At 40.5% G+C, this 144,179-nt stretch overlaps 2 protein-coding genes and 2 long non-coding RNA genes across 10 annotated transcripts; 2 read left to right on the top strand and 2 right to left on the bottom strand.

Moving 5' to 3' along the window:
* The first annotated feature begins 44,774 nt into the window (after nt 1–44,774).
* On the top strand, nt 44,775–70,213 carry RIPOR1 (RHO family interacting cell polarization regulator 1). Of its 3 annotated transcripts, none has more exons than XM_031950279.1 (22): nt 44,775–44,898; nt 58,414–58,540; nt 58,672–58,824; nt 59,598–59,676; nt 61,785–61,808; nt 61,963–62,016; nt 62,260–62,412; nt 62,511–62,574; nt 62,665–62,708; nt 62,871–62,996; nt 63,106–63,254; nt 63,352–63,481; nt 63,741–64,784; nt 64,877–64,995; nt 65,885–66,041; nt 66,334–66,469; nt 66,693–66,854; nt 67,453–67,611; nt 67,880–68,076; nt 68,163–68,246; nt 68,495–68,585; nt 68,732–70,213. In XM_031950279.1, exons 2-22 carry the CDS (start codon nt 58,437–58,439, stop codon nt 68,827–68,829), a joined length of 3,327 nt encoding a protein of 1,108 aa, XP_031806139.1. In that variant the 5' UTR covers nt 44,775–44,898; nt 58,414–58,436; the 3' UTR covers nt 68,830–70,213. The 3 variants fall into 3 exon arrangements, with proteins under 3 accessions (XP_031806139.1, XP_031806140.1, XP_031806138.1); XM_031950278.1 differs by lacking the exon at nt 44,775–44,898 and adding an exon at nt 56,262–56,448; XM_031950280.1 differs by lacking the exons at nt 44,775–44,898; nt 65,885–66,041; nt 66,334–66,469; ... (4 more) ...; nt 68,495–68,585; nt 68,732–70,213 and adding exons at nt 55,621–56,448; nt 65,231–65,878.
* Nucleotides 67,987–68,526, bottom strand: LOC116421327. The gene is made up of 2 exons (XR_004231653.1): nt 68,449–68,526; nt 67,987–68,097 (listed from the first exon to the last, which is right to left on the bottom strand). It is a non-coding gene; the product is annotated as an uncharacterized LOC116421327 (long non-coding RNA).
* Nucleotides 70,214–90,756: 20,543 nt separating the features above from the next.
* LOC116421326 lies at nt 90,757–92,727 on the bottom strand. 2 transcript variants are annotated; one of them, XR_004231651.1, is made up of 2 exons: nt 92,667–92,727; nt 90,757–91,793 (listed from the first exon to the last, which is right to left on the bottom strand). It is a non-coding gene; the product is annotated as an uncharacterized LOC116421326 (long non-coding RNA). The 2 variants fall into 2 exon arrangements; XR_004231652.1 differs by having other exon boundaries at nt 92,212–92,722.
* Nucleotides 92,728–93,222: 495 nt separating this feature from the next.
* CTCF (CCCTC-binding factor) lies at nt 93,223–134,529 on the top strand. Of its 4 annotated transcripts, none has more exons than XM_031950277.1 (13): nt 93,223–93,505; nt 102,795–102,915; nt 116,695–116,818; nt 119,402–120,191; nt 120,540–120,710; nt 122,282–122,415; nt 124,008–124,128; nt 126,451–126,600; nt 129,205–129,365; nt 129,904–130,086; nt 130,490–130,625; nt 131,189–131,350; nt 132,941–134,529. In XM_031950277.1, exons 4-13 carry the CDS (start codon nt 119,411–119,413, stop codon nt 133,123–133,125), a joined length of 2,184 nt encoding a protein of 727 aa, XP_031806137.1. In that variant the 5' UTR covers nt 93,223–93,505; nt 102,795–102,915; nt 116,695–116,818; nt 119,402–119,410; the 3' UTR covers nt 133,126–134,529. The 4 variants fall into 4 exon arrangements, with proteins under 4 accessions (XP_031806137.1, XP_031806135.1, XP_031806136.1 ...); XM_031950275.1 differs by having other exon boundaries at nt 131,186–131,350; XM_012540321.3 differs by lacking the exon at nt 93,223–93,505 and adding an exon at nt 93,525–94,382 and having other exon boundaries at nt 131,186–131,350.
* The last annotated feature ends 9,650 nt before the right edge of the window (nt 134,530–144,179 follow it).

Genomic DNA, 144,179 nt, shown 5'->3' with positions numbered 1-144,179 from the left:
AGATAGATGATAGATAGATAGATAGTGATAGATATAGATAAGTATATAAATATAGCTCCTTTTCCTTTTTCTTTCATCTCTCTGGAGTATAGGCCTAATAGTGGTATCACTGAGTCAAAGGATTTACATATAGTTCCAAATGACTTTCCAGACTGGCTGTAGCAATTCCAACCTCCTCCAACAATGCAAAAGTCTCTCTCTTTTACCATCATTCCTGCAATGTTTGTCATTGTCATTGTTTCTCATCTTTGCCAATATGATAGCTATTAGTAGAAATCGGTTACTTTAATTTGCAATTCTTTAATAGAGCACTTATTAATCATTAACTATGTACTGTGCTGAGCATTAGAAATACAAATACATTCTCTACCCTCAAGAAGCTTACATTCTAATGAAAAAAGACAACACATAAAAGGGCTGAAAAGTGGAGGATAAGGGCGAGTGAAGATGTCATCCAGGGAATTATGGGATAAGCAGGGTATGAAGTGAAGATGGCTTCTAAGGAGGAATTCATCAAACAGAGAAGGAGATAGCTATAGGGGGGAGGTATTAATAATAAATTATTTGGAACATTTCAAAATGATTGTTAATAATTTACATTTCTTTCTTTGTAAATTTCTATTCATATCTTTTGACCACCAGAATTGCTCTGGGGAGAGGTGGGAGAATGGACAGAGTCAATATGGAGGAAAAAGGGACTAACCTGAATTTTCCCAAATTCCCCTACAAACAACATTAACACCTCAAAATGAATTCTGGAGCAGCAGAACCCACCTATATAGAATCATGGATAATTATTGTATTGATCATAGCTCTTTTAGCTTTCAAAGCTGTTTGTTTTTACAATTCCATAGTTAATCTATAAATCATTTCTCTGGTTCAGCTAATTTCATTCTTCATCAGTTTATACAAGTCTTCAAAATTTATCTTTTTTATAAAAAAGTTAATCTCATATTATAAATTTTTCTCTGATTCTGCTAACTTCACTCCGTATCAGTTTCTATAATTCTTTCCATGCCCTTCCCATCACCTATTTCCTCATTTCTTATAGTACAGTAGTACTTTATCATATATATATATATATACATATATATAATATATATATACACACATACACACACACACCTAAATAGACAAAATCATTCTTCTTGAAACAATAAACAAAGGAATGGAAATCATAATAACCTATCAGATATATAAATAGAATTCAACCAAAGAAGTAAATTCATCTTCTATTCCAGATGTGAATTAAATGGTTATTGGTAATGTGTACACACACACACACACACACACATGTATGTATGTATATATGACGATTGGAGTTAAATGACTTCCCCAGGGTTACACAGCTAGTAAGTATCTGAGGTCAAATTTGAATTCAAGTCTATCTTGACTCTGTGATAGATGCTCCATCAAATGCACCACCTAGCTGCCTCTACTGAGAGACATCTACAAGAGTGGATGAGAGTGAGAGAGAGAGACAGACAAACAGAGACACAGAGACAGAGACAGAGAAAAAGAGAGAGAGAAACAAGAGAAACAGCAACAGAGAGAAAAATAGAGAAAGACAGAGAGAGAGAGAGAGAGAAATCTATTAGTGGAGCAGATTAAACTTTCAAAAACAAACACAGCTACATAATATTTCATAAATCCAAAGACCCCAACTATTGATTTTGTTGTTCAGTCATTTTCAGTCATATCTGATTTTACATGACCCCATCTGGGATCTTTATGTCAGAAATACTAGGTTTCCTTCACCTGCTTACTTTACAGAGGAGAAAACTGAGGCAAACAGAGTGAAGTGAATTCCCCAGGGTCACACATTAGTAAACATCTGAGGCTAAACTTGAATCCTGACTCTAAGCCCAGCACACTATCCAGTGAGTCATCTAGGTGCCCAATTACTGGAGTAAAGGCTCATTATTTGACAAAAACTACTAGGAAAACTGAAAATTAGTCTGGCAGAAATTAGACTTAGACTAACACTTCAATCCCTATACCAAAATAAACTCTAAAAGGATATATAACTTAGATATAAAAGACCATGACACATGTAAAGCTAGGAAAAAATTACTTTTCATATCTATAGACAAGGAAAGTTTTCATGACCTGAATGAAAAATGAAAAAAGGAAATAGAGAAAGAGAAATTAGACTGGCAGGAGGAGGACCATGATAGAACAATGCCAATGAAACCAACAGAAAATAAAGTATCAAGAGCATAATTAATAATGCTAATAGCTGTAGGAGGTAAAGAAGTATAAGGATTGAGAAAAAGCCTCATTGAATGATGAGGTAAGAAACCAGACTGCAAAGAGTTAAAAAGAGAGTTAGAGGAAAAGAATGTAGACATCATTTGTAGACAGTCTTCTCAAGGATCTTAGTCCCCAAAAAGGGAAAAAAAAAAAAAAGATATAGACAACCGTGGACAGGAATAGGCAGAAATGAGAACTTTTTGAGGATAGAAGAGACATAGTCATGTTTGTAGGTAGCAGGGAAAGGTAAATAAGAAGTAAGTGAAGATTAAGAGTAATGTTAGAGGGAGAAATCTTCTGAAGATGATAAAATGGAATAGGGTTACTTGTACATTCAGAGGGCTTTGCATTAGCAAGAAGGGTTACTTCTTCATGTGAAATGGGTGAAATGGGAAATAGTGGAAGAAAATATCTCAGTGTCGAGGTAAGGAACAGAGAAGAAAGGATAGCTGTTTATGAATGGTTTTAATTCTTCAGTGAAATATGAAGCAAAATTCTCTGCTGAGCAGTATGGGAAAAGGGGAGTTGTAGCAGGTTTAAAGAAGGCTGAAAATATTTGGAAACGCTGCTGTCATGAGCAGAATAGTAAATCAATTAGGAGATGCAAAAGAACTGCCTTGTTGCAGTGAGAGTCCAATTAAAGTTATGTAATGTAAACTGGTAGTGAACTCAATCAACTCATTTTTGTGATTGACTCCAATTTCATTCAGTTTCATATCTAATCAGCTCGATTTTGTGATTTGCTCCAGCTTCATTCAGTCTTATATCCAAGATATAAGAAACTAATTTAAACTGATAACACTAAGAGCCATTCTCCAATAAAAAAATGATCAATGGACATGAACAGATCATTTTCAAAGTAAGGAATAATCAACCATATAAAATGTTCTAAATTATGAACTCAGAATGCAAATTAAAACAACTTTGAGGCTCCACATCACACTGCAAAGATGACAAAACAGGAAAATGGCAAATAATAAAGGGGCTATGGAAAGCAAGAGTTATCAGTCCAATCATTATGATATAGTTGAACTATGATACAGTTCCAAATTGCTTTGCCCAAAAATTTATTAAATTGTTCCTTTCTAATATTATCATTCAAGTATGATCTTTATGTATGTGTAGATTGTTTTTAGGTAGCTCTTAGTATGGCTCAATCCCCAATTTTACTCTCTGAGCTGTCGTACTTATTCTATACTCATGCTAAAAGTTCTAGGTTTCCACTGTTACCAGTGGAACAACCACCACATTACTATAACTCAAAAATGTAAGAATAATTATTATCTCAGAGGTACTCAAAATAAGGCAAATTCAGTACTCATCAAAACATTATGATCCACCCAAAGACATAAGTTACACTCTTCCACCAATACACAATGTTTCATGAAGGAAACTGGACAGATGCATATGAGTGGGGCATATGAATGAGGAAAACCAATGTCGGGGCAACTGCAACTCACAACTTTGGACAGTAGGGTTTGATGTTCTTGATGCCATTAAGAACAACCTATATCATACCAGGTCTCTTTTCTGCTAACTTCTCCACTTCTTGTACCCACCATCTTCTTCTTGATAAATCCATTCTTCTGCTTTCAAGCTAAAGAAGTAATGACAAATTGTTTTAATGCACAATCATCTTTTACCAAAAAAAGTTAAGAAATTGTTATGTTATTGTAATAACAAGCAATTTTCTTAAGGCAGAGTACCATATAGCTCTCTGGTTCTGTTTTATCCAATCAGCCCCAAGCTTTTTATGGAGAAGCAGATGTGAATCCTATCTTTTCACTTGTGTTTGTCCCTCTCAAACCAGAAAAGGTTATAAAGAGGAACTAGAAATGTCTATCAAGAGTCACCTCTCTCAAGTCATCTGTCATTTAGAAGAGCAATAGCTCAAACTGCCCCAAAGTTCTGTTTCCTCCAAAGAGCTTTTCAGCAATTGCTCTATCTTTTTTCATTGGCTACTCTGAAAAACTGGTCCTCTTTTTCAATCTGTGGGTTCTCAACACATCCTTTAAAGCCTTCCCACCAGCTGCTTCTACTTTTAGCTTCTTTAAATCATACCTTTCATAGTTGGCTTTCTCCTGACTCCCATCCTCTCAGTGCCTCAGATCTACTGGTGATCAATGACATGTTTTTTCTACTTTTCCATCCTACATAAAACCAATGGTATTTATTTAATCTTCTGATAGTCCCCAAATAGTTATTTGTCTAAACACTTTATGAGTAAAAATTTTCCAAACTCTAAAAAGCCACATGCTGTAAAACAAGAGATCACAATGCCTTTCAACCTCAATCATTTTTCTTCTTCCAAACACATCTTCTCATTGCATTTCTCAAAGGAAAAGTTTTCTATTTAATCTTCCTAAAATATGTTTCTCATTCATATTTTATGTGAAAAATTGTGTTTCTTTACAAGTAGACTATTTGTTTTGATTGTCTTTTCCACAACCAAATTGCTCACACTCTAGACAGACAATACCTTAAACTCATAAATTTAATTTAATTTACTTAATGTAAATTTAATTTAACCCTAATGATACTGTAAGGGAGATTTGGTAGAGCCAGAAGGTAATGATGTAGGTATTTTCCACTTTTCCACTTTCCAAGGCTTTTAATTTTAGAAGGAATTTCCTTCCACCAAAATACAGAATTGAGACAGAGAAATCATGCAGCCAAGATAGAAGAGAAGGAAGAAGGGGAGGCTTCCTAGTTCCCCTAATTCTTCTGCAGAGCCATCAAAGAGTGAGGGCACTGCCCTCAGAAAGCAGGAAAAGCAAGCAAAGCTATCACCTCCAGGTGTGATGAAGTGGGCAAGAAAGTAGGGCAAGATGCAATTGAATAGACTAAGCTGGTCTACTAAAATTCAATCCATAGTAGCTATTCTTCCTTCACTTTCTTGGAGCACAGCACAAAAAAATTCCTACCAACCCTTTACTCATCTATCTGTTTCAGTGTTGGTTTCTTCTTTGATCAGTGGTAGGAAGGGATGAACTGAAAGAGATTCAATCTATTGCCTACAGTTATCACACACTTAGATTAGGCCATCTCCAAGATTCCTTCCATTCTAAATTCTTTAACTCCAGTGTTATCTTCACTATACTTTGTAGTTTTCCACAATTCAAAGAGTTGACTGGAGTTACCCTTCAGAAAAGTGACTTAGTTCCCTCAGTTTGTAAAATATTTGGACTATTTGGTACTCTAAATTCCCATCTCGGTTTAGACTCTATAATCTTCATTTCCTAGCTTCTTGATTTATATTAGGTGATAAAGGCAAAAGATTAAAAAAAAAAAAGATAAAAAAAAGTCTAAACGTCAATCTTGATTTATAAAGGAACCTGAAGACTGATTTTTTTAGACTAGGATTCCATGAAAGGAAAGGAATGGGGATCTAAAGTGTAGAGAGATTTGATTTCTATGAAAAAGAGGGTGGGGCAGTAAAGGGAGGAGGATATTTGAGACACCAGAACCTATGAAATCATAAGAGGTCCATAGTATTTTGTTTGACTAACCAATGACATGCCAGCTCTCCCTGACCAGCTCCCTCCTACCCATCCCTCATTTCTCAAGCCTCCTTGGCCACTCAGCAGCTGGCCTGGCCTCGAGCTTCATTAGAAGTCTAGAAGGTATACAGTGGAATATACTCAAAAATATTTAAAAAAACATTAAACCTCTATCTCACATGAGCTCCCATTTCTAATGTTCTGACTTCACTTCTTCAATCCCAACTCCCAACTCATAACTTTCAGAAATTTTCTCTTCTCCAGTAATTTTTTATTGATATCTTTTGTCACCTTAGATTCTTCCTATATCCTATATCCCTTCTCTTCCCATTCCTTATAACAAAGAATTTTACTTAATGAGGAAATGAAAAAAATTCTGCAAAATCAGATAGTTTAAAAACCTGATGCAATGTTCTGTACCAATATACCCTGACCTCTGCAAAAGACTAGAAGGAGAGATCTTCATATATGTCTTTGAGACCAGATTGCAACAATTCTCTTCTTCTTCTTCTTCTTTCTTCTTCTCCTCTTCCTCCTCCTCCTCTTCCTCCTCCTTCTTCCTCTTCTTCTTCCTCTTCCTCCTCTTTCTCCTCCTCCTCTTCCTCCTCCTTCTCCTCCTTCTCCTTCTCTTCCTTTTTCTTCTTTTTTCTTCTTCTTCCTGAGGCAATTGGGGTTTCAACTTGCCCAGGATCACACACCCAGGAAGTCTTAAGAGTCTGAGGCTAGATTTAAACTTAGGTCCTCTTGACTTCAGGGCTGGTGAACAATTCACTTTTACTGGTCATGTGGTTTATTAACATACTCAGATAACATAAGAACACTCAAATAAACAATCAAAACAATGCTTCAAATAACAGGTTACAATGTTGAAGCTTGGGTTGATTTTGCTTTCCTTCCTTTCCCACCCTTCCTCCCAGATGGTTTGAAGGGAACGAAAAGGAAAAGAATTAAGCAGACTTAAAAGTAGTGGGAGCTTCCATGCCATCTGAGGAAGCAGGAGGAGGACCGTTGGCCTAGAATTCTGCTTGTTCTCACCCAGTGGCAGCTGCTGGTTTCATCTCAATTTAGGCCAGACCACATGGCTGGGCTGGGCTGCTCTCTGCTTCCTGGGGCTGTTTTCAGTCAGTTCTGATGTGATGATGATGTGATATAGTAACTACTTGTTATTATTCACCACCCCCCTTCTGTTTGTCCTTTGATTTCCCACGCTCAAAGCCATGGCCAGCCTACTCCATTCCCTATACATTAGGAAGAGCTTTAATTCCTCAATGGAGTTCTCTCCTTCACCATCTATCTCAACCCATGGGGAAAGAAACAACAACAACATTCCTTTTAAATGTAGCTCTAAGGAATCTAGAACTCAAAAATTTTAAAAACAAATGTAGAGAAAAATTTGCTTTGAATGTAATAGGGGAAAATAAGAAAGAAAGAAAGAAAGAAAGAAAGAAAGAAAGAAAGAAAGAAAGAAAGAAAGAAAGAAAGAAAGAAAGAAAGAAAGAAAGAAAAAATAAGAAAGAAGAGAAAGAAAAGAAATGTAGCTCTAAGAAGAAAAGAACTCTGAGGAATATGTACATACACAAACTTCCAGTTTATTCCATCTTTATAATTTCTTGTGACCTAGTCCTCCTGGAAGAAACCAAGTTAGGCATTGATAAATTATCCATGCTCCTTATAAAATGTGGCTTAGAAGAGAAGGTAGTCCTCCACATAGGATCTGACAATGAAAGAAGATAAGAGATCTTTCAGATTTCCTTCCTCTTCTTGGACAGCATGCATCCCAAATGTGCGTTAAATAGCACAATGGAAGATTCAACCACAGATCTGTTAACTCCAAAATCAATTCTTTCTTCACTATCCATTGGCCTCTCAGGGAAAGATTCGGAGCAGGATTGCTCAAATACATCAAAATAACTTTTTTTGTAAAAAGGACCTTTCAGAAAGCCAGGCAGAAGGTAAGGCAAGCGAGCAAGATAATAATATCATGAAGGTTTCCCATATACTCTTTCTCTTAGGCACAGAAGCAACTCTATGTGAAGTCAGCCTGGTCAGAAAGAAGCAACCCCAAGATCACTGGAAATCCATAAGTCAGTCTTTTCCTAGATGATTTATAACACAGGGGCGTTCCTTTGACTTAATAACAATTTGTTTGGCATTAACATTTGATTGGGACTTTGTTCTGCGGGTCTTAATGGAGCAGGATGGCTTTTAGAAAGATGACAGAATGTCACACACACACACACACACACACACACACACACACACACATAAACACAAAGGTATTTCCAGGCCCAACCCTTTATCCATTGTACCACACCAGCTGTCCATTGATTCTGTTTTTCCATTGCTCCTAGAAAGAGGAAGTAGCCTTGTTATCTTTCAGAAATGGGAAAAATCCCCAAGTCTCTGGAAGTTTTCTTTGTTTGTGCTTCAAATTTCTGTGCTATTAAGTGAAAGGACAGCAATTAAGAATGCCCTGGAAGGGAAAGATTGCTGAATGGGAGCTCATCATCAAAGCAGAATTATTGATTGTTATTAGCAATTTCCCAGTATAGAAAAAATAAATTCACAGGAATTTCTCTAGGCATGTGCAGAAAAAAGGAAGGAAACAAGGAAAGAAGGAAGAAAGAAAGAAAGAAAAAAGAAGGAAGAGAGGGAGGGAGGAAGAGAGGAAGGAAGGAAAGGAAGGAAAGGAAGAAGGAAGGAAGGAAGGAAGGAAGGAAGGAAGGAAGGAAGGAAGGAAGGAAGGAAGGAAGGAAGGAAGGAAAGAAGGAAGGAAGGAAAGAAGAGAGGGAGGGAGGGAGGGAGGAAAGATGGCTGGAAACTCAGAGTTGATTCAAAAATCAACTACCTTCCTATATTATCATCACAAAACCCAAATACTAATATTAATGGAGAAATCCTCTTCCAAATAACTACAAAATACATTATTAAATATCTGGGGATGGACTTAACAAAGCATACAAAAGATTTGAATTGCAAAATACTCCTTAAAGAAATAAACATCAACTTTAATAGCTGGAGGTATATATTCAGTGCTCATGGCTAGGACATGTCAATTTAATAAAAATAATAATACTACCAAATTAATTTGCACATTCAAATCTAAACAATAAAATTACTAAGGACACAATTTATTGAACTTGATAAAATTATACAATTCTTTTTTTTTTTTAAATCTAGAATGTCAAGAGAAATGATGAAGAAAAGTAGAGATGAACGTGGAATAGCACTTCCAAATCTTAAACTATTTATACTCATTAAACCATTGATACTAGTTAAAACCATTTATATTGATCAAAAAATAGATCAGTACAACAGACTATAAATACATTAGAAGAGAAGCAGATTACATATCTATGATAATTATTCACAGGAAATGTATTCCTAACAAGCAAGAAGAAATTACCAAAGATAAAATAGATCATTTTAATTACTTGAAATTGAAAATCTTCTGCATAGACAAAATCAGTATCTAAGGAAAGTAACCAAATGGGGAAATAGTCATATTAAATTTCTCTGACAAGAGTTTTGTATCCAAGATATATAAGCAATAAGTAAGTAAGATCGAAATGGCAGAGTAAAAGCAGGGACTCACCCAACCTCTCCCAAATTCCACTCCAAACAACTTTAAAATAATACCTCAAAATTAATTCTGGAGCAATAAGACCCAGAAAAAACCTGAGTGAAACAATATTCTAGGCCAAGATAACTTAGAAAGTTGTCAGGAAAAATATGTCTCATTGGCATAAGAGGGGAGTGCAATACAGTGCACGTTACGCCTGCCAAGCAAACAGCAATGCCCCTTAATCTGTCCTTGAAACCCAAGGCTCTCCCCCATCCCATTCCATGAAAGGCAGCCAGCAGCAGCCACACTTAGTAAAAGCCAGCAGGAGTGACTCTGGAGCTCCCAACTCACAAATACTAAAAGTATTTTGGATAACTGGTAATAAGGAAATTACAGGGGACCCTTAGTTAACAGTAGGTATAGAACTCTGTGGCATTGCCCATGTGAGGATTCCAGGCACAATCCCAAGACAAGGTGGAGAACTAGCACACTAGATCCCCAGAACTAACTCAGAAAACAACAGAACTAAAAATCTGAAGCTTCAGATACTGTCTTTTTAATCCAGAGAGCAGAGCCTAACTTTAACATGAAGTTATAAGTCAAGAAATAGTCTGGAAAAATGAGCAAGCAACAACAACAACAAAAAAGAACCTGACTATAGAAAGTTAGTATAGTGACAGGAAAGAACAAAACACAATCTCAAAAGAGAATAATGTGTCAAAATGGTTACATGCAAAACCTCAAAAAAAAAAAGTGAATTGGTTTCAGACCCCCAAAAGATTTATTGGACGAGCTCAAAAAGGGTGTGGAAAATTTTTAAAAAGCAGTAGAGAGGGGAAATTAGGAAAAGAAATGAGAGAAATGCAAGAAAACTATGAAAAAAAATCAACAATTTGGTAAAGAAAGGACAAAAATTTGAAAAAAATTTACAAAAATTCACCAAAGAAAAATAATTTCTTATAAAGTTGAATTGGACAAATGGAAAAGCAAATACAAAAGCTAAATGAAGAAAATAATTTCTTAAAAATTAGAATTGAGTGTTTGAATGCTAATAATGTTATGAGGCATCAAGAAAAAATAAAACAAAATCAAAAGAATTTAAAAATAGAAGAAAATGCAAACTCTAATCATAAAAAAAAAAAAAAAAAAAAACTGACCTGGAAAACAAATTGAAGAGAGATAATTTAAGAATTATCAGATTACCTGAAAGTCATGACAAAAAATAAATCATTTGTATGGATCAAATGAGCTATTTTTAAATTGAATTTCTAGTAATGAAAAGAAGTATTTCATTATTAAATATGAATGAATCATGTAAAATGAATGAAATCAATAAAACACTGGAACCATAATTGTTCTAATTATTTCACTTTATCTTTCAAATATTATTTTTCTCTTTAGCAGCAGGTATTTGAATAAAATCTTAAGGCATATGTACATCCAGATTTCAAAGGGAAATATCCTAGTAAATATTATTGGTAGTTCTTTGCTTTAACTGAGAAAATCTATAAGATTTCATGTTTTTTGTTAATGACATCTGAAAACAATACTTTTTTTTGCAATCTTTAATAGTATTTTATTTTTCTAAATACATATAAGGATATTTTTCAACATTCATTTTTGTAAAACTTTATAAAAACAATATTTTTCTTATAACACATACAATCTTGGCAATTTCTCTGTATATGTACTATATAGACTACCTTGATAAAGTTGGTAAATATAGTAAGCTACAGACAAAATTCAATATAAGTTGATTTGATCAGGGAAAACATCTTTAAAGCATTATTAGATACAAATGTGATTTTTATGAATAGTCACATAATATCCAACCATTTTTCTCAAATAGAAAAAAAATTTCATTATAGAAATGTTCTTATATAAGGATACAATTTCCCAAAAAAATCATATGGAAAAGAACTTGAGCAATCATTTACCAAGTTTTCTTTCTGCTGTATGCAATAGAAATATCTAGTGTAGATCAATAGGTGACATAAAAGAATGATGTTTACAGAATGCCATTGTCATAGCAGAAATATAAAATTGATCATTATGCAGATATCAATCTATTCTGTACATCTTGTTACTGATAGAGAACCACCTTGGTTTATTAGCACATATAATTGAGAACAGCAACCAGGAGTCTTTCAGTCAAGGAACACAACTGAAAAGGCCAATAATCTGTCTTCTTGTTTTCTGTAATCAAGTTTTTTATCTATATAAATCTGACAGTAACTAAATTCTAGCATTTTTCAAGTATTAGATGAACAAGATGTTGAAAGCCATTCTATACTACTATGTGGCATGTTGCTACATAGGATACTTTTGTTCACCAATTCTGGTACACTTCCAAAATATACCTAATAATCTAGTCTTATTTTTGTCCAAGAGGCTAGAAGCCAAAGATCAGAAATGTGCACAGGTACTTAAAAGAAGTAAGACTACTGTGAATAGGTTTTTAAAGTTGAAAAACGCAGATATAGTGAGGTCTCCAATACCCCCCACCACATCACTCTTTCAGGGCAATAGGAGAACGAGGTTCATCCAAATTCTTAAAGGAGACATTGAATGAGTTATATAGGAGAAAATAGATAGTAAAACTATACTACTAGTGAGGGACCTCAGCTTTCCCCTGTCAGAACTAGATAAGTGCGGAAAAAATAAAGTAAGCAAGAAAGAAATTAAGGATATGAATAAAATTTTAGAAAATTGGATATGCTAAACCTCTGAATGGGAATAAAAAGGAATGTATTTTTGTCTCAGAAACATATAGCACTTACACACAAATTAGTTGTGTATTATAGCATAAAAACCTCATAATTAAATCCAAAAATGCATCCTTTTCACATCATAAAGCAATAAAAATCACATTCAATAAAGGGTCATGAAATCAAGCTCAAAATTAATTGAAAACTAAACACTCTAATTCTAAAGAGTGAATGGGTCAAAGAACAAATTACAGAAACAATAATTTCATTAAAGAGGAGGACAATGAGACAACATGTCAAAATCTATAATATGCAGCCAAAGCAGTACTTTGGGGAAAATTTATCTCTAAACATTTATATCATTAAAATGAAGAAAAAGCAGATCAAGTAATTGAGAATGCAGTTTGGGGGGGAAAAAACCCTTAAAATCCCCAATTAAAAGCCAAATTTGAAATCCTAAAAAAAAAAAAAAAAAAAAGAATAAAAGGACAGATTAATAAGATTTAAAGTAAGAGAATAGTTAAACTAATAGATAAAAGCAGGAGCTGATTTTATAAAAAATAAAATAGATAAGTCTTTGCTTAATTAGAGAAAAAGAAAAAGCAATTATTATGTCAAAAATGAAAAGGATGAATCCAGAACCAATGAAGAGAAAACTAAAACAATTATTGGGAGTTATTTTGCATAATTATATGCTAAGAAATATTGCAATCTAAGTGAAATGGCTGAACATTTAGAAAAATATGAATTGCCCAGATTAACATAAGAGGAAATAGAATACTTAAACCTTATTTTAGAAAAAGAAATTGAGCAAACCACCAATAAGCTCCCTAAGAAAAAAATCCCCAAGACCTCATGGAATCATGAGGTGAATTTTATCAAACATTATAAGAACAATGAGTTCCAAACTATTTGGAAAAATAGGCAAGGAGGGAATCCTACTAAATTCTTTTTATGACACAAATATGGTGCTGATACCAAACCAGGAACAGCAAAAACAGAGAAAGAAAACTATGTCAATATCCCAAAAATTTAAATAAAGTACTAGCAAGAAGATTATAGAAATATATCACAAAGATAATACACTATTAACAGATGGAGTTTACATAAGGAATGTAGGACTGATTCAATGTTATGAAAAGTATCAGCATAATTGACAAAACCAACAAAAATATATAATTATCTCAATAGATTCAGAAAAAGCATTTGACAAAATACAAGACTCATACCTATTAACACCTCTAAAAGGCATGGAAATAAATGGAGATTTCCTTAAAATGATAAATAGTATTTGTCTAAAACCAACAGTAAGTATTATCTATAATGGAGATAAATTAGAACCTTTCCCAGTTAGATCAGGAGTGAAGCAAGAATGTCCATTATCACCACTATTATTCAATATCATACTAGAAATACTAAATATAGCAATAAGAGAAGAAAAATAAATTGAAGGAATTAGAATGAGCAATGAGGAAACAAAACTCACTTTTTGCCAATATGATAGTATGCTTGAAGAATTTCAGAAAATCAACTGAAAAACTATTTGAAATAATTAACAACTTCAGAAGTCACAGGTTATAAAATAAACCCACATAAATCATCAGCATTTCTATATATTCCAATAAAGTCCAACAGCAAGAGATAGAAAGAATAATTCCAATTAAAGCAAATGTAGCCAATATTCAATACTTGGAAGTCTCTCTTTTGAGACAAACCTGGGAATTATATAAACACAATTACAAAACATTTTTCACACAAATAAAGTCAGATCTAAATAATTAGAAAAATATTAATAGTTCATGGGTAGACTGAGCAAATATAATAAAATGATATTTCTACCTAAACTAATATACTTATTTTAGTATTATAACAAGCAAACTACCAAAAATTTTATAGAACTAGAAAAAATAATAACAATCCATCTGGAAGAACAAAAAATCAAGAATATCAAAGGAATTAAAGAAAAAAAAATTAAAGGAAGGTGATCTAATCACATCAGATCACAAATTATTACAAAGCTGTAATCATCAAAATAAGGTGATACTGGCTAAGAAATAGGGTGGTGAATCATTGTAATAGATAGGTACACAAAACAACCATAGTAATCTTGTATTTGAGAAACACAAAAATCCAAACTCTGGGGACAAAAACTCACTAATGACAAACTTCCAGAAAAACTAGAAAGCAATTTGGCCGAAATAAGGTATAGTCCAACACCTCACACTATATACTAAGATAGGGTCAAAATAGGTATGATTCAGACATCAGAGGTGTTAACATAAGAAAATTAGGAGAATAAGGAATAGTTCACCTGCCAAATCTGTAGTTAAGGGAAGAATTATTAACAAATAAGTGATAGAGATACCAAATGCTGATGGAGAGCATTATAGAATATAAAATGAATAATTTTGATTACATTAAATTTAAAAGCTTTTGCACAAACAAAACCAATACAGCCAAGATTAGAAGGAAAGCAGAAAATTGGGAGGAGGGGAAGAATTTTATAGCAAGTTTCTCTGTTAAAGACCTCATCTCTCAAATATATTAATGATGACTATTGATAAATGATAAAAGAATATGAACAGGCAGTTTTCAGATGAAGAAATCGAAGTTATCTATAATCACATAAAAATGCTCTAAATCACTATTTATCATAAAAATACAAATTAAAATAACTCTAAGGTACCACCTCACATTTATCAGGTTAGCTAATATGACAGAAAAAGGAAATTGATAAATGCTGGAGGGAATGTGGGAAAATTGGAACACTAATGCACTAAATCTCTGTTGCTGGACTAGTAAACTGATTCAACTATTCTGAAAAACAATTTAGAACTATGCCCAAAGGACTATACAACAAATGCATACCCTTTGACCCAGCAATACTACTACTAGGTCTATATCCCAAAGAGATTAAAAAAAAAAAAAGAATTTCTATATACAAAAATATTTATAATAGCTCTTTTTGTGACAACAAATAATTTGAAATTGAAGGGATGCCCACCAATTTGGGAATGGCTGAACAAGTTGTGGTATATGATTGTGATGGAATACTATTATGCTGTAAGAACTGATGAACTGGATGCTTTCAGAAAAACCTGGAAAGACTTACATGCACCAATACAAAGTGAAGTAAGCAGAACCAATAACAGTGTTATATTGTACAATGATCACTTTTGAATGACTTAACTATTCTCAGAAATACAAAGATCCAAGTCAATTCTGAAGGACCCATAATGAAAAGTGCAATCCAGCTTCAGAGAAAGAACGAATGGAACTTGAATGCAGATTGAAGCATATTGTTGTTGGACTTTTTACACAGTTTGCTTAATCATTCCCCACAATTCCAACACAATCACAAAAATTATTGCTGTAAATATTTTGGAGAATTCTTCTTATCAATGACTTCCTTTGGGTGTAATCCCAGAATCTTTGATTCAAAGACTATGGATATTTTAGTAACTTTATTTGTATAATTCCAAATTGCTTTTCAAAATGGTTGGTACTTTATATTTCTATTATGTTTAACATATATTAGACTACTTTCCGTCTAGGGAAGGGAATAAAGGAAGGAGGGGGAAAATTGGAACACAGGGTTTTGCAAAGGTTAATGTTTAAAAATTATCCATACATATGTTTTGAAAAGTAAAAAGCTTTAATTTTAAAAATAGTAAAAAATAATGTTTGATACCATTTCATAGCTTTATCAACAATATGTGTACTTATCATTCCACAATCCTTTCAATACTATTGATATATTTTAGTTATTTATATTTTAGTATTTTTGGGGATGTGTGAGGTAAAACCTCAGGTTGTTTTGATGTGCATTTCTCTTAGTATTAATGATTTAGATAATCTTTTTATGTGGTTATGAAAACTTTGCAGTTCTTTTGAAAACTGTTCATATCTTTTGACCATTTATTTACTGGGAAATGGCTACTAATCTTATATAGCTTTTTTAGAAGTTTTAATACTTTATTTTTTCTAATAATATGTAAAAACAATTTTTAACCTTAGTTACCTATTTGATTTGAATTAATTTTTGGTCATTGCAGTCAGAAATCTTTTACTGTTGCCAAATTTTTCATGACTTTCACATTCAGTTACACAAACCCACATGGGGTTGTAACCTACCGTTTAAGAAGCTTTGTTCTAATCCATTCTGCTATTCTTTTCCATTGTATAGGTGAGTTCATCCATTCATATTCACAGTAGTAATGGCTAATTGTGTAATTCCTTATTGCCTTTTTTTACTGTCTTTTTCAACCACTACCATTGACCTTTATCAGAAATTATTTTATGATTGGAACAATTTGTTCCAAAAGCTATGAAAGATCACCAGTTATCTTGATTTTTGTCTTGCCACCAGTCCAGTTGACTCTGGAAGAGAGAACAAGATGAATGACTTTGGACAACTCTGTCTCCTTTAAATCCAATTTACACATAAGCCAAGATATCACCCATATCCCAACATCATGATGTCATTGATCCTCTTTGAAAATGAAGGACAAACAAGTCACAAATTGCATTTCCTGTTCACTTTTTGTTTTTTTTCCTTCTCATGGTTTTTCCCTTTTGTTCTGATTTTTCTCTCCCAACATGATTCATGAAGAAATGTATATTTGAAAAGTTAATATACATATATAACCAGAAAAAAAAATTAATTAAAAAAAAACCAATAAAAAAAACAAGTTGAATCTCCTCTAGACCCATTCCCAGAACTTGCTCCCCACCCAGATGATCTGTGCTCTATAGAGACTAATTTCAGAGTGACCCTGGTAAACCCTGCTCCTTACCTTTAGTGAGTTGTTAATGTTCTCTCCTCTGAAGATTATAATTAGAGCTGAGGCCACCAACTTAAGGAGTCCCAAAACTCACTAGGATTGAATCCCAGTTCTCTCCAGTTTTGAGTCTCCCCTCTGAGACTGTGATTGGAGAGAACTAGGAAGGGTTCCTCCTTCCTCCAAGACCAGGATCAAGAGCAGAGATCGGAGATGCCCTGAGGAACCAGAATTAATCCAATACCACTGAAATCCTGATTATTATGTGGTAGTGAGTCTCAGATCTCCACTCAGGTATCAGAACTACCTCCATACCCTCAAGAGTAAATATAAAGAACAATCAGAAAAAATTTCATAAGAATGAAATGTTTGCATTCTAATAGTAGGGGAAGAGAGAGGGGAGCAGATATAAGCATCCCCTGAAAATCAAAATGTCATCAGGATTCATAAAAGGGATCAAATAATATGGAGACCCTGGGAATGATTTTTGTCCTGTTTTAATGATTTTAAAAGAAAAAAGGAAAGGAAGGGATACAAATGGGCAAAGATGTACTAAGAGAGGAAACTTATTTTCTCACATGATGGGTTGGGGAAGAAGGCAAACACAAGTCCATATAAATGAACCTCACTTTGAACTGATACAGAATGAAGATAGAATAACAAGGAGAACTATTTGTTCGGTTCTTTGTGATTCCATTTGGAGTTTTCTTGATCAAGATACTGAAGTGGTTTACCATTTTCTTTTCCAGCTCCAGCTCTAGCTGTGCGAAACAGGATTAAGTGGCTTGTCCAGGATCATACAACTAGTGTCTCAGGCTAAATTTGAAGCTAGATCTTTTTGACTTTTATCTGCTGCACCACCTAACTGCCCTTGAACTGTTTGCACAATTACAAAATTTTTGTGAAGACAAACTATTTTGGATTTAAGAATTCTGATCAATGCAATAATAAACCATGATTCCAGAAAACTGATGATTTAGAATTCTGCCCACTTCCTATAGGGATAAGAGATTAAGTATGCAGAGTGAGATGAACAAATGTGGACATGACTAATTTTGTTCTGCTTGACTAGGCATATTTGTTGCAAAGGTTTTGTTTTTGTTTTTCCTTTCCTCATAGGGAGGTGGAAATGTGAGGGAGAGGGGAATAGATGCTTGTTAATTTTTTAAAGAAAATTTTAATTAAAAGAGACAAAGAAAACATTTTCCCCATACCAGAAAAGTGGAATTGCTGGCTTCAGCAACTGGTAACGTTTAGTCAGTATTCACAGGTCAGCACTTAAGCCATATTAGGGATATCACTAGATTCATATTCAGAAAAATCAGATTTAAATCCTCACTCTGCTAGTTACTGCTGTTTTAATCTTGGACAAATAATTTACCCTGTAAGTTTGCTCATCTATAAAATAAAAGCTAAAGAACCTCTAAGGTAGGGACTCGCTCTGACATTTTATGTTCTATGTTCTAAGGTCTCTTGCAGCTCTGATGAGTGTCCTTAGGTTCTTTTACTCCCTAACATTCTAAATTCTAAAGTCCTGTCCAGCTCAGAATTCTGTGTTCTCAGGTTCCCTCTAATTCTGAATTCTGTATTCTAAGGTCCCTTCCAGCTCTGACATTCTGTGTTCTAAGGTTGCTCCCAATTCCCATATTCTGTCTTCTAAGATCCCCTCCAGCTCTCACATTCTGTGTTCTAAGGGCCCCTCTAACTTTCACATTCTATACTCTCACCCAGAGATCAACCAGGGGACTCAGTGGAAAATGCTGAGTTTGGAGTCTGGAAAATCTAAGTTCAGACACTTAATATCTATGTCTTAAGGTACATGGGCATGTCATTTAACTACTATTTCCCTCATCTTTCTCACCTGAAAGTGACAAATAATAATAGCACCTACATCCCAGAGGGTCGTGAGGATCAAATGAGATAGTCTGCTTTCACAGAAGTTTATGGTACTTCCTCTAAACCTCTTCCCACCCAAATTCTCTTTTTAACTTAGCAGGTGCCATACACTACATTTACCACATGGTGACGCCAAAGGCCAACATGAAATCTAATGTTTTGATGGGAAAAGTTATTAATGAGTGATGGTGACTTGGGAGTCAGTTGGGGTGATGTTTTTTGCTGCCTTCCCCACTCCACCCAAACTTCCGTCCTTTTGACAGGAAGGGCTCATCTCTACAAGGAACAAATCAGGGAGAAACACCATCCTGAGGGCATGGGATTTGTAGCCATTTGTCCACCTCCCGGTGGCCTGATTTGGGCAGATCCCTTCCTGTCCCTTCCCTGTCAGTTTCCTCCTTTGTAAAATGAAGCTGTTGGATTAAATGACTTAGTTTTAGGGATAATCTCTCTTGGAAACCTCATCAGCTCCCATTGGTTTAATTATCAACATATGCACATGACTCCCAGGTCTATAAATCAGACTTACTCTGTCTATATTGTCACCTATCTCTTGAGCATCTTGAACAGGATGTCACATAGACATCTCAAACTCAACAAGTCCAAAGTGGACTCCTTATCTTTCCTCCATCTACCCTCCTTCTTCCCCCCAACCAGCAAGTGCCTTTCATCTGATATCAGTGTCCCATTTATTAACAGTAATTGCTAGCATTTATATAACACTTAAAATGTACAAAGTACTCTACAAAGATGATCGCATTTTATTCTCACCCCAACCCTAGTAAAATGTAGAGCTATTTAGTGTCCGAACTTACTGGACTCCAGTCCCAGCATTTTCCATTGAGTCCCTGGCTGATCTCTGGGTGGAAGAAACCTTGAAAATACAGAATGTGAGAATTGGAGGGGCCCTTAAATTACCTTATATTTTCACCCTCAATAAATGCTTTTTAATTGATATATTTGCTAGGTCCTTTTTAACTCTAAATTCTATGATCCAATGAAGAGCCTTTCCCCTTCTCTGTTTCATGACCTCAAGTCTTTATTACCCAAAATGGGACAGGCTTCTAGGTCCTAAGGTCCTCTGTATTCCTCTAGAAAACTGCAAAAAGATAGATCTGGAAAGGTAAAGACATAAAAGGTCAGTCATAGAATGAAGAATTCTGCTTTCCCAGCCTCCCTGAAGGGTGTTTGGTCCACACAGCCATGATACCAGATGTATGGGGAAATAAACTCTTCCCATACCACATATGTATACTCTGAAATACCTGTGTACGCAATGACACACACACTGACATACTCAGAGGTAAGATACCTCCTTCCAGGAGGAGCTAGAGTAAGTGACTTAAGAAATAGAAAAATTCTTGTACCTGTCAGGATGACAGAAGCAACTAAATGGTGTAGTAGATAGGGCCCTAAATGGGAGTCAAGAAGCCCTAAATTCAAATCCAGACTCAAGTATTTATTACCTGTGTGACTCTTACAAGTAACTTAATCTCTGCCTCAATGACCTGAATTGTAAAGTAAGAAGAAATAGCACTTGCTTTCCAGGATTGTTGTAAGGATAAAACAAGATAATATTTATAAAGCATTTTACATAATATTTATATGTTTTATAATAATTAAATATTACAATATTTGTAAAGCATTCATTTGTGATTTATCTCATGGAGGCATTGTTCTCAAAACTTGTACATGTCTATAAATACAGGTAGTGTCCTTCTGCTACCCCTGAACTAGATATAGGGACACTCACAAACTCACTAATAAGCACTTATCATAAGGCTATGTAGTACAGTGGAGAAGATACTGGATTTGGCGTCAGAGCATCTGACATTGAGTCCTGGTTCTGTAGTTTACCTACCAGCCCAATCATGTAGGACAAGTCATTTATCCTCTTTAGGTCTCTGTTTTCTCACCTGTAAAATGGGGATGAGGGGTGGAGCTGGAGGCATTTTGTGCCTCAGGACTGACTAAAGTAACCTAATCTAGCAACTAAGTGCTCAGTAAATGCTGTTGAATTGAACTGAATTAAACTGACCCTTGGCTCCTTTTTCCTCTCTATATCTAGGATTCAAGACCACTGATCACATCATCATCAGGAGTGTCCCAATAACTGGTCACAAAAGTTGTCATATGGCCTTCAGTGGTGAGGGAGGGGGAAACTATCCTCACAATGGGGAAACAGCCCCAACAGGATTAATTGGGGGGTGAGGAAGTTAGGAGGCAGGAGCTCTGAGTCTTGACAAGCCTATACTTTGGCAATGGGGAGAAGAGCAGAGTCTGTCTCTGATAAGACTGTCATTAAGACCTGAGATCAAATCCTACTGTGCACTTAGTACCTGTGTAGGTTCAGGCAACAAATCTCTTAGCTTCTCTGGCATGTTCCTGGCTCTAGTAAACATTCATTTAATTCTCATTGACTTTTCTAGGCCTCAGTTTTCTCATCTATAATATGGGAAGATTGGATAAGATGAATTCCCTTCTAGCTCTACTTAGGATCCTACAGCAGCATACAAATTAACTGAGATAAAGGAAGAAAAGCAAATGTATTGATTTTGACATTAACACTTTCAACTTTTTGCATATTAAAAAAAAAAACTTTTAATACATAATGAGTCCTTTTGCTGCAATCAGTTATTTTACATTATTTGACATTGAATTTATTAGATGTTGACACAGTCTTTAATTTTTTAATCACAAAATCATACCACAATAGATATTAAGCATACCTTTAACAAATCATTTTTTAAAATTATTTAGTTTGTTTTTCCCCAAACACATATAAAAACAATTTTTAACATTTACTTTTAAAATTTGGAATTCCAAATTCTCTCTCCATTTTCCTCATTGAGAAAGCAAGCAATCATCAAATTATACATATATATATGTGTATATATATATATATACACATATTTAGGTTATACATGTAGAGTCATATAAAACATATTTCCATATTAATCATATTTAACAATCCATTTTTCCAAGTCTAGCCTTGATTATACTATACACGTTTTGTTTTGGGTTTTTTGGTTAATTTTTATTTTAATTTCAAAGATCAGACTTCTTTTCTCTATTTCCTTTCCTCTTTCCTCAAGAAAAACAAAATCTCTGTTACAAACACATGTAGTTGAATATGACCCAAGTCCCAAAGTCCATTGCTATGGTACATTTTCCTCACAGGTAGAGATCAATAATTGGATCCCACATGAGGGACCAAGCAGAGTCCATGAGAGCAAGAGAAAGGTGAGCTCTTTGGTCTTCTTCAAGATAGAGTCTGTTCAGTCTTGGGGGGCAGATTCAAGATGGTGGAGAAAAAGCTGGGATTCACCTGAGCTATTCAAGATTTCCCTCTAAACAACTTTGAATAATGCCTCAAAATAAATTCTGAAGTGAGAACCACAAAAGGATGGGACAAAACAATTTTGCAACCTAAGACAATGCAGGAAAGGTCTGTCTCACTGCAAAGGCCAGGTCCTAGCAAACCAGCAACAGGAAGCAGCAGCTTCCAGAGCTCTCAACCCACAGACAGTAAGTGGGTCAGACAGCTGGTCAGAAGATCATGAGGGTCCCTTTGCTGATACACTGCATGCAGAACTCTGTTGCATTGCCCACACTGAGAGCCAGGTTGCAGTTCTGGGTGACAGCTCCAAGATGAGGAGGAACACTACTAGCACAACAGAGATGGTGGGCTTTTATTTGATCCACTCAAATTTTTAGGGAGTTTGGTGCTTTGGCAAGGATTATATCTCTCATGACAAGCTGTTTCTTCTTTCTTTGTCATTCTTTCTTCTACAGCTTTCATTTCTCTTATAATTTTTTCTTTACATGCTCTTCTTTCATTTATTTAAAAACATTTTTTTTTAACTTTTCCTTCATCTGTTCTAGGAATTACAGTTGAATTTGTGCTCAGGCTGTGTTTTCTCTGGGGCAAAGTTTATAAATGTTTTTGAGTTCTCTTCTCCTTGATTTGTGTCCCAAGTGTTCCATAATCAATAACTCATTATGTTGGGGCTCCTTTTTTATTTACCCATGTTTCTAGCCTATTTGCTAACTTCAGACTTGATGTTAGGGCTGAGCTCTGTGTTACTTCTGAAGGGAAACTTTGGGCAGTTTCTGGGGGTAATAAGCCATTGCGTTTGTTATTCCAGGATTTCAGGGATGGGTTGAGTACCTGCAAGCTTTCATTGCTTCCAAACCAGTGTAATCCAAGACAAATGTAATTGCTGCCCCTCTGGTTTTATCCCTGCAAGTTCCTGCCCTGGGTTTGAGTCTGAGCAAGAACTGACTAGTGCTGGTCTCTACTCCTATCAGTCAACAGGAAAGTTCTATTGGCTCAGAGAATCAGAATCTCAAACTCCCCCATGATCTGGGATTTCTACCCTACTTATTTCTCTGCAGGCTGGGCTAAATATTGGAAATGAGATCCTGATTCAGACCATTATCTGATGATAATGATAATTTTAAAAAATTCTTCCTTTTTCCCTACTTTGCCCAGAGCTTCTCTACTAAAGAATATCACTGCTCTACTCACTCCAGTCAGAATCTGTGACTTAAGACTAGCTAGTGGACAACAAAAATGCCAGTTGGTCCTGGTGGGGTCTAGTGGTACCCCATCAGGATCTGAGACATCCTTCTTCCCTTTTCCTGGGAGGTGGAGGGCTCCACATAGTGACTGTTCCTAGCTACACCCATTCCTAATATCTTCGGACTTCTCTGTCAGTCTTTGCAAGACAGACTAGACAAAGCTCTCATTGTGACTTTTTCTGAATTTCCTTATCAGAATTCAGACTGGTTCATTTTCTAAATCTGTTAGAAGTCTATAGAGCGGAAGAGCTCACTGAATTGCTTTCTACCACTGCTATCTTGGCTCCTACGGCTATCCCATTGATTTTCAATGATGTTTAAATCAAGCAAATAACCAGAGCTAATGAAGCACATTTTTCTTCATCTCTCAGATTTTTTTAATCTCTGTGAATTATAGAATGATGAAAGGTCATGTTGCATTCTATCTCCACTTAGGAATATCTATAATTCCAGAAATACGTGTATTTTTTTAGAATGCATCACTACCTCAATGGAGATGGGACTTTGAGGTCCATTAGAAGTTTAAAAAAAATACTCCAAACTTGTTTTAGGGTACATGTTTTACAATCTGATGAAGAGACCCAGAACTTATAGGTTTACTTGAATTTCTTCTGACAACAGTTTTAACCCTATCCTTGAGAGACAAAACTTTCAGCAAAAATTACCTTTTTCCAATCTTCGTATTGTTTTACCCATGAAAACTATTTAGTTTTTTTCTTTCAAGAAATGCTTAGTATCTGGTTTTTGCCAGTCAGTCATTCATTTCTGGAGACATAAAGGCAAAAAACAATCTGGTCTTCTCAGTATTCTTCCAACTTCAAGAAACCTGTGCTCCATTACAAAGGAATCAGTAACTACTTCTCCAGCGGTCAGTTCCCTTTGAAGATCTTTGTTTATTTTTTTGATTGTTAATTAGGATATACCAAAGAAATAGTCTGTCAATTTTTGACTTTGTTTTTCATCTTCATTTTTAATCATACTTTCCTTTGTGCTTTGATTCATTCGTTGTGGACCTGAATGATCCTTGAAACTTTTAACTTCCCCACACCAAAGCAGCTGCAATACCTCTAACTGTCAGTAGCTGAAATATGTTCTTGAAGACTTAAAAAGTCTTCAAATTCTCCTTTTGCAACATCCATTCTCTAAAACCAAAGAAGTTAAAACACAACAAAATAAAGCAATGAACCACGTGTGGTACTAAATCCAGCACAGAGAACTACTAAAAAGAGGGAAATCATTTCAATCCAGCTTCATCTGATTAAGATCAGACATCTTGAGCCAGCCAGAATTGGATATATGGGATGAGTGAGAGTGAAGAGTTGAGGATGACATTATGACTGTAATAGAAGACTTTCAGCAGTGATGGGAAATTCAGAAAAGGAAAGATTTGAGAAGATAATGATTTCTGTTTGGGATATACTGAGTTGGAAATATCTATGGGACATCCAGTTTGAAATGTCCTAGAAGCAGCTGGAGATGCATGACTCAGGAGACAGATTAGCTCTGAGAATCACGTGTGTAGAGATGATACTTGAATCTGGGAGCTGATGAAATCATGAAGTGAGATAATTAGTAGAGAATAAAAAAGAGAAGTGGAGCCAGGAGGGAATCTATGATTAAGGAGCATGGCATTGATGTGGAGTCACCAAAGGGTACTGAGAAAAAGCATTTCTTTTCATAAAAATTGGAAGAGAAGAGGAGAGAAAAAAGTCACAAAAATCTAAATATTGCATACAATTCAAAGATCACAATTGAAAAAATTCACTAAACTTGGCAATTAAGAGATTATTGATAACTTTAGAGAAGACGATTTTAATTAAACATGAGATCAGAAGCCTGAAGTTCTAGAAGAGAATGAGAGGAAGGGAAAAAGAGACACTAAATATAGATGGCTTTCTCAAGGAGTTTGGCCATAAAGGGGAAGAGAGATATAAAATGTTAGGTATCAAAGATGATAGGATCTAGTATGGATATTTTTAAGGTGGAGGAAAACTTGGATATGTTTGTAGACAATAGGAAAAGAGCTAATAATAGGAAAGATTAAAAAGGAAAAAAAAGGTTAAGTTTGTTAGTAGAGGTAATTTGCTGAAAATCCTGGAGGATCCTGGAGATAAAGGCATGTGCAAGGGAGTTTTTCCTTGGAACACTTGTGGGTGATAGCCAAGCCAAAGATGTGACCATTTCTGTGAGACTGAAGTAAAGTGTAGGAATAAGCCATGAAAAATGAATTTATTGAGTATCTTGGACATATGGATAATTGAAGGAGTACCGATATGCACATTTGAGTCTCCTATTATTTTTAATGGCAGAACTTGGGTAAAAGAATAAGTTAGTTAAATAAACACTGAATCCATTGAGGAAGGAAGAAAAATCACTAGATGACTAGATTGGAATCACTAGATATCAACCAGCTTTGGATTGGATGACAAATTCGGGTAGCATGCATCTCAAAGAAAGAGAGGTTCTTTAGTGAAGATGGTAGAGAAAGGGTCTAGAAATGACAATGGGGAACAAGGAATATTCAGGCTTCTCTACTAGGCTCAGTGAGTCAGGGGATATAAGAAAAAAAAATAACTAACACTAAAAATGGTGTGAAAGGAAGAAATGTATTCAGGGGGGAGATATGTCTCAATGAGGACTAAAAGACAAAAGAAATGAGAAAGAAAGAGGTTTAAGTTGAAAGGAAGCTTGTTAAATTATGAAGTGATCATTCCAGAAGACAAGATACAATTGGTAGGCAGATCAAGAGTGGTATATTGTAGAGGAAGGAGAAAGTTTAGTTGGATACCTCTAAGTCAATTAAAAAGAGAGAATGCATCTAGCTCAATTTTTTCCTTTAAGTCGCCAAGTGAGATTTTATCATTTCAAATCTTTCAGGGAGCTGACCCTTCTTCATCTTCAACACCATGGCTTATTCATGTAGCAGCTAATACAGGACTGAGTCCCTAGTTGTCATTTTGGATCTTGTGTTGGGGGGTTTTCTGATCTCAGATGAATGTGTACCTACCCTGAGATGAAGGTGTCCAGACTTTAAGTTCATCTTATAAGTTTAAATTCCAGGTCTTTTTAGTCAGAACTGAATGTTGGTTAGGGAAGGAATCCCAAGGGACTATACCAGACTCTTAGAAATGATGACCACTACAAGAGATTAGCCCAAACCTGGCCCACTTTAGGAGAATATACATGTAGGAAGTTGTATGGATAATACAGTCAAAGTGAAATGCAAATTCTCTAATCAGAAGTCTTGTGAACCTCTTTATGTACTGAAAGGGTTTAAATATTAACCTCCTGAGGAAACCTAAGAGTAGTTACAAGTTAAGCTACTGAATTCTCTTTACTTTGTCAATGTCCTCTATGAGATTTTATGTCTATTAACGTTTCTTTTGTGTGTAAGAATAAATTCCCGTCCCATACCTGATTTATATTATTAAAAACAAAAACAAAAACAAAAACCTTTTTTTTACTCCTATTTTTGGGCAGGCCCCAAATGTGAGTCAATCCCTAATATTAAGTAATGTGTCCCCAGGGCTCAGAAGTAAAGGTTTAATGAGCTAAAGAGTATGAGAAAAATCAGCCTTCCCTCAGAGGCCAGAATCTTCTAGAACTGATGTGGAAGGCTCCAAATACAGGGGCCTTTCATTGTTAAAAGAATGGACAAAGTACCCCAGCCCCGGGCCCAGTTCTGATAATTATAGTAATTATCTTTGCTTTGGGAAAGGGCTGGATCTACAGGTTACCAGTAACTCACTTTTGGAGGAAAAGAACCAATAGATATTTTGCTAGAAAGGGTAAGTCTAGGTCTGCAGAATACCAAAAATTTATTTTAGGAGCAAGAGAAAGAACTACCTCTACAAAGTACCAATAATTCATCTTCTGAAGAAAGGGGGTGGGTTTACCACAGCACTTCTCTTATGAAGGAGTCTTTAGGTCTACAAGATAACGCCCATGGGTTTAAAAAGCTCCAATAATTCTCTCTGGTCAGGAATGACTGGACTGGAACGACATAGTACCAGTAATTGGCTTGGGATCCAAGAATAGAAGTCCATCTCTTCTCAGGGTCACAGCCCCCATATGCCTCCACCCTTTTCACATTGTCGGGGTGGAGGGGTCCAGGAAGGAAGGACAGACTGGACAACGGGTTCACCACACCCAAGCTGCAATGATTGATGACTCCAAGGCAACTCCACCCCTACTCTTGTCCCAGGCCAACTCCCATCTCCTGATCGTCAACCCCACCTCCCACCGGTTCCCAAAGCGCCACCTTAGTCAAATTTAGGTATCAGAACCAGTGGGTCCACAAATTGTGAGGATCCCTCTTCCAACAGATCAGGAAGTAAGATTAGATGAGAGCTTTCTCTCATGGATATTTCATTCTAATATAAAAATGACAATTCCATCTAAATTGGTCTACTTTTTCAGCATCATATTAATCAGACTGCCCAAAAAATTATTTTATAGAGCTAGAAAAAAATAATAACAAAATTCATCTGGAAGAACAAAAGGTCAAGAATATCAAGGAAATTAATAGGAAAAAATACAAAGAAGGTGGCCTAGCAATACCAGACCTAAAACTATATTATAAAGCAGCAGTCATCAAAACTATTTGGTACTGGCTAAGAAATAGAATGGTACATCAGTGGAATAGGTCAGATAGACGTGATACAATAATCAATGACTAAAATAATCTAGTATTTGATAAATCCCCAAACTCCAGCTTCTGGGAAGAACTCACTATTTCACAAAAAATTGCTGAGAAAACTAGAAAATAATAGGTCAGAAAGAAGAGAACCTTCAGGAGCCCTATCCCTGCCCCAGTGAGCAGATCCTGGGGAGAGGAAGGTTGTAAAGAGGGGTAGGCAAGGTGCCAAGACCTAAGGCCCTGGGTAAACACCACTGAGCTCAAAGGCCCAGAAATGCACATTCCAGGGATGACTGGGAACCTGCCCTCCCTCTGTTCCTGACCAAAGCTGGTGGTCATAAGATTTAGACCAAGAAGTGACTCGAGAGATTATCTAACCTGACCCTTTTATTTTTCAGATAAGGAAAGTAAGGTTCAAATAACACGTCTGACACCAAACTCAGGACTCTGCTAAATCTTGGAGCATAACTTTACCCCCAGGATCCGGCCTCCCTTCAAAGAAGATGGCAATGTAAGCAGGTCTTGATCCCCAAGCTGTCCCCCCCGACCCTAAGGAGTATCCTCCTTCCACTTCTCCACCAAACTCCAGATCCCCCAATTTCCAGGGGAGTAGAGAGCTTCTGACACCATCAACTGGTGAGATGAGAGGAGATCCTGGGGTATTATAGGATCAGAAGTGCACAGAGTTAGAGCTGACGAAAGATGTCATTTAACCTGGTTTTTATTCTGGCAGACTCTCAGCAAAGTATTGGAGTTGGTTTGCCATTTCCTTGTCCAGTGCATTTTACAGATGAGATCCACTCTACTGAAGTAGAGTGAAGTGACTTTTCCAGTTAGTAAGTGTCTGCGGCCAGATTTGAACTCACTCCATTTCTGATTTTGTGATAGGGAAGCTGATAAGCCCCAGCCTTAGACTCTTGGGGAATGGAAAGTCTCGATCTGTCCTGGGGAGCCAGAGAGAAGAATACTGGTGGGAGATGGAAATGGAATCTTAAAAGCAAGGAATAGGAAGAACCCAGGAATTCCATAATAATCACTCACATTTTAAGAACAATCTAAAGTTTACAAACACTTTTCTGGGACTTTTCTGTAGGAGGAACAAGGATTATTATTCATTTACTTTACAGATTCACAGTTGGACTCCAACCCACCTTTCCAGGCCGATTACACATTATTTTTCTTTAAGCACTCTATGATCCAGTCAAACTTGCCTTCCCATGAAGGGCCCTTCTGCCCTTCCCATAAAACATTCCATCTTGCATCTGTGTCGCCTTGCACAGGCTGTCTGCCCCATCTCTTCCCCCATGCCTGGAATGTTCTTTCTCCTCATCTCCACTTTAATAGCCCTAGATACTCAACTTAAAATCTCATTTCCTACGGGAGGTTCTTTTGATCCCCCCAGTTGCTCTTGACTTCCCCCAAAATTACTTATATTTATTTTGTATGTATTGGATATCTGTAAAGTACTCAGCACAGTGTCTGGCTTGTCATAGGTACAATATAAATGCACCCTACTTATGTGTGTTCTTGTTATTTTCCTCAGGACCATAAGGACAAGGACTCTGGGCTTTTTCTTTATATTTCCAGAGCTAATCACAGCACCTAAAACACAGAAGATATTTAATAAGTATTTGTTGATTGATGATGAAGAAACTGAGAGTCAGAAATCAAACAACAAATAAGTATTCTTTTTTATTTAAGTTTTTTTAATAATGCTCAATGATAATTTTTTCAACATTGAGCCTTTAAAAATCTTGCATTCCAATTTTTCCCTTCCTCCCCTCCCTCTCCCCTAAATGGCATGTAATCCAATATATGTGAAATATGGTAAAAATATATTGAACAAGTATTCTTTAAGGGCTTATTATGTGCCAGGCAACTAATTAAAGAATGACACAGTTCCCACCTGCAGTGAGCTAATATTCCAATAATGACAGACCATAATTACATATAAAAATATAGATAGCTTAAATAAAAAGTTAAAAACCACAAACATATGCAGAATATTATGTTAAATATAAGGTAGTTTGGGAGGGAAAACACTAGCAGTTGGAAGGCTCAGAAAAAGATTCCTGCAAAATATAATGTTTTCACTACATTTTAAAAAGGAGAGGAGTACTATGAGATAAGGAGGCCCTATGTTCCAGGCCTGGAAAAAATTCCAGGCCAAGAAAAGATTTGAAGATTGAAGGTGGAATATTGTGTATGTGAAAAACAGAGAGAAAACTGATTTGCTTTATCCAGAAAAAAATATGAAAGGGAGAGTTAATATCCAATGAGGTAAGAGAGAAGGGTTGGGGCTAGGGCTAAAAGTTAAGAAGATATTTATTAGAATTTGCTGTCTTGGGGAGGGGGTGAGGCAGGGAGAAAAACTTGGTTTTGCAAAGGTGAATGTTGAAAACTATCTTTGCATCTATTTGGGAAAATGAAATATATTGGGGGAAAAAAGCTTAGCAGAGCTTATATTTTTATCTCAGGTTCTATCCAGGCCACTGGAATTGGTTGAGTATCATAGTCATATGATCAGATTTGTATTTAAGGAAAATTATTTTGAGAGCAGAATGTAACATGGATTGCAGTGAGGAGACATTTAAGGTGGGAAAGATCAAGGAGGAGATCCTTACAATAATCTTATTGAGAAGTGACAAAGGCCTAAACAATGGTAATAGTTGTATTGTGAGTGGACAGGTGCATTCAAGATATTGAGAATATAAAAACTGATTGACTATATGGGGTGAGGGAGAAGATGGAATACAGATTAATGTCAAGACTAAAGGATGGTGCTTTTTGGAAGAGGAGAGGCTTTAGGGAAGGGATGGGGAATGTCTGGTCAGCAGGCCTTATAAGACCCACCAATCATTTGCTAAGGCAATCACAGGCAGGGGTGAGCTGAAAGCTAGGTACAATAACCTCCTATTGTTTGAATTCTATAAGTTGATAATTTTGTATGGTCTTTGAATGAATATTGTAAATATCTAAATAGCCCTTAGCAGAAAAAGTCCCTCCCCCCCAATCTGATTTAGGGAAAAAGAAAATAAATTCAGTTTTCATCAGGTTGAATTGAAGATGTCTTCAGGACATTCAGCTTGTAACATGCAATTGGCAATTGGTGATAGGGACTGAAGATCAGAAGAGAGGCTTGAAGTGGATAAATTCAGCAGTATGTTGGGAAATGTTTAATCACCTGCTCCCTGATGAAAAAAAAAAATGTATACATGAGATCCTTTTAAATTTAGCTACATTATTAACACTTTCTGCATCACTTTCTTAAGTCTAGACAATTAAAATAATAAATCAAGCTCTAATGTGTAGCATTTGCTCATTTCTGAGGTGTAAATGTTCACACTGAAAATATAACATTTGGTTTGTGGCAGCCCTTTTTGTAGTAGCAAGAAATTGGAAACTGACTGGCTGCCCATCAGTTGGAGAATGGTTGAATAAATTATGGTACATAAATGTTATGGAATATTATTGTTCTGTAAGAAATGATCAGCAGGATGAATACAGAGAGGCCTGGAGAGACTGACATGAACTTATGCTGAGTGAAATGAGCAGAACCAGGAGATCATACACGACAACAAGATTATACAATGATCAGTTCTGATGGACGTGGCTTTTTCCAACAATGAGACGATTTAGACCAGTTCCAATGATCTTGTGATGAAGAGAGCCAGCTACATTCAGAGAGAGGACTGTGGGGAAACTGAGTGTGAATCACAACATAGCATTTTCATTTTTTGGTTGTTGTTATTTGCTTACATTTTTTTCTCATTTTTTTTCCTTTTTGATTTCATTTTTCTTGTGCAGCAAGATTGTATAAACATGTATGCATATATTGGACTTAACATATATTTTTACCATGTTTAACATATATTGGATTACTTGCCATCTAGGGAAGGGGATGGGAAGGAAGGGAGGGAAAATTGGAACACAGGAAGTCCAAATCTGGACTCAGACACTTAACACTTTCTAGCTGTGTGACTCTGGGCAAGTCACTTAACCCCAATTGCCTCAGGAAAAAAAAGAAAAAAGAAAATAAAAAGCTTTAATTAAAATGAATAAATAAATAAGAAAATTTTACATATGATTTTCAAAAACTAGTATGGGCTGGCTTCAGCACATCCTTGGTTGTATATAAATCTAGAAATTATTTGCATAAAGATTATGGTAAAACTCATGGGATCCGATGAGGTGACTACCAAGGGAGAGATTTTAGAAAAGATGGAGAAGTAAGTCTAAAACAGAACCTCTTCAATCACCCACAACTAGGGGTGAGTGGGGATGCAAATGATGTGTCCAAAAAAAGAAGAAACTTTCAGAATGGTAGGTGAGAAGGTTTCACAAAATCTCAGAGAGTGATCATGGTATGAAATGCACAGAAGATAGATTGAGGATTAGAATTGAGGTGAAAAAAACAAAACATCAGGTATAGACGACATTAACAGATCTTTGGTGCTTTTGAAGGAACCATTTTCAATTGAGCCATGAGGTAAGAAACCAGATTATAAATGGTTAAGGAGTGAAAGAAGAGAGAAAATAGAGACAATGAATAGAGACAATTTTTTAAATACAGTTTAGCTGAGAAAAGGAGATGTGATAATAACTTAAGAAAATGGTAGGATCTAATGAGAGGTTTTTTTGTTTGTTTTTTAAGGTTTTGGGGAGATTTGAGCATGACTAAAAGCACAAAGGAACATCCAGTTAGTGGAGAGAGGTTGAAGAGAAAATGGGTAATGATTAGAGATGAAATCTGATGGAGAAAGTGGGAGAGATGGGATCAATTAAACATGTAGAGGAACTAGGTGAGGAGGAGGACCAAGGGTTTAGCATCAACAAATGTAGGAGGAAAGAATGGGAGAGAAAGTCAAGAGGTTTTTAGATGAGTATGGGAGAAGATGAAGCTCACATTGAATGGTCTAATTTTTTTCCCAGTAGAGTAAAAGGTAAGGCCTCAGATGAGAGGAAGGAAGGAAGTGAAAAGAGGGAAAGAGAAGATTTGGAATCACTAGTGTAGGAAGTGAGGTGGAGATCAATTAGGAAGAATAAAAGGGCTGCCTTGCTGCAGTAAGGACCCAACTGAGGTTGGATGAGAGGAATTTATAATGTACCCAATCACAAAATTGTGACATTTCCGCTCCCTGTGTTCATTGGAGCAAAACAGTTGAAGTGACTTATTCAAAAATTCTGAGACATGATTAGCATGCAGTTTTTATTGACTCTCAATCCAAACTTCTATCCATATTCTTCATTCACTCTCTAGGAGGTCATAGGATGGGGGGATAGAGACTTAGTGTATACCCAGGATAATGTTCTCTCCTGCCTCCCAACTTAGGATAGGGGGAGGTACCCTCCTCATCTCTAACACACCACACATCCCATCTCTTTCAGTGAGGTTCTGGAGAGAGTAAGAAGCCTTATCCTCCTCTGCTAGAAATTTCACTGAGCCCCCATCAGTGACTTTTCTCTGGGGGCTGTGCTACATCACAGTCATTGATATACATATGGAAACATACTTGTATAAGAAGAAACTGCATTCTTCAAAAGTACCATCCATCTCTTAATGGCTAAATATGGCATATAGAAATATAGAAATAATGCATAGATGCTACTACTAGATCTGTATCCCAAAGAAATCATAAAAGAGGGAAAAGGAGCCACAATGTGCAAAAATGTTTGTAGCAGCTCTTTTTGTGGTGGCAAGGACTTGGAAAATGAATAGATGTCCATCAATTGGGGAATGGCTGAATAAGTTATGGTATATGGAGAGCAATGGAATATTATTGTTCTATAAAAATGATGAACAAGCTTTAGAAAGGCCTGGCAAAATTTACAAGAAGCGATGCTAAGAGATATAAGCAGAATCAGGAATACATTGTACATGTAACTGCAAGATTGTGAGAAGACCAACTATAAAAGACTTGGTTTTTCTCAGTGGTTCAGTGATCTAAAGTAATCCCCACAAACTTTGGATGGAAAACACCATCTGCATCCAGAGAAAGAACTATGGACACTGCTATATTCACTTTTTTTTTCCTTTTTCTTCTACTTTTTTTCCCTCTTGTGGTTTTTCCCATTTGTTTTGATTTTTTTCTCTTCCAACAAGATTCATAAGGAGATATGTTTTTAAAAAATGAATGTACATGTATAACCAGAAAAAAATATAATAAAAAAAAGTACTGTATGGAACACAAATGTACATATATAAACACAAAGGTATAGAAATATGAGGATTCACATAGGATTATAACATTTAGAACTGGAAGGGACCTTAGTTCAAGTATCAAATATTTTAAAGATGGGGAAAATTAAGGCCTAAAAAGTAACTTCCTCAAGGTCACACAATTAGTAAATTGTTAGCAAGCAAACCATACCCTCTATTCTTATATCCAACTGATTTACACACAGAGTGAGTCAGACTTAATTGATGCTATTGAATCCCCCATCTTTGGATATCTTATCATATGTTCCTTCTCTGATGGCTCAATTACTTTCACACTGACACCCTACACTTTGAGCTCCTTATTCATACTTCCTGTGTGCCTCATCCTCTAAGTCAGGATTTATGGGCCACCTAGCATAGTACTGGTACATAATGGAAAACTTAATACTTGTCTGTTTGTTTGTTTTTTTAAGTTGAATTGCTTAGTTCTAACTTGACAGCCTGATAATCAGAGAAGTGAATCTAGGTTAATAAAAAAGAACCAGAGAATCCCCATGCTTGTTTGACCAGTTTCAGAAATTGGTGAATCTTCTTTCTCTAGGCAAGACTCCCTCTGTTGTCAAACAAACCAGTAATTCTAATAATTCTAATGTTGTGCATTTCATGCATTGTTTTGGGGGGCACATGCTTTGGGGACCCTGTGGGGGCAAATCACACCTGGGCCATCTGACTAATTCACTTGGAGGGTCAGCCCTAACCCCTAGCAGCCTTAGTAGCTAGAGAGGGAAGTTCCATCTGAAGAGAAGACAGGGACCTTTGAGAGATGCTTGCTGAGGATTCTGGGTGGGGAGTAGGATTTCTGGATTAGATATTCAAGAAGACAATGGGTAATAACATCCGAGATTCTAGAAGGAAGGGAGGAGTTGGAGGAGAAAAATTCTCCTGGGCCCAAACAATAAATTTGTTCTTTCTTTATGCAAGTGATTGGAAGAAACTGACTAAGTCCCTCAACAGAAAGTTCTAAAGAAAACATTTTTAGAGTCAGGGGACCTAGTTTCAAATCTTAGGTTTGCTGCTTCTGAGCTACATGCATCTGGGCAGTTAATTTAACCTCTCTGAGGTTTTATTCTCACCTCTTAAATGAAGAAATTGGACAGGATGATTTATAAGGTCTCTTCCAACTTTCTTTTTTTTTTTTAATTTTATTTTTATTTTGAAAAAATTTTCTTCACAACATTACCCTTGCACTCACTTTTGTTCCGACTTTATCCATCCCTCCCTCCCTCTACCTCCTCCCCCAGATGGCAAGCAGTCCTATACATGGTAAAGATGTCACAATATCTTCCAACTTTCAATCTATGAGATCTAGGCTGACAATGGGGAAGGGGCCTGACCAGCTCATTCCTGGGTTTCATAGAACAGGAAAGAACTTTGGGCTTTTTTAATGCGCCCTTTACAGAGGAAGTGTTGGAAAAGGGAAAAGAAATGCCCCCAAAGTCCTGGGTCTAGAACCCAGATTTTCTGACTTTCTGCCCTGGCTAATTTTTGTTACATTCTGTACAGTGGGTGGGGATCCTTAGCTTAGCATAGTGGTAAGATCAGGGGATATCAAGTCTCTCTGTCCCCAATGGGATAAAGGTCAGAGTGTCATTAAGAAAGTTTGGTAATGGATGCCAGCAGTCTCTGGGTGACAGGAAATGATGCCCTCCCATCATTCCAACATGCATCTACTGCATTAGTTACTAGGAATGGGAATAGGGGATAGGGACTATACTGGCCATGGGAATCTAAGGCTGTGGTCTGTACCTTCTTTGAGACCTAAAGTCTTACAGAGTTACCTAGAGTACTAAAAAGTTAAGAGTCTTATAGCCAATATGTGTCAGGATCAGGATTTAAACCCAAGGCAATGTCAGATTTTATATCATTGGGTTCAAAGATCACTGAAGATGTCTATAGCCATGAATTTTTTTTTTTAAATGCTTGCTCCTTGGGAAAAAAACTTTGGCAAATCTGAATAGCATCCTAAAAAACAGAGACATTACCTTGCTCACAAAGGTCCACATAGTTAAAGCTATGATTTTTCCAGTAGTGACGTATGGTTAGGAAATGGCTAGGTAGATTATAAGGAAAGCAGAGCACTGTTCAATCAGCACTTTTCATTTGTGGTGCTAGAAAAGATTTTTGAGAGTCTCTTGGACAGCAAGAATATCCAATCAGTTAATATTTAAAGAAATAAATTCTACAATTATATATATGTACATATATATAAATCATATATAATTATATATTGGAATTGCTCGGTATCTTGGAGAGAGAGGGAAACAAATTTGAAAGAAAAGGTTTTGCAGAGATGAATGTTGAAAACTACCTTTGCATGTATTTGGAAAAATAAAATAGTGTTAAAATTTTTAAAAAATAAACATACACAAGGGGAAGAAAAAAGAAATTAATTCAGACTATTCGTTGGAAGGGTAATTACGGAAGCAGAAGCTTAAATACTTTGGCCACATATTGAGAAGAAAGGACTCACTGGAAAAGACAACTGATGTTAAGAAAGATTGAAGACTAAAGGAGAAAGGGAAAGCGGAGGATAAAGTAAATAGTGTCATGGAAACACCAAACTTGACCTTGATCAGACCTTAGAAAATAGTCCAGAATAGAGTATAGGAATAAATGGACTTTTCCTTAAAATAATCAGCAGCATCTATTTAAAACCATCAGTAAGCATCATATGTAATGGAGACAAACTGCAACCATTCCCCATAAGATCTGGAGTGAAACAAGGTTGCCCACTATCACCGTTACTATTTAATATTGTATTAGAAACGCTAGCTATAGCAATAAGAGCTGAGAAAGAGATTAAAGGAATAAGAATAGGCAATGAGGAAGCCAAATTATCACTCTTTGCCGATGACATGATGGTATACTTAGAGAACCCCAGAGATTCTGCTAAAAAGTTATTAGAAATAATCCACAACTTTAGCAAAGTTGCTGGTTATAAAATAAACCCACATAAGTCATCAGCATTCTTATATATCACTAACAAAATCCAACAGTCAGAGTTACAAAGAGAAATTCCATTTAAAGTAACTACTGATAATATAAAATATTTAGGAATCTATCTGCCAAGGGAAAATCAGAAACTTTATGAGCAAAATTACAGACCACTTTTCACACAAATTAAGTCTGATCTAACCAATTGGAAAAATATTAAATGCTCTTGGATAGGGCGAGCAAATATAATAAAGATGACAATATTACCTAAACTAATCTATTTATTTAGCGCTATACCAATCAGACTCCCAAAAAACTATTTTAATGACCTAGAAAAAATAACAACAAAGTTCATATGGAAAAACAAAAGGTCAAGAATTTCAAGGGAATTAATGAAAAAAAAATCAAATGATGGTGGCTTAGCTGTACCAGATCTAAAATTATATTATAGAGCAGCAGTTACCAAAACTATTTGGTATTGGCTAAGGAATAGATTAGTTGATCAGTGGAATAGATTAGGTTCAAGGGATAAAACAGTCAACAAATATAGCAACCTAGTCTTTGACAAACCCAAAGATCCCAGCTTTTGGGATAAGAACTTACTGTTTGATAAAAATTGCTGGGAAAATTGGAAACTAATATGGCAGAAACTAGGCATTGATCCATACTTAACGCCGTACACCAAGATAAGGTCAAAATGGGTTCATGACCTAGGCATAAAGAATGAAATTATTAATAAATTAGAGGAACATAGGATAGTTTACCTCTCAGACCTGTGGAAGGGGAAGGTCTTTATGACCAAAGCAGAACTAGAGATCATTACTGATCACAAAATAGAAAATTTCGATTATACCAAACTGAAAAGTTTTTGTACAAACAAAACTAATGCAGACAAGATTAGAAGGGAAGCAATAAACTGGGAAAATATTTTTACAGTCAAAGGTTCTGATAAAGGCCTCATTTCCAAAATATATAGAGAATTAACTCTAATTTATAAAAAATCAAGCCATTCTCCAATTGAAAAATGGTCAAAGGATATGAACAGACAATTCTCAGATGAAGAAATTGAAACTATTTCTAGTCATATGAAAAGATGCTCCAAGTCATTATTAATCAGAGAAATGCAAATTAAGACAACTCTAAGATACCACTACACACCTGTCAGATTGGCTAAGATGACAGGAAAAAATAATGATGATTGTTGGAGGGGATGCGGGAAAACTGGGACATTGATGCATTGTTGGTGGAGTTGTGAACGAATCCAACCATTTTGGAGAGTAGTTTGGAACTATGCTCAAAAAGTTATCAAACTGTGCATACCCTTTGATCCAGCAGTGTTACTACTGGGATTATATCCCAAAGAGATTATAAAGAAGGGAAAGGGACCTGTATGTGCACGAATGTTTGTGGCAGCCCTTTTTGTAGTGGCTAGAAACTGGAAACTGAATGGATGTCCATCAGTTGGAGAATGGCTGAATAAATTGTGGTATATGAATATTATGGAATATTACTGTTCTGTAAGAAATGACCAACAGGATGATTTCAGAAAGGCCTGGAGAGACTTACACGAACTGATGCTGAGTGAAATGAGCAGGACCAGGAGATCATTATATACTTCAACAACAATACTAGATGATGACCAGTTCTGATGGATCAGGCCATCCTCAGCAACGAGATCAACCAAATCATTTCTAATGGAGCAGTAATGAACTGAACTAGCTATACCCAGAAAAAGAACTCTGGGAGATGACTAAAAACCATTACATTGAATTCCCAATCCCTATATTTATGCACACCTGCATTTTTTGATTTCCTTCACAAGCTAATTGTACAATAATTCAGAGTCTGATTCTTTTTGTACAGCAAAATAATGTTTTGGTCATGTATACTTATTGTGTATCTAAGTTATATTTTAATATATTTAACATCTACTGGTCATCCTGCCATTTAGGGGAGGGGGTGGGGGGGGGGTAAGAGGTGAAAAATTGGAACAAGAGGTTTGGCAATTGTTAATGCTGTAAAGTTACCCATGTATATATCCTGTAAATTAAAGGCTATTAAATTAAAAAAAAAAAAAAAGAACTCAAAAAAAAAAAAAGAAAAGAAAAGAAAATAGTCCAGAATAAAATTCTATGGTCCATGGGGTCACAAAGAGAAGGACACTACTGGAGCACAAGAAACAACTTCCTGGCTTCAAGGATGACTCTCTAACCACTACAGCCCTGAAGACACAAAGACAAAAGTCAAAATAATCCCTTCTCTTAAGGAGCTTCCATTCTATTGGGGGAAACAACATTAAACATAATACAAATGTTACATTAAAATGAATTCCAGCCCTGAGAAAGGCACAGTCCCAGGGAGATCAAGAAAGGCCACAGGTGGGAAATGGTGCTTGAGCTAAATTTAAAGAAAGCTATGGGTTTTAAGAGGTAGAGATGAGAAGGAAGTACATAATGATGGAGAAAAGAATAGTAAACTGGCTAATCTCTCCTATTCTCCATTTCCCATCCAGACCCTTCCCTCTCCCCGAGCCCTCAGTTCACACTGTGCTGTGTGGGCAGCTACACCTTTTCTGAAGTTCTACTGCGGTTCAGGGGCGTATTTGGATGTTCCCCCTGTTTGGACCTATGAAGATGAGCCTTTGGAAGTCAAACAAGCTGGATTCTCCCAATCAACCAGTTTCACATCCTTAACTCCTCGTTCTGACCCCCTCCCTATCAGTGGCTAAATCCTGTTTTCCTACATTCATAACATCTCTGCCCACATCTTCCCTCTGACACTGCCACCACTCCCAGGCAGGCTCTCATTACCTCCCTCCTTGATTATTACATTAGCCTGGTGGTGGGGCTGCTGCCTCAAGTCTCTCCCCACTTCAGTCCATCCTTCCCTCAGCCATCAAATGGATCTTCTTAAAAGTACAGGTCTAATTGGATCACACAGTACCCACCTTCCTCCTCCTCAATGATTTCCCTATCACCTCCAAGATCAAATATAAAATCTGCTGTCTTTCAAAATCCCTCATAATCTGGATCATTTGTACCTTTTCAGCTTTCTCACACTTTATTCCTTTCCACTACTCTGTGATCCAAAGCTTCTTCTCACCCCAAACTCCAAATCTCAACTGTTTTCACCAGCTGTTCCCCATCCCTGGGATTCTTTAAATGATCATCTCAGCTTCCTGAAACTTTCCTGGCTTCCTTCAGATCCACCTAAAATCCCACCTCCTCCAAATAAGCTTTCTCAGTCCACCTTAATTGCAGTACCTTCTCTCCTTCGTTATCTCCAGCTTAGCTTGTCCATATCTCGTTTGCACATTATCAATGGTATGTTGATTTCTCCATTAGATTGGGAGTACTGCAAGAACAGTCTATTTCACCTCTCTTTGTATCTCCAGCCCTTAGTTTGGTACCTGGCACAGTGTAAGGGCTTGATAAATGCTTATTGACTATTCTAGTTCTGGGTCTGATAATAACTAGGCTAGTCTTTAAGCAAATCCTTTCCCCTTCCTGGGGAAACGGAGTTGTATGCCTAAGAGAGAAGAAGGAAGGCCAGAAAGAGTCACACACAATGTAATTCCTTTGATTGGGAAAGATGGAGTCAGGATTGCAACAGAGAAAAAGCTGATAAAGAGCTTTGGTAGTAATTATTGCTCTGCTTTACAATGATTGCACCAATAGATATAAATCTTGTCTAATCTCCCCCCCCCCAAAAAAAAAAAAAAACAAGAATCACTTACAAGCAGTGTAGTTTTGAAAGTTACATTTAGAATTTGTTGTATATTTGAAAAAGCAAGCTATATGTCATCTTATCATGGCATGATTCATGCCCTCAGTTTCTTAAAAATTCATTTGATTCTGTTCTACTAGGAACATCCTAATTTTATTTGGTGATAGGTCATACACTCAGAGTTTGAGATATCCTCAGACGTCATCAAATCGACTTTCTTTATCTTACAAATGTTTAAGTTAAAATTTTTAAAAATTACAAAACATTAAAGGGTTGGATCAAATTAGATGTTCTTAAAGTTCTTTGTGTGGTGGATCCTTGTGGCTTTTCCAGTCCCAACCAGCCCTCACAGATATCATCCAGGGAAGTAATTCCTCCAGAGAAGGGGCCTGCCATTCCCACCAAATGCCAGCCAATTCCCCACTCCCACAGAGCTGAAGCAGCAAAGCACCAGTGGGAGAAACAGGAGGAAGCATGTGCTAAGCAAATCAAACCATTCTCACCACCATCTTCCCTCAGATCCTGATGGAGAAAGCTCAGGAGCCTGGACTCAAGGCAGGCCTTAAACTACGGCCTGCGGGCCAGATGCGGGCAGCTGAGGGCGTTTATCCCCCTCACCCAGAGCTTTGAAGTTTCTTTATTTAAAGGCCCACAAAATAAAGTTTTTGTTTTGACTATAGTCCAGCCCTCCAAGAGTCTGAGGGACAGTGAACTGGCCCCTATTTAAAAAGTTTGAGGACCCCTGCTCAAGAGCCTTTAGAGTAACAGCCTTCTTTAGTCCCATGGCCACAACCATAATCCTGGGAAACAAATCGTTGGAGCTGCAGATTGGCAGCTGCTTCTGCAGAGTCCCCAGTCCTAAAGATCAAGAAGGGGTTCTTGCCACCAAAGTCCTCGGCTCTGTCAAATGTTTCAACATCAGAACTGATTTTTTTTTTCTTTATAGTGTTTTATTTTTCCAAATACATGTAAGGATAGTTTTCAACATTCATTTTTGTAAAACTGTGTTACAATTTTTTTCTCCTTCCTTCCCTTCCCTCCCCTCTCCCCAAGACGATTTGTTAAATTTGTCCTATCCTTTTACACATATTCCCATATTCATCATGTTGTGCAAGAAAAATCAGACCTAAAGGGGGAAAATAACCGTGAGAAAAAAACAAACAATAGGTGAAAATATTGTGTGTCTATGCACAGTCATTCTCCCCAGAACAATCTCGTCTCTGGTCGTGACTGGCATTTTGCCTCCCAAGTCTATTGGAATTGCTTTGAATCACTGCATTGTTAAGAAGAGCCAAGTGCATCACAGTTGATCATCACATAATCTTATTGTTACTGCGCACAGTGTTGGCTCTGCTGGCTTCACTCAGCAAGCACTGCTCTTTTTATGAGAGGAAAGGACATTACAGAAGAGCCATTAACATCTGCTTTGCCCGTGTTCCCAAAGCGCCCGTCTCCATCTCACTTCCAGCTATCTTGTCTCCCTCTTTAGAATGTGAGCTCTTGAGAGCAGGTACTGACTCCCTTCCGTTTGTATCCCCAAGGCTGCATCCGGGGTCCGGCATACAGTAAGTGCTTAATAAATACTGCATCCACACATTCAGCGTGGAGAGCCTGGTACATTAACCTGGCACAATGCTTTCTGACTGGCTGGACCCCTTCTCAGAGTGGCCTAAAACAAAATCCACAGGATTGCAAAAGAAACCCATTATACTGAAATTAAGATGCATTCCCCCCCCCCAACTTTCCAGAAGCCCCTTTAATCCCTCTCCGTTAACCCTAAATTAAGAATTTCTGGATTAAATGATTTTTGAGGATCAGTGGCAAGAACAACCTATCCTGAGACCCTGTGTTTCTATCCCAGAATCACACCCCCATGGGCAACGACAACTTGAACGGGACTTCGTTTCTCTAGCTCTAAAACGAAGGGCTCGGACTAAGTGAAAGTGACTCTTGCAGCCCCAAGGATGGCTAATTCCCTGACGGCGCAGCACACTCCGCGTTCTGATAGGCTCAGTTTAAGAGCCGACGATCCGCCTGTGCGCTTGCGCAGGGCAGGGGTGGGGGCGGGAGGGAGAGGGCAGGCTCGGCTCGGGCTCTCTGGGGGAAAGCTCTCTATAAATAGGACTGGAGGGAGGGATATCTTTATAACTCACGTGCCCCCGTCCTCTTCCGGGCTTCACAAGTTAAGTTTGGCTTGAGGCCACAGTGGGGAGGGGGGAGAGAGGTGCTGCAGCTGCCCGTTAGTGATTGCGGTCCCCCCTTCACCCCCAGGCAGGCCTCTGCTTGTACGACCCCATTCTGTCTCTTCCTTCTAGTCCTCTATTTCTACAGATTGGGAAACTGAGGTTGGGCAAAGGACGTTCTGGAGCTGGGGGAGATCCAGCCATCTGGGCCCCTGGCTGAGCCCAGAGCAGAGATGCCCCTGGGGGCCGGGAAGGAAGCTCATCCCACTCCAGAATTCCTACCAGACCCCCTCCTAGACCCTAGGATCAGCCAAAGCGCTGAGCTCAGGCCTGAGACGGGGAGACGGTGGAGGGCAGATGGAGGAGACAAACCAGAAAGGGGGGAGGGAGAGACAGAGAGAGAGAGGAAGGAGAAAGGGAAAGAAAGAGAGGGAGAGAGAGACAGAGAGAGAGAGAGGGAGAAAGGGAAAGAAACAGTGAGAGGGAGGGAGACACAGAGAGAGAGAGAGGAAGGAGAAAGGGAAAGAAAGTGAGAGGGAGGGAGAGACAGAGAGAGAGAGGGAGAAAGGGAAAGAAAGTGAGAGGGAGGGAGAGACAGAGAGAGAGAGAGGGAGAAAGGGAAAGAAACAGTGAGAGGGAGGGAGACACAGAGAGAGAGAGAGGAAGGAGAAAGGGGGAGAGAGAGGGAGGAAAGAGGGAGAGAGAAAAGGGGAGAAAGGAGAGGAAAAAAGAGAAAGGCAGAGAGGAAGTGAGGGAGGGAGGGAGGAAGGAAGAAAAAGGGACCGCGGGAGGAAGGAAGCTTCCAAGTTCCAGACAACGTGGGACAAAAATGGAGAAAAGAACAGTCTTAAGATAACAGTCAAGGAATGGTCACCTCCCTATCCCCCTTCCCTTCCCCCAGTTTGTGTGGCAGAATTCAGGAACACATTTCGAATTTGAAAGGACTTCATGAGTCACCCACTCCAAACCTTTCATTTTACAGATGAGGAAACTGAGGCCCAGGGAGGTTATTTGTTCAAGGTTCCCCAGATAGTAAGTGGCCGAGTCCAGCTCTCTTCACTAGATAGTGTCTCCCCAAGAAGTGGCTAGATCTTGGAGTCGTGTGTCAGCCCCACCCTCCTACTGTCAGGCTGAGTCCTCAGGAGAATCTTCCCTGTTCCCTCATTCCTGGGAATCCAAGGTAGGCAGAGTTCCACAAGTCCGCAAAGCCAGCTGGGATCAGCTTGGGGGAAAATAAGCAAAATAAAAAGAATAAAAGCAGGCACCCCTGGAAGGCCTCGGAGGAACTGGCTATTTGGACAAACCTAGGGGCATCGGGATGTTTCGGGTCTTGCAAACACCACCCCCTATGGGGAGGTCTCCCATAGATATCAATGCTTTGGGGAAGGGACTGGCTCTCTTCTCATTCCAAGGTCTGATTCTCTTCCTTTCCCAGATTTCAGAGTATGGGAGGGGGCTAAGCTTCCGCTGATCCGGGGTTCAGACCCGCCAGACCCCAGTGAGGATTAGGCCTCTGTCCCTGACCCGGGAATGGGTGGATGGAGGGGGGAGGGGGAGTCCGAGGGCTTCCGCTCCTCCTATTCCTCAGGATTGGGAGAGTGGGAAGGGGAAGGGGGGATGGGGGTCCGCTCCTCCAATTACCCAGGATTGGCGCGGGGGGAGCAGTGAGAGCTGAAGTACAGGACTGGGGGGCGGTGCCGCAGCGCGGGGCCGGGCCGGGAAGGGGCGGGGGAGGAGCGGGGAATAGAGGGAGGGGGAACCGGGGAGGGGGAGGTTGAAGGGGGAAGAGGGAGGGGCCGGCGCCGGCTTCAGCAGCAGCGACGGCGGCAGAGAAGGAGGCCCGGGCCAGGCGGCAGATCGGAGCTGCGGGGCCGGCCGGGCCCAGCGCAGCCCAGAGCGGCGGAGCCATGTGAGTGGGGACGCCTCCGGCCCTCCCGGAGCCGAGTCTAAGCGGAGGGTTGCGGGGCGTTGTGCAGGGTTACTAACCGGGCCTGAGGAGGGGGAGGGGAGGCAAAGGGAGGGGGCTCGGGTCCGGCAGGTCCGGCAGGTCCCGCCTCCGCCTCCTCCCCTAGCGCCACAGGAGTTAACGTGGGTCCAGGCCGTGTTATCTGCCCCCCCAAATCCTCCTGTCTGTCCATCCTTCTCCGCTCGTTCCCCTGTCCAACTCGGGCCCTGCCACTGGGGTCTGCAGCTCCAGGGCCTGCGATCCCCGCCATCCGCAGCCTTCGGTCCCAGTGCCCGAGAAATGAGTGCAAGCGAGCCTGGGACCTGGGCAGCCTGATCCTGGCCTTTCCCCACCCCAGCCCGGGCCGGCTGCCTGGGCCTCGGGCACCCCGGAATTCTTCCCCTTGGCGCTTATGGGCACCCGGGCGAAACGACTAACGGGACTCCCCTGGCTCCCCACGAAACCCAGAGCCTTAGGGCCCGATCCTTCTCCCCAGCCCCAATCCTAAGCACAACTGCCCGGCTCAGCCAGGCCGGCAGCGCAGCCCGAATGGAGGTGAAGGACCCATTTGCAAGTGCCCCAGATCTCAGCTCAGCCGTTTGTTCGTTGGGCTCGGCCTTTCCACCCTGTCCTAAGGCGAGGGGGGGACCTGAGCCCTACAAGGGCTCTACCTTAGGGAGTGGCTTCCAGGGCTGGTAGCCCCCACTCTGATTCCGCAGCCGCCCCCACCCGCTGCCGCTTGTCGAAGCAGCTGCTTCTAGGCGTGTGGGAGGCAGAGACCTGGAGATTGGGGGGAGGGAGGGAGATAGAAAGGAATGGGGGAAGCCAAGACAGGGGGTTGGGAAGGCTGAGCCACAGGAAGCAATTTGGGAAGGGAAGAGACAGAAGAAGGAACCAAAGAAAGCAAAGACCAGAAAGGGACTTGATGGAGAAAGATATAGGGGAGCAGAGAGTATTGATTTTTTGGGGGGAGATAGGTAAATTCTGTTAGAAGCAAGATGGGGAGACTAAGGAAGGCAATGATGGGGCAACTGAGGAAGGCACCCACTTGTTCTTTGGGGAAGGACAGTTGGAATGAGAGTAGAGGGTTTGGGGTCTTCTGGACTCTTCCTGATTACTTGATTGTGACATCATTTCCCACTCAAGTTTTAAACAAATTGAGGGAGTCTAGTCTAGGAGGTCAAAGTAGAACCAGTAATCCAAGCTGGAAGTCCTTAGCAGGGGCTAAGACTTTGGGGAAGAGTTAGACATTCCTCTAGAATCCTCCATCCTGTTTTTGCTCTCACTGTCCTGACCCCCCAGCAATTGTGTTTGCATTAGCCAGAGGATTTTATAGGGTTGCTTTGATAGCTGTAGGAAAAGACTCCCTTTCCCTTTCTCATGTGTCTGTGTGGATTTACATTTTGGTGATTGTGTCGTTCAGCAGGACCCAGCGCCTTCAGTTATTTGTGTCTGTGTAGTTACTCTGGTCTGTCCTGAGAACAAAACAGATGTGCTTTAAGTTTATGGAAAGGGGGGCTGATCAAGGGTAACCTTCACTTGGAAGATCATCACTCAGTCCTCTTTTGCAGTCTCACTTCTTGAGAGAACAGCTCCCACTGAGTCTCGTAGGTTTTGTTGCTTGTTTGTTTTACTGTTGTTTTTAACTTCAGAAAGGAGCAGAGCTCCTTCCCTTGAACCTTAGGGATGGAGGAAGGGCCAGTACTGTTAGTATGATCCTCTCTGCTAGATCAGATAGGAGCCAGAGTGGAGATTACATTTAGGAAACATTCCCCTTCTATTTTCTTTGCCCCAGCCCCCACGCTGCTCCTATGGGAGTCTGTCCATCTGTTCTGTCTCTCTGTTCCGGGTAGAGGGAATAGGGAACTGGGTTATACCTCAGGTTAAGAGGTCTGGGCGAGAAGACTTAGGGGAACTAAAGCTGCTGCTGAGGAGGGAAGCAGCCTACAAGACTCTGGGCTCAGTGAGGTCCTTACACTTGGTGTTTGCGCCTAATCCCCAGGCTCCAGCACCCAAACCCAGCCCTGGGAGAGGTGGCTCTCTGACCGTATGGAAAAGCTGACGGAAGACAGGAGGGGTCTCAGGCTGAGTCACTTCTCTGCAGGCGCCCCTCCTAGCTGGCTTTGGGGGGGCCTCATGGAGTCCCCCAAGCCCGGCCCCTAAGGAGGGGAGGTCCCTCCCACATGGCCTCCCTGCCCCGTAATGGGGCGCGCCACAGGGTCCCTCCGCCCCCGCCCCCAAGTACTCCGAGCCTACAGCCTGGGGAATGTGACCAGCTGACCTCTGGGAGGGCGGGGCTTGACCGGGATGTGCGACTGACCGGGTGCACGCGGTGATGGCTGGAGAGGGTGGCAGGTCAAAAAAAACCCCAAACCGAGGTCTGCATGGTGAGGGCAGAGCCTCCTCCGCCTGCCTCCAACCCCCGGTTCCCCGGCCCCCTCCGGCCAAAGCACCAAAGCAATTCACGGCGACTGTGGTTCCGCTTGTTAAGGTTAAGGATGCTGCTGGTCTGGTGGGGGAATGAGCTCTTGAGACCGGACCTCAGGCCGCTCCTGAGTCATCACTGACCCCCTGGGGACGGCACCGGCTTGGACAGGGAGGGGAAGGAAGCGAGGAAGCTCTCCGCCCCAACCTGGCAGACCCCCAGCCCGGGCGCCCTTCTTGGAGGGAAGGGGGGGGGGGCTGGGGAGGAGCCGGAGGCGCCAACTCGAGCTGGGCGTTAGCTGAAGGGTTTGGGACGGTCGTCATGGGGAACAAGGGGGGAGGGGGCGAAGGGGCGGGGCTTCGGGACAAAGGGGTGGGCGAGCCTCTGGGGAGAGGGGAGGAGGTTTAACTCGGGAGGACCCGGGGCCCCACCCCGGGGGTTGGCCGACCTGCTCCAGGCGCCGCCCCGACCCCCGGAGTTGGGGACGCTGCGCCGTCTCGCATCCCGGGTCCCCCACCCGCCGAGGCACTGTTTACATCCCGCCCCCCGCCCCCCGCCCCCCGCCCCTCCCAGGGAGGCGCCCGCTTCAGACCCGCCCTGAGGCGGGGGGCTCTCCGGGAGCGGCCGGGCGCCCGTGCCAGCTGGCTGCTCGGTCCCCGCGAGGGGACGGCGGCAGGTGGCAGGGCTTCTGGCCCAGCGCGTGCGGTGGCCGCCGCCCGGGCCCCTTGCCAGCTCGGGAAGCCGAGGCAGGGAGGCCCTCGGGCTCCGTCACTTCCCCAATGCAAAAAAGCGGGGCCGGGGGCGCCCAAAGGCTCCTCAGAACGAGCCCGGGGATGAGCTTTGAACGCGACCCAGGAGTCTGGGCTCTTCCTTCCTGCTTGTGCCCCCGGCGAGGCAGCCCCGACTACTAACAACAAGCGCAGCAAACTTTTTAGAATGTCTTTATTTTAAAATCACGTTAAGGTTTCCTGAGAAGGAAAGGCCGGGGGAGGAAGGTCTGGTCTCCTTGTGGAACGTCGGGGTTCGACTTCTGTCTGACTCTCGGAGCCTGAGTGACTCTGGGCTAATCATTTCCTTTCTTAGATCCCCAGGCAGTTCTATAAAATTTAGGTTACATAGTAATTGTCTGCGGGTCTACTTTAGAACCGGGAATTTCCCCAATGGGAGCTTTCCTACTAAACCAATGACATCATCATTCAGATTAAAAAAATCCTATCTTGTTAGATATATTGTGTCTATCCTTATAGGTGGGTTACATCAATTGCAATTTAGAAATGAGAAAAACTGACAAAGCCCTCGCTCTGAGAAAGTCTGAGAGGTCAGGGGTACAGGACTGCGGCGGGAATCCAAGTGGTCTAGATAAAAGACTAGTGCACTTTTTGATATGCCAGTTGGCAGCTATCTCTTGGCTCTTGCCCCCTCTGCCAGTTGTGAAAATAGGGGCTTTGTAAGAACAACAGTAACAACCAGCATAATAATAATAGCTCGCTTTTATATAGCGCATTAAGGTCATATCTTCAAGCTTAAGCCAAGAACTGTGCTAAATACTGTAAATTCAAAGGGGGTGAGGAGTTTCTGCTCTCAGGGAGCTCACATAATGTAACACCCCCCCCCTTTTTTTTTTCAAACAAGTTTTACACAGGATAAAAATCTTTACAGGATGGTTTTAAAGGGAAGATGGACAAAAATTTCTTAAAGAAGATAGAATTTTAGTTGGGACTTGAAGGAAGCCAGAAGGTTGAAATGAGGAAGGAGTGTGTTCCCTGAGCTTGAATGAAAATGCCTAGAGGTGAGAGATGGAGTATCAAGACTCCAAGTCCTGGACTTTTTTCTTCTTACTTCCATATGGCTTCTCTCAGAATCACCAAAATGGGCAGAAGAAAAACTCAAAAGTTATCTATCAAACGCAATCTTGAGCACGAATACACTCTATAATTTTCCCAAAAAGTGACCACCCAAGTGTTATTTAAAGATCTTCACCTTCTGCATAGCCTTTCCCATCCCCAGGAGGGAGACCAGTTTACTGGCTCAAGGAGTATTGGGAAAAGTAGAAAGGTGGCAGAGTGAGAGTGAAAGGGATGAACGTGAGAGCTATTATGAAAGTAGAAACCACAGGACTTAACAACCTATTGGATGCTGGGTAGGGGTAAGCATGAAGGGATGAGGATGATACCTGGCTTGTGAGCCTTGATGTCCTCAAAGGGGAAATTAAGGAAAAGGGAAACATTTGCAGGGGGGAGATAAATTCAGTTCTTAATATTTGGAACTTGAGGTATCAAGGAACTTTACCTATATATGTGTATATAAACATATATGTGCATGTATATATGTGTGTGGATAATCAAATTTTCATATTAATCTGTGAAGTAATTTTATTATCTCCATTGTACAGATGAGAAAACTTCTGAGGCAGGTAGAGGTTAAGTGACTTGCCCAGTCACACAACTAGTATCTAAAGCTGGATGTAAACTCAGTTCTTTCTAGCTCCAAGTCTAGTGCTATATCCACTGAACCAGCTAGCCATCTACAGGTTTACAAAACACTTCTCTTATGAAAGTCCTTTGATAGAATCAACTAATACATATTAAGAGCTTAATATGAACAAAGCACTGTCTTAGGTACAGAGGATAGAAAGACAAAAATGAATTGGTTCCTTCCTTGAAGGAGCTCAAATTCCATCAATCAACGTGTGTTAATTGATCTGATGTGCCAGGCATGGTGCTGTCACATTTGCTTTTGCCTTTTTTTTTATATCTCTAGTACTTAACTTGGTATCTGGCATACAGTAATGACTTAATTAAATGCTTCTTGACCTACTGACTGATGTTTGCATTTAAGTATATAGAAGATATACAAAATAAAGTTAAATAAATACATGACAATTATTTGGGTGAAGGCCTTTGCAGCTGGGAAACCAGCAGCTGACCTTTGAAGGAGACTTGATGCAGAAGGAGATCTAAGAGGCAGAGTGGGTGCCAGACATGGGAGAAACCGTCTGTGCAAAAGCAAATAGGGGATGGAAAATCTCACATGAGGAACAGGAAGAAAATCGGTCTGGCTGGATCTGTGAAGGGGAATGATGTATAATGAAGCCTGGAAAAGGAGGCTGGAGCCAAATTGTGACGGGGGTTAGTGTGGATTTTATCCTAGGTGATATCAGGAGTCCCTGTTGTATTTAATAGGATGTGATCAGACCTTGCTGTAAGAATACCACTGACAGCTGTGTGAAGCATGGGTTGGAAGGGAAAGAGATAGACAGCAAGGAGACCAATTAAGAGGCCTTTACAATGATCCAGGTAGGGAGTATTGATATCAACTCTTTACAGATTAGGAAACTGAGACAGAGTTTGCCAACAGTCACATAATTGGAGTTTATCAGAAGTGGAATAACACTTTCAGCCCCCAGATAAAATTGGAGAAAAATAAACAAAATATATTTATGTATGTGTATGTATATTTGTGTATACATATATATTTAGTGATAATATTATATATTAATAATATGCTTTAGTTGCATATGTATAGATATAGTTATATAGGAGTGTGTGTGTGTGTGTGTGTGTGTGTGTGTGTGTGTGTGTGTGTTTGGTGATGCTATTAGCCCAGATTGTTTGAAAAGCAGTCAGCACAAGGGCTTTGCAGAGGAGATATTTGTCATTCCCTCTTTGGGAGAGACACACATGATTCTCCTTTTTGGGGACCAAGAGTAAAATATTTTTTTAAAGAAAAAGAATATGATGGGATTAGAAGGCGGAACAGGCCACTGCTTTGCCTGGAATGTGATTTAGAGTCAGTCAATAAACATTTATTAAGTACCTACTATGTGCTGAGGGCAACTAGATGTTGAAGTGTATGTATAATCAGGCCTGGATTCAAAACTCATCTTCCTGAGCTCAAATCTGGCCTCAGACACTTACTTAGCTGTGTCACCCTGGGAAAATCACTTAGCTATGTTTGCCTCAGTTTCTGCATCTGTAAAAACAAGCTGAAAAAGCAATTGGCAAACCATTCCAGTATCTTTGCCAAGAAAATTCCAAATAGGGTGGGACTAGGAAACAACTGAAAGAACTGAACCACAACAAAATGTGCTAACCTGCCTTCAGAGAGTTTACAATCTAATGGGGGAGACTATATGTAAACACTTTTATTTAAAGCAAGCTATATACAGGTTAATTAGGAAATAATTTATTCAAAGCAAGCTACATACAGGTCAAATAGTAAATAATTTATTCAAAGCAAGCTACATACAGGTTAAATAGTAAATAATTTATTCAAAGCAAGCTATATACAGGTTAAATAGGAAATAATTAACTGAGGGAAGGTGCTAGAATTAAGAGGAATTGGAAATGGCTTCCTGTACAAGATGGAATTTTAGTTGGCAGAGCCTCACAGCTTTTCAGCTTGTGGGCTTCAGGACATCCATTTATTCTTTTGCTTTTCAGCCCAGGTCTCCTTACAGTTGATGTGGTGAAAGAGCAAAGGGAGGAACGATGGCCTTGGGAGTCAGGAAATCCAGATCAGAAATTCAGCCCCTTCCCCTATGTTGTTATTCTCTGGACCTGTTTTCTCCTCCTTAATTGGGCCAATACTGCCTTAAATGGCCATCCCAAAGAAGGGATTGTCCTGAAGATCAAAAGAAATACTAGATAGGAACCACTTTCCGTGTCTTATAAATATGAGCTATCCCTATTATTTTACTATGATTACTTTTCCTCTGAGAGGTTGAATGGTATAGGGCAGTAATGTCAAAAAAAACAAACAAAAAACAGTTTGGTGTTCATTACATGAGAATTCCTGCAACCCTACATTGGCTTAGTTTTAAATGTAACATTATCTATGATTTATTGTATTTTTAGTGATTTTGTTACCTATCTCCCAATTATATTTTAATCTGGTTTCCTGTGACATTGGGAAATACTAGTACATAGGGAGGCTGTCTCTGAACCAGCCTGTGCTGAATTCAAATCCAGTCTCTGACACATGCATAATGACTGGGTGACTGACTCAGAGTAAATAATTTTCTTTGCCCCTAGGCTACTTTCTGTAACTCAGGTTGCAGACTCTGTAGGCTGCAAAAATGGGATAGCTAATCCAGATTGGTGGAAGGGAAGGGAACTAGTATGTATTCTTACACGAGCCAGACACTGTGCTAAATGTTTTACAATTAATACTTCTTTAATCCTTACGATGAATCCTGGAAGACAGGTGCTAATATTAGCCCTATTTTACAGTTAAGCATACTGAAATTTGAGACCATTTGAAAATAAGACTTGTAGGAAGTATCTGAGGCCACAATTGAACTTGGGTCTTCCTGGTTTAGGAACAACATTTTATCTGTTTTCTCATCTGGGAATGTCCAATACCCATGAAATCCCAGGTCTAGTACTTATCCCTAACCTGCCTCCCTTTAACTCAGTCTCCAATTCTCCAGCTTGCTCCTCACCACTCCCATCCAACCTCAGACTCAGACACTTAACTTGGCTTTGGATCTAAATGACAGCGTGGATGGAAATAGTCTGATGATCTGGTCCTGAAATGGGACTTGGGAGTCAGTTAATGGCAACAAGAGGCCTGGATTCTAGTCCTAATTTTTACTACAACTAGTTAGGACAAATCACTTCCTATCTTGGCTCCTCTGTAAATATGAACTAGGGTTTTTAAATTAGAGTGGTACATGAGAAGTCACTTAGTCTAGTTTTTATAGATAGGTAAGCTGAAGTCCAGAGAGGCTAAGGTTTTTGTTGTTAATCTGTTTTACACAGATAGTAAGTAACGGATTCTTTCCACTCACCCAGGCTATCTCTAAAGTCACTACCAAATCTAACAGTCTGTAGTGGCTAACTTTTGGCACAATGGTTGGTTCATAGAATGAGGATAAGGTGAGTTCAAATCCTGTCTCAAGCATTTCCTAACTGTGTGGATTAGGTACCAAACCTCAAACTGCCTCAGTTTCTCAACTGTAAAATGGGGATAATAGTACCTATCTCAAAGAGATATTATGACACTGGCAGGTAGTATTCTACATAAATGCTTATTCCCTATTTCTATGAGACTAGAGATCATAGCCCAGTTCCCACGCTTACCAGCTTTGTGATCATAGTCAAGGGCAAAGAATTTTGCCAGAATTGGAAGGAATCTTGTGAGCTCCTTGAGATCAGAGACTGCCCTTTGCTTTCCTTTACATCTCTTACTGCTTAGTTCAGTACCTGGCACATTTAGGCCCTTCAGTACAATCACAAACATTTATCAAGGACATACTTTGTGCTGCCAGGTACTGTGCTAAGCCCTGACTGACCAATAGTCCACCTCCCCTCCCTAAGTAAGAATTTCTCTGCCACACCGACCATCCAAATTGTAGCTCTTCAGTAAGAAGGCACCCACTCCCTCCAGAGGCAGTTTATCCCAGTATTAAATTATTTCATAGTTTTCTCTACCATTCCAACTTTAACTCACTGTGGGGCCAAGCAGTCCAGACCTAATTCCTATTTCTGTTGGATTGTTGTTGAAATATATGAAGACAAAGTATCATGTGTAATGGGGATAAACTAGAAGTATTCCCAGTAAGATCAGGGGTGAAACAAAGTTGCCCACTATCACCATTATTGTTCAATATTATATTAGAAATGTTGGTTTTAGCAATAAGAGATGAAGAAAGCATCATAGGATGTCCCCTGTGAGCCTTCTCAATCACTTGGCTCTTCTGGGTATTAGGTACTTCATCTTTATGAGGGGAGTTGTAGAAGGCCAGAATTCTGGAGAAGTATACTTGAAACAAGGTGTTAACTCAGTGGAATTGGTGAGATAATGGTTCTTTAGTTCACATAAGTCTGGTATGATATAATAATATAATCACTTTAGTTTGATATAATGACATAATGATAATCACTCTAGATTGGCTTATACGCAGTGTACTGTAATGATATAATTGTAATAGGGTATTTAAGGACTGAGAGAACTGGAGACAAAGTCAGACTCAGACTGAGATTGGCAGACAGCTGGAGGAGACTGGGTCAGACCATGACAAGGAGTAATACCAATAATAATCATTTAATCTGCTTCCAGTGTTCTGAGGAAAGAACTCTGTAAATTGAACAATGTTCCAAATCCACAAGCTGCTGATAACTCTCCTGATCTTCTGCACCCCACCCCACCCCCACTCCCATAGTCCTGGCAGCCCAGCCCAACCCAGCCCAAGAGGATATATAATAGAGGTTTTTGAAGTTGGCTGCCCTTTCCTGAGGTTAGGTTTTTACTTGAGCAAATAGCCCAGGCTTTTCTATATACTCACATCTCAGTCACATCCCTCCTCCCCATCTTTTTTTGAGGGTCTGGCCTTGGCTTTCAGTCCCCAGTGACTTAGTTTTTTCTGTGTAGAGGGTATGTATATCCTTTAGGAAATCCTTTAGATTGCTTCAGAAAGTATCTCCTCCACAGACTAAGAGGAAGCTGAGGGAGGGGCTCTGAAAATGTATCAGTAATATTAAAGTCCCAAAGTATGCAATCATCAACTGATGATTTTAGTCTGGAAGCCCCAAACTCCATAATCACCAGGTCAAGGTCCCTTCTCCACCCAAGACTTCTCTTTATCATAGAAAGCTAGGGCTGAAAGGAACCTTAGAGCTCATCTTATCCAACCCTCTCATTTTACAGGTAAAAAAAGACAGAGGCCTAGTAAGGGAAGGGAAGTGACCAATTCAGAGTCATCCAGCTGATTAGCATCAGGACAGAGAACAGAATTCAGGAATCCTGACTTCCTGTGCAGTGTTCTTTCCAAATCACTTTGGCAGTTCATTTTAACCTGATTTCCCTTGGATAATAAAGAAGGAAAGGGAAATGGCAGAGTGTGAATCCCCATTGGAGATATCCCTAGTGAGAGGGAAGCAGATAGAAAAGGGTCTTTGACTCAAAGGACCTTCCAGTGTCATTCCCCCGAAGAAGAAACAGGCTGGGGAGGGTGCGAACCTCACCAAAAAGGCTTGGGTTCAGACCCCATCTTCTGAAGGACCTGAATACTACCTGTATAAGTTTGGCCAGTTCATTTAATCTCCCTTGACCTCTATTTCCTTATCTATTTGAAACCAGACTGAGTGGTCCAAACCAGGGCTTTTGAGAGTCAGGGATTCCCAACCAGACCTGAACAAGGCATTTTCAGCCTGGGAAAGGGATGACTGTCCACCTGGACTATGGGTAATGAGTTAATACAAAGGAAATAGAGACGTCCCAATGCCTTCAATTTACAGATGAGGAAACAGGTTCAGTGAAGTTAACAAAGCTTCGGTACAATTTTCTACTATTAAATCTATATGCAATTTTTTTCCTGAACTTGTAAATTCACTAGTGTAAGGACTCCCCAGTGAGAAAACTCCCTCCACCAGTCAAATCATTCAGCCTTCAGCAAGCTGATCTTCAGAAATTGCCTGGAGCTGGAGAGGTTCACCTGAGGTCAGCCAGCCTGTAGTTGGTCTGAGGTGGGCCTGGAACCCAAGCCTTCCTGTGTCCCTGGCCAGATGGCTATCCGCTGTGGTGGGCTGCCCCCGTGTATAGCATAGAAAGGCAGAGTCAAATGTAGCCCTCGGATAGCCCCGGGTTTGTTCCTTAGAAGGTGGCTGCCAATCTTGCCTACCCCTGATCTGGGCCCTGGTGCCCTGGGGAAGAGCTTGGTGGGAGGGATATGCATGTAGCCACTTCCTTTTCTTATATATTAGCCGGGCGCACCCAGTCAAACGACCACTTAAGGGGAGGGTCCGCCCTCCCCACAGGTCTCTATTGAAGGAGGACTGGGGTCTTCGGAGCCCACCCCCAGTCCCGCCCAGTCCCCGTCCGCCTGCCCTCCGGCACCTCTGAGTCAGGAGCTAAACAGCAGGAACTGGGCGGGGGGACCGGGCCAGGGCTGAGGGGAGGAGCTGGAGCCGGAGCCGGAGCCTGAGCCTGAGCCCCAGCTGCTGCCAGAGCCCGAGCAGAGCCCAGCCAGGGGGACCAGGCACCCGGGGCTGATTAGGCCCGCCCAGGTCCGCTCCACCCGGCCGGGCCAAGGTGCGGTGGGTCCCAGGCACCCCCCCCCCCACCCATCATGAACTCGAGAAAGAGAGGTAACCGCCCCCTTCCCCCACTCTCGCCTCTTAGGGAGGACCGGCAGGGATGTGGGGTGGGCAGCTCTGGGATCCTAGGGCTAGAAAACTTGAGGGGACAGAATGAGGCTATGGAAAGGGGAGTAGTCGGCCCGTGACTCGGTTTCCCTTCCTGAAATTCAGGAAGACCGGGGGGGGGCGGGGTTTTTCCCGACATAACCCCTAGAGCCCAACGAGACCCTCCTTCCAATGTTCTCCCTCCTCCTTCCCCCACGGTTCGGGAATCCCCTTCTGTGCTCTGGGCTTTAAAACCCGGGACTCTTCGGGACTGATCGGGGGGATCGGGCGTGGAGGGAGGGGGACAGAGTGGAGCCAAGGAGAGTCCTTGCCCTCCCGGGTGGCCACATTTATTGGTCGCTGTTGCCACAGCTCCCTGATCCCTCCAGAATCCCCCCAGAGCTCAAGCCTGGGGCTCCGCTTTGGGGACCGGGAGGAGGTTCGGCGGCAGGCGCAGAATGACAAGATTGTGTAGGTGCGGATCCCCGTGGCCCGGGATCAGGGAGAGGTCAGGCTGGTTTCGGAGAAGCAGGTTCAACGCCTCTTGGGTCTGGCTATCTCCTGCCTCCCGCCCTGCGCTGGTGTCCTGTCCTGGGCCGGACTCGTGGCTGTCTGTCATCCTCACCCTCATTACTACTAATAACGAATAGTTTACATTTCTGTAGCCCTTAAAGGTTTGAGGGACTCTGACCCTCACTCTCCTCCCTTCCCCCCCTCTATTGGGGAGGACGGGGAAGCTCCGCCTGGCTGCCACCTCCCCCAGCACGGCCCAGCCCCCGGGGGCCTTTAGTGCAGAGTGATCCTCCGGGATCCAGCACCCACTTTCCGGGACCCTTCACTTTCCCCTCCCCTTTCAAGCCATGGGATCCTAGGGAAGGGGAAATAGTTTAAGTGAGAGGAGGGGGGCTGAGGAGGCCCGAAGGGACAGCCCCGCCCACGAGTGTCTCTGGGGTAAACATGCGCTTCCTTCCATTCTTCAGAATCTGTTCCTTCCCTTTCCTGCTCCCTCCCAGGACCAGGCGTGTGTGTGTTGGGGGGAGGTAGTTTAGGGAAAGAATATCCCACAGATAGGGGAGTCAGTCCCAGGTCTGCCAGCAGTAATTCTGCCATGCATTTTGTGCCAAGGGTTTTCTCCAAACCCGCCCGGTCCCGGAGTCTTCTTCCATCCCCACCATCCTTCCGAACTCCTTCCCCTCCTGGGTTTCCCTGGAGCTGGGCCAGGGCATCTTGGGGGCTGCCAAGAGCAGGCTCCAGAGGCGGAAGGTGGAAGCTCTGAGGGGCTGGGATTGTTATTTGGGAAGTGGAGGCCAGGAGCTGCCAAGCAGAGTCCCCACTCCACCTGCCTCGCAGGCCCTGTGATTACCTCTGTCCTAAGCTTCTCTCATTATCTCATGTTTTGACTGGGAACATCCCTGCTGGGACATGGCGTCTCCGTGAGGCTATTTTCTCTCCCCTTTCCCATCCCAGGAACTGCCCTGTTTGGAAGTTAGCCCTGAGGCAGGGAGCAAGAAAGGCACCCTAGGATTTGGATTTAGGGGTCCAGCTGAGGGCCTCTCTTCATCTTCCCTGATCGGATTACATTTGTAATCTTCTGGCCAAGAGGGAGGGAGTGGAAAGCTGTTGTCACAGAGATAGGAGCGGGGGCAGGATACCCTTCTCACTGTATCCTTTAAAGCTCAGCCAACTGGAACTAGTTGTGACAGTCGGCTTGGGAGTCCGAACCCCTGAGTTCAGTTCCACACCCCTCTGTTCCCTTTCTGTCATGCCCCTGCCCTGAGCTCAGCTTCAGGGAAGAGCTGGAGGAAACTCAGGGATTCCCACTTCTAGGAGGTTGTCCTTGCTGAACTCCAAGCTTGGCCCTTTACTCCCTAAGTGTTGGGGAATTCGTCCATCTTACTCCTCCCCTTCCTTCCTTCCTTTTCTCATCAGGGAGCCCCTCTCGGACTCATTCGATGATGTCGCTGTCTGTTCGGCCCCAACGTCGAATTCTCACTGCCAGGATCAATAGGAGCCAGTCCTTCGCAGGTGTCCTCAGTGGCCAGGACCGGGGGGGCAGGTACTGAGGGGGAAACTCAGGTGGGGAAGTTCCAGAATGGGCAGCTGAGGGATGGGATATGTGGAAGACATGTCATCCCTTTGAATCTGTGGGTTCGAGATTCATTCTGAACTGCTGCCACCTCTTTCCAGGAGCCTAGCAGCCTTCAGCCCCCCTGTGGTCCCCCGAAAAACACCTGCCATTGTCCGAGTCTCCAGGATGTTCTCCATGGCACACCCACCTCCAAAGGTGCCTCAGCCAGAGCGGCTGGACCAGGTGTATGAAGCCCTGAAGAGGGGCCTAACGTAAGGATGCATATCCTTCCTTCCTAGGCCAATGACCTATGGGATTGTCTTACATCATAATTGGAGGGGGGGACATCCTCAAAGGAATCCCTTCATCCACAGACATTTTAAGTCTAATCCCCTACTAGTCCCCAAACCCCCTTTCCTACACATACACTTTATTTTTCCAATTTTTATTTTTTCTCCCAATTTTCCAGTGTTTTATTTTATTTTATTTTATTTATTTAATTATAGCTTTTTATTTACAAAACATATGCACGGGCAATTTTTCAACATTGACCCTTGCAAAACCTTCTGTTCCAACTTTTTCCCTGTTTCTCCCCCCTCCCCCCCCATGGCAGGTAGTCCAATACATGTTAAATATGTTAAAGTATATGTTAAAGCCAATATATGTTCCAGTACTTTATTTTTTCCAATTACATGTAAAAGTAATTTTTAACATTCATTTTTTATAAGATTTTGAGTTCTAAATTTTTCTCCTTCCTTTCTCCCTATCCCCTCCCTCCCCCCACAGATGACAAGCAATTTGATTTAGGTTATATCACATATATATTCTCATACCAAGAATACTACCCTCTCTCTCTCCCAACTGTGATTCGGAGTGCTGACTCTTACACCACATACTCCATGGCCACTCCCCGCCCCCCAAGACTGAAAATCAGATACAGACAGATCAAGCTGTGTCTTGGTTTCCTCCTTGAGGGTTATGTGTGAATGGGACTGGGAAGAACTGGTGGGATTCCCATTCTAAACATTTTCCTATTCCTCCCCAGGGCCTATCTGGAGGTGCATCAGTTAGAACAGGAGAAACTCCAAGTTCAAATCAGAGAATCCAAGAGAAATTCTAGGCTGGTGAGTGATTTGGGACCCTTCTTTCCCTTTACACCACAAGCATGAGTGAGGAAGGCCTTGGGGAGGAGCTGGGAGAGAATGAGCATTGTACTGGAATGGGAGGGGGTAGATTCCTGGTTACTGTCAGTTAGGAGGGATAGGAAAATGTTTAAAATGGGAATCCTACCAGTTCTTCCCAGGCCAATAGGCTAAAATACAGAAATCTCAATCTAGCGCCAGGGCCCTCCCCATTCTGGTTCCAACCAGATAGTATTTCACATTACTCCAGTTCACACCCTCTGCATCCCGGCCAAGTGGAACTACTAGCTCTCCCCCCAATTCAGCATTCCATGTCCATGCATTCATACATACAGGCCTTCCCTCATGCCTGGAAGGCACAGCCTCCCCCTTCTCATCCCTTGTCAAAACCTTTATATTCCTTCACAGCTTTACTTAGTCAGCTTTTCTTTGAAACAACCCTTCTTCCCCAGTTATTCATATTTCTCTTGTTTGTCTCTATACATATATATTCCCCTAATTTTGTGTATGTTCTTTGAGAGTAAGAGCTTTTTAATTTTTGGTTTTGGATCTTCAACATCCTGTGTCCTGAACATCATTCAGCCATAACCAACTCATCATAACCCCATTTGGGTATTCTTGGCAGGGATACTGAAGTGTTTTGCCATTTCCTTCTCCAGACCATTTTATAGATAAGGAAACTAAGAAAAACAGGGTTAAATGACTTGCTCAGGGTCACACAGCTAGTAAGTACCTGAGGCTGGATTTGAGCTCAAGAAGATGTCTTCCTGATTTTAGGCTTAGAGCTCTATCCATTGCTTAATCAATGTTGATGAAATTTAATTTAATTCCGCCAAGATGTATTCCCTCATCTAATCTGTTTTTTTTTCCCTGCTTCTCCACTGAGGTACCCAGGAGTTCTCCGGCTATTGCTATATATTATTAGAAAGGATTTAATAAGTTATCAGAGAGAGTTTGGAATAGTGGTCTTGGGCTTGGACCACTCCAAGACCATGGTCTTGGACTAAGAATTAAGAAACCTGGATTCTGGTCTTTGCTTTGCCATTGACTGTGTGGAAATTCTTGGAAGGTGCTTCTTTCTGCTGTTGTTTGCTCCTCTCTAGGATGAGGGACTGGGACTAATATACTCTGAGGTCCCCTGTACTTCTGATGTAGTGGAATGCAAGGACTGACTTTGCCAGCCAATCCCAAGCAGCCGGTTTTTTTTATTGTCCCACAGACTAGATCCAACCTGTGCTCTTAGTGAAGTTCCACCTTCCAGTACCTCTTCCATTTCACTGCCTTTGAGGCCCCCCTCTCTCAACCCCCACCCCTCCCAATTCTGGCCTATCCCTGGCTCTCTTCTTGTCCCTGTCTCAGTCCCTCCCTTCCTCTGGCACTTCTTGACTCGGGAAGTAGCCAGGTATTCTTAAGGTATGCCATTCCGTGTCTCCCTGTCCCCACTCCTTGCCCAGTGATCACATCTCTTTCCGGGAGGGAAGAGAGTCTTCACTGGTGTTAGTGATACAGAACGGGATGCTAATTTAAATACAAAACTCAAACCATTTCACAACATCCCCCAATCCTCAGAGACCTTCTCAATCTTGAACATGGGTTAAAGAATAAAGAATGTCAAGATAAGGAGCTAAGCCAGCAAGGAGTGGGTAAATGTTTAGCAACTGGCTGAGGGCATTCAGGGAGGGAGTGGGAATATAAGCAAACACACTTTTAAATTTAATCTGCATTATTAAGATTTTCTCCACCACTTTCTCAAGATTAGACAATTCACAAAATAACAAAGCATTCCCTGCTTAGTAGCATACTCATTTTTGAGGAGTAAATGCTCACACTGAACACTTACCAGGTTCTCGCTGTTGGTTTGGAGGTAGCTCCATCACATCCCTTCCCTTTTCTCTTTTCACAGCCAGTGACAAGTCTTTTATCCCCCTCCTCCACTGTTTCATCATTTCATCCTTACCTTATCCATGCACAAGATGACCCCAATAATAGGGCAAAGGTCCCACATCCTTCATTTTCAGTGTTACACATCCCTGCTGTCCAGGACGTCTTATGCTCCTCATCTTATCCTAATTTTTTTTTTCCCCATACAGGGCTTTCTCTATGAGTTGGACAAGGTAAGTGAATCTGAGACAGACGTTGGGGGCTGACAGAGAGACAGGGTGTGAGAGGGCAAAGAGTTGGGGAGAGGGAGCAGGAGGAAGCAGCCCCTTCCTCTCCTCCCCATCACCCCAACAAGATCTTTTTTTATCAAAACTTTTATTTCCTCAGCAAGTTAAATCTATTGAGCGTTTTCTCCGACGCCTGGAGTTCCACGTCAGCAAGGTAAACGCGTGGGTAGAGGGAGGATACGAAGCTCGTGGATGATGGGGATTGGTAGAGAAGGGAAGGGAGGTATTGAGTTAAGATGGCAAGGCTGATGCTTCTCTCCTGAATGATGCTCATTCCAAGGGGCAGCTCTTGGAAGCCCCCAGAAGGGCTTCAGGAGCTCAGTCCCAGGAGCTGCCCGCTTGGAGACATCTCCCTTGTCTCCGCCCCCTCCGATTCCTTCGTGGTCCTCTCCTCCAGATTGATGAGCTATATGACGGATATTGCATCCAGCGGCGGTTACGGGATGGCGCGTACAACATGGTGCGGGCTTATACTTCAGGGACTCCTGGGAGCCGGGAGGCCAGGGACAGTCTGGCCGAAGCTACTCGCGGGCACCGAGAGTACACTGAGGTGAGGAGCTTCGCCTGCATCACGAGAAAGGGGAGGGGGCTCCTTTGTAAGCGGCCTGGGGGACGTGCTGCTGATGCTCTCTCCTTTCCCGCCCCCAGAGCATGTGTTTGCTGGAGAGTGAACTCGAAGGGCAATTGGGTGAATTCCACCTCAAAATGAAAGGTCTGTGTGAATGGTGGGGAAGGTGAGGGCCGAGCACCTAAGGGGGCAGAGGGAAAGCTTGGAGAACTCAGACTCTTATTCTCTCTCCAGGGCTGGCTGGTTTTGCCCGGCTGTGTGTTGGGGACCAATATGAGGTACTGTGGAAACAGTGAATGGGGAAGGAAGGTTAACTCCTGTGGCTTCTCTGTCTCTCGGGGCAGCGAGTTAGGGGTCACCCTCCTCGTCCCTGGTAGTTTCTGTCACTTTTCTGTCAGAGGGCGGGCAGACGATGGACTTTCTCATTGTCCCCTCCTCAGATCTATATGAAATACGGGCGTCAGCGCTGGAAGCTGCGAGGACGGATCGAAAGCAGCGGGAAGCAAGTTTGGGACAGCGAGGACATGGTCTTCCTGCCGCTGCTCACAGAATTCCTCTCCATTAAGGTGCCTACGATCCCCTTCTCCCCAGGCCCGCCTCCCCGCCTTCTGGCCCCCAGCCCCTGCTCATCTGACCCTGCCCCGGCGGCTGACCCTGCCCTGGCCCGCTCCACAGGTCACGGAACTAAAGAGCCTGGCGAACCACGTGGTGGTGGGCAGTGTCTCCTGTGAGACCAAGGACCTGTTTGCCGCCCTGCCTCAGGTGGTGGCTGTGGATATCAATGACCTGGGCACCATCAAGCTCAGCCTCGAGGTCACTTGGAGGTGAGTGCTCGGGAGAGGACGGGCAGGGTGGAGCCCCCGCCGGATGAGGAGGGGGTTCTTGCTCCTGTCTCTAGCAACACCCCGACTTTCCCTTCAGCCCCTTTGACAAGGATGACCAACCTTCTGCGGCTTCCACAGTCACCAAGGCCTCCACTGTCAGCAAGCGCTTTTCCACCTACAGTCAGAGTCCTCCAGACACCCCTTCCCTGCGGGAACAGGCTTTCTATGTGAGTGACCCTTAATCCCGCTCCTTGAGGGGTTAGCCCTCCCTGGCATTTCCCTCCCAGGGCGTGGCCCATTGTGCCAGACTGTCCAGACTGGCCGTCCACCTGTCTGACTTGGGGGTGGGGTGCTGCCCCGAGACCCCGAGGGTCTTGCCCTCTTTTCTTCTCTGACTCAAGCCTGGCACCAGAGCCTGGGTGCAGCTCCTTGGATGAGTTGGGGGTGCCCCCTAAGAGTCACCACTTCCCCTGCTCCCCCCCCCAGAACATGCTCCGTCGTCAGGAGGAGCTAGAGAACGGAACGGCGTGGTCCCTGTCCTCCGAATCCTCCGACGACTCCTCCAGCCCCCAGCTCTCCGGGGCCGCCCGCCTCACCCCACCCTCTCGGCCCCTCGTGCAGCAGCCGGAGGCTCCCCCGATCCACATCGCCTTCTCTCGGCCCGAGATCCCCCATGCCCCAGGGGAGGCCCCAGAGGAGGAGGGGCCCAAAGGCCCGGCCTTGGCCAACGGGCACATCCCCTACAGCCGAACTCTGAGCCACATCAGCGAGGCCAGTGTGGATGCCGCACTGGCCGAGGCCGGCAATGACCCTGTGGCCTTGGAGAGCCGAGCCCAGAGCCTCCTGACCCCTGTGGCCTCAGACTCTGACATTAGCCCTCTCCCTGACCCCAGCGCTCCCCCAGACCCCGTAAGCCCAAGTCCTCCCCTCCCCTGTTTAGATCCGACCACTCTGCATGAAAGCCTTACCCCCCCACCCGCAGAACCAGTCACTTTAAGCCTGACCTCCTCTCCCTGCCATCCAAGACCGGTTGAGTCCGATTTTCCCCACCCACATCCCATCTGCCCCCACCCAGACCCCATCCTCTCCCATCCAGAGTCTGAGCCCAGTTCTGTCTGCCCAGACTTGGCCCCCTCCCCTTCAGACCCAGTCCCCAGCCCTGTCCCTACAAACCATGTGTCACCATTGCACTCAGACCCCGCATCCCCCCCCTCAGATTCCTCCTGTCCCCATGCGTACCCCACCTCACCACCCATAAACCCGCTGCCTGCGCAGTCACCTCTCACGGACCATGCCCCCAGCCCCGCTGTGGCGGCCCAGGTTCCGGTCCAGGAGGCAGCCGGTATTCCCCTAACAGAAGCCAAAGCTCCTCCCCAGAGGGGGCTGCTGGAGCAGGGAGCAGGGCTGAAGGACTCCGGGCTGGAAGAAGCCCTGGGGGCCTTGAGCTCTGCCTTGGATGACTACCGGGGCCAGTTTCCAGAGCTGCAAGGACTGGAGCAGGAGGTGACTCGGCTTGAGAGGCTCCTTATGGTGAGGGTAAAGGGACGTGGTGGGGAAGGGAGGGAGGACATGGGAAGGGCAAGGAGGATGATCCATCACCCCTTTCTCAACCATGTCTGCAGCAGAGACAGGGCATGTCCCGCAGCCGGGCTTCCAGCCTCAGCCTCACTGTGGAGCACGCGCTAGAGAGTTTTAGCTTCCTTAACGATGATGAAGATGAGGATGACGGGCCTGAGGACAGGTGAAGAAGGGGCTGGGGTACAGGTGAGGGAGGGACCATTGAGCAAGATTAAGGAAACAGAAGATTGGGAGTGGAGGGCAGCAGAAGGGAGGACAGTTAGGATTCACTGGGAAGGGGACCCCGGTCTGCCCTTGATCTCCACGTCTCCATCCGCCCTGGGCTCCTGATGTGTCGTCGCCCCCTAGCCTTCCAGTGCCCCATTCTGCCCATCTCTAGCTCTGCCTCTCTCCCTCAGTCTCATTTTGGACCTGCTCTCTGGACACGCCCCCCCACCTCCTCCTCGCTCCCCCGTGGCTGGGAGCCAGCCCCATCATCTCCAGCTGTCCCTTTCAGCACCCCCTAGGCGGAGACTTTGGTCCCTTGAAGAGCTCCCTCGGAGCAGCTTTCGTGCTGCCCGCCTCACTGACCCCGCCTTGCCCCTCCTCCCCTCGCCGCTGCTCTGGCCCAAGGCCTTGGCGCTTCTGCCCTCCCGCCAGAGCCCCCCTGCCTTCCTGGAGCGCTCCCTGTGGTCACTTCATCGATGGCCGTCCCACCTCCAACCTGGTGACCTCTCTTCCCAGTATTCAAAATGCCAGCACCAGTGTCCTGCACCTCTAAGCGCATTTGCCCTCGGCCCTCCCTGGGACCCTTCTGGTCCTGCTCCAATACCCTCTCATCACTAGGACCCACCCTGGCCCTTGCTTAAAGGCCCCCACATCAGAAAGCGCAGCAGTGGGAGCCGTGTGTGTAGTCATCCTCTGTCTGTCCATCCATTATCTGTATGCAGGGGTGGGAGAGAGGGGCTAAGGAGGGGTTCGCATCTCAATAAACGTACACTGGGCACATGGCGGTGATATTCTGCTTCTGCAGTCTGGACAGCAGGTGCTTACTACTCAGGTCTCTCCTGCAGGACGCTGAGCAGCCCAGGGCTTGGGTCCGAGGCTGGGGTCAGTGGTGTGTCTGAGGATGCCCTGGACTCCTCGACGCCCGGCCCCCTCAGCACTGGCTGCCCTGCCCTGGACATGGCCCTGGTCTTGCACCTGCAGCACTGTGGCCACCTCTTGCTGGTGAGGCCGGCAGCCCTTTCCCCAACACATTAACCCATTACTGACCCCAAGATCTAGCATGCTAGGACCTTTAGTCTCCATCATCCCACTGTATTGTATCTCCACTGGCATTTTTTTTAACCTCCCATGAACACACCTGCCCTTTGCATGCTGGGAGTTGCAGTCCCTGGGCTCAGCGCCATTGTTCTGGGCCCCCTGTGTTATTCAGCATCCCCAACCTTGAACAGGGGCTGAGTAGAACCCCTCCTACTCCCTGTGTCTGAGGTGGCCCTGGCCGGTCTCTGCTCTTCAGAAACTAGGCACCTTTGGGCCCCTACGATGTCAGGAAGCATCAGCATTGGAACGGCTGCTTCGGGAGGCCCTGGTGCTGGAGATGGTGTGCCAACTTTGTGGGGGGCAAGTGGGCAAGGCCACCTCTGCTCAGGAAGGTAAAGGCACCCACTCCCTTCTACCCTAGAGCAACACAAGGAACTCTTGTCTCTGTCCTCTTTCTCCAGAATTCTGCCCGTCGTCCCTCCCCTCCCCATAGAGACCTGCCCCCATTCTCCATGCGTTAACTAACCACCCAGTCCAACAAGCCTTCCACTGACTCAGCCACTGCTAGCCCTCACTGCCCCACCTCATCCCACTGACTGCTTCTCCCCAACCCAGTGTTGCAGTTTTCTGTTCCCCGGCCGGGTTTCCTGCCTTTCTGGGACCTGTGCACCGAGGGAGGCAATCTCCTGGTCTGTCCAGTGGAGCGTATCCTCTTCACTTTCTGCAGCCAGTATGGAGCCCGTCTCTCACTGCGCCAGCCGGGCCTGGCTGAGGCTGGTGAGTGAGTGTCCCTGTCTCCTCCAAGTACTCCTCCAAGCCCTCTCACTACTGATTCACAAATATTTATTTAGTGCATACTGTGCTCAAGGTGAAAAATCAACCAAGACACACAAAACCGTATGGCATACTCCTGACCTCAAAAAGTACAGATGGAGATGTCATAGCCAGGTGAAGAGCCAAACTCACATGGGAGATCAAAAGATTAGGAGCTGGAAGGAAAATCTTCAGCTTCCCCATTTTATTAGAGCATAAAATTCAGTGCCTCAAGAGGCAAGTCCTCATGACTTGCCAAGTTCACCCATATGGTAACCAAACTGGGATTCAGACCCAAGTCCCCTGCCCACAAATCCTGGTGTTCTTGCTCTGATAACAGTCAACTTTTACATAAATACAAGCAGCGGAGACCTGTAAATGCTCATGGGAATTCAGAGAAAGTATCAGACACTTCAGGATAGGTCTGGGCAGGAAAGATTTCTCGGAGGAGATGGGTCCCAAGAATGGAAAACAGGCAGATGAAGCACACCTTCACCTGGGTTATGGGGACTAAATCACATCCATGACATGCCTCAAGAGTACCCATCAAATCTCTCCCCAGTGTGTGTTAAATTCCTGGAGGATGCCATGGGACAGAAGCTACCGAGGCGGCCTCGACCGGGGCCTGGGGAACAGCTCACAATCTTCCAGTTTTGGAGCCACATTGAGGCCTTGAATAGTCCCTCCATGGAAGCTTATGTCACAGAGATGGCTGAAGAGAGTGAGTGGTAGTTCTTCAGATGCACAGATGTTTAAGAGAGGACACTCACACGCTCATCGTGTCCCAGTTGTTTCACTGGAAAGTTTGGTGGCTGTACCCATTCTGATATGTTCCCGTCTCTCTTCCCATTTGTGATGGGTTTGGGGCAAGGAGCAGACTCCCTTTTGTCAGTATAAGAGCTTCTGGAACCCTTGCTCTCCATCCCAACATCCCTTTGGGGACAGCAGCCTTAACCTCTCCTTCCTTCCCCATCCTTTCTACCCTTCAGTTTTACTTGTGAAGAACTTGAATTCAGATGACCAGGCTGTGGTACTCCGGGCATTGAGACTGGCCCCTGAGGGGCGGCTTCACCGGGATGGACTCCGGGCACTTAGCTCCCTTCTCATCCATGGCAACAGTAAGGTGATGGCTGCTGTCACTACCCAGCTTCGAAGTTTAGCCCTGGGCTCCGACTTCCGGAAGAAGGTCAGGGGAAGACCAAAGGGCCTGGATAAATGGTACAGAGTGCTCAGATTTAACACCGAGGCTCATCCAGCCCTTTGTGTCCCCAGGCCCTGCTTTGTTTTTTAGAACAACTAGAAGATGAGGACATACAGACCCGGGTAGCTGGGTGTGTGGCTCTGGGCTGTCTCAAGGTAATGTCTGGACAGACTTCCTAAATTGCCTTTCCTGAGTTGCCCACCCTGTACTGGCCACCCCACTCCTCTGTGACCATTCCACTGCCTCCTTTCTGGGTGTCCAGTCCCCCAGTCCTTGTCTTTTGCCATCACTTCAATCTAACCTGTTTTGGAATGCTTCCTCCCCCTGACACACTGTTTCCTCACTGCCTCTACCTACCTGGCTCCCTCTTCTGACTTTTCATGCTTTGCCCTTTCTCAACCAGGCTTCAGAGGGCATTGAACCACTGGTGTATCTGTGCCAAACAGACAAGGAGGCTGTGAGGGAAGCTGCCCGCCAGAGCCTCCTTCAGTGTGGTGAGTGGATTATGGTTCTGACCTGCTCTTCATGACCAAGTTCAGGAGGCAGGCATGGGGAAAGGTGGTGGTCACATAAGGTAAACCTAGAAGGACTGCTAGGTAAAAGGACATTGCTTGACCCTGACCACTGTACCCCTTTCTAGGGGAGGATGGGCAGTCAGCTCACCGACGGCTAGAAGAATCTCTGGAAGCTCTGCCTCGTATCTTCGGGCCAGGAAGCATGGCCAGCACTGCCTTCTGAGCTCCCTGCCTGCTCTCTGTCCCAGGAACACAGGGATCTTGGGAGTCATTGTCTATTCCCTCATGCCCCTCCCCTACAACCACCTTTCAGGGCTGGCCCTTCCTTGGGAGCCCCCAACCTATGGGCCCAACTGACATTGGCAGGGGGTAGGCTGGGGGTCAGGACCCAGGTTCCAGAGTTTCCTCCCATCCTACAGATTCCTATAAATATAAATCTCTTTAATATATTCTTCTGCTACCCCCAGCAGAGATTGCCACCTGCAGTCAAGTGCCTCCCCAACCTCTATCAGGCGTTCCTCACTGAGCTGATGTCTGGGATCCCCTTGTGATCCCCGGTCACTCTGCCTCTCCCCATCATGTCTGATTTTGTATTTTATTTACAGAGTTTTGCAAAAAATAAAAGGCAAAATCTCTTTCCTATGCTGTGTGGCCTTGTCACCATCATTCTAGAGCATCCCATCTTGCTGATTCTCCAGTTCTAAATTGATCAAGGGGGAGGAAAGCCTTGGAGAATCTTTTACTACAACTGTACTCTTGTCACTGTTTCACTGGGGATCCTGGCGTGCATCTCTGCCTATGCACCAAAGTGTATTGATATAGGCACAAGGGTAGATTTCCATTAAAAGCTCATAGTAACATTTTGCATTTCTGTCTTTGAGATAGGCATTGTATTCACATTTTCAAATAGGAAAACTGAGGCTCGGAGATGATCACACAGCTAGTCATTGCCAGAGTAGCAACCTGAACCTGGATCACATAAGCCAGATTCACCTTATCCAACCTGTATCTGACATCCTGGCTGTCTCCTGAAGTATAATGAGCCAACAAGCATCACTGGATAAGCAGGCACGCAGATCTGGGCTCTCCTCTTCCCTCCCCTGCCCAGTCTCGGTGCAAGCAGCTGGAACGTGATTACAGACCAGCTAGTTAGTGGGAAGGGTGGTCACTGACTATAGGTCTTTAGTTTTGAATTTGTTTGGCGATGGGACCTGGAGGCTCTTCCAGTGCCCAATATTAGGAGCTCAGGACCCGGACAAGGCTGGAGAACTCTAGAGGACGGGGAAAATATTGGAAGTGGTGGGGGCGGAGTGGGAAGATCGAGCCAAGGCAGAGACAGGCAGACTAAAGGATGGGGGAGAACCCTAAGGAATCAATCTTGAGAAGGAAAAGAATAAAGAAGCTGAAGCAGGTATGGGCACTGAAGCCAGCGAGGACTGCTGGACGAGGGACTTCTCCTCCAGAGGGCGCCAAAGTCTGTGGCTGAGCCAGGCAGAGGAGAGGGGCCAGCAGAACAGGAGGATCGGGGCCCACAGGCCCGAAGCCTGCTCGCTCACAGGAGGGAGGACCCTGTTGGACTGATGCTGAGAGGAGGGGAGGCCAGAGGGCAGGTCTGTGGGGAGACGGAGCCAAAGGAGGCAAACACACTCCCGGTGTAGGGCCGGGGGTCGAAGGCCTCCTCTGGGACTTAGTTTCTGCTGTAAAATGGTGAGGCTGGACCAGCTGCTGTCTGTCCGGCTCCAGTTTCTGTGCCTCAATCAACACTGTCATACCGGGGAGCCAAAGGACTGAGAATGTCAGGGGCTGAGGGAAAGCGCCTAAAGGCCAGGGATGGTGGCCCACAGATATGAGCCTGCCCCTCCTACCCCTGAGAGCAGAAGGCCACAGGGCTGCTGGGGAGAAGCACAGTGACCCAGGTTGATCTTCTGTACCAATCAGCACTGCACTGCAACACTTCCAGCTGAAGCAAGATAGGAACTTTAAAGGGACCTTTTTGAATTAAGAAAATTTTTTTTTAAAGAGCTTAAAGTTAGGGAGGATTGTTACCTCTTTCAGCTCCTAGTGATAAACCTTCAACTACAGTGTCTGCAATTAACCCTTTTTACATTAGGTTAATTCCACCCTGAGTACTCAGTGAAGCGATGCCCTAGGCAGTCATTTATCCAGAGCTGCCAACTCCAGGTCTGGTGGAGGCCCTGAAAGGGTTACAAAGGTTAGAAAAGAGGATGGCCTGTAATGGCATTGGGGAGCTGAGAAGTCCATAGAGACCTGGAGTTACAGAAGTTGGGCTGAAAAGGAATATAGCTGAGGCTACAGAAATAGGAGAGGAGGGGGGTGTGCTAGTTCACATCAAAGACCTAGTAGCAATTAAGGGGAGCCTGGAAAATAATAGCCTGATGAGCCCTCAGACCTCAAACCACACTTCCCCCATTACCCCTTCCCAAACCATTCCACATTTTATTCACTCCTTTATTTGTCTAAGGTGAACCTCATTTGTAATGTAGAAAGAAGACATTTGGGGGAGAGAGGTTTTATTCTTCCTTTGTTTACATATCATTATAAGACATCCCCTCCCCCAGTCTTTATGATAAAGACTTGTCTGAAAAATCTGTAAGTACTAATAGAGAATACACATTAGCTTACTGTGTCTTTCTAGGTCTGTATGAACACTATGAACCACTTGTTTCCAGAGTTAACACCCCTTCTGATCCAAACTCATAATCATGGTGACCTCTCTGTGTGGTGATATCCCTCATGGGGACCCTCCCACTATATTCTGATCCTCCCCACCCCCAACAGAGCTGTAGTGGATAAGCTGGAGGGCTTGAAGGAGGGCTGGCTGAGCCCTAACCACCTGCTGTGGAAGTTGAATAGAGTAATAAGGCAACAGGAACCTTTACAGGAAACACCTGCAGTCAGGATGCAAGAGTGGTCTCCAGGCTCAACGAAGTCAAGCAGAAGTAGGGAAATGAGGGCACAGGGAGAACCAATATGAAGTCTATGGTGGGTGGAACATTCAGGTTTTTAGTCTATCCCTATGAGGAGTCTTCTCAGTACATCCTCAGTGACCACTAAAAGAATGTGTGAGTATAAGTGAGCAGGATAGTGGTGGTTGATTGGGGAAGGGTGGGGAAGGTAGAGAAGTGGATGTGGGCAGTGGCAAGAAGTGCCTCAAAAGCATAATGAATATTTAAAACCATAACGCTATGAAGTGAAACCTCCCCAGAAACTCAAGATAGAGACAAATTAAATATTGAGGGACCAATGAGTCTGGGATCAGTAGAAATATCAGAAATAAAAAAGCGAAATCTTCCATCTTGAGGTGTTAGATATAGCTGTGAACATCACTGAGGAGGAGCTAGGAAACAAGAGGGAGAAGGGACTATTTCTGATCACCCTCGTGTGCCAACTTAAATCTAAGTCATTAACACTGAGAATTAAGACTGGGAATTCCAGCTCCCAATACCTCCAAAAGAGAATTAGCTGGAGGTGGGGCAAAACTTCTTGTAGAATCCTATTCAATCCTTCCCCTCCATCTTACCAGGGGACCTTGGCAAAGAACTAGAAATGTGGAAAAGGCATTCACTGGAGTGGCATGAGGGGTGGGGATTGGGAAGAGGATCAAAATTAAGAGCATTGGATTTGAAGTCAGAAAGTGAAGACCAACTCTTGCCCCTACTAATCTCCCTTGTGACCCTGGGCAAGTCACTTACCCAATATAGTGAAGTAGGTGTTGAGCTAAATGATTTCAAAGGTCTCTTCCAGTTCAAAATTTATAGTAATTTATAGCATATATATTATTTTAATGATTTATAGTAATAACTGGCTTTATACAGATTTAAGGTTTGCAAAATGCTTCAAGATTCTCACAAAAACTCTGGGAGGGAAGTGCTAAGATCAAAGAAACTGAAGCACGAAAGTAAGTGACTTTCCAGGGGTCACATGGCTAGAAAGTGACTGACAACTTGGTCTCCTTGATTCTAAGTTCACCTACCTTACCTGCTGTTACCTCCCAGCTACCCCTAAATGCTGGGGAGGTACCAGAATGGAGTTTGATAATAAAGAGGGTTAGAAATAGGGTTGAAAAAAGTGGGAAAATTGGAATACTAATGTAGTGATGAGGAAATGTAAACTGATCAAAGCTTTCTGGAGAACTTGGAATTATGAACAAAGGGCAACCAAACTGTGCAAATCTTTACAGCTAGCATATACCACCACTAGGTCTGCATTAGTTCAGAGATCACAAAAAGAGGGAAAGGGCCCTACATGTGCAAAAATATTTGTAGCAGCCATTTTCCTGGAAACAAAATTGTGGAAACCGAGGGCATTCCCATCAACTGGGGAATGGCTGAACAAGCTGTGGTATATGAATATAATAAAATAGTATTATACAATAAGAAATGATGAACATGCAGAAAAAATTTTCGGAGTAAAAAACCAAACTGATGCAAAGTGAAATGAATACAACTGGGAAAAGATTGTGTACAGAATCAGCAAAAAGTATGGCAGCTCTTCTCAGGAGCATAGTGGTCTATGGCAATTACAGAAGACTGAAGAAGAAAAAGGCTATCCAGAACTGATGGACTCTAAAAATGATTGAAGCATACATCTTTTTTTCTCCTCTGGATCTGTTACTTTTTTCATATCATGATTAATAGGGAAATAGGTTTTAAATGATAGCACATATATAGCTATATCAAATTGCCTACCATTGTAGGAAGAAAGGAGATGGAGAAGAATTTTAAAATCAAAATCTTATAAAAATGAATACTACAAATTGTCATGACATATAATTGAAAATAATTTAAAACAAGCAAATGTACCTTTTTGTATCTGGGTCCTAATCTGATCTTAGTTTTGTAAAACTTCTTTCAAAACAGTCTATGATCAGAGAAATGCAAATTAAGATAACTCTGAAATACCACTACACACCTGTCAGATTGGCTAAGATGACAGGAAAAGATAATGACAAATGTTGGAGGGGATGTGGGAAAGCTGAGACACTGATGGATTGTTGATGGAGTTATGAACAGATCCAACCATTCTGGAGAGCAATTTGGAACTATACTCACAAAGTTATCAAACTGTGCATTCCCTTTGATCCAGCAATGTTACTACTGGGCTTATATCCCAAAGAGATCTTAAAGAAGGGAAAGGGAAAGGAACCTGTATGTGCAAGAATGTTTGTGGCAGCCCTCTTTGTAGTAGCTAGAAACTAGAAATTGAAGGGATATCCATAAATTGGAGAATGGCTGAATAAATTGTGGTATATGAATGTTATGGAATATTATTGTTGTATAAGAAATGACCTCTTTGTATTCAAAGAGGCTTGGAGAGACATACATGAACTAATGCTGAGTGAAATGAGTAGAATCAGGAGATTATTATACACTTCAACAACAATACTATATGATGATCAATCCTGATGGATGTGGCCATCTCTAGCAATGAGACGATCCAAATCAGTTCCAATTGACTTGTAATGAAGAGAACCAGCTACACCCAAAGAAAGAAACTGGGAAATGAGTAGGGACCACAACATAACATTTCCACTCTTTCTGTTATTGTTTGCTTGCATTTTTGTTTTTTTCTTCTCAGGTTATTTTTATCTTCTTTCAAAATTCGATCTTTCTTGTGCAATAAGATAACTGTATAAATATCTATACATATATTGTATTTAACATATACTTTAACATATCTAACATGTATGGGACTACCTGCCATCTAGGGGAGGGGTAGAAGGAAGGAGGGAAAAAGTTTAAACAGAAGTTTTTGCAAGGGTCAATGTTGAAAAATTATTCATGCATATGTTTTGTATATAAAAAGCTATAATTAAAAAATAATAAATTTTTAAAAATAGAAAAAAAGAAAAGAAATAGGACTGAGCAATTAGGAGCAAGGGTTGTTGAGAACAAGAAAAAGTTTGGCTTTATTTATATGTGGGAGGAAGAAGCAGAGCAGGGGTACATGTCAATGAGGCATGAGAGAAAAATAAACTCAGGAGTATAGTGAATTCAATAATTTCTGCAAAAACATGAACAGAAAGGATAATACCAATGCATTAAAAATGCCTCATTCCCCATTGTCAACTGAGAAGACTAGCTCCCCCAGTGAAGAAGGGGCCAGGACTGCTCTGAGAGAAGTGAGTTTTAGGATAAGAGACAACTGGAAGAAAACATGGACATTTAAAGCTCTGGACAGCACATCCACATTCTTGCACCCCAAGTCTCATGGGATTTTTTTCTGCCGCAGTCCCAGAAAATCCTAAAGGGCAGAAATAAGAGTCCATATCCCTAAAACAATAGTTTAATAAGATTTTGTTTCTGTTATTAATAAGGTTGTTGTGAGGGTCAAATGAGATAATGTAAAGGGCATAGCACAATGCCTGGCACACAAATGCTATATAAATATCAGTGGTCATTTTTGTTAACTGTTTTTCTTTTTAAAAAGTTTTACTGTATTTGTTTTTTACATTACCACAATAAAGATGCCAACCGATTCCTCCCTTGTAACAGATAAGGACAGTTAAGCAAAACAGGTCAAAACATTACCCATGTCTAAAGCGTAAATCTTGTTCTGCACTTTTGGTTCACCACCTTTCTGCTGAGGCAGCAAGCACGATTCCCTCTCAGTGCTCTGAAGTCACAATTGGACATTGGCCAGAGTTCCAAAGGCTAATGAAAAGCTCTCTCCAGCCTGCCACCTGCCTTTCCTGTGTTGCCCCGTGGGGGTCCCACCAGACAACTCCTCCTCATTCTCCCACCCTCACCTTCACCCGGGCACCTGAACTCAGGTATCAAATCAAGTTACAGTCACCAGCTAACAAAACTGGTGACATTTAAGCCAAAAGAACCTGGATGAAAAATATGACCTACTATTTTAATGTGTCCCCACTACAGCAGACTGATCAAGGAACAGTCCTCTGATTCCACCCAGAATCATGGAAAGCTAATTTATGTCTATCAAGAAAAGACAGAGAATACCCTTCCCTTTCTCCCAACAAAACTCATGAAATCTTGGGGAATAGTCTAATGCTGCCTGATGTGAGCAGGGTAAACGAAAGTCTTGGCCCCTGCTCCAAAGAGTCTGCCATTTCCACATCCAACCATATCAATCAATGAATGAATCAACAGGCATTTATTAAGTGCTCATTATGTGCCAAATACACTGTGCTATGCACTGAGGATTCAGAGTGGAAAAAAAAGCAGTCTCTGCTCTCAAAAGGAGCTCACAGCCTACAGCAACAATATCCATGTACATTTAGGATATAGGCAGATTATATAGAAAGAACAGAAAAGACCTCCTGAAGAAAGCAGGCTTTAAGCAGAGTTTGGAGGGAAGTCAGGAGGTGTAGGTGAGGCAAGGAGGAAAAGCCCAGGTTCTGGAATAGCAGTTCTAAGCCCTCCGACATGAGTACTGGAGTGCTGGGCCTGGAGTCAGAAAGATAGAACAGTTTCTCTCTGGCCTCAGATACTCACTAGCTAAGTGACCCTGGGCAAGTGACATAACCCCATCTGCCTTCTTCCTCATCTATAACAAGAGCTGGAGAAGGAGACAAATTACTCTGATATCTTGACTAAGAAAACCCAAACTGCAGGCACTATACAAATGTGACAAACAGTGGTTTACTCACCAAGGGCAGGGAGCAGGGTCAGGAAAGCCCATCCATATCTGTGACAGTTGGATCAACAGCTAGGTAAGTTAATGCAAGACCCAAACTGGATTAGAGGCTATATATATTCCTTTTAGAAATTAAAAAAAAAAATTGTAGTAGTACCTAACATTTATGTAGCATTTAACTACTTGCCAGGCATTCTGCTAAGTTCTTTACAATTATCAATTCATTTGATCCTCACAACAATACCTGGAGCTGCTGTTCCAGGACTGTAATCTCACCTTCTCTGGAGATCATCTGCCTTTTTTCTGTCTTTGCTGTCACCAAATATGTTAATGCTTAGTACACAGCACCATACTGGCATTCTAGGATGGGTGAATAAGGGCTCTTTTCATGCTTTGCCAAATTATCCTCACCCTAAAGATGAGGAAACTGAAGCAGAGGGAAAGGTCAGCCAGATGGTCTCTTTGGCTGGATCTGAACTCAGGTCTTCCCAACTCTAAGCCCAGTTCTACACATTGGTTATGCACAATGATACAGCTACAGAAATAATAATCATTAGGAGTGAAGGTTGCACTTTGCAAGCTTCATGGCCAAAAAAAAGAAATGATCGGTCTGAGACATTAACTCAGAAATAAGCCTGGGTATTCTAACATCACTGTTGGCTTGGGTCATCTGACAGAGAAAAAGTAATAAAGCAAGAACTAAGGCTTGCCACTGGTGAAAGAGCCTTATTGATCAGGATCATGGGCCCTCTCAAGAAAACAAGGCTATTTCCAGGGAAGAAGCCACCGCCAGTGAAGAGTGTAGTCATTTCAGGAGAACCGTCTGCCTGAGTGGCAGCAATGCCTAAAGGAGGATGAGAGAAACCTCAGTGGGTCAGTCAATGCCTGGAGCACAGGAATGAGGAAGGGGAAAGTATGAGGGCCAACACCAGGAGAGGAGCTGTTAGTGGGTAGAAGAGGGCCTGGGCATTCAGAGCCTGCCATTCAGCTTTTACCTCTGCTATTCCCTGTGCCCTGACAAGTCACTAAATTAAGGCCTCAGAATTTCCTCTTCTGCAAAACAAAGGCTTATAAGGCTAAATGATTTCTAATACATCTTCCCATATTTAATTTAGTCTTAAAAAATTATGACTTGTTATTAATCCAGAACTGGCCAACAGGGAACAGCCAGAGTCAGTCATAAGATTACCACGACCACTTCCCTGGCCAGATCAAAGGATGGACAGCTAGAAGAGACCTTGAAGAGCTAGTCTAATCCTCTCATCCTGCAGATCCAATAGCTTTATTTCGGTCCTTGCCCTATTTATCCTTTTTGCAACATCCTAGAGGTGACCTACTTCTTGAAACTCTATCCTCCCATGGTTTCTGTGACACTGCATCATCCCACTCCTCTCCCTGACTCCCAGCTGCCTAAAAGAGAATCCCATCTAAGCCAGAGAACTAGTTCAAGTCCCAGCTCTGACACTTACCAGCTGTATGACCTTGGACCCTTGATTTAACCTCCCTAGGCTTCCCTTTCTTCATAAAAACAATTACATTTAAATATCCCAAAAGATTGTGAGAAAGACCTTTATCAACCTGATAGCTCTATCTGAATTATTACTACTTCTGTATCTTTGGGCCTATTCACAAGGAATTCTTACTCATAGTAATAACAAATGACTGTTGGCCCATAGTTTTCTCTACTCAGTCCCAAAGAACTTCATCAACTCTCATGACTTCACTCACCATTTTTTCAATTCCTCACAAGCCTGTATTTCCAACCCTCCCATTCTGCTTTTCAAAACGATTTTGATAACAGCCCCTTTCAAATTTTCTAAACTTTCCCATCTTTTTCCCAAAATAAGCTAACAAGTTAGCAGTCTATTTTTCCCTTTGCCTCAAACTACTAGAGCTACCTACATCATTTGCCTCCATTTTTAAAAAATATTTTAATTCAATATTTTATTTTCAGATTTGATTTCTCTGCCTTCCCCTACTAAAAAGGCAAGAAAGCCTAAATCCACATGAAAAGTCAAGTCAAGCAAAACAAATACTTGAATTGACCATTTTTGAAAAATGCCATAGTTTGAATCAAGTCCATCACTTCTCTATCTGGAAGTGGATAGCATGTTCCATCAGGAGTCCTTTAGGATTGAATCACCTCAAGTTTTTCAAAGTTGCTTATTTTTCTAATATTATATATATTGTTGCCCTGGTTCTAAACTCCTCACTTCATTTTGACTCAGTTTATATGAATCTTCCCAAGTTTTTCTGAAACTATCCCTGAATTATCTTTTCAGTAATTTTAATTTCAAAAAAATTTTCCAATTACATGTAATATTTTTTAACATTCATTTTTTAAAACTGAGTTTTTTCCCTTTCCTTCCTCTCTCTCCTCGAGATGGTGAGCAATTTGATGTTATATATGTGAAGTTATATAAAATATCCTATCAACTATGCTGCAAAACAAGAGAGATGAAAAGTGAAAAAAGTTGTTCAATCTGCACTCAGACTTTATCAGTTTTTTCTCTGAAAGTGGATGGCATTTTTCATGATGGGTACTCTGTAACTGTCTCGGATCGCCATCTTGATTAGTGGCTAACTTTTTCATAGTTGATCATTCTTATAATACTGTTATTGTGTCCAATGTTTTCCTGGCTTTGTTCACTTCACTTTGCATAGTTCATAAAAGTTTTCCAAAATCATCCTATTTGTCATTTCTTATAGCAACTATTCCATGGTGGTATTCATATATTATGTTCAGTCATTCCCCAATTGATGGGCATTCCCCTCAATTTCCAATTCTTTGCCATCACAAAAGTACTACAAATATTTTTGCAAATCTTATCCCTGCTTATCTTTTAAAATTCAATTATTTAATTTCAAATCTGACGTTTTTCTTTTGATTTTTTTGAGTGACAGACCTAGTAATGGTATTGCAAGATCAAAAGGTATGCACTGTTCAATAGCTTTGGGGGCATAATTTCACATGTCTTTTCAGAATGGCTAGACGATTTAGTTCACTATTCCAAGAATAGGGCATCAATATACCTGTTTTCTCATAAGTCTCATCAGCATCTGTCATATCCATTTTTTTGGTCAACTCCACCAATCTGATGGATGTGAGGTAGTACCTCATAATTGTTTTAATTTGCATTTCCTAATTATTAGTGATTTAGAATCTTTTTTTCAATATAGCTATCAAAAGCTTGGGTTTCTTCTATGGATAAAGTGTTTATGGCCAAATGAGATGGAGAGGACTACAGGAAGCAAAATGGATAATTTTGATTAGATGAAATTTTAAAAAAATTTAAAAGTTACTGCACAAACAAAATCAATGCAGACAAAATTAGGAAGAAACTGGAGAGGGAGGCAGGTTCTTTAACAGCAAATTTCTCTGACAAAGCCTCATTTTTCTTTTTTTTTATTTATTTAATAGCCTTTTATTTACAGGTTATATGTATGGGTAACTTTACAGCATTAACAATTGCCAGACCTCTTGTTCCAACTTTTCACCTCTTACCTCTCACCCCCTCCCCTAGATGGCAGGATGACCAGTAGATGTTAAATATATTAAAATATAAATTAGATACACAATAAGTATACATGACCAAAACGTTATTTTGCTGTACAAAAAGAATCAGACTCTGAAATATTGTATAATTAGCTTGTGAAGGAAATCAAAAATGCAGGTGGGCATAAATACAGGGATTGGGAATTCAATGTAATGGTTTTTAGTCATCACCCAGAGTTCTTTCTGAACTGAAGTTCATTACTGCTCCATTGGAAATGATTTGGTTGATCTCATTGCTGAGGATGGCCAGGTCCATCAGAACTGGTCATCATATAGTATTGTTGTTGAAGTATATAATGATCTCCTGGTCCTGCTTGTTTCACTCAGCATCAGTTCGTGTAAGTCTCTCCAGACCTTTCTGAAATCATCCTGTTGGTCATTTCTTACAGAACAATAATATTCCATAATATTCATATACCACAATTTATTCAGCCATTCTCCAACTGATGGGCAGCCACTCAGTTTCCAGTTTCTAGCCACTATAAAGAGGGCTGCCACAAACATTCCTGCAAATACAGGTCCCTTTCCCTTCTTTAGTATCTCTTTGGGATAGAAGCCCAGTAGTAACACTGCTGGATAAGGGTATGCAGAGTTTGATAACTTTTTGGGCATAGTTCCAAACTACTCTCCAGAATGGTTGGATTCGTTCACAACTCCACCAACAATGCATCAATGTCCCAGTTTTCCCGCATCCCTTCCAACAATCATCATTATTTTTTCCTGTCATCTTAGCCAATCTGACAGGTGTGTAGTGGTATCTTAAGAGTTGTCTTAATTTGCATTTCCCTAAACCTAACCCTCATTTTTCAACAATATAGGAATAAAGCCATGTTTATAAAAATAAGAGCCATTCCCCAAGGGCCACAATGATATAAATAGGCAGTTTTCAGAAGAAATCCAAAAATTAAGTCTGATCTAACTAAATGGAAAAATATTAAATGCTCTTGGATTGGGCGAGCAAATATAATAAAGATGACAATACTACCTAAACTAATCTATTTATTTAGCGCTATACTAATCAGACTTCCCAAAAACTATTTTGATGACCTAGAAAAAATAACAAAGTTCATATGGAAAAACAAAAGGTCAAGAATTTCAAGGGAATTAGTGGAAAAAAAAAATCAAATGAAGGTGGCCTAGCTGTAACAGATCTAAAATTATAAGGCAGCAGTTACTAAAACTATCTGGTATTGGCTAAGAAATAGACTAGTTGATAAATGGAATAGGTTAGGTTCAAAGGACAAAACGGCCAATAACTTTAATTTTCTAGTGTTTGACAAACCCAAAGACCCCAGTTTTTGGGATAAGAAAGCATTATTTGACAAAAATTGCTGGGAAAATTGGAAATTAATATGGCAGAAACTAGGCACTGACCCACACTTAACACCATACACCAAGATAAGGTCAAAATGAGTTCATGATCTAGGCATAAAAAATGAGATCATAAATAAATTGGAAGATAGTTTACCTCTCAGACCTGTGGAAGAGGAAGGAATTTATGACCAAAGAAGAACTAGAGATCACTATTGACTACAAAACAGAAAATTTTGATTATATCAAATTGAAAAGTTTTTGTATAAACAAAACTAATGCAGGCAAGATTAGAAGGGAAACAATAAACTGGGAAAACATTTTTACAGTCAAAGGTTCTGATAAAGGACTCATTTCCAAAATATATAGAGAATTGACTCTAATTTATAAGAAATCAAGCCATTCTCCAATTGATAAATGGTCAAAGGATATGAACAGACAATTTTCAGATGATGAAATTAAAACTATTACTACTCACATGAAAGAGTGTTCCAAATCACTATTGATCAGAAAAATGCAAATTAAGACAACTCTGAGATACCACTATACACCTATCAGATTGGCCAGAATGACAGGGAAAGATAATGCAGAATGTTGGAGGGGATGTGGGAAAACAGAGACACTGATACATTGTTGGTGGAATTGCGAACACATCCAGCCATTCTGGAGAGCAATTTGGAACTATGCCCAAAAAGTTATCAAACTGTGCATACCCTTTGATCCAGCAGTGTCTCTACTGGGCTTATACCCCAAAGAGATACTAAAGAAGGGAAAGGGACCTGTATGTGCCAAAATGTTTTGTGGCAGCCCTTTTTGTAGTGGCCAGAAGCTGGAAAATGAATGGATGCCCATCAACTGGAGAATGGTTGAGTAAATTGTGGTACATGAATGTTATGGAATATTATTGTTCTGTAAGAAATGACCAGCAGGACGAATACAGAGAGGATTGGCGAGACTTACATGAACTGATGCCGAGTGAAATGAGCAGAACGAGGAAATCATTATATACCTCAACAACGATACTGTATGAGGATGTATTCTGATGGAAGTGGATTTCTTCGACAAAGACAAGATCTAACTTGGTTTCAATTGATCAAGGATGGACAGAAGCAGCTACACCCAAAGAAAGAACACTAGGAAATGAATGTAAACTGCTTGCATTTTTGGTTCTTCTTCCCAGGTTATTTATACCTTCTAAATCCAATTCTCCCTGAGCAACAAGAAAACTGTTCGGTTCTGCACACATATATTGTATCCAAGATCTACTGTAATCTATTTAACATGTATAGGACTGCTTGCCATCTGGGGGAGAGAGTGGAGGGAGGGAGGGGAAAAATCGGAACAGAAGTGAGTGCAAGGGATAGTATTGTAAAAAATTACCCTGGCATGGGTTCTGTCAATAAAAAGTTATTAAAAAAAAAAGAAGAAGAAGAAATCCAAGTTCTCAATAGTGACACAAGAAAAATGCTCAAATCACTACTAGAGAAATGCAAATTAAAATAACCCTTAAGTTATAGCTATCAGTCTGACAGAAAAGAAAAATGATCAATGCTGGAAGGGATATGGAAATGCTGTTGTGCAATGTGTAGAACTAATGCACAGTTGGTGAAATTGAACTCTAACCACTCTGAAACTATGCCCAAAAAGCTTTAAAATTGTGCATAACTTTGACCAACGATATCAGTTTTGCATGTGTATAGTGTTCACCTAATCTGTCCCAAAAATCAGCATTTCGATTTCTTACTCAGTATCAAATTCTTTTATAGTATAAAGATCTAGTACTACTCAGTCCCTTTGCTATCATTTAAAAAAAATTAACTCTTTTGACATTTTCGATCTTTTATTCTACTTTTCCCTAGCTCTGTGATCTTTTAGTAGTTTGGTGTTGCACTCAGTGAGTATATTAATTTAGTATTGTCTTTTTTATTGGTTCAGCCAACCCTGACAATTAATGTTGTTTTATAATTGTGTTCATATAGTTCTTGAGTGCATCTTGACACATAGACTCCTGAAGTCTTTAAACTCTTGTAGTTCTCTTAAATGAAGTTTTCTTTCTTCTTGCTGGATTTTGTTGATAATCAGAAATGCTGATTAGTTAATTTTATATCCTGCAACTTTGCTTAGGTTGTTTCAATTTTTCAAAGTAAACCATTCTATTAACTGCAAAAAATGATTTTTTCCCCTTTTTGCCTAAGAGCATTCCTTCAAATTCTTTTAATCTTATTGTGATAGTTAGCATTTCTAGAAATATATTAGTAATGCTGATAATAGATGGCCTTGCTTTACCCCTGATTTTATTGTTAACACCTCTAGTTTATTCCTATTACAATAATGCTGGTTTTTGGTTTTAAATACAACTCTTTTTAAGGAAAGTTGTTTATTCCTATGCTTTCTATTGCTTTTAACAGGAATGGGAAAGCTTTTCGTGATTTAATTATATTTGTTATTAATATAGTCAATTATGTTTATAGTATTGCTAATATTAAATCAGGTCTGCATTGGAACATAAATACAGCCTGGTCATAATGTATAATTGATACATTGCTGGAGTCTTTTTGATAATATTTAAACATTTTTTTGTATCAATATTCATTAGAAATATTGGTTTGTCATTTTTATCGTTTTGAATCTTCCTGATTTTAGTGACAAGATTATATTTGTGCCATGGAAGGATTTTGACAGGCCCTTTTTTCTTTTCAGTTCAAAGAGTAAATTAACTAGTTGAATTTTTTTTTTCCTTGCTAAGGCAATTGGGGTTAAGTGACTTGCCCAGGATCACACAGCTAGGAAGTATTAAGTGTCTCAAGCTGGATTTGAACTGAGGTCCTCCTGACTTCAGGGTCAATGCTCTATCCATTATGCCATCTAACTGCCCCTAGAATTACTCTTTAAACATTTGGTAGAATTTGCTAGTAGGTTCAACTAATTCTGGGTTGTTAGATTTGTTCCCCTTCCCAGCCCAGTTCATTTTTATCTAATACAGGGTTATTTATTTTCATTTTATACTTTAATCCGGTCAATTAACACTTTTCTATGCCTCTATTTTCTTATCTACCATTCTGTTAAAGCCTTTGCCACATGGACCCAATACTCAAGGCAACTTTCTGTAAGATCACCAAGGATTTTTTAAATTGACGAATTCAGTAGTCTTATTTTCAGTCTTTATTTTTCTCGATCTCTCTGTGGCACTTGATGCCATTAGTCATTCCCATCTTCAAAAATACTCTCCCTTGGTTTTTGTGGCTTTATTTCTCTTTTTGCCAGTATGAGCTTTTCAGTCTAGATCTCATTAGCTCCCATGAATTCAACATTTGTCTCTAGGTAAATACAAACCATTCCTCTCCCCAAAAATTAAATTTTGCATTTCTGAAGTCAAGAAAACCTGAATCCAATCTTTATGTTTATTAGCTATATGATCCTGGGCAAGTCATTCTGTCAACCTCAATTGGAAAATAAGGATAGTAATAGCACCTCCTTGGATTGTTGTGGAGATCAAAGGGGATATTTGTAGAGCATCTGGCAGAGCTCTGGCACGTAGCAAGTTCTCAGTAAATGCCTGTGGTTTGTGTTAATTTTTTCTGGATGCCCCAGAGACTTACAAAAATCACCATGTTCAAAATAGAATTCATTATTTTTTCCCTTTCCCTAACTTCTCGATTTCTAATTAAGGATACCACAATTCTGACACAGGTCCGCAACTCAGAAGGGAGGTATACTCAACTCTGCCCTCTCCCTTACCTACCCTGTACAATCAGTTACCAAATTTTAATCAAATGCATCTCTTTGGCCAGCAACACAGTATTAACACATTCACTACGTGCCAGACACTGTGCTAAGTTCTAGGACAATATACTTCAAGGATATCACACTCTTGTGAAACAAGACATGTATAAAAGAATCTAAACGGTGTAAATAGAAGGTAATACTTGTAGAGAAGGTGGAAGGGAAACCAGGAAAGGTGCAGAAGATGAGATCTGAGCTAGGTTATGAAGGAAACCAAAAAAGTCAGAAACTGGAGATGAGAAAGGAAAGCATTACACCCCAGGTGACATGCCACATGCGAGGAAAAAGTAGAATATAGTTATCATAGAATTCATAGAGCGAAATCAGTACAGAAAGACTGGAAATGTGGTAAAGAGTTTTAAATACAGGAGATTTCACATCTGGTCCTAGATGTAACAGAAAGTCACTAGAGTTTACTGAGTAAATGACATGATCAGAACTGAACTTTCAGAAAATCAATTTGTCTTTGAATGAAGGATAGGTTGAAGTAGAAAGAGATTTGAGCAGGAGGTCTAGTTATCAGATTTGCAAAGATCCAAAAAAGTGATGAGAATCTATTGTTTTATCCTTAAAAAAAGACCATGATGTCAGGGAGGTGATGCCATGATATGGAAGTGAATTGGATTTCAGTGAGAAGGTCTGTGCAAGGTCAGTTTCCTCACTTTCCCCTCCAGAGTCATCTGAGTCCAGTGGCAGATATAGATAGATCAGGATGACCGGAGATGGTCTGAATGCAAGGGGAGAATCTGGACCTTTTTAAGCTAAGGTCTTCAACAGGTCTCAATTTGACTAAGGCTACACCCATTCAGTGATTAAGACAATAGCAATTTAAGCAAAAAATCTCTTTCATCTAGTCAAAAACCACTACCATCATCATTACTCAATCTAAATAAATAAATCTGGGAAGACTTTCAGATTTCTGGCCAAAACAGAAATAAATTACTACTTATATTTAATCAATCAGGACCCAAACAATTAAAGATTGGAATTTGGGCAGGGAATTGGAACCTCTTGTTGATCAATCAATTAGGGTCATAGTGGTTTTGGTTTAAGGCATCGTCCCTAAAGAAATTTGGCCAGTAAACTCCCAAGATATTTTTGGAGAGTTCATATAGTAAATCATATATGGCCAGAGGGAAGAAAGGAAAAAAGGAAAGGGTCTATACCATGATGGTGGTACTAACAATGATAATGATGTGTGAATAGAAAGATGTACATGCTAGATGTTGATTAAAACATCCCCCACATCCATCCCTTCTCTACACAAACCATAATCACTCTAGTTCAGGTCCTCACCCAAACTCTTAACCAATCTCTTTGCACTCAGTCTTTGTTCTCACTAATCCATCCTTCTTTCCACATTCAGCTACGTAGAGTCCAGATCAGATCACATCACATCATTATTTGCTCAAGAAATTTCCATGGCTTCCTAATGCTTCTAAATTAAAATAGAAACTTCTGTTTGGCACTTACAACCTATCATCTCAGATGATTGATTACATCTTCCTCCTTCCCATGTACTCTAACACTGTAGCCAAATATGCTTGCTTACCTGATATGCAACATTTCATCTCTATTCTCTCATGACTGGCATAATAAAGTCAATCAACATTTATTAAGTGTCTACCATATGCCAGGCACTATGCTAACTGCTGGGGTTACAAAAGAAGAAAACAGTCACTGCTCTCAAGGAGCTTTCAATCTAATGGGAAAAGACAACAACAAAAAAATAAAAACAAAAAGGAGGGAGCGAAGAAACAGACATAGTAGGAAATGGAGAGACATCTCATAGGTTAGCCTTTTAAGATAGAAGTTCTGAGCTGAGCTCTTTCCTTAAATGGAAATTTGGGAGTTTATGGATCTACCCTCTACCTTCCAAAGGCTGGATCTTGCAAGATGATGAAAAGTCAGAGAACACCAAGGTTGTGTAGTGAGAAATGAAGAATGATGACATTTGAGCCTTACCACAGCCTTATGAGGTAAGTACCTTGGGTATCATTTTTATTTTTTACTTGAGGAACTGAAGCCTCAGAGCATTACATGACTTGTCTGTGCTCATTCCGTTACTGACAATGATGACATGTGAATTCAGGCCTCTCCTAAAACTCGGTGCACTATGTACTTGCAGTCCTAAGCTAGACTTTGTCACTGAATGGAAGTGTGATCTTGAGTCTTTCATTCAACATTTTTTAAATGCCTGTTGCACATAGAGCACCCTACCATAAAATCCAAACAGTCAATATTAAAGACCAGTATCCTCAGTTTACTCCCTTGTAAAATGAGAATAATCTGTTCTGCCTACCTTACTGGATTGTTGTAAAGATCAAATGAAATAAGGGGGGAAAGTTATTTTAGCCTGAGCAGAAGAAAGTGGTAAATGAGTAGAGATGGTCTTGACAGGACCTTCAAAATATTCTGGGGGGGGGGGGAGCCTGAATTTGGCAGCTGTTGTTAAGAACTTTCTAATTGATTTACCAGGTCTATATGATCAGGTCTTAATTACCTCAATACTTCCAACAGGCAGCTCTCTCCTATGATAGAATAAAAGCTTTTTAATTGCAGGAGCTATTTCATCTGTCTCTGTATCCCTAGTACTTAGTACAGCACTTGGCACATAGAAAAGCTTTAATGAAAGCTTACTGATTGATGAACACACCCTACCTTCTCCCTCAACATCACTACAATACTTTGGTAGACTGTCATCCCAAACTGTGGTTAAAAATGAATAATCATCTGGGGGTCAACCTTCATTCAATAATAAGCCTCTCTCAACTGAACTAGATTACTCTTAGAAACAGTACAAAGCCAGAGATTACAGTCAACATTCTGAGAATCCAAGGTTATCATGATGCCTCAATGTAATAACAAAGCACATCGCTTACTGAACTAAAAGAATCTTAACCTTAAAGTGTAGGATGGGTCCTTAAAGGTCATCAGGACTATTTCCTCAACCTTACAAAAGAATGTCTCAATGAATCACTTACTATGAGAAAATCTGAAGACTGAGAGGGAGATGAGATACAGCCCCTGGTCTCAGGGAGCTCACAGTCTAATGGGAGCAACTTTGATATGAGGAATTGAGTGGATACAGTGCAGGCCCTGGAGAGAAGACAAAATTCTGATCCATAGGACAACTCAATCTATTCGCCTATTTCCTCCACTGCAAAATGGAGAGAACAGTAGCACCTCCCAACAGCTAGTCTGTTTCTGTGGCTGGACATGAACTTTTATTTATTTATTTATTTTAACTCCAGGCCCGGCACTATCATTTTTACTATTATTACAACATATGAAAGCTTTCAGGTCTCAGTCAGTGCCAGGGTTCTTAGGGTACATCAGCAAAGCAGATGTTAATGTTTCTTCTTTGATGTCATCTCCACTGATAAAATGGCATCCTTCTGTGATGTTTAATGATTTGACAGAGCCAAGGACTTTGGTTGCAAGAACCTTCTTTATGGGGTCTTCAAGAGCTATGGCTCTCTACAGAAGTGGCCTCCTAGGATGACTGGCTGAGGGTACTGGGCTATTCCCATCACAGCCTGAAAAGAGATCGTGGTCATTCAGTGGTGACTTAACTTACCTAAAACATCCGGCCTTCTGTCTTTCCCCAGGAGGCCTTGCTGCTTTAGCTAGGCAGCTTGCCTGTCCAGTGGAGACAAGTGGTTGGCAAAGAGGAAACAAAGTTGAAAAAAGTTAAAGTGCCTGCCCCAGGCCACACAGCTATTAAATACCTAAGGTAAGATTTGAATCCAAGTCTTACTGTCTCAAAGTCCATTACTCTGTCTATTCTATCACACTTTCTCACATAGGTTTAGTCTAATCTCCCAGCAGTTGCTTCAGGCCTTAAGAGTTCTTCCTCATATTCAAAAGAAGTGGAGAGAGATTAAAGCAAATATACAAGAAAATAAACACTAAAAGTCTTTTCTTCATTCATCACAAAGGAAACATATCTCTAGGATCTAAATGAACTCCTCCACCCACGTTCCTCAAAAGACACAAAGTTGCTCCAGACATTTAACTAGGATCGGAGGATTCAAAATACAAATGGTGCCTGGAGACTAGGACGGTTTCCAAAAGTAGAGGCGGAGGGGGTTCAGTCCATCTTAAAAGATATATGGAGTTTTAAGTTTCAGCTTTCCCTTAGGCAGTTCTGATGCATGAATTTATCTAATTCTTTTCAGCTCACACTCAATAAGGCCTACGGGATAGACCAGCATTAGAATGAGAAGCTGGGCTTCTGAAACAGACTAGAACAAGTCACCTGACCTCCAATTGCCCTCGGCTACTCAATCTCTAAGTTACAAATAAGTAGTAGCTGAACCACAAAACAGGACCAAGACTGAATATATTCCAGCTTGTATCACCAATAAGAGATAAGGAATTTCGTAACTAGTATGTAGTTAACTTACTGTGAAAATGTTTCCTTTTCTATAAGGGTCATCTAACTACCTCAAGTTTTCAGGGAATCCCCAATGTTTTTTCAGAATATCCTAGAATTTAAAATCCTATTCCATTTATACATGAGTGAATTCAAAGCAATCTGTAAGGTTGTGTTGGGTGGAGAGAGATAAGGCAAAAGATCTTCATTATGGTAAAAGAAAAAGAATCAAATCTATACTCAGAGGGTGCTTAAGTACACAAATAAGGGGGAAAAGAACTGTTTACTAAAACTCTTTCTAAGTATGACCAAGATTTTGTTTGGAAGTTTTCCTTTCAAAAATCTTCTTTCCAAACCAAAGTATTCTAATATATATATATATATGGGTTTTTGTTTGTTGTTTGTTTGTTTTTTACTTTGCCTTCTCAGATTTTGTCCTAGTTGTCGTTTTCCACAGGCACCTAAGGTATTCCAGGTATTTGGTCAAAGGGACTCTCTCCTTACTGCTGTTCAACATTTTCATCTAAATGCTTGGAGCTTTTGGATAAGTTCTAGACAAAGGCCAGAACTTCATTTCCTCCCCAACTACAAAGCTGCTCAATTATCATTTTTCTGCCAACTCAAAATGTTTTACAAAGTTTTCCTATGGTTTACCTGAAAAGAGAAATTCAAGAAACAAAATGCCATTTGAGGGGAAAAGAAGTTTTGGAAATGAATTAATTTGAGTTTGAGTTGAAGTCAATTTCGAAATTTCTGAAATGAACAAGTAGTTTGGCTCATCAGGTCAAGGAAAAACAAATATCAAATGACTCAGGGTCAACTTATTTCTTGGCGGTTTGTCCTTCAGTTGGGAAGAATACTAGATTTGGATTCAAGATCCCGGGTGTGAATCCTGTTCTGCAGCTTACTAGCTGTATGACTTCCGGCAAGTCCTTCCATTTCACTGAACTTGTCTGCCCCATCTGTTTGCTTACTGTATGCAAGACAATAAATAAAACGATTCCTAACACCCACACAGTAGGTATCAAATATTTTGAAAACTTTAGGCTCAAAGTGTCCTTGGCACATTTTTAGAAGCATTTTTGATCACTATGGCTAAGACCTGTAAGGGAATTAATGGAAATATGGAATGTTTCTTCTCATTAATCCTAGCCTTCTTAAAACTAGTGACTTGCACAAGGTATTGTCTTGCATTCAGTAAGCAAATACTTGTTGAATTAAATTTAACTGAATGAGCTCCAATAAGTACTTAAGTCCAACTAGTGGTAGCAGCTTACAATGATGAGAAGGACTTGATCCTTGTCTTGCTAAAGGGAACCAAATAGAACTTAATTGTGGCATTTCTTACATGGAGTGACTTTAGTCAGTTATAACTCAGCTGTTATTTACAGTCTGTTTGGAACTCACAGTGTGCAGGTGCATCCCCTACTAGGCCCAAGGGGCCTAAATGAACTCAGTACTCAACTTCCAATTAAAAGAGAGACAGGAAATAATCACAAAAATACACAATGCATACATAATATGCTGCTATGAGAGACAATATCAGTTGTGACTTACATGAGAGGCAGTCAGGGAGAAAAGATGAGCAGATGACAGAGTAGCAGTCATGATCCAAATATTAATCTGCTACTTTCTTTTTGCAGCTAATAGGGGTAAAGTGAACTTGCCCAGGGTCACACAGCTAGGAAGTATTAAAGTCTTTATTAAATGTCTTAAGGCTGGATTTGAGTTCAGATCCTCCAGACTCCAGCACCAATGCTCCATCTACAGCATAATTTATTGTCCAGATACTTTCAAAATATGAAGAGAGAAATTCCTCCAATGTATTAGACAGATTCTTAAAGGAAAATGTACATGAAGTCCTGACCAGTCACACAGGATAAGGTGTGTGCAAAGTAGCTTTAATCTATAAGGGTAAACTACTAATAATGATATTTTAGGTTGATAAGTAATCATTTCGGGAGGAATTATGTAAAAGGAAAATTCTTTTTATAAAGTCTTTGTAATTACTTACTTGCTGAGATATATCTTGGAGTGAAGCCCCAATCTTCTTTCTTTCAATATAGACTTTAGGGGCTGCTTGAACTGCATTGTGCTTTCCTGACAACTGGGTTTTTGCTTACCTTGTTTCTCAAGCCTGGCCCGGTTTCCCTCCCTAATCACCAGCTGAATTACTATCTATAGCTACAGTCCTTTAAAGGTTAATTCAAATGTCATTTCTCCCCTAGCTGGGACTTCCATACCATGCCCCATGGTATAGGGAAGTTCATTATTGGGGAAAAATTTCATCATCCTGCAAGATCCCAACAGCAGTGGGACCTGCCGTCATCATCGCTCTGTCCGTCCCTCTGACTGCAAGGTAGAACCCGGAACTCCAAAAGCTCCATAAAGAGGGAGCCGGGCTCAGAACGTTTTCCTCAGAGGGCTCATCATGATCCCATGTGGCACCTTTGAGAGTCTTCTTCCCTTGTCTGTTCTCTTCCTTATTTAGATTGTAAGCTTGAAGGCTGAGTGGCGTCCCCAGCACTCTGCATGGTGCCTAGAAGACAATAACGTTTACTCTAGACGAGTGATGACTTCACATGCCCCAAGAAGCCTTCCCCAAACTTCCCCCTTGGGCCTCCCCTAACACATCTGTTCTGAGCCTTTCAAAGGAACTTGCCAAGTCAAACTGTGTGACAGTTCCTTTCCGCCACCCGTCTAGTTGTCTGCCAATTCCTGCAGCAGGTCCCCGGCCCTCCCAGGGGTCCTCACACTACGGCCCGCGGGCCAGAAGCGGCAGCCGAGGACGTTCATCCCCCTCCCCCAGGGCTAGGAAGTTTCTTAATTTAAAGGCCCACAAAGCACAGGGTTGGTTTTTACTCTAGTCTGAGACCCTCCCACAGTCTGAGGGACAGTGAACGGCCCCTATTTAAAAAGCTTGGGGACCCCCGCGGCCTCCCCAGGTGCTCGCACACCTGAGGTTTAGGAGACAGAAGGCAGACACACACGTTAGTACCAACAAGCCTCTGGGGCCCCCTGTGTACACAGGGCAGCGACTGGGCCTCATGGAGCTCCCAAATCAACCTCGAGGAGCCAGCTAAGAGCCCGCGAGCCCATAAAACCCCAGGCATCTGCGGGGGGGGGAGGCACTGGCGGGGCGCGGGGGGCAGGGACGGACGGCATTCCGGGCGCTAACCACGGCCGGGGCAAAGGCGCGGAGCCGGAGCTGTCGGGTCACCGAGCAGGTGGAGTCAGCGTGGGACCGTCAGAAACACAGACTGGGGCTTTTAGAGCCCCACCGGACAGCTGGCCCCAGGGGCGAGGGATGCTCCAGCAGTTGACAGGGCAAGGGGTGGAGGACGCAGTCAGGCCCACGCTTCCCCTGGGCCTGGGGGCGGGATTTTGCTCGGCAGGGGGTGCGGTTACTCACCTGCAGAGCGGGGTGGGGGAGGGGGCATTGGAACAGCCCTGGGGACTGCCAGACCGGGGGTGGGGGGGGGGGGGGGGGGGGGGGTGGGGGGGGGGGGGGGGGGGGGGGGGGGGGGGGGGGGGGGGGGGGGGGGGTGTTACTTCGGGAAAGGGGACGAGAGGGCCACCACCAGGGTCAGACGCGTCGCGCCCTCCCGAGCGGGATGGGGCGGGGGAGAGGAGGGGCCGACGTCTAAAGCCCCCAGCCTGCGTTCCCGCCAGGCCCCGCCCTACCCCGTCGTCGGGCGGGGAAAGAGCCGTAGGGGGCCGGGACGCGATGACCCGGATGACTCTACGCTCGCGGAAACCCGCGCATCACGCCGGGGTCTGAGGCCCAGAACCCGCGGGCGCGTGACGCACAGCGTGCCCCATGACGCCATCGCGCCTGCATTTGAAACTTGGCGCCCTAAGGCCGCCTCCCATGATACCCCGCGCCACTCCTCCCTCTTCTCACCTTTACTCCCCCCTCCTCCCTTCCCCTGCCCGTCACCCTCCCTTCTTTTCCCTCAGCCGCCCGGCCTGCTCTTCTCTCTTCCCCCCCTCCCCTCCCCGCTTCCCTTATCAGCTCCAGCAATACCGGCAGCCCCGACGCAGGCGCACTGCGCCGCGCCGCCGCCATTTTGTGTCCGAGGCTGTGGAGCGATTAAACCGTGCGCGGAGCTGCCTGTTTCCGAGCGGCGGCGGCGGCGACTGGTGGCTGGGAGGCCGGAGCGGGCCAGACGGCGGCCGGGACGGCCGGAGCGGGCCGGGCAGGCGAAGGAGCGGGCGCCGCGGGGGGGTGTGGCGCGGCGCGGCGCGGAGGTAAGGGGGGAAACGCGGGGTTTGCAGGGAGGTTTCGCGGGCCGCCTCTAGGTGTCACGATGGGGCCGCTCCGGTTGGCGCTGGCTGCAGCCCCGGCACCAGCCGCCGCCGCCGGGGGGTGTTTGTCTCCCTCTATCGTCCCTGCTGCGGCGCCGGCCGCCGCCATTTCCCTGCCGCCATCGCCGTCGCCGCCGCCATCGCCGCCGCGGCGGGACCCGAGGCCCGGGGCCAGGGCCGGGCGGGGCCGAGCCCTCCAGGCCCCGACTCCATTTTCCTTCCTTTGTCTTGGCCCGCTCGGCGGCCCCGGGCCGGCCCGGCCGCTCTCCTCGCCCGCGCGCCCCGGGCTTCGTCCCGCTCCCTCCTCCTCCCAGCCCCGACGCTGGCCCCGCCGCCCCCGTGTCCCCGGAACCTCCTGGGTGCTCAAGCCCCGCCGCAGCCGTCGTCGTTCCCGCCGCCTCGCCGGCCCCGCTCCACAGCCCGGCCGCCTCCGCGCCGTCAGTCGACGGCCGCCTGCCGGCTCGCCGCCCGCTCGGGGCTGCGCGGAGCGCCGGAGTCCGGCCGGCGGCCAGCCCCCGGGGGCCCGGGGCGGCCTTGTCCCCGCGCTGCCGCCGCCGCCGCCGCCGCTTCGCCGCCCGCCGTCGTCTCTGTGTGGTCCAGAGTGGCAGAGGCGGCGCTGCAGCTACTGCTGCGAGCAGAGGGACCCCGCGAGCTGGAGAGAGCTCCCTCTGCACTCTGGCTGAGCAAGACTCCCCACGCTGCTGCTGCCACTCACGCGCCCCGCACCCACGCGGCCGTGCCCGGGGGCGGGGGAGCGGGTCGGTGCGCGGGGGCCCGGACCCCGCCGGACGGAGCAGCGCCCTACACCAATGACACGTCGGTCCGTCCCCCCGCGCGCCGCCCCCCCCTCGCCCCCGGGGTTCTTTATTTCTGTGCTCCTCCTGGGGGCGGGGGGGGGGGGGAGCCCAGAATCCGGGCGCTGCGGGAGCCCCCGACGTCCCGACCCACGCCCAGCTTGTTTCACTTTGCCCGAAGTTGGCTACTAGTTTCCAGGAAGTAGCCCAATGGGCATCTTGTGCATGGAGCTTGTGGGGGCTTTTCCTTCCGCTTCTCACCCTCCACCCTGTGTCACGCTTGTGCTGTTGACACTTGTCATCGGGCAAGCTCATCCTTTGCTTCTGATCCACACAAGTTTGTGTGGGGTCGGAACCTGGAGTTCTCGGGCAGCGCGTCAAAGTCATTGGAAGCACTTGGTGGCCTCAGACATTGGAACTGCACCCCTTTTCTTGACATTTAGATTTTTAGATTGTTCTTGTGCTTGTTCCTATGTGAATTTTTAAATATTTGATCTTGATGACTAAAATTAGAATCGCCCCGTTCTCAATTACAAGCACCATTCTTGTAATAGTAACTCAACAGGTATCGGGAGCTTTCCTGACAGTTTTCTGAAGTAATGCCAGCATTAACCCCGTTGTACACATAGTTCTCTGAACAGCTAGTAAATGTCGGGTAAAATTTTCCACTCTGTTCTCCCCTGCCACCACAGCTCATTTAAACTTATTTCTTGTCACTTTTTTCATTCCCTGAGAAAAACCTAGAGCAGTTCAGAAAAAATTAATTCATTATTAAGTCTTTTGGCAGTTTTTATTAGCTCAAAGAACTTAGTTTTATAAAGTGTTTATAACTTGATTAATTATAACTAACTAGAAAAATTCATATTCCTTATATTTAAAGTGGATTTTAAAAATAATTTTATAGGAATTTATTGTTTTTTTTAAGAATGTGTTTTTAATTTGTAAACACTTATACAGTCAGGCAGATAGGTTGGTTGTGGGCAGAAGGAGGTGAGAGAAAGTAACTAAAATGGGGAATTGTAGGTTTATGCTCCTTTTCTTACAAGGTTGGTAATATCATTTATATATAATCTGGAAATTAGGGTTCATGCAGATTAAATAACTTCCTTTAGGTTACACAGCCAAAGTGAGGCTAGGAACTATATTTCCAATGATTTTTTTGTTTCCCATATTTAATCATTTTATAGAATATTTTTACTTTGCAAAGTAATGATTGTGACCAACCACAATTTTGTAGCAAATAATAATTTACTGTGTTCCACTACACTGTCACCTTAAATCTTTAACTACTGTTTCATCTCTAAATTAACTTGGAAGAATTTAGATTGATTCTGAGTTTCTCAGAACTACTCTTTATCTTAAAGGGAACGTAGATTCTTTTATCCTTCCTTTGCATTCTACTTAATGGATTTATAAACTGGTATCTATCAAGTGGAGGATTTCCATCTTGGGCCTTTTCCCCAACATTCTTATATTTTGCATCAGAAGTGCAAGAATTAACTTGCACTTAACTAAAGAATTACTTAACCTCATTCTCAGTTTCTTTTATCCATCTTCAAGGTAATGAATTGCTTTTATTTTCAAAGAAAAGTGCATTTGTCACTTCCAGAGAATTTCTCATTTAAGTTACTATGTACCTTTCAATGCAGCGTTTCTAAGTGAATAACGAGCAATTAGTAGTTCACATTTCATCTACTAAATGAGATTTCTTGGAGGCATTGTTGAAATGGTAGCTCTAGTTTCCCTCTACTTATACACTCAATCCTTCTGCCTATTATGTGTATATATATTTTTATTTCTATTACTGTTTATTTAACCTCTCTTTCTCTTCAGTCATCTCCCTCCACCCCAATGCAGTCCTTCAGGCATAGTATGAAAGCATATAACTATGTTTGATATTCTCTCTTCTTAATTTAAAGACTAGATGAGGTCAACAATGCAAAAAATAATTAGGAAAAAACTATTCTGGACCAGGAGTTAAATACCTCAATCTATATTCCACATGTTTCTGTTTCCTAGCTCCTTTGATGTTGAACAAATCTCTTCACCTTTCTCTCCATCATTAGAATGAAATTAATATTTACTCTGATGCCAGGGGAAAGACATTTAGGATGTATAGAGTATTATGTTAGAAATATATTAAGTTTAGATAAGGAATGTCATCTGTGCATTCTGAAAGTTTGTAATCTACTCAAAGCGAAAGACTGAGCAAGAATACTGGATATTATAGTGAAATGCATTCGTTAAAAAGGTTCTGGGTGAATAACTACTTCACAGGTATTTAAAAATTGTAAATTCAAAGCATTTATAGACTTTTTAATTGATATATTTTTTTTAAACATCTATATGACCCATTTTTCTTTTATCTTTGCGTTACCTGCCCTTGATTTAGGGGTATGATAAGAAGTTCTTTGTCATGGTGTAAATCTCTGGCCTTAAATTTAATTTTAATTTTTCAGTGCTGGCTGGGGAAAAGAATAAGCATTTATATTGTACCCATTATGTGCCAGGCACTGTGCCATTCAACATCATTTGAACCTCATAACAGCCCTGCCATGTGGTACGTTGTTATCCTGATTGTGTGTAGTAGACAATTATGTGATTTGCCCAAAGGAAGGTAGAGTATCTGAAGGTGGATTTGAATTTCCGACATCTGACTTGAGGCGCAGCACTCCTGTGAACTATCTCACTGGCTAAAGCAAGGATGTTATTCTCTGAGCTCTCTCATTCAAACCCTGAGTTTTGTTGTTTGTTGGGAGGTTTTTCTCCTTTTTGATGTCTTTTTTGAATTTCCCTAGCAACATGTTATATATCCAGTTTTTAATTAGTAGAAAATTACAATTTCTGAAGAAAATGGGCCTCAGTTCAATCAGTCGGCAAGCACTTATTAAGCATTTGCTATGTACCAAGTACTGTATTAAGTTATAGAGGTCCAAAAAGAAAAACAAAAAATGGGTCCTTCCCTCCAGAAGTATTTGTTGTGTGGGTGATGCTATGTAGATACCCCCCACTCCATCTGAAACTTGCAGAAAGGAAGGCACGGAAGGGCCTCCTGCTGATGGAGATGCTTGGTGCTGTATTTTGAAGGAAGATGGGGAAACAAAAAGGCCAAAGTGTGGGGCACAAAGGAAGGATTCCAGACTTCTAAGGACCACTAGGGCCCAAAGACATTGACTTGGTCAGGAGAAAGTGTAAATGGACCAGAGTTGGGTCTAAGAAAACTAGGGAAGTGGGAAGGGTTGAGTTTTTGAAGAACTTTAAGTGCTAAACAGGGTTTTTATATTTGATATCAGAAGTAACAGAAATGAGCTGGTGCTCATGACATGGTCAGACCAGTACTTTATAAAAATTGGTCATGGTTACTGAATGGAGAATGATATGGAGTGGAGAAATACCAGCTGGGAAACTATTTCAAAAGATCCAAGTTAGTGACAGGGCCTGAACTATTGAGTGCAAAGGAAGGTCCTTTAAGGTGTGAAAATAGAAAGGAGTTGACAGAAGGATGACACCGAAAGTAACTACAAGATTAGGGGGTGCCTTTTCTAGCAATAGGGAAGTTTGGAGGAGAGACACTTTTTGTAGAAAGGATGAAAAGGGAAGGGGTGTTTCTTTTGTTTTTGTTTTTAAATGTATATATTATTCCCAGATGAATATACATATAGAGCTTAGTCTGTTTGCATACAAATGATAATTGAATCCAAGTGAAGTAGCAGAGAGAGAAAAGTGATTCCCACTACAGAGCCTTGGGAGACACCCATAAGTAGTGGGTAAGACATGGATGAAGAATTAGCAAAGAAGATTGAACAGTCAGGTAGCCAAAGGACTAGGCAAGAACAGTATCACAGCAAGTAGAAGAGAAGAGAATATGCAGAAGGAGCATGATCAACAATGTGTCACATGCTGGGAGGGTAAGAAAGAAGGGTGAAATTTGAGACATCCTTAGAAGGAAAAGTATGTTCTCTATCTAATGAAGATTGATACTCTGCCCAAAACAGTCCAGGTGCAGGAGGACTGAATCTTGGTAGTTCTTTCTACTACCATATTAGGATCATGAACTCATATTTGCAACACCCTCTTCTTGACTTACATGTCGATAGATATAGATATAGAGGTCTGGTATTTTAGTCTGGTATATTTTTGTCTGTTTTGCATTATCCCGTTTTTCTTTATCCCCAGTTTTCCTCTTGAAGGAGATTTTGGCAACAAGTATTATTAACAAGATAGATTAAAGAATGAAATTAAGGGTAGACCAAAACCTTATGTCATAGATGAGCTCAATGGATAAATATAGAAGGTAATAAACACATGAAAGGAACAAGGAAGAAAATATGAATAGGAACTAGGAAATTCCTGATGAGATATGGATCGTGGCAGGAATATGGGTTGGTCTCCTAGTTCTCCAAAACACCAAGTTTGGGGCGGTTCGCATCTACTCTACTCAAAAGGCTGTGATAAGAATCGGCACTTTATTAAAGAGAGAGACACCAAGATGTTCTCTTAGTGGGCAGTATCAAAGAATTGCAAAGAGACATTTTCTCAGGGCTTATATACTGAAACAAAACAATTTGGGTTTTGCATCAGAAAGGAACATACTTGAGATATAGGGTGTGGGAAAAGAGTCTTTCCCCGGTAATGTAGTTTTTGCATCCAAAAGGTGCATAATGTGTGGGAAGAGAGTCTTTCCCAGGGAATGCAGATGCTCTTCTGTTCGAGGCTGTATGGTCCTCATCATTTCTTTCAGATCTGGAGAATTTGCCTACTAGACAAAGAATAGAGGGAATCACTGAAGAGAAAATGGAAACTATTACATAAAAAAAAATTTTTTAAGCCACTTTTGCACAAACAATATCAATGAAGCTGAAATTTGAAAAGAAAATTGGAAAAATCTTCCAATAAAGGTCTCAATTCTATGCTCCATAAGTAATTGTTTCAAACTTATAAGAATAATATCCATCTCCCCAGTTGATAAATGGTCAAAAATATAGTTTTTGGAGAAAGAAATCCAAGCTATAAAGCATATTTTTAAAATTCTGTAAATCAGCAATTAGAGAAGTACAAATTAATCAACACTAAGGTTCTGTCCCAAACCCAATTTGGCAAAGGTTATAAAAAACAAAAATAACAAATATTGAGAGATGGCAAGAGGGGAAAAAAAGCATATTAATCTATTGCCATTGAAACTGTTGAGGGCAGTAAGTACCATCTTCCCATTTCCTCTGGCTCATAACCTCAGGTCCACACCCTGGATTCCACTATTTCTCAAACACCCACATATCTCCTCCAAGCTGTTGCCCAAGATTAGTTTCAACTTTGCAACATCTCTCTAGTATATGCCCTTCTCTCTTATGGGGCCCTCACCCTGTTGTAGACCCTTGTCACTTCACACTTGGATAATTGAAACGGCCTGCTGGTGAGTCTACCTGCCTTAAGTCTCCTCATTCCAATCCATCTTCCATTCAGTCTCCAAAGTGATTTTCCTAAAGTGCTGGAATGACCAAGTTACCTGTCTGCTCAGTAAGCTCTAAGGGTTCTTTGCCTCTGGGATAAAAATAATAATAACTAACATTTATAAAGCACTTACTATGTGCTTGACACTACGATACATACTTTACAATTATTTCATCAAAAACAAAGTCTTCTATTTGACATTCAGAGAATCCACTTCCCTATCCCATACATCTTCCCAGTCTTCTTATACCTTATTCTCCCCTGGGTACTATTGAGAATGTTCACCTTCATCTCTACCTGATGACTGACCTAGCTTCCTTCTGGTCATTTTTTGGAATCTTTTTCCAGCCCCTCTTAATTCTAATACCTTGCCTCAAACCTGTTCTGTTTGGGACAGAATCTTAGTGTTGATTAATTTGTACTTCTCTAATTGCTGATTTACAGAATTTTTAAAATGTGCTTTATAACTTTCTTTCTCTGAAAACTCATCTATATTTTTGACCATTTACCAAACGGGGGGATATATGTATTTTTCATGTATATACATTGCGTATACGAATTTGTTGTTCATTTGTCCCCCTTGATTGTGTGCCCATTCTGGACTGGAACTGTCTTTAACTGTCTTTTTGCCACTTGGGATTCCTAGTGCTTAACACTGTGCCTAGAACACAGTAGGTGCTTAATAAACATTTCTTGACTGAATGACTAAGGCTTTGAATTGGTTTTTCCATTCTAGAAAGCAATGTGTAGTTTTGCCCTAAAAGTTATTACTAAGTTACACAAACCCTTTGCCACTCCCCACCCCCCAAATACCACTACCCGGCCAACTGACATTTCCATAGAGATTAACCCCCCCCCCCAAAAAAAAAAAAAAAAACAAAACAAAAACAAACTCCCTATATCCGTAACAGTAACCCTTTTTGAAATGCCAGAAGTTGGAAAGTTATTTAGGAAATAGAAGAATGAATTATGGAATATGAATATATTAGAAATACTATTGTGCTCTAGGAGTGATGAAATGTAGTTTTAGAGAAATCTGAGAAATTTTGTTCTGAATGGATTCAGAGTGAAGTGAAAAGATTTAGGAAGACATTTTATATGATGATAATATTAAGATCAACAATTTTGAAAGACTTAATTCTGATCTGTCCATAAAACCAACAGTAATCCCAGAGGACTGATATGAAGTAGGCTATACTTCCTACTTCCCGACAGTAGTGATAGACTACAAAGTGCAGAATAAGACAATTTTTGAACAAGATCAGTACAAAAATTTTTTGTTTGACACAGCATACTTGTTTAAAGAGTTTTTTAATTGGGACAGTTGGAGAAAATTAATGCTTGTTAATGGGAAAAAGTGAAATTTAAAAGAATAAAGTTGAATTTTATAAATAAGGGAGGAAAAGAACTGTTCTAGTATAATGTTCTAATCTCTAGACCACTTGTTTTTTGATTCTCTTATCTTATGACTATTATCCTTGTCTTCCTCTCCAAGAGCCTTCAGTATGCTAGGCAAAATGCCAGTGACCTTTCTCAATTTTCTTTTTAGGAAATTGGGTCTGTAAAGAAAATAAAGTCAAAAAGCAATGACAGACCAAACTTACTTATCCAAACAAATGTTGACCTGTTAGAGACTGAATGCTTATTCAGTATTCCCATGAGGTCATTGTTGCCCCCAAACATGTTTGGAATACCATTGTAATTGTTTACAAGCTGTTTAAAAAGTTTTTTTATGATTATGGTCTTGTTGGGTATTTTTTTGGTTTGTTTTCAACCAAAACCAAGGATAACTAAAATTCTTTTCCATGCTTGGTTTTGATCTTTTTGGTTGTTTCTAAAAAAGTAAATTTGGCCTCAAAGGAAAAACATTCTGTGACAGTTGACAATATTCAAAAGAATCTTCCATGAGCTTTGGAAGATTTAAAGAGAATTCTGAGTGATGACAGTTTTCTTGGAATCAGTATATTGCCTCCTATGGTAGCATTTTCAAATTTATATAATTCATGGCATGCTTTTTTGCAACACTTGATATTTATTTGATTGTCACAATAACTCCATGAAGTATTATATTTGGTTTTTAAAAACCACTACTTGATAGCAGTGCTTTCTTCATAACTTGGCTTGATGTCTTTCCAGGAATTAACTGATGATCAATGAATGTCATGTGGAATGTACATTATAGTACCTAAAGATAGGGTTTTTTGTCAGTCATCTTGCATTAGGTTTTTTTGTTTTAGTTACAAAAATTTGTAAGAATCTGTTCTTGATGCTTTTCATCAAAAACATATATATATATTTAAAGTAAGCATTTATTAAAACAGTTATATGCCAGGTGCTGAGCCAAGTGTATGCAAATGCAAATAAAAAGCAAGGGAGACTATCCACTGCCTTCAAGCTTGACTTCTAATGGAGGAAGACAGCACATTAAAGGGAACTAGAAATTCAGAGCATTACAGAAAACTCATCTCTCAGAGCTCAATATTCAGGGCAAGAATCCATGAACCTATGAATGGGGTTGGGGGAAGCATCAAGAAATTGGAAAATGATCCTTCTTTTCTGGCTAATTATCCTTTTAATAATCCTTTTGTTAATTCCACTGTCATTTGAATTTTTTCGTTTTCTATCTTAATTAGTACTACATCAACTTAGTTTTTCGAGGTTTTGGTAATTTGTGGACTATGTTTAGTTTTACATGGCAACTTCTTTATGTACTTTTTCCTTATATAAATTCAGAGATAAATATAGCTTTTGGCTAAAACTATTCCGATTGCATTAATGTATAACTAAGGAGTGGTCAGCTCATGACATTTCAAATTTTTTTGCTGAGGATATCTATATCATTAGCACAGTTAACATTTTTGCTATTTGGTTTTCTGGAGAATAGAATCAAATATGTTGTTAACAAAATATCCATGAAAATCTACATTACCATTGGTAATAGATGTACATTTTTGTTCTGTTGAACAATAATTTTTACTTTATTCTTTTAGAATGAATGTTGATCTTCAGCAGAGGGTCAAGATGTTGTAGTGAAGCAATCATTGAGGACTTGGAGTCAAAAACCTGGACACTGTTTCCCTTCTCACAAGCTGACTTTGCAGGCACAGAAAGGTAAATGTTTTCATTTCTTGATCTCAGAAATCAATGTAATACAGGTTGTTTCCTTTTTATCTTTTTCCAGAGATAGATATATTATGATTTTAACTTTTGAAATCATGGTGATTATCCACTTATGAAATTATTTCATAGAGTCATCAGAGCTCTTTTTGCATTAGGAATATTGAAAGAAGTACTAATATCATTTGCTCTACATCATTATTTGCTGTGTTCTCTGAATTCATGGGTTTGGGTCTTGTTTCTAACGTCCCAGTTGTACAATATTACTACATGTTTAGTGGAGACTAATAACTGTCTTTAAACTTAAACACAATAATGATGAAAAGGGGTATCAAACCTTTTATTTTATATATATATATAACTTTTTATTGACAGTACATATACATGGGTAATTTTTTTACATCTTTTGCCCTCACTTCTGTTCCAACTTTTCTCTTCCCTCCACCCCCTCCCGTAGATGGCAAGAAGTCTTATACATGTTAATAATATGTTATAGTATATCCTGGATACAATATATGTGTGCAGAACTGAACAGTTCTCTTGTTGCACAGGAAGAATTGAATTCAGAAGGTAAAAATAACCTGGGAAGAAAAACAAAAATGTAAACCATTCACATTCATTTCCCAGTGTTCCTTCTCTGGCTGTAGCTGATTCTGTCCATCATTAATCAATTGGAATTGAATTAGATCTTCTCTTTGTTGAAGATAGCCATTTCCATCAGAATACATCCTCATACAGTATTGTTGTTGAAGTGTATAATGATCTCCTGGTCCTGTTCATTTCACTCAGCATCAGCTCATGTAAGTTTTTCCAAGCCTCTCTGTATTCTTCCTGTTGGTCATTTCTTATAGAACAATAATATTCTATAACATTCATATATACCACAATTTACCCAACCATTCTCCAGTTGATGGCAGTTTCTAGCCACTACAAACAGGGCTGCCACAAACATTTTGGCACATACAGATTCCTTTCCCTTCTTTAGTATCTCTTTGGGGTATAAGGCCAGTAATAACATTCTGGATCAAAGGTAATGCACATTTTGATAACTTTTGGGGCATAGTTCCAGATTGCTCTCCAGAATAGTTGGGTTCATTCGCAACTCCACCAACAATGCATCAGTGTCCCAGGTTTCCCACATCCCCTCCAACATTCATCATAAAATCTTTTTTGTTTGGCAAGTGTAATGGGTAGAAGTTACAAAGAGACAAATTTGGGCTTAATGGGGGTTAGGCTTCCCTAAGAGAAAATGAATCCTCTTTGCTGGAAATCTTTGGGCAAAAGTACTTTGTTAGGAGAATCATTCTCTTTTGGACTAGGTGGCTTCCATCTCTGAAATTCAGGGACTTGAAGTAACCAAAAAGTTTATCAAAGGTAATTTTGATATTCTCTCTGCAACTATTTATTTTCCAGACTGAAATTTTGCTCCCATATTGGTTTGAGGAGAAACTATCTGGATTAGAATTGGGTAGCTCCAGAAATAATTTGTAACTTGTGCCCTGAAAGTTTTATTGGGAATGTGGCTAGAAAATGCATGTTAATAAGCTTATTTAAGAGAAAGCACTAGATGAGCCAGCTTCATGAGCAAAGACTTGGACTTTAGGAACCCATTATTCAAGTCACTGAGAAGACAACAAACATGACATAGATAGACTAGGAAGACTGGGTTTGGGCCTTCCCTCTGGTACATACAGGATGTATGACCCTGAGCCCTAGTCAACTCTCTGAGAGCTCAAATTGCCAAAAAAAAAAAAAAAAAGTGCAGACCTGTAAGGGTGTAGGAGTTGACTCCCTCTGGGGTAAATCATAAGTCTAGTATCCATCCCTATTAAATGAGTAGTAGAAGAGGCTTATGGCAGTTCTGCCAGAAGCCATGTGGCATAGTTTTGTAGTTTTTTTATTTATGTAATTATTGGATTATTGGATTGGAATTGGATTGGATTGGAAAATATAGGATTATGTAATCCTATACAAGTTTAGAGCTGAAAGTTATTCAGAGGTCATTCCTCTCATTTTACAGATGAGAAAACTGAGGTGGTCCAAGGCTTGTCCCCACCCCCCATAACAGTGCCTTGAGTCCTTTTTCAGCCCTATAATGGGGCCAAGCTGTTTAACTTCCTAGGCCCTTAGCTTCTAATCCATAGTATAATAATACTTCAAGATCTTAGTAAACCTTTAAGTGCTATTTAAAAGGGATTAAGATGGTTGTTGTTTTAACTATTAATTGTTACCTTGAAGAAGTCCTTTAACTTCTTGACATAAGCTTCCTCATTGTGAAACAAACTCGCTTCTGTCAAATTTAGGAATCTGTGATCTCCTTGCTTTCTTTTATAACAGAATTAATAACTAGTATAAACATCTCAGGGCAAGAGACATTTTTTCACATTTCATCCATTTGTGGAGTTGTGAAAGTTTAATTGAGAATTTTGTATATGAGCTCTCAAAATTTATATGTGCTTAAGTAAGTTCTCTTTCTTTGAACAAATTGGAAGAATTTAATAAAAGAAAAAATTAGAAATGGTAGAGGGAGGAAATTATTGAAACATGGGATTATGCCCAAGATTTATTATTTACACAACATACTCCTCCTGTCTCCATGTATTTTCACTTGCTGTTGCCTATTCCTAGAATTCTCCTTCTCTTCATCTCTTGGTTTCTTGCCTTTTTTCATATTTGGTAAATTCTACAGGAAGCCTTTCTTCTATTGATTATCTCTAATTTATCCTGTACATATCTTGTTTGAATAGTTTTCCTGAGGCACCCATCTGATTGTGAACTTCTTGAAAACAAAGACTGTTTTTGTCTTTCTCTCCTAAGCATTTTAGCACATAGTGGGTGCTTAATAAATGTTTATTGACTGATTCTTGTTTCCGAGTTAGAATTGCTGTGGATTGAGAAAAACTACCCAACTATGCAAAGTATTAGCCTACTCTTATTAAGTGGGGCACTTAAGGAGGGGGGAAGAGACTGTAGCCTCTGCTTCTTCACCTGTAAAATGGAAATAATACTTGTAATGCCAAAATTACAGACATCAAAAGAACTGATGACTGGGAAAAGCTTAATGTAGCATTTACATTGGATCTTGAAAAAGAGTTCTCTTTCAACACAAGTTGGGGTTGAGGCATGCATATTGTAGGGCATTCCAGATATAAAGAATTTCGTGAGCAAACATATGGAGACAAAAAGTGCAGGGATGTATTTGGGGCATAGAGTCAGTCTTGACTAGCTGGAATGAAATGTTGGGAATGAGTTAATGTGGAGAAACTGGAAAGTTAAAAATTATTGGTTAAGAGTGGGGATGAAGGCCTTGCCTAGAAGATGGGAATAAGAGAGGAAATGTATTAAGAATATTGCCACAGTAAAGGTTGAATGAAGCAGCTAGATTTAATAACTAGATAGAAGGGGTATGATAGAAAGAATGACTGTCAGGGTTTTGTGCATGGGTAAGTGTGAGAAGATTGATGCCATTTAACAGGAAAAAAGAAATCAAGAAGGAAGAACAGGCTCTGAGGAAGATGAAGGGTGTTAAATTTTATATATAATGAGTTCAAGATCCACTACAAATGGAATTTTTTTATTTTGAATTACATACCAATTTATAAGAGTAAATCTGAACAGCTTGACAATGAACTTTATGTAGACTTGATAATTTAGCTGCTTTGAGCTTGATTTACCTCATTGTTTCTCATATGTTTTGGTTATTTGAAATTTGACAGACAAATGACCTTTGAATCAGTAATTCATATATTAGTGGTTAAATAGATCATGCTATTGAATTTCTTAAATTTTGTATTTCACACTAAAATTAGATCCCTGTTTGTCTTTACATTTGTATGATAAAACTTGACTAAAAAGAGGATGCTTAACTGATCTTAATATAAATTGGATTAGAAAATTTGGCTCTAAAAGGCCCAATTTGAAGCCTTCATTTCTTTTTTGTGCCTTTTTTAAAATCTATATATTATTCTAGGTATGCTCATTTCCCTCTGCATCAGTTTATATCAGTCTTCCTTTGTTTCTTGGAAATTCTTATTTTATATGTTAGATATTTAGCAGTTTTCATTTAAAATCCTAATATGGGGAGAGGAGGAGAAAGACATTAGATCCTGTCCAACCAAGAATATTTATCTTAAGATCTTCCTTCTCTTTTATTTTTTTGTCTTGAATCTTTTCTTAGGGAGACAGTTTACCTTTTTTTTTTTTTTTTAATCTGTATCCAACACTGGTGTGTAGTCAGTGCTCTAAAAATCCTTATTTTAGGAAGAGAAAAGATGCAAATACAAAGAATAGTTAAAAAAAAAAAAATTAGCAATGAAACAGGAGTTTTTCCTCTTCTACGTATATTTTTTTAAAGGGTGATTTATTTGCTACTTTCAGATTATATGGAGTTCTTGGATCCTTTATTCAGTTTTTTTCAAAAATAGCATTATTGGACTACAAAATTAGCATGTTTCCAGTAAATGCAACATGATTGAATGTAGATTAGGAATAATCTAAGCAACTTTCAAAGTTATACTTAATTTTGATTTTTCTTTTTAAATGCGATTAGACAAACTCCTATGAGCAATAATTATTGTATTGTATTGTCTTATACTGCATATTTCTTACATAGCTGCCCTGTTAAAAATGATTATAACCTTAATTGGCTTTAAGGCCATGATCTTTATTAGAATTGACAGCATTTTCTCATTAAAACAGGATCGTGGCTTAGAACATTTCATCTTTGGAATCTAGCAAGTCTAACTTTAACTTTTTAGGGGGGGATAAGGAAAGAAAGACCTTGAAATAGTAAGATTTATCTACTCTTTAGCTTAAATAAAAGCAAATTGGTGGTAGTGAAAAACCAAAGGAAGAGTTGTTTCTTATGATGATACATTTTTGAGCTTGGTCCACTATTGTCTATTGTCAGAATAAATTTGCCTTGGTATGTATATCTACCTCTACTTTTATATATGCATTAATCCACACTATGCTTTTCTACCATATTTGTTGTGGTAGGGTTTTTTTGCAAGGGGGGGAGAGGGGAGGAAGGTATTCATTTTTGTCCTCTGATTATTTCAATGAAATGATTCTATTCAAAATATTAACAATATTTCCACTTTGGTTCTAAATTCATTTGCTCCATAATTTTTAGGGTTCTACTTTTTTTCTGGACTATCTTTGATTTTTCTGTGTGGTTGTCTAGTTTAATTTATGTTCTGACATTATTTCAGTGTATTTTGAGACTGTATCCTCCTGTGTCACCCAGGTTGGAAATGAAGCTTTTGCTCCCAGGTCTAGTCTCAATATTAAAAACCATGACCAGTTTGTCCTTCCTTAGGTAGCCTGTTGTTCTGCCATTCTCCAGGGACCCACCACATCTGTACTTTAGCATATTGCACCTTAGAACTCCTGAACTTAGATCCACCAGCCTCAGTTTCCTCCCAGTGGCAGGAATTACAGATAGGCACACCATACCAGCCATTGCTGGTATTTTTTCAAAATGTCAGCTGTTTGTTGTGCTCTTCTAGTAATAGAAAATGAAGTTCCACCAAACCAATCAAACATAATGGTCAGGAAACATCAACTTCTACATTAAGCTTCTAATAAGCTCTATAATAAAAGCATATCTTGAGTGCTTTTTTTTTTTTTTTTTTTTTAATTTTACTTAGGATAGGTTTGTATTGTTGGATACCAAATATTATAATAGAAAGATAGGTATCTCTCTATATACACATGCACGTACATAGACATTTCTCACTCTTTCCCTGGACAAAAGTAATGAGCCTACTTCTTAAGACCCCATAATTAGAGGGCCCTCAAGAAGCATCCTGGCTAGTTCAGATGTAAAAACTTTGAGGCCAATGAAGGTAATGTGATTCAAAAATCACGCAGGTACTAAGTAGCCTTAGAGATCCTCTGACTGAATCTGAAATCTTTTCCCTATACTATATATAATAAACCACTTGTACACTGTATAAAATTTAGTATCTGAATAACAAAATCAAAATTGGGCAGTTTCTAGGGTCACTTTTCCATATGTGTTTCTTTCTTGATTTTCATGATAAAGATAATTCACATTTACCAGCTCTTCAGAGCCCTTTCTTCAACCCTGAAGATTGTGATAGAAGTATTTTTCTCCATTTTACAAATGAGAAAAGTCCTTTCCCACAGTCCCAAGATCACCAAGCAAGTATGTCAAGCCTCCTATTCACTCATGGCTGTCACGTCAAGTCCTGGCTACACAATAATGCTGTACCCCACTGTTTCTTGTCTCAGGTTATGCCTGTAGCTTGCCGGTGACTCCCACAGACCTTGCATGGTTTGGATGGTGTGTTTCCAAAAAAAATAAATAAAAATTAAAAAATTGCTATTTCTACTTGAGGGCTTCTTGACATGATGGTAGACTAAGCAAGAGTATTTGTCCCTTAATAATAATTGTTCTAAGAATCATGTTAATTTTAATTTGAGCCTAGTTTGACTGTGAGGGATTTTTAATTTATTCTTCAGATTTATATGTATACTAGTTAGTTTTTTGACAGGTAGGCTACAACCAAAATCTTTAAAAAAAAAAAAAAAAAAAAAAAAAAAAACATTTTCCAAATATTTACATGTGCATTTTTACCTTTTCTCTTAAAAACTACTCATACTTATCAGTTAAACTCTAGTAGGATATATTTATGAGCAGATTAGGTGATAGAACTCTAAAATGATGACCCTCCCTCATCATTTTGCAAAACTTGGCTATGTATTAGATTCTTCAGGATTTGAATGCTTTCAGTCACAGCACTCTATCCCAAGAATATGTGATTTGGAAGGAACTCTTATTCTTTCTACCCAGAAGGAAGGAAAAAATAGTATTCTCTTCATATAATTCCTCAAAAGAATTGAGAACTAGGATTGTCCTTGGATTTGTATTATGAAATTCAAATGGAGTCTCTTAAGAATATTCAGAAGTTAGTTGCTAGTATCCTTCCAAATGAATTTATATCTTGAACATATGAAGGGTGCAATAAATAGTTGTTGAATAAGGAGATATTTCCTTTTAACTTTCAGGAGTTGATTGTGACTAGATCTATGAATCCAAATTTTAATAATGATGAATAATAATCCAATAATTTATTTGAATTAATTTATTTAATAATAAATTATCTGATTGTTGCATTTTAATGTAATAATTATATATTACATGTAATTATGTAGTAAAAATAATAAATAATTCAAATAAATTAGTGATGGGTAACGCCACTCATAAAATAAACAAATAATGGTAGGTGGTGGTAAGTTAGGGACAGCTAGATGGCACAGTAAATGGAGCATTCACCCTGATGATGGTTGGAAGGGCCTGAATTCAAATCTGGCCTCAAGACACTTGATACTTCCTAGCTGTATGACCTTAGACAAGTCACTCAACCCCTCACTTGGTTACATACTTATATAGCTAGAATGTTTGTCATTCACTACTTAACCACTTGGTTTAATGCCTGTTAATTGTTAGATTAGGAGGCCCAGGAGATAGAGTACCAGGCCCCAAATCAGAAAGACTCACTTTCCCGAATTCAGTCCAATCTTACTTAGTAGTTGTGGACCCTGGGCAAGTCACTTAACCCTGTTTGCCTTAATTTCCTCATCTGTAAAATGATCTGGAAAAGGAAGTGGCATACTACTGCAGTAGCCAAGAAAAACCCAGAAGGGGTCGTGTAGAATCGGACATAGCAGAACATGTAAATATAATTAAGATGTTACCTATGTTTTATTGTTTTTTAAACTGTTGTTAACTTTCCCAATTACTTTTTAATCTGGTTCTTGCCACGTGACACTTTAAACTATGCCCTGTCTTTGTATGAATATGTCAAGTCACTTTTAGTCCTGAAAATGCTTTGATCCCTCCATCGCTCCCTTTCTCCCCCCCCCCCCCCCCCCCCCTTTTTTTTTTTAAAGAAGAATGACAGAAAAGGAGGTTATGATAGATGTTGTTTTCTGGTCAGTTCTTGCTGAGAATCCATTACCATGGTCATTAATATTTTTCCCACCCCAGTTTAAGAGAACTTTCTCCTCCATCCAGTTCTTCTCTGGTGCCTCTTGTGCTATAGCCTTCATGTTTTCTGTTAGGGTAAATATGTCTGTCTTTTAAAATACAAGGAAAATAATTTTTCTCATAATTAGTTCAACTTTTGTTCCAAAAAGATCAAAAATTTGTCATTCCCATTCTCATATCATTCTTCCATTGATATTCAGAATGTTAGACCATATCCAAGAAGTGTAAGGGCTTTTGGTTCTTCGGGAGTGAATAGATGCTTTTTGGCTTGTGCTTTTTCTTATAATGGGAAATAGAGCCAGTACGCATTTAAATGCCTGCTGCATAGTTCTCACTTTGTCATGAGGTTAAATATCCTTGGCCCACTAAACATCGCTTTAAAATGAGGATGTTAGAATTATCTTAAGATCTTTTCCACACTAAATCCTATGATCCTAGGATTATGGATACTCCTTCCACTTCCTCTGCCAAAAAGGTGGTACTTAATTTAATGTGCTTGAGGTCATTTGGGGCCCATATGAGACTCTTTCACTGGTTCTGTTTTGTAAGTGTCCACAGTAACTGAGGCTTGCAACCCTTTGAAAGGGAATGGGATGAAATGGAGAAATTCTATAGGAAGGTGGTATTTTTATAAGCTTCTTTAGAAAATAAGCTGTGACATTTTAGCAGGTTATTTGGACTTCACAAGTGCAAATCATGTGTTAAATAAAAGAACTATGGCTTTCTGCTTAATAAAATTTTATTAATTTTTGTAGAGCTATTCCATCATGTCTGTTTTCCTCTTTCCTTACTTGGCTCCTCTCCCATCCCATCCTCTTAAAAAATATGAAATGAATACAGACAATTCTGAGAAGACTTAATGAAGTTAAAGTAAAGAAGGTACTGCTAAAGGAACAATGTAAACTGCAACTACAGCAATGTAAATGAACCATGAAAAGAGAATAAAACACTAATCAAATACAACTTAAATATTAGAATTGTACAAGTAGAACTTGTAACACATCCCTCTTTTAAAAATCAATAAATTAACAATTGTGGGGAAAGGTGTTACTTTTCAGGAGAGTTTGTTGAGAGTTGTCTGTCAAAATAAAATGTATCAGGCTTTTAATTAACTAGCACAGCTACCAGGCTTGTCTCTATGACGAAATCTTTTTAGCATCCTTACGAGTTCATATTTTTAAATCTAACTTAAATTTTGGCAAGATTTTTATACCTTTTACAACAAATGTTTTGATTTCGTGGAATCAGATAATTAAACTTTCAAAAGACAAAAAGTTATTAAAGTTATTTCAATCTTGTTTTCTATATACTAAACTCTTCAGAAGTCTGCACTGTGGGTAATATCTGAACCATAGGTAGTATAGGCTTGAATGCTAAACCAGTCAATTAGAATTGCTTCTATGCTGTTTTATGCTTTAGTACTGTGCTCAGTTGTGTAGAAATAAGATGATTTTTTACTAACCAGATACTTAGTATAATTTGAGGATATAAAAACAACACATAATGAAAATGAGTGCATGTGAGAGACATATGATACGTTTATTTTATTAGATCTCTCTCTTGCCTCATTATATTGTATTTGTTGATTTAAATGTTTCTTTCTCTTAGAACATCAGCTCCTTGAAGGCAAACGTTTTTCCCTTTTTTTTTTGTATGTCCTCCCTAGAACAGTGCTGACCAAGCACAAACTTAGAAAAAGGTAATAAAAGGCAGTACCACAAAAATAGGGGAAAATTCAAACAGCATTAGCATGACTAGACTAAACAACCCATTAAAATAAAGCATGCAGATTGAATAGGAAAAAAAAAAATGCAAGAGTTTGCGGCATCTAGAAAAACATCTTTAAAAATATATACATGCACAATGAAAAGGAGAAGGCAATAAAATAAAATCATTCAACTTGTATGAAAGAAAAGCTGATTGAATTGCAAAAAGACTTGGCAGCAATATTTAATGTTCCTTTTTAAATTTAATTTTTCCTTTATTATTAATTATTCCTTTCCCAGAGCCAGATAAAAGGAAAATCTAGAACTAAATGGATTATAAGAAACCTTTTCAAATATTTATGATATCTTATGGTAGATATTTGTGAATATCTTGTGAAGATATTAAAGAATATATATATTTCTGAACATTACGTGATATCTTTCCATACTAGTTAACACAACATGTTTACTGGTCATTTAAATTCAATGCCGTTATTAGGAAGAAATTCTACATGGCTAGTAAAACAGTCAAAATTTTAGAGCTGCCCAAGGTAAGATTTTAGTTAAGACTTGAAGAAAATCAGGAGGAAAGCCAAGAGGTGGAGATGAAAGAGAACATTTAAGACCTGAGGAGAGACAGCCCAGTGAGAGTGCAGTCAGAAGATGGGACTGTTTTGTTCCGAAGAACAAAAAGGATAGTGTCACTAGGCCATACAGTTCCTGGAAGGCAGAACAAGACATAAGGAAAATTTTAAAGTTTTGTTTTGTTTTTGCTGAGGCAATTGGGGTTAAGTGATTTGCCCAGGGTCACATAGCTAGGAAATGTCAGATTTGAACTCGGGCCCTCCTGACTTCAGGGCTAGTGCTCTACCCACTGCATCAGCTAGCTGCCCCCAAGATCTTTTTGTAAAAAAAGTTAGAAGTTCTGAGAATTTAGTTCAGAGCTTGGGTATCAAATGTTTTAGAGAAAGACAGGTAAGAAGTTGTTTTGTTCACTTCTCTATCATATCAGCTAGTGACCAGAGAACCAAGTATCAAGGACAAACAAGGTGCTGTTGAGGCAAGTGCTCTGAGCTAGCAAAGGCAGAAGGGTCGGAATGGAAGCCCATTTCCTTACAGCAGGTATATATAGATGATTGGCTGGTTGCCATGGGTTTGTAGAGAAAAATAGCTATCTTTAAATCAAGGTCATGCTATATCTGTGGAAGGTTTGGGATTTTTTTGTCTTTATTTTGGAGAGACATATTAGTAGACAATAGCGTCCAAGTATTCAAGATTTAGAGCTTTCCTGAATTGGTCAGGGAAACAACTTTTTGCTACCTTTTGAAGTCAGTGGAAAAGAGTACTGGATTAGAGATCAGAAGACCTAAATTTGCGTTCCAGCCCTCCTAATGCTCATCCTGGGCAAGTTGTATCTCGGAATCTTCATTTGTAAAAGGTAGAGATAGACGAGTCAGTCTTTAAGATCTGTTGCAGCTTAAAAGTTTCTATCATATCTGCATTATATTAAGCTTCAAGCTGAAATCTAAAGGTGAGCCAATGTGGCTTCCTCTACCACCTCCAGGATCAGGTCTGCTGGTACCTGTTAGAACTTATTCTTGGATCTTCTTAGAAAATGGCTTGGCTGCTGTTTTGGCAAATATTCCTCAAAGAAAAGATCAGGTGAAGAACCAGAAAAGAAGGAATATTGGAGTTAGGCTCAGCAGTAGAGAAATCTTGAGAAAGGGACAAAAGGCATGTGAATGACTTCATGTGTTACATCACCCATTCATTACAGAATTAAAACTGCTGCTTAAAGCCACTAGGCCCAGGTCATACCTACTGAGTTTCTGTGGAAAGAATTGACTTGCAAGTAGAATGCTGATTTTTTTTTTTTTTCCACATTGAGAGGGTGCTATGTTTTGACATATTCTTCAGTGTTTTGTGTTTTATAAATTTTATGAGTTTATGAGGTTTTTATTCCACCTTGACTAATATTTGTTATCCAAGAATCTTGTAGAAAATTTAGCAAGAGCATTAGGATTAGAATTTACAGCCAAAAAAATAGAGTCTGGTTTTAGGTAGTCAGAGAACTCCTTGAGATCAGCTCCATATTTTATTCTCCTTAATGCCTAATATATATAGCCTATTGAACATGAGCATTTAATGAATGTTAAATTCCCCCTCACCCCTAAAGTATGCCTGCACTTTTCTCCCGGGAGGTGTAGAACATATCCACGTAACCATAACTGAATTGTCAATATGAAGATATAAATCATCATACTATAAAACCAGATTTAGGAATTGAATGAAGTGTTTTTCTTTATTCTTAGGATGACAATAAAGAGATTAAGGTGTTAAAGAAAAAAATTTTTAAGTAGGAACCAATCCTCTGGTATTGCTACACAGTTGCTAGTAATTGAATGAAAACATGTAAAAGGACTTTGTATGATACAGAATTAAGGCATTCATTTTCCAGAGATGTTTTTGGTTTCCCTTCCTCAGGCATGTGACTGTGAGAGGTTCTTTCAGAGAGGGCCAGAGTATTCTTAGTTCTCTGGAGAAAGGTACCTTAGGAATTAGTTCTGGTGGCCAACTAAACAAGCTCTCAAACTAACCTTGAAACGTCTCCACTAGTTGTATCTGTATGTCAGTGCCATCAGCTGGCTGTGATTGTTTCCAGGCAGAAGGTTAATGTTGCTGCTTTTATCAAAGGAGTTTCTGTGTCTTCTTGGTGGTTTGAAATTTGAGTCAAAGAGTGTTAACGCTACAGAGAACAGCTAGTCATAGGAACCTGAGATGTAGAGCCAGCAGGAGAGCTCGGCCTCGTCTTTTAGAGACAAGCAGTTGAATCCCAGAGAGGCCAAGGGCCTTGGTCACATGAGTAGTAAGAGCAGGTACTAGATTTTATAACTATTGCCCCTTAACACTCTACCTCAGGCTCTTGCTTTCTGTCATAAGGCAGCAGAACTCTTAGGGCATAAAACCTGGGTTCAAATTCTGCCTTAGATCCTTACTGTCTAGTTAGACTTAAGCAAGGAATTTAACCTCCCTAGTCCTCAGTTTCTTCGCCTGTGAAATGTTTTTAATCTAAGGGGCTTTCTGGCTCAGGTTCTGTAGTTTGGGGGTTTTATAAATTGGGAAAACAAGATTTGGGGATTCTTGTAAGATTTACCTGAGCCAATTTCCTTATTTTTTTGTTATGAACTTCATAATTATGTAAAAATCCAAACATTCCAATATATAAAAAACAAAAAGGATAATACTTGTTTATGAAACTTGATTTATGTTATATATTTTGTTTTTTTAAAATATTAAATTAAAAAGCTAACAAAATTATCTTTGTCTTCTTCTGAACTTGTTTTGTTGGGGGGAGGTGTTCTCTTTCACTTCTCACTAATTAATCTTCCCTTTAAGTAATTTTTGCATTATTTAATATGTAATAGAACAGTCAGCAGCACCTTAAAGATTGTCAGAATGCTTTGCATATTTTATACCATTTTATTATTACAACAACCCAGTGAAGTAGGTACTATTCCCATTTTACAGATGAAGAAACACAAGTGCCTAAGATAGGATTCAAACTAGTCTACTATTCCAGTGCTTACTTTATGAAATACTGATAAATAAAATGATTCCCGCCTGTGGGAGTACTTGTGTAGTCTTTGTACTTGATGAAAAGAAACGGGATATAGTGGGAGTGCACTGCTTCTTGAATTGCAGGATCTGGATTCAAATTCACCTTTGGTTCTTTTTCCTTGTGTGACTTTTGGGCAAGATGCTTCACTTTGTCCTCCCATTTCCTCATCTGGGAATTAAAGGAATTATATTTGGTAACTTCAGAGACCCCTCCAACTCTACATTTATGACATCTGTGATTCCCAAATTTTGTTCAGTTGTATTTTTATGTTCTCCAGTGTTTTGTCTTAAATTGTTTGCTAAGGTTAGCTTTGCTTTATTTCAACTAAAACTAAACTTCTTTCTGATGGAATATATATTTAAGTGTACTTGTCTGAGTATAACACCATACGAAAATTTCACTTTTGGCTGTTTTTCTGTCTTTCTTGATAGATATGCTTTGTCTCTATCTACGATAAAGCCAGAATAAGAAGGAATGGGTAAAATTGCAGTCTCAGAGTATTTTTGAAGAATTTCCTAACAATGAATTAAATATTGGAACGGGTTTCTGAGGAAGGTTTGTAAAACCCTTTTCCCTGAGGTCTTAGAATATTGGGGTTGATTGTTCTTTCTGAGTTAGTTTTAGATGTCTTTCATTTTCTGTCAAAAAGAGGAGTTGGGGGAAGATGGGAGGGGGGGGTGTCACTTAATCAGTGGTGTTGGGCACCATTGGCTACTAACCAAAGGGAGTGCTGGGGTGGGAGAGCGGGCACCAGGAATGCCAGATTAGGAAGGACAAATTGGGGAATGGGGTAAGAATAGGGTGCCAAATGTGAGCAGAAAATCAATTTACCTATTCGTGCTTGAGAAGAAGCCAGAATATTTTTTTGGTAGACTTATGTGGCAGTATTACTTCAGTGTTCTTTTTAGAAATCCATTCTTCATAAGTTTTTCTTTAAATTCAACACATCTGGTAACCATTCTCTCATTTTAATCAGTCTTTTGTTTTCATTTTCTCTTTTAATTGGGGAAAAAGGAGTTTCTTGAAAAGAAAAAAGACAATGTAAAAATAATTAACCTGTATATGATATGTAAGCCCAACCAAAAGTATAGGGGAAACAAAAGAAGCAAGAGTTTTATGGAACCTGCAGTCTAGCTGAAAGTATAATGAGAAACATTGAGAAGATAATTATGTATTAAATCAAGTGGTTTCGAAGATAAAAGCAATTGGAATTTAACAAAGGAAGAGAAATCAGAGGGATGAAAAGGAAAAGATAATGGGCTTGAGCTGGATGTTGAAGGATCAGGAGGACCAAAACCAGCAAGAGACATCAGGGCAGGAGGAAAAAACCACAGTATTAATAAAATATGGCTTGTCTTTATACAGAATATAATGAGAAAAACCAGGTAGACTGGACTAGAAACATGGTATTTGGGAAGCAATAGATAATAAGGTTGGAAAAATATTGGGTAGAACATTAGAATGGGAAGCCTCAAAAGAGATTGGAAACTAACATAAAATTTTCACTCTGGAATAGTTGGGAAAACTTCTTTTAAAACATCACAAAAATTCTTCTTTTTTCACTTAAATAGAAACTATTAGTGATAGAACTGTCTATTATTAGATATCTCCAAGTGAAAAGAATGGTTGTTAACAAATTCCATTCAGCTTTATATAAAAGGTTGTTATATCCATAAATGAAACCATCATGCAGGTATACCTAACCACTTACTGGGTGGGATGGGGTTGTGACTTTTTTATAGTTAGGAATTTATGATAATTTTCAGAAATCGATATATATTTTTAAACCAGACTTGTGTGTTATTTTATGGGTGTCAGTAGCTCCTGCTAAGGAGCAGGTTGGCATTTCTCTCCAACTTGCATTCCTGGAGAATTGCTTCGGGCATACCCAGCATGTGTCAGAAGCAGGGCTTGAACACAGTTTTGAGACCCACTGTGTATCCAGTATACCCCATAGCTTCTCAGTCCTTGTTAAAGTAAATGTTCTTTTGATCTACATATGAAGTTTATAGAAATACGATTGAAATTGGAAATCATAACTGAAATTACACCTGAAACATTTTTTTTCCTTTAAAGAAAGATCTTAAAAACACTAGCTTAGTTGAAAGGGATATGGCCTAATTGTTTGTTTGAATAAAGAGAAGAAGAGTATAAAAAGACATTTAAAAGAGAAGGAAGACCTTGTTCTGAAGTCCATATTTTAGCTGTGAGTCTGTGGGACGTAACTTATTCTGGATCTGTTTTCCTCATGTGTAAAACAAAACAAAAAAATTAGGCTTGATATAACCTCTGAGGTCCCTTCCAGCTCAATCTATTATCCTTGTTTATCAATAATAGAGAAATATTGCCTCTTTGTTTAGCAGATAGATTCACAGATCACAAAATCTTTAAAATTCCTTACTCGCTACATAATGTGAACTAGGTAGCTATTCAGTCCTTTCTGATTTACTATACATATATAAAAGTTTTAAATAATCACATATCTTTAGAAAAATTATTTTGCAGAAAGGACAATTATAATAACATGAAAGAAATTCTTTTATAGATTTTAATAAAAGTGTAAGTGGAAATTATAAATGAGCTAAAATGCATTTCAGGAGATGCATTGCTCCAAATTTTCTCTCATTGCTACCTATCTATACCACCTCATCCAATGCATTGCCCTTCTATTAATTCTTCATAGACAATTTAAGCCAATAATGCCTTTTGTGCCACAAATTAATTTAAGCCTGAAGTTATAGAGTTCCTTGAACTGTGCTTTACATTTTGGGAGTTGTTACCTTCCCTCACCCCTGCCACTAGAACAGAATGTTATATATATTATCATAGAGATTTTTTATTTAACTGTTTTTTTTTTTTTTTTTATATTGGAGGCAATTATTCTCTTCCCAAAGTAGAGAGGCTGATAACTTTTAGAAATGACTGTTAGTTAAAAAATAAACATTGGTAAAACTATTGTTGACTAGAAAAATCTTTTTGAAAACCACTAATATAATTTATATAAGTGCTTTTTATTAGGGAAAATTCTCTCATTGCTTCAGTTTTCTCATTTGTGCAACATTTCTCATTTGTCTTTGATTGAAAATAGAAAAATGCCCTACCTTTTTTTTAATTGTGATTTGTTTTATTTTAATAAAGGGAAGGAAAATGGAAGGCGAGGCGGTTGAAGCAATCATGGAGGAGTCTGAAACCTTCATTAAAGGAAAAGAGAGAAAAACATATCAAAGACGCCGGGAAGGGGGTCAGGATGAGGATGCTTGCCATATATCACAGACCCAGGCGGATGGGAGTGAAGTGGTTCAGGAGGTAAACAGCAGCGTCCAGATGGTTATGATGGAACAGCTGGACCCTACCCTACTTCAGATGAAGACTGAAGTCATGGAGGGTACAGTACCTCAGGAAGCTGATGCTACTGTGGATGACACACAAATAATAACACTTCAAGTTGTTAATATGGAAGAACAACCTATAAACCTTGGGGAGCTTCAGCTTGTTCAGGTACCTGTACCAGTAACGGTACCTGTGGCCACCACTTCTGTAGAAGAACTGCACGGGGCTTATGAAAATGAGGTTTCTAAAGAAGGCCTGCCAGAAGGCGAGCCCATGATTTGTCACACATTACCTTTGCCTGAAGGTTTCCAGGTGGTAAAAGTAGGTGCCAATGGTGAGGTTGAGACATTAGAGCAAGGGGAGCTGCAGCCCCAAGAAGATCCCAATTGGCAGAAAGATCCAGACTATCAGCCACCTGCCAAAAAGACAAAAAAAACCAAAAAGAGCAAACTTCGTTACACAGAGGAGGGCAAAGATGTGGATGTTTCTGTGTATGATTTTGAAGAAGAGCAGCAAGAGGGCCTGTTATCGGAAGTCAATGCAGAGAAGGTTGTGGGTAACATGAAGCCTCCAAAGCCAACAAAAATTAAAAAGAAAGGTATGGGTTTTTCCCAGTGTTGTCCTTCAGAGCTTTTTGTTTGAAGTGGAATCTAGAGGATAAACAACATTGTGCACAGGTTAATCTAGTTTGATTTGTTGTGAGTTGAACTCTTATTAACCAGTTTAAAAATAAGTTCAATGGTTTTTTTGTTTCTTTGTTTTTTTTCATTGGATTTAAATATGTGACTAACAGCAGTAATCTTAATGTGTGATTGTAGAAATTCAGGTAAGACTGACTTATAAAGATCAATGAAATTTAGAAATCCATAGGCAAATTTAATCTAGAAATCCCTAGGGCAATCCAGAGGTAGCAAAACTTTGGCTAAAATCTTTTCTTTTTATATAGGTGTAAAAAAGACATTCCAGTGCGAGCTTTGCAGTTATACATGTCCACGGCGTTCAAATTTGGATCGACACATGAAAAGTCATACTGATGAAAGACCACATAAGTGCCATCTCTGTGGTAGAGCTTTCCGCACAGTCACCTTGCTGAGGAACCATCTAAATACTCACACAGGTGCTTTAGGGGAAAGAGAGGGAGGAGGGAGAACAACAAGGGGCTCTCCTTATAGGAACAGAAAGTGTTGGGTATGGTTAGACAGGTAAAGTTTTAGAAGGAATGAATTTCTTGTGGATGACTATTTTGGGTTCCCTTCTGGGTGAATGAAGGCTAGATTAGAGATCCTGGACTTGAAACCAGCAGAGAGGCAGGCTGGTGTTCTGCTTCTAGGATTCTTGTAGTTAATGTTGATCATACCTTCCCTCAGCAGTCTTAGAATTTCAACTCGATCATGCTTGTATAAACCAGCAAAATGTTGGATAAAGTGGAATTTCCTTGTAGACTTTGTAAAGCTTAAAAGATGTGAGTAAAACTGTGTTAGACGTACTGACACTAATCTCTCAGTGCTTGTGTACAAGTCTTGTACACTACTTGTGTAACCATGGGCAGTTCATCTGCCATCCCTGATTAGACTAGATAGCCTCTGCCTTGAGGTTGCTTTGAACTTTAGAGCTGTGTTCCCACAAAATGTAAGTGGTATGCTAAGCTGGCCATCAAAGGACATCCCCTTGATGCTATCCCTTCTGGCACCAAGGGTTACATCATTGCCTGGGTAATGCTTATCTGTCCTTGGATATAGGATTTAAAGCTGGAAGAAACACTAGACCATTTAGTCCAACCCTCTCTTCTTTTACAGAGTAGAGAAGTGAACCTCAAGGAGGTGACCGGACAGGTCATTAGGTCATTGTGTTAAAAGCGATTTTATAGCAACTCTGGAAGGGAGGTGGTGTTATTATAGTACTCCATCTTACAGATGAAGAAGTTGAGGTAGGCATGCCCAGGATCCCACAGCTAGGAGTTATCTGAGGACAAAATCTGTCTCCAGACATGGCTGGCTCTCTGTCCAATGAGCCACCTAGCTGCCAATGGCTGCAATGGGTAAGAATTAAAATTGGTGCTCTTAAATCTGGAAGAAATAGGCTTGAGTAGCAGAATGTCTACAGAATCATCCAGAACCTCAGGAAGGCATGAAATGGTTGACTAGATAGATCTTAGACAAGAATAAGCAATAACTCCCACTCTCTCCTTGTTGGTAGTTTCCCACAATCCCTTTAGATCATGGAAAGGCGGTGCTGCTTTACCAATGTAGAATTATATGGTATAGGCCCAAAATGCACTTGTGACTTATATGACTTTGGACAAATCCTTTCTCCCCTTGTACCACACTTTCCCTGCTGTAGAATGAGGGAACCATATTCAAAGCTTCTGAGTATGAGATTAGTTACCTCCTGAGAGAGCACAGCTCATACCACCTTCATAAAGGCTTCTCCAACCTTAGTCATCATATTGCTCTTGCCTTGTAACATTTTTGATATATTTATCTTGTTGTGTATATTAACTGCCCTCCATGATGCTGCTAGACTGAAAATTCCTCAAGGACAGGGGACATGTCTTATCTAAACAACAGATCTCCTCCAGAGCTTAGCACAGTGTTGGTTCCTAATAAATGTTGAAATGTTGGTACTTAGGAAACCAGGGTTGACTTGATTAGGAGTGTCCTGAGGTTTGTTTGTGTTCTTTCCTTTCAGGTACCCGTCCTCATAAGTGCCCAGACTGCGACATGGCCTTTGTAACCAGTGGAGAATTAGTGAGGCATCGACGCTATAAACACACCCATGAGAAACCCTTCAAGTGTTCCATGTGTGATTATGCTAGTGTCGAGGTAAAGGTCACATTTTTCATTGGAGTTTCCATAGAACAGATCTCTTCAGTGCTGTCATTGAACAATTTCTTATGTTGAACACTTAATTTAGGATTTGCCAATAATCAATTCTTGATTATATGTAAACACCAAAAGCAATCACTGAAATCTGACGGGGGTGGAGTGGAGAGGGCTATAACATGAATTCTGAATCTTTCCCATCACACATTATAGCTTAGCTGTAATCAGGGTGACAATTCCTTGACTAAAATGTTACCTGTCATGTATAAAGTCATATATAGTTGGGGATACTAAAGGAGGAAACCCATCATAATAGCACTTTTGAAGTTTGTTGTTCCAATGATAGAATTAGGGCAGGCAGATATCATCAGATAGTAATGTGAGCAAAAATATTCACAATTTTGGGGCAGCTAGATGGTGCAGTGGATAGAGCACCAGCCCTGAAGTCAGAAGGACCTGAGTTCACATTTGGCCTCATACACTTAATACTTCCTAGCTGTGTGACCCTGGGCAAGTCACTTAATCCCAGTTGCCTTAGGAAATACACACACACACACCCCCCACACTCTCTTACTTCTTAACATCCATGAGAGCTAGTATGATATGTACTGAGTCTGGAGCCCTGGGCAGAAGACCTCAGGTTCAGTTTGTTCTGTTCATTCATTCATTCATTCTAACTCTGTGGGTGTCTTGATATGACCTTAGGAAGTCATTGAACCTCTGTTTCTTCATTTATAAAATGGCATAATCGTCTAAGTGATCCATCTAAAAAGTTGAAAGAAGGAAAGCACTTTGCAAACTTTCTGACATTCTAGATGACCTTTATTATTACCATTTTGAAATATCTGAATGCCAAGGGGTTGCTAAAGCATTTGGAACTAGATATAATTTGTTGGGAAACATTTTGTGATGGTGATTCCTTAGGAATATTTTTTAAAGTGCTTGAAAAGGGACTTCAAAGAAGTGGGTAAGTTGGCCAAGAAGATGGTTAATGTCAATAAAGTTTTGGAAGTGTGAGCTGGTGAAGCATGTGAGGACAAAGCATACTGCCAGGGCTAGGGTTTGCTTGGCTAGTGTAGATTATATTCAGGTTCCCCAAAGATGAACTCAGAATATCTGAGTGGGAAAATCCAATGACCATATTAATATCTGAAAGTGACTGTGTTAGTGAATTAGGCAGCAAGAACATTGGAGGGGTTAGCACTGAAATTTGGAAAGTTAGCTGAAGACAAGTGGTCATTGAAACCATGAAGATAAATGAGCTCTCAAGAAAGTGGAGAGGGAAAAAAAAAAAAACACCTGGCATCTAGTTTGGGGCATAACCACTTTAACAACGGTACTTTAGAACATGAGAAAATAGTAGAGTGTGCTCAAAAGACACCATCTCTAATCTGAAATTTTGGCCTATGAAATGGATGGTACAAGCACAAGACAACAAAAATTAGGATGTGACATGAAAGCAAAACAGTTATTTGAAACTTTAAAGTTTACTGGTCTTTAATGTCCTTAAAATCATGCTTTTGTGCTCAAGCATTGCTGAAGTTGCCAACTGTATCTAAGAAGGCTGATGACTTGATGCTTCTTTGTTGCAGGTCAGCAAGTTGAAACGTCACATTCGCTCTCACACTGGAGAGCGTCCATTCCAGTGTAGCTTGTGCAGTTACGCCAGCAGGGATACATACAAGCTGAAAAGACACATGAGAACCCATTCCGGTACACTAAACTCTGAAAATTATACTAATAAGCTGCTTTTTTGTTGGGTGTTAGGTTTGTTTCAATTGATCATCCATCATCCATTTGTTGCTTAATGGGGCAACTAGCATAGCATGTGATAATTATGTGTGCCATGTTGGGTTTCAGTATTTTTAAAATTCAGATCAATCTATGATCTCATCATGTGGGAAAATTCACCAACAAGACAGATCACATCCTGTTCAGAATGCCTGCTTGCTCATCCTGTGTAATTCTTCTCCGGATCCTTCCCACCAGTTAGCCATACCAGATCTATCCAGTGTGTTTATGATCTTGTTTCTCCCTGATATCTCTAGAATTCTGGTGGACACATGGTGGGCTATCCACCAGTTATCCTTCCAGTTTTCCAGTTCGTTATCTTTTGCAATCATTCCTTTCTTTTACTTCAGAAACCCTTTTCGTTGTTTAAGTATTAAAACCTGCGCTTATCCACTATACTTCTGAGTGACAGTCAGTTTTGTTTCTTTGGAGACTGTGGTGTTCTATGACTTAACCAACCAGCAATACTGTTAAAACATTAGAATTCAAAAATTAGGCCTTGATAACCTTCTGGTCACTAATATCATGCAGAGTATCAAACAGGGAAACGTATGTTCTCCCAGAAGTGTGTGCCACTGTCATAGAGGAGAGAGCCAGTAGAGAATTCAAGTTAAAAGAGGGATTCCTCATAGAGCATGAGTTCTTCCAGATGTTCTTTTTTGTAGATGATGTTGTGGACATTGTGTTACTTGCACCCAGCCTCAGAACAGACTCCGAGATAAGATTCATCACCATTTGAAAGGATTTTGGCTTAACAATCCCTCAGTAAATCATTGAGTTTAACATTCTTCTAATATCCATTCTGTAACCTCAATAACTTGTAGTTATCCGTGTATTATACATACTGTCTTACCATTTTTATTCTAGTTTTGTGTTAATCTGACTCTTTTTGATTATTAGACTGTTGGTTCAGAAATTCTGTCCCAATTAGTAATGAGTCTCTCTCTCTCTTAAAATATAGCTATTTTGGAGGGGAGATGCTATTCTGTGCTAACTATATCTGCTGCCTTCCAATTCTTGAAGATGGTATTTACTATGCTATATAGCTATGAGGTTTCTGTATGGCCAATAAGTCTTAGACCTATCTTGTATTCTTTATTCTGGACATGAATTTTCCAACTTAATTTTCATCAGCCTTGCCTATATTCACTTTTGCCCTAGCATTATTAAGTATAAACTATATGTTTTAATTTGGAAAATCCTACCAAGTCTCAATATTTTTCTTCCTCTTTATCCTCTATGACAGCTACTGACTTCTCATCTCATTTATTTAATAGTCTTTTTGCAAATAACTACCATGAATACTGAAACAGCAGAAAACTAAATATCCCATGAAATATTCCTTATTTTTTGGGCTCAAGGTAAAGCCATCCTTGGGCAGCTCCTTTATTTGCCTCTCCAAGGAAGGCTCAAGCTATTGTTCTCTTGAACAGCAGGCTGAAATTGATGTGCTCACATTCTTCCGTACTGTATTTGCTCCTTGGTCATTGAACAACAATCCTTTACCAACAGGCCAGACTAGTGTTTATAGATGGCCTAAATCTGAGTCTTAACATTCTGGTGCCACCCTGCCATTCTGCTTCCTCTTTCACTGCAGAAGCCGAAACTGGGCCACCTGGGACTCACACCAGTTTTGTGTTTTCTTTGATTTATGTGCTCATGGGCAAAGGATTCATCCTTAAGTGGTCAGCTTACTGACGATGAAGAATCTGGTCCTTGGATAACAGTCTTCCACTGATATTGAATCCAAAGCCTTTTCAGCATGGAAAAATCTGACAAATATTTTGTTCTGTTTATATAACTCTTCAGTGAGTCATCATCCTAGGACTTTATAGAGAATAGCTGAACTCACCAAGTGGAATTCTTGTTTGAAAGATGAGTCTGTGTATATCTAATTGGGTTTGTTTTTGTTTTTTAATTAATTTACTGATTTATAGAATACTTCTAGGCTGTCATCCTTCTTAAATTCCTTTTCCTCTCTGTTGAGCACCAGTATCACACATTTCTAAGGTCAGAGAATAAGAAAGGTAAAATTCTCTAATAGTTGCTAGAAAAAAAATAAAAGAATATTGATTTAGAATCCTTTGATTTTGAAAGTTCTAATAAAAGCTAAAGATTTTTAGGAAATTGATGTAAATCTAGACAGTACCTTTTCCAAATAGATTTCTCTTAGTTGTTTTGTGGTTTATGATACTTATAATCAAAGTAATATAACAAACTTGCTAAATTCTATTTCTTTTTAAGGTGAGAAGCCGTATGAATGTTATATTTGTCATGCTCGGTTTACCCAGAGTGGCACGATGAAAATGCACATCTTACAGAAGCACACAGAGAATGTGGCCAAATTTCATTGTCCACATTGTGACACTGTCATAGCCAGAAAAAGTGATTTGGGTAAGTGGTTTGCTCCTTGAGGAGTATGTAAAAAACATGAGTATGAGAATAATTAACTGTAGAATCAGGATGTGCCAACTGACCCCTAATTACAAACTAGCATTTGTGCATACACCTGGATTTTACTGGAAGTAATTGCTTTGTTGACTGTTTCTGTTGTTTCTACAATAAGAGCAGCAGGTTTTAACCATTAATACAATTCATCAACAAGTACCATTTGATGAATTGCTTCAACTTAGAGTGTATCTACCCTCTAGATAGAACAGTAGGTGTGGTGGATATTAGGGAGATGTAAAGTTTAAGTAAGATATGGGCTCTTAAATTTATTATCCAGTTAGAAAGTTCAAATATGCAATTTATAATCGACAATTATATGAGGGATGCTTTAGAAATTATACAAAACAAAGTGCTAGTAAGATTTGAGGGTTTTCACACAGAATGATATGTCTGGAGCAGTTTATATCTAATTTAGGAACTCTTTTTCTTTCTTTTTTTGCTGAGGCAATTGGGGTTAAGTGACTTGCCCCCGGGGTCACAGAGCTAGGAAGTGTTAAGTGTCTGAGGTTAGATTTGAACTCCGGTCTTCCTGACTTCAGGGCTGGTGCTCTATCCACTGCGCCACCTAGCTGCCTTCTTTTAAGATTTCTGTGTAAAACAATACTGTATGAGGATGTATTCTGATGGAAGTGGATATCTTCGACAAAGAGAAGATCTAATTCAGTTCCAGTTGGCTCAATGATGGACAGAAGCAGCTACACCCAAAGAAAGAACACTGGGAAATGAATGTAAACTGTTTGGATTTTTGTTTTTCTTCCCAGTTTATTTTTACCTTCTGAATCCAATTTTCCCTGTGCACCAAGAGAACTGTTCGGTTCTACGCACATCTATTGTATCTAGGATATACTATAACATATTTAACTTGTATAAGACTGCCTGCCATCTAGGGAAGGGGATGGAGGTAAGGATGGGAAAAATTGGAATAAAAGTGAGTGCGAGGGACAATGTTGTAAAAAATTACCCATGCATATGTACTGTCAATAAAAAGTTATAATTATTTTTTCAAAAATGAAAGGAAGGAAAAAAGATTTCTGTGTAAAAAAAATAACATGGTCAGAGCGGGACCTAGAAAAACAAGAAATACCTTTTCATCAGACTACTTCTCAGTTAAGAGTCAGATCCTTTCAGAAAATGAAGTATTTGTCACAACTGAAGTCAGCCCTTATAAGCTTTGTCATGGCATATTATATCTGTATATTCTTCATAGTTGAAAATTTTGCTAACTCTTAAGGGAGGTGGTAATGCTCATGTTTAATGTATGTTGTTCAGATAGGAGCTTATATAAAGTAAGACGGTTTTTGTTACTAAATATATACATATAATTATATATATTTTTAGTTAATCCAAAATTTTAAGGTGCCATCCAATTTAGTATTTTCACATGTCCTGTAACTGAAGTAAAGAATAAACCTGTCTTTTCTAGACTAGATTTTCTAATGTAGATTTTCTTTTTGTTCACGAAATTAATGGTCTTGCTAATGAAGATTGAAAAATTGAAGCTTAATTCTAAACTCGTAGCCTGCTGGGAAAAAAAAGGCTGTAATGTGTTACTTAGAATCATGATATTGGAAAAGAACTTTAATAATAATCTAGAACTTCTAAACTAGAAATAGCATTAACATGCATTCACTTGATCCTCACAATCCTCTGAGATAAGAGTACGCATGTTATTTAGCTCTATTTACAGACTAAAAAACAGACTTACAGAGACTGTTCTAGACTTAAATCTCTCAACCCAGGAGCTAATATTGACTCAGAGCTCAATGGCATTTTAGTTTATTTTAGGTTTTTTTGTTTTTTTAAGAACATAATGAACAGATATTGGGTAATTTCTGAAGCATCATGTTTGGACAGTGTAGAAAAGATAAATGCCTGCCCTCAAATTGCTTAATACTGTAACAATAATACTGTATGTGACCCAAAAAAGAAAGTCCCCCATTAAGTCAAAACACAAGAGCCAGTGTGATGAAAAGGGACAGGGTAGGCTAAAATTTTAGCTCTTAGAGACCGTGGAAACTAGCATTTCATCTAAAAAGTCTTATCCTTGAATACAACCCACCAAAAAATACCATTTAATGAATTACCTCAACCTCTTCTCTCTACAGAGCACTGTGGTAGGTATTAGGGAGATGTAGCATTTAGGTAAGAACTGTGCTTGTGAGTTTATAAATCTATGTAGAGAGTAACAAACACAGTTGGAATATACAGTTATATGAGGAATGCCTTAGAAAGATAAAAAAGTATTAAATGAATTTTGAGGGGAAACAGGATAATCCTCTGGGGGGATTGTCAAACTGGAGGCTTCTTCTGTCTGAGTCTCAGTTCTCTTACCCCATAAGTAGAAGGTAATGCTTGCTTACAAGGTTGAAGCAAAGTGCTTTGTGAATCTTAAAGCACAACAAATATAGACCATTGCCCTGTAAATGGGAGTTATAAGTAAGCTAGCTAAAGAAATAACTTTAAGGTGAGGATTATGTGTTCACTAAAATAGTGTTCATTTGCTTTTTTTTGTTTTGTGCATCAACACGAATATTGGCATTCTTTCAGGTGTCCATTTGCGAAAACAGCATTCCTACATCGAACAGGGCAAGAAATGCCGTTACTGTGATGCTGTGTTTCACGAGCGGTATGCCCTCATTCAGCATCAAAAATCCCACAAAAATGAGAAGCGTTTCAAGTGTGACCAATGCGACTATGCATGCAGACAGGTACTCTTTGAGGGGTTTCCAGAAGGGTGAGAAAGCACTTAGTGCCTCTTTTTGCCCCTGTGTACATAATGGCCCTATTTGTATTATATAGGAGGAGGTAAGGTGAATCAAAATGCAGTCTTTGACCACTTTAAGGGACTGCTTATGCAAATTGTGTGGAAACAAATACAGAAGAGGACCAGGGGTAGTGGGGTGGGGAGGGATGTTAAAGAAGTCAAAGGGATAGGAGTTTAGGGTGAGAGAAATGGAAAATTGGTGTGTTATGTGACAGGAAAACTTAAGTTATGTCAGGATTTTGTATTCGGATAACAGTGGATACAATAAAAAACTTTAGAGTGAGTGTATCCTCAGGAGCTTTTGAGTGAATCAGTTTTGAAAACTGAAGAACATACCTAAAACATCTCCTTTATTTACTCAACAAAAGTTAACTAAGAATGCCCAATAGACGTTGAGACTTGACATCCACTAAAGAGATCCGATAGAAACTTTAATTTTGTAGCAAGTATTACTTCTGAGGTCTTTTTCTTAACATTCGCAGGAGCGGCACATGATAATGCACAAACGAACGCATACTGGGGAGAAGCCCTATGCCTGTAGTCACTGCGACAAGACCTTCCGCCAGAAACAGCTTCTGGATATGCATTTCAAGCGCTATCATGACCCTAACTTTGTCCCTGCTGCTTTTGTCTGTTCTAAGTGTGGTAAAACATTTACACGCCGGGTGAGTGCTAAATTTGCCTTTTCTAACACATTTTTCTAATAATAAATTCTTCTCTACTTCATATTGGCCTACCTTTCAGATTAGTTGTATTTATTTAGGATTTTTGTACTTTCTTCCTTAATGTAAAATTCCTAAAGTTCTTTTTATAAATAATTCAAGCCAGAATTTCTACAGCCCTTGAAGGTTTACACCCAACTTTATTTTTAATCAAACTACTTTGTGCAATCAGCACTCCTAGAGTTATCTTCTTACAGATTAGATTTACCCACAGTCAGACATAGCAATTGAGTGTTAGGGCTTCTCCTAGGATATCTGTTGTTTTTTCCTTTTTTATGAAAATAAAGAGATTTTTGTGGCCAATTGCATTAGTCTCAAATGCTTGGCTTTTCTTTCTTTTTCTTAGAACACAATGGCAAGACATGCTGACAATTGTACTGGTCTAGATGGTATAGATGGAGAAAATGGAGGTGAAACCAAGAAAGGCAAGCGTGGGAGGAAAAGGAAGATGCGCTCTAAAAAGGAGGAGTCATCTGACAGTGGTAAGAGCTTTGCCTGCCCTGTCTTGGCATAGGTCAGGTGCCTCTTGACCACAGTGAATACGTAATACAACTTGGTACTTGCTGTTATCAGTTCTGGGGAAGTTCAGGGATGTGTGGGGTGAGAAGTGTGTATGACTCTTTTTCCAGGAATGTGACCACATTCCTATTACTGGTACCCTTCCTATAACTGCTCACTGTTCTTCATTCTTTATACCAGGAAGGGGTTGGACTAGATACTCTAAGGGTCCCTTTCAGCACTCAAGTTCTGTGAGATCACATAAGTCTGAAAGCCAATAGTACTTTCATTGGAGTTTGGACCTTGTATCCCCTTCACATCTGCCATTATAAAATTTTAGCAACATAGAATTAAAATGAATTTGTGTGTTCTGGTACAAATGAGTCTGCCTTGAAATTAACAAAAACCCAATATGTATAAGCAGAGGGTTATATATACATATACCCCAAAAGGATTTTTCAAGTAGTGGAAAGATAATTCACATATTTTTCTACTTTCTCACTCTTCCAACCCTCTTTCCCCCTTCACCCTACAATTTTGCAAGAAGAAAATGCTGAACCAGACCTGGATGACAATGAGGATGAGGAAGAAACTGCCGTTGAAATTGAAGCCGAACCAGAAGTTCAGCCTGTGACTCCAGCCCCGCCGCCAGCCAAAAAGCGAAGAGGGAGGCCACCAGGCAAGGCCAGCCAGCCCAAGCAGACCCAGCGTGAGTTACTGCGTCTGATTCAGGCAGAAGGGACAGAGACTGGCAGCCACCCTGCTCTAGCAGCAGGTGTCTGGAGCCTGTTTTGCTTTTTAAACCATTCACCATAAAAGGGACACCCCCATTTCTAGACAGCTTTCAATCCATCCTGCTGTTGTGAAGAACATGTTGTGCTGTTACACAGAGTGGGAATTAAGTTGAGACAAGTCGGATCACGTTGCAACTCTGCACGGGATCTTTGTCATGAGAGTTGGGCAGCAAGAGAGCTGCATGGTCTTGGCTTTACATGCAGCAAGCTGCAAGGGTGTATAGGCTCTAAGTCCATTCTTACAGCTGTTTAGATAACCGTTTTCCTGTCTGTATGTATCCATACAGTCTGTGGAAATAATGATCCATGCAAAATTGACCTAAAGAACCACTTAGCCAGATAAGTTGTTAGTCATTGATTTGAAGAAGCAGTAGGAATAAATAATTCTTTCTTTTATCTTCTGATACTTCTGAAGGGGAGCTACTTTTCCATGTAAAAGTGTGTTCTCAAATGGTTTCAGGGATAATATCTTGATTTTTGTGAGAGCCCCAGCCTTTTTTTTCCATGCATAAAAGTATACAGTGGATAGAATTATAGAGGACTTAAAGCATACATCACTCAACTCCTTGCCTTTTGATTGCATGAAATCTCTTTTAAGCCACAAGGATCAATTTTCATGAAAATAGCACAATTTATACTTAAGGTCACTCCTCACCCTCACTTTCCACACATAAAAATGTTCTTCTCTGCTGCTCTATTCACAAATCTGCATTGGAAGGCACCTGAAGGCATTTATATGTGGACCTGTTATCTTAAACCTACTCTACCTTGTGATTATGTAGCCTATACTTAAATGTTTCTAGTTAAAGGGAGTCTTATTGCCTATCTAAGCAGGCAAGAAAACAGATTTTCAGTCCTAATTTAGTAGGTGGAATTTTCTTTCAAATGGGTTCAACTTCATTGTCAGTTATGAAACACAGCAAACTAAGAATTTAATATTCAGGAAAAGTGTTAGTGGGTGATTATCAATATTTTACTTTCGCTAGTCTTTTCCTCACTCCCAGTGCTTACTGCCCTCTCTCCCAAACAGTCTTGTATTTAAATATTTTGTATTTCTTTGTGTTTTATCTTCTGTCAAGGCAGCTGTAGCATGGTAAATAGACTGCTGGCCTCAAACCCAGGAGCTTTGGCTTTAGTTCCCACCTTTGACACAGGCTGGCTTGATGCAGCATCCTAATCAGGGACCTTAATCTAACAGGATTGGAAACACCACCACATAAGAATCTATTTGAGTTGAAGGAACTGGGGATATTTAGCTGGGAAAGAAGAGGCTTGGGGAGAAACATAAGACCAAAGGACTCTTTGTTTGAAGGGCTGCGACCTGGAAAAGTAAGGGCCCACTCACTGGAGATATTTATTCAGGATGTACTGGGTTGAAGAAGAGGCCAGTTGAGATGACTTCTGAAGTCTCGTCCCATTCTGTGATTATATTTAACAAGAGAAAAGAAAGATATTTTTTTAGGGGATTTTGACTTTTTGTTTGTTTGTTTGTTTCTTCCCCTTAGCTACAGCTATCATTCAGGTTGAAGACCAGAACACTGGTGCAATTGAAAACATTATAGTGGAAGTGAAAAAAGAGCCTGATGCAGAAGCAGTAGAAGGTGAAGAAGAAGAGCCTCCATCTGCTGTGGTGGAAGCTCCCAATGGAGATCTCACTCCAGAGATGATTCTGAGCATGATGGACCGGTGATGGAGGAAGGCTCTGCCGACTGAACTGGCCTGGGCTGTGTTTAAACGGCTCAATCTTATTTTTTTTCTTTTTCTTTTGTTTTCTTGGCTTTGGGAAATGCATCATTTTAGACCATTTTACCAAACATACTGGGAACTTAAACTTCAAAGATTATGGTAGAAAATGTGATTTAACTAGAACTTGCTGTTTGATGTTAGCATTGCAGATCATGGAACGTTAGAATACACACTGAGTCCTTGAGGGGGTTGACGATGAAATTTGAGATCAACATTGCATTGATGGTCCAAGGACCATGTTTACATGTAACCAGTTTTGATAGATGGAAACAGAACATTGAAGCCCTTCACTGAAGCCCTTATGGTAAACCACTCCGGAATTGCCACCAAGGTTTCCCAAAGTTCTACGTCCCCTTCCTAGAAGAGTTTTTAATTGTAAATGCAGACTTGGGAGGGTCCTAGACTTTTAAACCATTTTTATTTTTGCTTTTCCCTGACTCCCTATGGCTTGGAGTTAGCTGCACACCAGTAATATGGCATGCTATGATTGATTTCTGTCCTGAACTCTTTGCTGCTTTCTTAGCAGAGCATCTGTTATGGTCAAGCTTGTAAATACCTGGTTTTGTTTTTGTTTTGTTTTGTTTTTTTACATTTTAATCTTTTCCATTAATTAAGAGGTTGGAAAGAAGTGCAGTTTAAGAAGCCCAGCATTTTAATTAACTTACAAATTAAGTTACAACAGACTCAATAGTATGTAAATGTTGGAAAAAAAAAAAATTAATGGATCACAATCACGTAGAAGAAGGTACCCAGACTATTGCTTGCTGAATAATGGGAGTCCACGTGGAACGTTTTTTATTCCGAGCACATGGAACTGGCATTTGAACCTTGTATAATTAACTCTGTTATGATTTCACATCTACATTTTCTTTGCTCCGTTTTATAGCTGTATTTTTGTGTTTTACAAATCCTCTGTTAAGGCAAAAACAGCGGTTTTAAATGGGTCATGGTAGCCCTTGGAAAACCTGGGCCAGGAAATTTCGCTAGGTCAGTAATTTAAATTTTGGATCTTAAAAAGAAACAATAATGTGAAACAAACACAACTTTCAAAAGAAATGATGCTTGTATATGGACTGTCATGTTAAAAATGTAAGCTTTTTATAGAGTCTTGCTGATTTCAAACAAATTTTTCTTCTATGTATCGCTTTTAAGAAAAGCTATGAGTATAGCTATCAGACTCTCTAGGTTGATGCATTTTTGTACTTCGCTGTACTGTGTGATATTTTTCATTATTTTAGAAGGCCAACATGAGAACTGTAATAAAATATGTAATGGGGGTTTGAAAGCTGGGAAGGTGAATTATACTGCTGTACAGCTAATAAATAATAATGGATTAACATGTGCTCTAGACAGCTAGTTTCGTTTGAGCTGTGTAAGAACTCAGTTCCTGGCTTGGTAGGGTTTTGTCCTCCCCAGACTTACTTCAAGCTGTTCTCCAGCTGCCACTGGCAAAACTGCCAGGCTTTTGTTTTCTTCTCTGCCCTCAGATGGCATGCCGTGTTCCTGGGAAGTCAGGGCCTGCTCCAGCATATGGAAAAGAGCCCACAAAACAATTTGGATTTTGAGGGACATGCTGCCTGCCGAATTCCTGTGAAGTTTGCCGGGGGAGAAGAATGTGTTCGTGCCCATGAATTGTCTGCAGGTCTGAAATGCTGAGCGCCAAGAAGCATTTCTGTCAGTATTGCCATCGCGGTTCTTGTTCTCTTTGTCGCCAACACCCCCTTTGAGAGGAGTCACAAAACTGGCATGAAAGAGCCCTGTGTGTAGTTAAGGAAAGCAGAGGCGGCCACGGGCACTGCTGGGCATTGTGGGCCTATCTGTTGGAGGGCAGTCGGGGGGGGGGGGGGGGGGGGGGCAGGGAGGGTGAGCTGTCCTGCCCCTGGATTAGGTCTTTGGCTCCAGCATCATTTCCCCTTAAGAACTGTAACCACCTGTCAGTGTCTTTGCCTTTGCCATTCTTCTGAATTGGACTTCTACCTAATGCAGCAGGGAGGTTCCTTTTATCTGCTTTTCAAACTTTGATATCCTTGAAAGTCATTGCCAACCAGAGCTCAAGGACACTTCCATTTTTTTTTAGCTGTAGGTAATGTCATATAAGCATTTCTCTTTGACTCCTCCTTGTCTTCTGCCTGATGAGGTACTATGAACTTGAAGGTGGGTCCTCTCTGAGCACACTCTGGTGGGGGAACTGTCTAGTATTCTTTAATCCCATCAGACATTTGAGGAGGAGGGAATTAAGGACTTTGGGCACCACTTCCAGTTCCCTTCCGGGCACCCGTTGTCGCTCTGTTGTGTTTTCTGTATTGTGTGGTGTTTAACATTTCCCAAGCGCCCACAGTGTACCCTGATCTGTACAGAACGTGGGGAAAGACAGTTTCTGCTTTTAAAAAGCTCACATCACTTCTTCCTCCCACTGAGTCTCTTTTATTTTTCCATGGATGTATTTGTCATTTTTAGAAGTTTAATCCTGTGCTTCAAACTTGTAGTTCCTTGCTAATCTTGATCTCAGCATCCTTTTCTGTATCATCCATCAGTCCCTAAATGTGGGCCTTGCTGCAAAGATTCATTAAGAGCCAGGTTGTCTGAATTGCTTAGCCATATTCCTCCTTTGTCTATGGTTTTCATATCACATAAGAGTCAAGAGGCCTTAACTTGAAGAAACAGCCACATCTAGACTCAAAGAAGTGGGTGTCTGAAGTTGTCAGGTAGGATTCCAGTCCAGATTCATCCCCTTGTTCAGCATCCAAGCTTCACCACTTAAGGTTCTGCTCATTACTGGGATTGGCCCCATTCATGCTTTATCAGCCTTTCTGTACTGTGTCTTGTGGGCATGGTGATAAATTCTTTGTATCTTTTTTTTTTTTTTTTTTCTTCATGGAAGTTAAGATTAACTCCACATACATCATTTGTTATCCCTGGACATTAGTGCTTTCCCCTTAAAAGCTTTTGTGACTTGGCTTTCAGTTTAAGCACAAAAGCACCTAAATATGGGACTTGTTTACCTTCAAGTTTCATTATTGAGGTGATTTCTTTCTGATTTAGAATATTTTATTGGTCATATTAGGCTAGGTACCACAGAAACCATTTTCGGTTCTTAGAAAAGCTTGGGGATCTTCATTAACACTTCATTCTTAAATCTGGTGGTGACCCACCTTAGTAGCCATTTTGCAAGAGTAGCATAAGTCTCAAGTTAAATAGGATCACCATCTGTGGAGGGCAGAAAAGACTAGTCCTGGAACTTGGGTCTTAACTTCAGATCCGGTATTCTTTCTACTATACCAGCTTCATATGATGTATTAAGTTTTCTTGTGTTCACTATGACTAGCTTCCTTTCTTGGTCTTTACTAGAAAAAAATTGAAGAACTTCCTTATTTTGTTGAATTTTGGGGCTCTGTTACCTAGGGAGAGTCTTATCAGGTTTCTATTCCATTAGCTGAGTTCTTGTGTTTTTTAAGACAATGGTCTGTACAGTACTTTTGACCTTATTTCTGATAACAATCAACCTGTTTCTTTTTATGTGACTCACAAAGTTGACCTTTGTTTTATAACTAGGTATGTTATTTATTTACAGAGACTCCTGGACTCAGTCAGATCCCCACTTTGACCAAAGCTAAAACCCAAACTATCAGAACACTTCTGTCTTGCTAGCCTGGTTTACTATGATCTCTCTCCTTACTTCAGCTGACGCTGTATTTTGTTACAACCGTGAAGTTTATTCTGCTCTCAGCAGTTTCGTAGGAATTCCACTTTCATGGGTCTTTCACCCATATCCACTTGAACTGTGTTTCCATGATGAATGCTCCAGTACTGGTGGAATGATGTGTAATGGGGGAGTCTTGGTTTAGAGGCTGTATCATGGGAAGTGATTGGTATCTGATCTTCATTCACAAAAACTTTCAATCTTGAACCCTTTCTTCGCCACTGGGGCCACCAGCAATATCTGTTTGGGGGGGGGGGTGTGTGAAACTGAGCTACCCCCATCATTAAACTATGGCTCTTCTAACTCACTTTCATCCCTTCTTTTGAGAAGTTGTAGATGCCAAGTAGACTCTGACCTGTTTGAAAAATCATGCAAAAGATGCAAAATAATGTATAATTTTCATCTCCCCCATCCCAACTTTGCTATTTTCTCTAAGTTCTTCCATTAACAAATTATATTAAACTTGTTCATCTTTATTTTCAGCAAAAAGGTTCCTTCACATTTTTCTGCTGCTTCAACTCAAAGAAAAGAAATGTGGAAGAAAAAAATTGCATCAGTTCTTAACTTCTACAGCATCCAGTAAATGGTCAACTAGCCTTAGCCTGAGTACTTCAGTGAATAGGAACTCAGGACAGCCACTGCTGGACCAATCAGATTGTTAGAAAATGTATTTCTTGTGGTGAACTAAGAATTCTTCCTTTTTATATAACTTGCCCCCAACTCATTTGGCTCTCTCTCCCCCTCCCCCCCCCCCCCCCCCCCCCAAACTAATCCACAAAGAGTGTACTCTTATATAACTGCAGCCTAGACTTCTAATAGGAAATGTTTTTTTTCCTCTCCTGAAAACTTGTCTTCTCTGGGCTTACTTACTGTTCTCATGCGCTCTTTAGAAAGGGGAAATTTTTCTGGACTTTAGATCACCATGTTTACCAAAGAGGAAGTTAAGGGTACAACTTGGCCATTAACAGGAGTAGTGTCCAGGATTCATTTCTATCTCTACAGTATACTGCAATAGAAAGTACACTGCTATCTGTGATGTAGGGCAAGAATGATTGTATTTGCAATTGAAAAATCAGAAGGACACAGGGAAAAGATTGATGTAGAATCAGCAAGAGACGATCAGTTTCTAAGTATTACCTGATGGAAGCAACTCTTAAGCAGCTTTGGTAGGCACCTGTCCTAACTGCCAACCTTGGTAAATTAGATGCTAAAAATTTTGCCCTCTGCTGAAGTATTTTCTTGGCTGTTTATTTCCCTCATCATTGCTCCCTCTCTTGCGGGCTTATGATCTCTGTTTATAAACTTTTAACTACTCTATTTGAGTAATTAATGTTTCCTCCCCCAACCACTTGTGAGCAGCTAGGTGGCACAGTGGGTAGAGTGCCAGGCCAGGGAGTCGGACCAACTTCCTGAGTTCCAGTCCAACTTCAGACAACATACTGTGTGATCCTGGGCAAGTCACTTTAATGCTTTTTGCCTCAATTTCCTCATCTGTAAAAACAAGCTGGAGAAGGAAATAGCAAACCACTTTAATAATTCTGCCAAGAAAACCTCAGATTAAATCACAGAAAGACAAGTGAACAACAACCCAACCACTTTATAGGCATCCTGAGGTATTTTTGCCATTTTGCAAATAAAAACTGAGGCTTAGTAATTTTTACTTGCCCCTGATCATGCAACTAAGAATTCACTTTGGGATGTATAGATAAGCAAGCATCTTGTCTTCTTCACATTAGAGATGTTTCCATTTTAGCTCCTGCCTTGGTCATCTAATGCCCTCTCCCTGCTTTGAGAAATTCTCATTTCTAGCCCAATGATGTCTCCATTAATCTATGCTCTTATCCTCTAAGCCTCAAATAAAATCTTAAAAATTCTCTGTGTCACTGCTACACTACTGAAAAAATCTTTTACCATTAGCATCAATCTCACCTTCATGACAACTAATCTATATTCTGCCTTTTTACTTGTTCAAGTCATTGAACCATTTTCACCTCAGTGCTTGTGCATTCAGGCTGTGGCTTCGGGTTCCATTGTGCTGTCTTTATGTCCATCCAGTTTGGGGTGTTCTCCAATGCCCTGATTAATTCTTCCTTGGGCCCCTCTTCCTGTAGTGATCTTTGCCATTTGCCAAGTTGGTCTTCGGTGTGTATGATGGATATAAATGTAATTCTGTAGTGTGGTCGAAAGAGTACTGAACTTGTCTTCTAAAAACAGGGCCAGAGCGCACCTCCCCCACTAGGTTATCAGTGAGCTGGCCGGGGGCATTCCACTGCTGCTCAGAAAATCCCGAATGAGGGAGGGCCTTAGAGCAGAGGAGAACCTTCTCACTCAGTCCTGTAGTTAGAGCAACCAGTATGTTTTGAAGCCAGAAATGCCACCCCACCAGACTCCCCCAAGTTCCATAATTTCAAATCAATTAAGGTATTTCCGGTTGAAGTGGAGAATTTCTGCAAAGGGTAGCATTAAAGCATAGTCATCCATTAATTTTGTGACTGACTTGCAATCAAATTCTTAATCTGTTAGAGAGTAAAGAAGGCCCTGGAGGTCTGATAATAGTAAGTGTTGATTGAGAGAAAACTTGTGTAGACCCAGGATTAATTAGTTAGTATCTAGAGAGGATGGGAGATGAGCAACTGGTGCTGAAGAAAATCAGGGTCTTCTCCTTCCTTTACCTAAACCTGGCCCTGGCAACCTAAGATCATTCAATCTTGACATAATCTGGTACTTTTGCATTATGCTGTCCTCTTTTAAAGTATTTCTTTGCTCAGAGGTCAAGCCAACAGTTATTCTCTGATCTTGCCTGTAACTGGTCAGTCATTCTGGGTTTAAGTCCCAACACTAAGTACTTTTGACCCCAGACTAAACATACTTGGGGAAATGGGTGAATTCATCTCCCTTCAGGCAAGGCAAAAAATTGTGTGTTCCATCCCAATCTTCCAGGGCTCCGGGTAGACTAGGATTTCCCTCACTGAATTTGCAGTTGGCTGAAGTGCTGGTCTGATCATATCACTGCCCTACTCCTGAGGTTTCCATTACTAATATCAAATGAAGTCCTTCACAAGCTGCCATACAACCCCTGCCTAATCACATGTGTGTACCATGGTCCTCCTCCCAAGCCCAGAATGCATTCCTCTGTCTTAGAATTCCTTTTCTCTTTCCCTGTTCAGCTCAAATGCTGCTGAGGAATCCTTTGCAGATTATCCCCAGTTTAGTGCCTTTCCACCCAAAAGTGTCATGTATATATTCTGTTTATACCTTTATGTGTACTTACTATTTTGCCCCATTGGGATATAAGTTCTTCGTGGGCAAGGATTTCAGTCTTGGTTGATCCAGTGGCTACCAGAGCACTTTTTAGATAGTTGCGACTTAAATGCTGACTTGCAAGCTACTGTTTTGAGGGAGAGAAATAACTACCAAGATCCAGGCACCCATAAAGCAGTCATTTCTGTTGTAGAAGAAGGAGGGATTGGGGATGTCTTGGGATTCCCTGTCTTCCCTGGATTTCTCCTGCTTTCTCACCCCCATATCTAAGTTGTTGCCACGGATTTCATTCTTTGCATACACTTCCCCATCCCTTCACACTTGCATGAGTGCCAAAGCTGGTGTGGCTTTGGTGATTGCCCCAAGTCTCTCCCTAGTCCAGTTCAGCTTCCATTCAGCCACTGAAGTGATTTTTCCTAAAACTTTGGTCCAAACATGTCACCACCCCCGCTTCCACTTAAAACTCCTCTAGGATTGAATACAAATTGTGCTTGGCATTCATTCAAAGTCCTCTTACCTTTGCAGTTGTCTTCCATCTTATTACCAGTCATGTACTCTGATCCAGAGACACCCTCCTGGCAGTTCCACAAACAACATCCCCTCCCTCACTTCCAGGCATTTTCCCCAGCCCTTTTCCAAAGCCTGGAATGGTCTCCCTCCTTAAATCCACCTACTGCCTTCTCTAGCTTCCTTAAGTCCCAACTACAAAATCTCATCTTTTCTAGGAAGCCTTTCCCCATCCTCTTAATTCTAGTGCCTTCCCTTTGCTAATGATTTCCTTTTTATCCTGTATATAGCTTGTTTGTATATATTTGTTTGCATTTTGTCTCTCCCAACTACAAGAAATCTTCCCCCATTAGATTGTGAGCTCCTTGTGAACAGGGACTGTTTTTTTGCCTCTTTGTATCCCTAGTGCTTAGCACTCCACCTGGCACTTAGTAGGTGCTTAATAAATATTTATTGATTGATTTGTTTGAAAAAGATTTCACATGAATGAGCATTGAAGGAAGGAAGGAAAGAAAGGATTTTCTACAGATGGAGGTGGGAAGAGGCCATTCTACCTATGGCTAAGCTAAGTAGAACTGTTTGTCAGGAATTCAATCCTTAAAAACATTTTAAGTGCTAAACCAGACAAATATTCATGGAAAAAGGTAGCCCTGTCCCTACTAAGCACAACTGAGAAGTGATATGTATGAATGTATGTATAATGCTTTACAAAATGTATCAATCCTCTCATTTAAGCCTCAATACACTGAGGTAGGGCCTACACTGGTGTGTGAATTAGGACAAAGTAAAACCATTAAATTTATAATCTATAATAAATCTTGCAGATTTTACATCTTAAAAAGTAATATCAATATGTCCTTTTGATCCATTCATTTGTTTTACACTATTTGATATTGAGTTCTTAAGATTTTGATACATATTCTTTGATTCTTTATAAGGAAACTACATTTGCCATGTTGGATATTATGTCTCTTTGAATAGTCTTTTTTTTTTTTTTTTTTTTTTTTGGTACAAATCTAGCTTTGATCATAGCCCTTAAGTTTTTAATGGGATTTAAATCAGTTGGGTTTTCAAGTCATTAAAGCATGTTTAGCTCCATGTTTTGGAAATTTTTCTTACTATTTGGTGACATTGTAGCATGGTACAAGAACATGTTGCAGTATTCCATCTTCGTTTGGGAATTTCTGTAATTCCAGAACAATTATATGTCTCAATATAGTAGTTGTTAGATTTTATTATTCCCTCAATGGAGATAAGACTTCTAGGCTTATTGGAAGTTTAAAAAACAAACAAAAGCCCCACAGCATTTTTTTTTGGAAAGTAGATATTTTACAGTTTTACTTCCCTGGCTTTCCTTAAAGCCTTAGCTATAATTCAGCATACATCCCCTCAACATGCACTCCTGAGTACTTTTCAAATGTGACTATTTTTGCAAAAGGTCTCCTCATCTAATTCAGTTTTTTGGATACATATGTATGTATATATGTTGTTTATATATACATATATCTGTACTTTTATCTTGTTTGTATATTTTGCATGTTGTCTCCCCACGATTAGATTGTGAACTCCTTGATGGCAGGGACTGTTTTTTGCCTTTATATCCCTAGTGCTTTAGCACAGTGCCTGTCACATAATAGGCACTTAATAAATGCTTATTGATTCTTAGATGCCCCTGGATTAATTCTGGTGGTTTTGGTATAGTGTTGAAAAGTTTAAAATTACCTTTTCCCAATTTTTAATAATCCAGTCTTTGTATTTATTGTCTTGCTCATGACAAATATTTTTTCCTGATGGGTTAGGTTTTTTTTTTTAATGGGTTTTCTCACTTTTCCATCAATTTAAGCTTATGTTGCAGCGGCAGGGGAATCAATAACAACCCCACCAGCTGCCAGATTCCTCTGAAGGTTTGTGCTTGTTTCCTGAGGGTTACTTTGGACTACTTTGAAGCGCTATAGCTTGTCAATTTGGGGCACAGGGTTGGGTTGGGTTTGGTTTTTCTGAGAACATATTTTCTTTTGTATTTTGAGACACTTATTCCAATCAACAGTAAGCTGGAATCATCCTTAAAACTCTTAACTTTTGTAGCAGCTGGGTGGCACAGTGGATAGAACACTGGCTCTGGAGTCAGGAGGACCTCAGTTCAAATCCAACCTCAGACATTTAACATTTCATAGATGTATGATATAGAGCAAGTCATTTAACCCCAATTGCCTTGCCAAAAAAGCAACTCTTGACTTTGTTCCAGCTAGTTAATTCCAGTTGCCCTTTGCTGCATGTCTTTGACCAGGTCAGAGATTTAGCAGCTTATTATTCTTGCCCTTTTTGTAAATTTACCAATGTTAAAAATCTTCCTAGATGGATCAAGTTGAGTTAATTTTAGCAATAAAACTTCATAATTTCAACAGAAAAAAAAAATCTTTGCCACATCTATATTCATTGAAATGTCTTTAACATCCATAAAAGTATGTTCTTTAAAAGCTATGACTCTTGCTTGTTTCTTTGCAGTAAAGTCCATTTTTTAAAGTCAAAGAATTTTAAAAGCAGCAAAAGAAAGCAATGAAGGCTATGTAAAGCTATTCCAGCATCAACTGATAACTCAGGAAAGGTGGGAAAACCAGATTAATCCAGTTTCTTCTGGTCAAGGTCAGAGCTCATCCTAAGTATCCTCGTTCTTGGGAAAATTGGCAAAATGACTTGCCCAGTTTCCAACTAGTCAAAGGCAGAGTTAACCCCAAGTTTTATTCTAATTCCAAGTCTAACACTTCTACTACAACATATAGCAATCTCTTTAGAGTTATGGAAAAGGTAATGTGTAGGAGATATTCAGACTCAAGACTATGACAAGGGTCAAGGAGAGACTCCAGACTCTCGATAAAAAATTTGAGGGACGAGAATAGAGGGGATCAGCTAGTACCTCAACTGAATGCAGAAGATTTTAGGAGGCAAAGATGAATTTGTTTTCTGACTATGAGGTGCAGAGCTGTATGTATGTCGCGGGGTCATGAGCAAGGAAGTCAAGTAGAGTGTCAGAATGGAAATAGTGATTATATGTGAAGCACAGTAGATAGAAAGCCAGGCAACTGGAGTCAAAAAGACCCGACTTTAAATCCAGCCTCAGATACTAATTATGTGATCCTGAGCAAGTCATTTAATCACCATCTGCCTCATTTTCCCCAACTGTAAAATATAGATAACATCTGCTTTGCAGGATTGTTGTGAGGATTAAATGAAATATTTGTACAAAGCACTTGTAGAAAGTGCCTGGCTCATAGTAGGTGCTCTATAAACGCGGAACCCCTTTCTTTGCCCCAGACACTAGAGATACAAAAATTAAAAAGTCCTTCAAGGAGTTTATGATGTGTAAAATGAAACCAGAAAACTGGTGGGGGTGGGGAGAGAAGAGAATTGATTAGAACCTAATCACAGAGGAACTTAAGGCCTAGACCAAGGAGTTTGTCTTTCATCCTTAAAAGCAATAGGTAGTTTTAGAGCAAGGGCACTGACATGGGCAGATATGTGCCTTAGGAGAA

This window comes from Sarcophilus harrisii, chromosome 2, assembly GCF_902635505.1.
Source record: "Sarcophilus harrisii chromosome 2, mSarHar1.11, whole genome shotgun sequence".
Lineage (NCBI taxonomy): Eukaryota > Metazoa > Chordata > Mammalia > Dasyuromorphia > Dasyuridae > Sarcophilus > Sarcophilus harrisii.
Note: the sequence above shows the minus strand (reverse complement) of the source record. Positions and strands in the feature narration are given on the sequence as shown.

Coding starts and splice junctions, on each gene's coding strand:
- RIPOR1 (XM_031950278.1), top strand. Junction 58,541..58,671: donor GGCCAGGACCGGGGGGGCAG/GTACTGAGGGGG, acceptor ACCTCTTTCCAG/GAGCCTAGCAGCCTTCAGCC. Junction 62,997..63,105: donor CAGAATTCCTCTCCATTAAG/GTGCCTACGATC, acceptor CCCGCTCCACAG/GTCACGGAACTAAAGAGCCT.
- CTCF (XM_031950276.1), top strand. CDS start 119,411: ATGGAAGGCGAGGCGGTTGAAGCAATCATGGAGGAGTCTGAAACCTTC. Junction 120,711..122,281: donor CCATCTAAATACTCACACAG/GTGCTTTAGGGG, acceptor CTTTCCTTTCAG/GTACCCGTCCTCATAAGTGC. Junction 130,626..131,185: donor GGAGGAGTCATCTGACAGTG/GTAAGAGCTTTG, acceptor CAATTTTGCAAG/AAGAAAATGCTGAACCAGAC.